General features: G+C 45.5%; 1 protein-coding gene across 1 annotated transcript; it reads right to left on the bottom strand.

Moving 5' to 3' along the window:
- Positions 1-53,246: 53,246 nt before the first annotated feature.
- ADSS2 (adenylosuccinate synthase 2) lies at positions 53,247-127,543 on the bottom strand. Its single transcript, XM_044289844.1, has 13 exons — positions 127,191-127,543; positions 116,980-117,082; positions 107,563-107,631; positions 106,286-106,336; positions 103,798-103,864; positions 95,135-95,242; positions 89,708-89,789; positions 81,880-82,006; positions 68,420-68,574; positions 68,163-68,287; positions 67,974-68,071; positions 66,093-66,242; positions 53,247-53,463 (listed from the first exon to the last, which is right to left on the bottom strand). The coding sequence occupies exons 1-13, from the start codon at positions 127,521-127,523 to the stop codon at positions 53,411-53,413; spliced, it is 1,521 nt and encodes a 506-aa protein (XP_044145779.1). The 5' UTR covers positions 127,524-127,543; the 3' UTR covers positions 53,247-53,410.
- Between the last annotated feature and the right edge of the window lie 16,636 nt (positions 127,544-144,179).

Here is a 144,179-nt window from a genome sequence, read left to right as displayed (position 1 = left end):
CTCACTCAGCATGGGTATATGTAAAAAGACACCCTAAAACACATTGCCCAACTTCTCCCGAGTACGGCGATACCACATGTGTGACACTTTTTTGCAGCCTAGGTGGGCAAAGGGGCACAAATTCAAAAGAGCACCTTTAGGATTTCACAGGACATTTTTTACACATTTGAATTTCAAACTACTTCTCACGCATTAGTGCCCCTAAAATGCCAAGGCAGTATAACTACCCCACAAGTGACCCCATTTTGGAAAGAAGACACCCCAAGGTATTTTGTGATGGGCATAGTGAGTTCATGGAAGTTTTCATTTTTTTGTCACAAGTTAGTGGAATATGAGACTTTGTAATAAAAAAATATAAATCATCATTTTCCACTAACTTGTGACAAAAAATAAAAAGTTCTATGAACTACCTATGCCCATCAGTGAATACCTTAGGGTGTCTACCTTCCAAAATGTGGTCACTTGTGGGGTAGTTATACTGCCTTGGCATTTAAGGGGCCCTAAGTCAGAGCTGCTTCAAAATGCGGAAATTCACATTTTTGTACCATAGTTTGTAAACGCTATAACCTTTTCCCAAACCATTTTTATTACCCAAAATTTTTTTTGTTATCAAAGACATGTAGAACAATAAATTTAGAGAAAAATGTATATAGAAATGTAGTTTCTTTAAAAAAAATCCAACTGCAAAAAAATCTGTAAATTTCGATTAATAACAAAAAAAGTCAAAATGTCAGCAGCAATGAAAAACCACCAAATGAAAGCTCTATTAGTAAGAAGAAAAGGAGGTAAAATTAATTTGGGTGGTAAGCTGCATGACCGAGCAATAAACAGTGAAAGTAGTGTAGTGCAGAATTGTAAAAAGTGGTCTGGTCATTAAGGGTGTTTAAGCTAGGGGGGCTGAGGTGGTTAAAAGATTTTTGTCACTATGGGATTGAATCAATTATTCAGAACAGAAACCTCTTTAATCAAATTTTAGTGCTGCCACCTACAGGTTACAACTGGAATAGAGTAACAAGCTGACCCAATGTTTGGCTTACTGAGCAACTGAAATGGTGCATGATCCCCACCTCATTGGGAAATCTGAGCCCTCAGAAAAAAATAAAAAAATGGCTGTCGATGAGTCTATGAGTTTTGAGGGTGTGTTTTTGCCACATGAAGTAAAGTGGGAGATTAAATATTTCTGCTGTGAGAGATAGTCACTGGACATGTGTCTATCCACAGCAAGTTTGAAAAGAACACAAATAAGCCAGCTTTGCGGAAAATTTTATTCTGACTATGATAAGGTTATATGTGTTCATTAATGGTTAAATGTGGAAAAAATAATAAGGTGTCTGAAAAAAAAAAATTGTATGTGATTTCATATCCTTAGAAATAAAGAGATAGCAGTGTCATTCTCTATTAAAATAGTTATATTGCAGTTCAGTACTGCCATCTGCTGCACTTAACTAGGATAGCAACTTAGACTTTTTTTTACCATTGCTCCATGCAGAAATTGCTATACCGCAGTTCATTGCTGCCACCTGCTACACTTAACTGGGATAGCAACATAGGTTATTGTTTACTATTATTCTATAAAGAATTTATTCTATGCACATCATTCTTCTTCTTTGTATTATTTTATGATATCAATATCATATATATTCTATTATTTATATATATATATATATATATATATATATATTGTTAAATTATATTTTTATATTAATATAATAATATACTATATTATTATTTTTATTATTCTACCATTATTCTATGCAGACTATATCTCATTGCTGCCACCTGCTGCAGTGAACTGAGATAGCAATTTTGATATTTTTTTACCATTAGTCTATGCAGACATTGCTATATCGCAGTTCATTGCTGCCACCTGCTGCACTTAACTAGGATAGCAACAAAGGTTAATTTTTATCATTATTCTTTAAAGAAATTATTCTATGCACATCATTCTTTTTCTTTGTATTATTTTTATTATATCAAATATCATAAATATATATATATATATATATATATAATATTATTAAATGATATTATTATAATACTATTAATATAATAGTATACTATTATTATTATTATTATTATTATTATTATTATTCTAACATTATTCTAAGCAGACTATATTTCAGCTAATTGCTGCAACCTGCTGCAGTGAGCTGGGATAGCAATTAGGATATTTTTTTACCATTTTTCTATACAGACATTGCTATATTGCAGTTCATTGCTGCCACCTGCTGCACTTAAATGGGATAGCAACAGAGGTTATTTTTTTACCATTATTCTATAAATAAATTATTCTATGCAGATCATTCTTATTCTTATTTTTATTATATCAATATCATAAATATTAATACATATAATATTATTAAATAATAATATTATAATATTATTAATATAATAGTATACTATTATATAATAATATTATATTAATATTAATATTTAGTAGAACCTCATTTGAAAATATGACCCCTCAGAAAAATAAAATGGCTGTCGATGATTCTATGGGTCAGAAGGGTGTGTTTTCACCGAAACAAGCAAAAAAAATGTAGTGCAACCTCCAGTTGTGTGAAAGAACTATATATATATATATATATATATATATATATATATATATATATATATATATATATATATATATATATATATATAGTGACAGAGCCTCTTTAAAATGTTTTTGTCAATATGGGATTGCTTCCATTATTCCTAACAGAAACCTCTTTAATCAAATTTCAATACTGACACCTACAGGATGCAACTGGAAAAGACTAACAAGTTGAAGCGAGCATTAGCTTATTGAGCAACTGAAATGGACAATTAATAGAAACTTTAGCGTAGGCTGGAAGGGTTACCATTGGCATCAAAAGACTAAATCAGGGCTGTAATCGATGGTTTCAGAGTGATGGAAAAAATTGCACGTGGCTGTCAGATTTGCAAAACCACATAATTTTTGTGCATTTTTGGCCCATTTTTGATGGCTTATTTACCATTAAACGTAAGTTGTATCCTTCGTAAAAAGTACCAATATTTGGTGCAGACTTTTACTTTTCGCCATCCAGTGTCAAAGAACTCGAAAAACCGTCCTTACAAGGAATCTACTCAGCGGTTTCGACTGCCAGTGGAAAGAGCCAATGATAGTAGTGTGGCGCGCAACAGAAATGCAAACTTTTGCGGTCCAGGTGATAGCCCCACTTCAAAAGAACGCTCCTAGTCAAAATCGAAAACGCCTTCGACTTTAGAAGACGGTCAATCTAGAGGCTGTTGAGCTTGAACCCCGATGTCCCGCATGAAATCACTGCTTTTGCCCAGACCGCCTGGGAATATAAATCAGCGGTCGAGGAATGGGTGAAGCTGGTAATTGACGATCCCCAGCCAGGAGACCCCAAGCTGCCTCGTAGAACCGGGACAGTGCTGTGGTTTTCAGTAGAATGAGGAGTCGGGTTCCTGCAGGATAAGTATTCAGGGACTGAAGTGTTTGTAGGCCGGCGCTCCGTCAAAAGGCACTATCTGCCCCAGGCCAGACACAATCTTTATGTGGGTGACCAGATCGAGTATACCCCCATGCGGTCCATGCAAGGACTCTTTGCCGCCGGAGTCACTTTACTGGATAAGCCACTCTCCCCTGCCGTCACCCCAGAGTCCTGGCAGGAGGACCCAGGCTCTGCGAGCCGTGTCAGGTGCCTTCAAGAAACCCCAGATGGGCGCATGCAGTTTAAAGAAAAGCCCCAACCTGAGCCTGCACCGCGCATCCCAGATCTGTCACCGCCGCCAACCCTGAGGGTAGCACAAATCAATAATTTCGGTCCTGACCTTTAACCCTAAGGTGCAACCCTACATCAGGCCACCATACCTTCTTCCCTGGAAGCAGCTGTTCCAGCTCTTCCTGAGACGCTGCAGCCAGAAGTTCTTCCACCTCCTGCACCGGCTGTGGATCCCGGGCTGCAGCGTGTCACTGCTGCTTTTTCAAGATTGTCCGCTCAACCAGTACCCAGAGCCACCAGTAGGGGCCAGTGGCGCACCACTACAAATGCTACCATGTGCTACCACCAGAGGCAGGAACATGCTGTGATGAGATTTAGCAGCTCCAGCAGTGACGAGGAGCTGGACACCTACTTGTAAAAGGTGTCCCCTTTAAAAGAAAAGTAACAATTAAACATCAGTGACATTTTGGGAGCCACTCCATGGACTGTTACCTGACGGGTGAGGAGTTGTTTGGCCTTTTGTGTGCAATTTTAACCGTTCTTGTTTCAGGTTGCCAGTGTTTGTCCTCATCCAGATGGACATGTCAGTTAGGACTCCCCCCAACAGCACTGTCCAAGTTAACTGTTTTATCCCCTTTCTCAGGTTACTTGATAGCCTGCTCTTATGACATTTTAACCCTTTGGATTATAATTAACTTTTTACCCTGTGGATTACAAATTGACTTTTATCAGTTTCCAGAGGATTCTACAACTTTAAGCACTTCCAGGAAACAGGACCTAGTTATTGTTGAGCCTCACCTGGCATTGACATTTGCACTATTTTATAACATGTTTTATTGCAACGTAAAAATTTGCACCCAAAGAAAGGACTCAAACGTGATACCTGAGCTCTTTGTGATTTTCATGCTTTTTAATAATTTTTGCACTATTGTACCAGTTTACAAGTTTGGTAACGTTCAAGATAACATGCCCATTGTGTGTATTCTCCTTCTAGGTGCCACAATGTGAATTTATGCACCGTTTGTCATGATTGCACTTAATCATTGCACTTAACAAAAATGTAGCAACTTACTTAAAGTGTGCCTTTTTTACAGCTCTTCTTTCCCCCTTATACAGACTGTCATCATAGGGATGTTGTATACTAATGGCCTACACCCGGGTAGGACCAAGTGGTAAGTCCATGCAGATCCAGTTACTTCACAGGTACCCTTGCTGCTTCGGGAATTGTTAGAAGCCCTAGGCTGCTCCTTCCCACTTGTTTTATGTTCAGGATTGTTCCCATCCTGAGGTGTCTCATTTCCAGGAGTAGACGGGCTTAAAGGCCCTCCTCCTGTGACATTGCCAGAAGACACAGAGACGATAAATACCTCCCCTTTTGAGCCTTTTGCCTAAGGTATGGTACCTCAAACCTTAGAGCCTTACTTTAGCTTCCTCTTAGTCATCATAGTGATCGTGCTACAAGCAAAATTATTTCAGGCTATGGTGCAGGGAAGGGAATACAGGATAAAGCCACCCTTCTATTTTCGGGCATTCCATTACATAATGGTGGGATTACGGAGTAAAGACTCGCTATGCAATATTTAATGAACGCTCACTCTGAAGCAATACCACCCAAACCAAAGATTATGAAAGACGTGCACAAAACACTTAATTTGGGTGTAAAATAGAGAGAATTTATTTAACATCAAATGACTTTTTATTCTCAGGCCAATCGGGGCACTGAACATGGAACAACCCCGACTCACGAAGAGTCACCACCCCCCCCCCCCCCCCCCCCCGCACTCAGGAGAGGAAAACCCCCTGTGTGGGAAACCTCGAGGGAACCATGGCTGGAGGGTTGCCCTTCCCTTGGGCTTAGAAGGTTAATGCCAAAATGGAACAAGATATTTTATCAGAAGGTGTACATTTTCAATGAGACATGATAGAAATTCATTAAAGATATGACAGAAAGGACACCAAATAGTCATACATGTTAAAGAGTTAAAGAAACAGATTAGTAAGCAGTTACACAATAGTAAACACTCTGTGCCAGCCTCTTACCGAGATAGCCAAATTCGACCACTCCTGGCCTTACACGTAAATTTTCAGCAGCTGGCGCTGGATGTGAGGGAGATCTGGCTGCAGCATCTGTCGACCCATTGATGGCTAGGGCTAATTTGCATGATCTGGCTGGCTAGGTGGATAGGGCTGATCTGACTGGCTAGCTAGGCGATAGGGCTGATCTGGCTGGCTAGGCGGGCGTCCCCTTCCTCCTTCTACAGATGGTGAAGCTCCAGGTCTCCAGACACATCAAGCATGGCTCTGCAAATGGCCGTTTGTCCTTCTGTTATGGAACCTTCATCTGTGGGCACTTTATGTCATAGACTTATGCATCTGTGACATCAGCAGCACAATTGCCATATTTACTACAGGGGCTTATTATTGATACCTACCTAAAGCACTTTAACTATGAAGTCAGCCACAGTGGTCCCAAGTATTAACCCTTTCTTGACTGACTGGAGACTCTACAATGTACTTGTCACTAGAAAGGCCCCTAATCACTATGGCATTTAAAAGCTGCTCTAACAATAGTAAGTTAGGGAGTGTAATGACAGATTTGAGGTGTAATATGCACATCCATGCCCTCAAGTCCATTTGCTACATCTGCATTTACAGTGGATTCCAGTGGACTTTTCTTTTGGTGCCAATAAGTAGCGATCTACCAAACTATCACATTATCAAGATTTTAGTATAACCAGTTTCTTATACATTGTCTTTGAAATGACCAATACCTCATCTAAAAAAAATCAGCATGGAAGCTTCCACAAAGAGTACACATTCAAAACTAATAGGAATCATGATTGGTACAGAGAATAATTTAGAGGGTCATTTATCAAACTGGTGTAAAGTAGAACTGGCTTAGTTGCCCATAGCCAGGGCCGGTGCAAGGATTTTTGCCAACACAAGCGAAGCAACATTTTGGCGCCCCCCCCCCCCCCCCCTTGCAGCTCACCTGGCCCTGGTCCCGTCTTCAGCAGCTGGCTTCTCCTCTGTGTGGTCCTGGTATCTTTTCTCTGCTTCAGACAATCGCTGGTTTGAGGACCGTATTTTTCACCCTCTGAGACACTTTCACCCTCTGAGATATTTTCCATTACACCTCAGGTCAGACCAGCAATCAGACCCCCAATGTTCATCAGATCTCAGCTCACAGCCACAATCAGACCCCCAATGTTAATCAGACCTCAGATCAGACCCCCATGTCAGACATCAGCCCCCCATGTCAGACATCATGCCGCCATTAGCCCCCCATGTCAGCCATCAGCCCCCATGTAAGCCATCATGCCCCCATGTCAGCCATTAGCCCCCATGTCAAATCACCCTCCTATGTCACATCAGCCCTCCATGTCACATTTTTCCGCCCTCCCCCAGTGTGCGCCCTAAGGCAGCCGCTTGGTCTGCCTTATGGTAGCACCGGCCCTGCCCATAGCAACCAACCAGATTCCTCATTTCATTTTCCAAAGGAGCTGTCCAAAATAAAAGATGGAATCTGATTGATTTAATTTATGCTACAGATTTCCACTGTATATTTCACCGTTTGCAATGCGTAGAGTTAGATCTTTGGTAAATCCGCACCGAAATCTACTGTGGAATTTCAGCAAAATCTGCAGTAAAATTTCCATGTTGGGCAATCTTCCCCATGTGGCCATGCCATAGCAGCCAGAACTGGTAGTGTACATGCATATGTCCTACCAGCCCTACAACATAATGAAGGTGACATTCCAGGATCTGCTTAGAGGGTGCTGTGTCCTCTGTTATTAAAGGGCTTGTTCTATCTGGAAATGTATGGCACATTCCCAGGTTACAGTGTCTAGGTTCCTACCTCTGACACCTGCTGCTGTCTCAAGAACGGGACCCTGTCACACACGGCCAGGAAAGGGGAAAGGGGCCAACGTTGTGCTGCTCTCTCCTTTCACTTTAGTGGGGCTTAAGAAAATAGCCAAGTAGGCGAGCTCCGCTCTTTTCGGATGTGACATTTTATATATGGATATAGCGTTAATGGGCAGATATTTTACCCCGCAGGGCAGGTTTTGTCTATCGATCTGAAACTGTTGGTTTCCAACCACATATTTACTATGCTTTTCTGTGCTTCTATAGGAACTCGACTTTATGGATTAAACACACAGCAGTCATAGCATCACCAAAATTTATGATGCAGCGACCAAGCAGGTTCAATCACCAACCACACGGAGATGGTTAGAACAGTCTTCCTATCTGTGTGGCATGCCGGTGGACCCCAGGCTGATAGTTAAGGCAAGAGGCTTTCAGGAAACAAGCCCCAGACCAGCGTCCCAGATGGAGAAACCAAGAGTCAACAGAGATCACAACAGTCTTCGTCTCCGTGTGCACATCCAACATGGAGGTCAGATGGGCACATTTCAATATATTTCCATCCTTCACAATAGATAAGTGAGATATACAGGTGAGTGGAGCCCAACCAGGTGGAATTATTAATGGATCTGATCCAGGGTCTTCCGACCGATGGCCTTTTCTCAGGGTCACAAATGATTTTTTTCCCTGTGACACAAACTGGGCAAATGTGTCTAGGTTTTTGTCTTCTTCTGGATCACAATTTATTTTTTTTTTTTACTTGTTTTATTAAAGGAAAACAGCACAAGTATGGTACATACAAAACATTGTGATTACGCACGCAGGGGTTAATGGTGACATGCAAGATTAGCATAGTTATATAAAAAACAAATGCATGCTGGAAATCTGGGATATAAGGTCACATAGTAATAGCTGGAGTTGCAGGTAGCCTGCAAGTATGTAAGGGACATAGTACATCGTGTCAGTCACAGCACTGTAAGCGAGGCGACCCCGCCGTTGGCAAGGTGGGAAATCAAGGAGGGTCGTCAGTTGCCGAGTACATATGTGTTGTGTGCAGAGTCAGCGGCGATGAGCACCAATCCCCCCAGACTTTATGGAACTTTTAAGAGAGAAAGTGGAATAGATGGCTCCACCGCTCAGGAAAATGATCAAGGTTCAGAACTGCTAAAGCTGACTCACCTAGTCAGGAGTGGATAATTTGAAAGAAAATAAGTAAGCAGGCACACTCTGATATATTAATTTATTTATATATATATATATATATATATATATAGTGAATGTAAGATGTATTAAAATAATGTTCAATAAAGTATCGTATTGGGGAATTGAGTTAGCTGTCCTTTTTAATGGACTGGAATAATGGATGTAGAGATGAGTGGGTTATCATTCAGTGGTCACCGGCTGATATTCAGAATGTTCTAAATATAAAATATATATGAATATATATATAAATATAAAATGTGCGCTAGAAAAATGATGCGCTAGAAAAACGAAGAGGGTAAAAAATGAAGAAAGCAAAAAAAAGGTAAAAAAATAAGTAAGGTAGTTGTCCTTATGAGTAGAATTGTATTTTCATGAAATAATCTCAGAATAATATGTTTTGCTCCTTATATAGGGTAGTCTTATTCTTTTATGATGATATTCTCTAGATAGGAGGCAAATAAATAAATGAATATTGCGCCTTGTGACTCCTTTTATTTGATCCGTGCTATTAAGTGGAGGGTACGTGATGCGCCTTAATGTAATATGTCAGTTAAATTTCATAGAGCCACAAGCATGTACATTAATATATTGTAGCAGTAAAATGATGTGATGCTTCTCATGCGGGTGCTGTGGGAGGAAGGGGTGCTCTGTGCCTGAGTGCGGCGTCCCGCACTCTCTCTGGCTACAGAGGTCACTTACCCTTCACCCGACGCTGCTGTCTTCGTTCCTCCGGCGGTGTTCTGTTCTCCCTGGGCAGCTGTCTTGGATCCAGGAGTCGGCGGTGTGACTCGTGTTGCTAGGGACGCCGGGAGGCGTGGTTCGCCCGTCTATAGGGTGAGGTAGGCTGTCACGTGATCGCGGTCTTTCCCGGCTTGTATTGAATGGTCCCGGCTTATTCTGGGTAATCCTCTAGCTCCGTTATGAATGATGGGTATTCCAACAATCCTCTGCAGATTCCAATAATCCTCTTTTTAGGATCCCCTGGGCCCCTCACATTCCATGACAATACTCTCATGGAGGCCATGGGTGCTCTAGCAGTACATCAGAGACATATACACTCTCCCAGGTTGCACTTTCTGAGCATCCAGGGACCTGATCTCCATACGACAATGCCTCCCTTGCAACTGTTGTGAAGTGGAGTAACCATACTTGAGGTGAGTATACTTGAGCAATTCCAAACATGTTACAAAACATTAACAGTAAAAACATGGAAATGTCAGAACCATAACAGACTAACATAATGGACAATAACTCGGGGACCTGCATAGCATAGGTAGATGTGATAACTACGCAGGTGTTGCTCCTCCCCTCTTCAGCAAAGGTGTGTTAAGCTGCCAACACTGATAAACAACAACATGTCACATAGGCAAAGCGTCCAGCATTGCAAGAGCAGATACCCCCACACACTTAATGGGCCTCTTTTGTGGGTCCAGCAAGGCTGATTGTCACTAAGTAAATGGGGCAATAGGTAAGCAGGTAGCATGTTGAGACTTGGAAAATCTGTAACGTATAAAAAAAGTCATCAGCCATGGCCCATTGAAAACAGGAAAGAGGAGAAAATAATACTTGCTGATTGTGTTCAATTGACGCGTCAGCGTGGACCAGGGCGTCCTGATTTCCTTGAGGCCCAGTCCTCAGCTTCTCTAGGATCACTGAAGAAGACAGTTTTGTCGCCATCCACCACCGTGAGCCGTGCCGGATACGCCATGGAATACTGGAGGTTTAAGTCGTGAAGGCGGCGTTTGGCCGCGACGAATGTGGCTCTTCTCTTCTGAAGGTCAGCGGAGAAATCTGGGAACAGGGAAACACGGGCGTTGTCATGTCTAATATCTTGCTTGTTCCTGGCCTGGCTGAAGATGAAATCCCTGTCTCTCCAATTTAGCAGTCGCGCCAGCAGGGGTCTAGGAGGAGCCCCAGGTGGAGGAAACCTGGCTGGGACGCGGTGTGCCCTCTCCACAGCATATGCAGGAGAAAAAGGCACTTCTGGAAACTGTTCCTTGAACCAGGATTCAAGGAAGGCGGCGGCGGGATCACAGCCCTCAGCTTTTTCTGGAAGCCCCAGGATCCTTACATTGTTGCGGCGGGACCTGTTTTCCAGGTCATCACATTTTTGCTGCCACTGACCCACAGAGCGCTCCAGCACTTTCCCCACCATAGGTCTGGTCAGATCTTCCAGAGCAGACACCCGGTCGGTCCTCTGTATGCTTGACCCAGGCTATCAGCTGCCGCACATCATGACGGAGCAGGCTCACATCCACTCTCACCTCCTCCAACTTCCCTGTGAGTGAGGACTGGCACGAGGAGATCGCTACCAGCAGCTGTTCGAATGCAGCCTTTAGGGTAAATTCAGGCTCAGCGCTGTCTCCTGCCTCAACCTGCTGAGCGGCTTGAACGCGGGTGAGAGCCGCGCGCGTTGGAGTGGCGGATGCGGCGCCATTTTGGGCCTCTGACCGGACTAATTCTTTAAGCCGTTTGGCAGCTGCTTGTGCCTTGTTGGGACCCATGGTCGGCGTGCGGGGTCTTCTCTTGCGCCTACACACCGTCCACTCTGTTCCAGGAGTCGGCAGCTTATCAGGATGGAGCAGGATCTGTGAGGGATAGCGGAGCTGTGCTCAAACGCGTGCTTACATGCCGGCTGCTGGCCACGCCCCCAAAGTAGAGTCTCTTAACACATGTAAACACAATCTCAGGTGCTCCATCCCTGCACATTCCACCTCTCTAAGTTTAACTTCTTCACGACAATCTTTTTGTTAAAGGGGTATTCCCATCACAATGATCACTGTTAATGATTTGACAGTGATCATTTTTCTTTATCCATTTACTTACCCAATTCCCACTCTTTTTGAGAAAATAAGTCCCCTCTTACCTGATCGTTGTCTTTCTCCAATGGTCACAATCACCTCTCCTGTCGAATCCCGCCGGGCCGCGCTAGCGCAGAAGACTGAAGATTTTCTCCTGGCCGGGCAGCACAATGTTCTGAACGCGCACACTGCCGCGCATGCGCCATGATGACTTCTTCCTGGCCAGTATAGCACAGAGCTGCGAACACGCACGCCGGCTCTGTACTATACAGGCCAGGAATAAGTCACAATGGCGCTGGCATGGCGGCGTGCGCATTAAAGACATTGCCCGGCCGGGAGAAAATCTTCAGTCTTCTGCGCAAGCGCAGCCCGGCAAAGACATCAATCAAGCCCAGCCGAATCCAGGAAGTGAACGTCGCGCTCAATGAAGGTAAGTATGAAAAGTGAAGATGGGAATACCCCTTTAAAGTATGTTTATATTGGTTTACCCATACTTTTATCCGAACCAAGCTAGCTTCACACTAGCCATAAGCACTTTTGGGCAACTTAAAAGGATCAATGTTGATGTATAATTAAGTAGTATGGAATAAATAGCCCACTCGAAGGTAGTGAAGCTGCAGTGGATATCTAGCACCTTTTATTTGCAATGTTATATGATATGCTTAGCTCATTTATGAGTTCTGTACTTTTCTCTACTTTGTAAAAGCAATAAAAAGATTTGACACAAACCGTTTCATTGCTGCTGATGTAACTGCCAATCTGGAATGCCTGCACTTCATCAAGAACAGATCCATTTTTTCCAGGAGTTCAAAAACTGCTTGATTACTTCCTTTGTAGACATATTTGCATATGTACTTGATTAATTTCACAAACCACGATCCCCTACTTTTGTTCTTCGGTACACTGGATATCCATCTTGTCCCGTTTGTGTTTCTTGGACCAGGTTTTCTGGGTAATTCTTTGAACACCTGCAATCAACCATGCAGGGAGAATTTTTGTTGAGGTTCCCACAGGGACCATAGATCAGGTTCTTGGTGATGGTGTCAAACAGCAATGGGTCATTCTGAGGGTCTAGCAATTCGACACTGATATTGTCAGTTTCGATGGGCTCTATATTTTCCTTTAGCCAGAACAAGATATGGGCATGTACATCCAGCACTGTGTCTCATCATAAATGTGTGTTTTTGTGATCAGATGAATATTTTTTGTGAGTTTCCTTTTGAAAACCCGAGCAACGATGTAATGACAATTCACTGTTTTCTGGCCTGTCAACAGGTGCCCTCCGATTTCCTCCCAAGCAGGATTGCAAGTGAAGGTAATAAAAAGATCTGGAAGGACATACTTTCTTACGCAAGTCATTGCATCCTGTGTGCATTCATCAATGTGTTGTGGGCTTCCAGTGACAGTTGATAGAAGAATGACCACTTTACCCAACTTGTTTGGATCAGCATCATTTGCCACAGCATCTATAAGGTGAATGTATTCCTCGGCTCTGAGCTTCTTTCGATTTAGTCGGATACACAGAAGACGCAAGTTAGTGACAATATCAAGGTTAGTGTTTGGAATTAAAGAGCACCTCTGCTGCGCCTCTGCATTTACCATGAAATTGAGGTTCTTCTCTTTGTAATGGCAGCAGTGAGCCGATTGAGTGGTAAATCTGTCCTTGAACTCTGGCATAAATCCTGTTGTAAAAATGTATCTTGTTTCTCCAAATGATGTGATTTGGAAACAGGAGTTGTACTTCCTGATGTTGCCCAGGAAATGCTTTGCTGTTGCAGTGATGCCTGTCATCAGAGACTTCAGGGGATCTGGTGGTAACATGAGAGGTGGGAGTTTTACCTTTTTGCACTTGCATTTGAACAGCATAAACCTGGCAGTTCATCTTTCCAGTTCAGGGCATTGCAGTACATGCAGACCATTGCAGGAGATATATTTTTCCTATGCCAACTATTGGATTATCCTGATAGTTGATGTCTGCGTGGTAGCAAAAGGCAATTCCTTTTCTTAATGGAGCATTATTCTCTTTAAGTGACAGTATATAAAACCCCACAGAATTAGTATACACTTAAGGTCATGTGAGTTACATCAGCCACTAGAACAACTTTGGCTAAGCGTCGCAATGGAAATCATATTAACTCACACAATGACCTTCGTTGCCTACAGCAAACAATCAGAGCTCATATTAAGGACCTGTACCAAAATAGAAGTTGAACTGTGTTTGGTTGCTATATTCAACCTGATTAATATCCAGGCTAACAACAGCCAACTGCAGCCAAAATGTAGTTTGGAGGTTATGTTACTAAGTGTATTTTTTGGCAAAGAATTGGAAAGCGAGGGGTGAAAATTTCTACTTAAAACATAGTCTATAACGTTCCCCGAGTCAAATTTTATGATTGTAAATGCGACGGTTCAGATTCCTTTAGCGGACATACATACATACATACACTTTGCTTAATATATTAGATAATTTATATATATATATATATATATATATATATATAATAAAGAAAAGAGAGAAGCAGCACACAAGAAGGTGCGGGTGCAAAAAAATCCTCCTGAGGGACCTGCGACCAAGGTCCCAAGCGTGAATAGTGAAGCAAAGAAGGCAGCACTCCAGATGATAGTGAAAAAGTGGATGGTATATTCACTCATCAGCAACGTTTCAGCTCTCTCTATGGAGCCTTTCTCCAGCTGGAAAAAGGCTCCATAGAGAGAGCTGAAATGTTTCTGATGAATGAATAAACCATCCACTTTTTCACTATCATCTGGAGTGCTGCCTTCTTTGCTTCACTCTATATATATATATATATATATATATATATACACACATATACATATATACACACACACACACACACACACACACACACTCACCTAAAGAATTATTAGGAACACCATACTAATACGGTGTTGAACCCCCTTTTGCCTTCAGAACTGCCTTAATTCTAAGTGGCTGTTGAGGAAGGGTTGAGACGTATGCATATATGCCCATGCATGCCTGCAAACACGTGCAGGCATGTATGGTATATATGCATACTTTTACCATCGCATCATGGGAAGATGTGCGCAGATGTGCCCAGCATCTGCTCACATCTGCCCATGGTGACCCCCAGGGGCTCATTGTGGCCCCTGGGGGAAATATGTGCCCCTTAGTATATTTATATGTATATATTTATATACATATATGGTCCCACGTCCATAATCCCCCTTAGAATAAATGATGTATGTCTCCCCCCCCTCTCCACACCTGAAACCAGGTGCATCGGTGTGAATGTGCCCCGAGCATTCACACAGATGCAATCTGGTTATTTACAGCAGAATAACCGAACTAAGGTCCGGTTATCCTGATGACTACAAAGGACTCAGTTTCAATAGAATCTGAGCCCTTTGTTGTAATTATCCCCAGCACTGCTGGAGATAATTACACATGATAGAAGAAGTGGAGAAGCCTCCCCTCCTTCTATTATGCGCATTCCGGCAGCGAAATTACCCTCTTGCTGGCCGGAATGCAGAGTGCCACAGGCGGGAGATCGAAGGCTTTTCCCGCCTGTTGGCGCGCGCTCGTTCTGGAGACGCTCGGGCCGGCGCAGTGACGTCATCTCACTGCGCCGGCCCTCGTGTCTCCAACGGTGGCGCGCGTGCGCGCCACCTTGTGGGCGGTGCGGCAGTGTGGGCCGCCGGACATAAATATCCGGCGGCCCCAGCACTAGGGAGTAGAGCCGTGCCGCCCCATCAAGAGAAGGAGCCGACCACCCCTAGACGAACGAGCATAACCCCTGGACGAACGAGCATAATACTAAGTATCACCCCCTTATTTCCCAACCGCTATCCCACCAACGTTGTACCTTTTGTATCCCCTTGTTAACCCTCCCAGTCCCTGCCTACCAATCCTGATACCCTTGATTATCCCAAATCCTACTACCCCTGCACCCTAGTCCCTGCCCTGATCCTACCACCCCTAATTACCCTTGATTCCCTGCCCTGATCCTACCACCCCTGATTCCCTGTTTAACCCCTTCCTTGCCAGTACTCCAGATCCCCTGCTGGTATAACCCCTCTCATACCCCTGAGTCCCTAGATATATCCCTTTGTGTTTGTGGTCTGATTACACCCCTGTTAGACCACCGTTAACCCTCGTCGTACCCCCTAGGGATAGTATATAGTCAGGTGAGGTGGGCTATTACTATACTTATGTGTGAACTGTATAGATAGTTTATGGGTGGAATTTGGGAACGTGTAGTGTAGTTTAGGATTGTATATTTATAGTGCTGTGTAATTACTGTATATCGTGTGCGTCAGGTGTTAATAAATACTGTTATATTTGTACCCTTTGTGTAGCGTGTACTTGTTAACAGTAGTGAGTTAGTTAGGCGCATGCAGCTAGTGTAGCGATCAGTGTAAAGCATAGCGAAGATATTGTGTTATTGTTATATAAAGGTAAAAATAGGCGGAGTCATCAATAGACGGCTCCTCCTATTTAGGAATATTAATTATCGATATTCGCATAATATTGGTGATTAATATTCCCCCTTTACATTGGCGAGCCAGGCCCACTGCTTAGATTTTGAGATCTGTGTTTGGTTTTGAGGCTAGAGGTCGGTTATCCTGTGGATTGTCAGGCAAGAGAGTTACCGGGTGCACCACCCTCAGGATACCCATGTGGTATTACCCTGGTTCTGACAACATTATCGGAACCGATGTAATGACACAAAATGGGTGGATCCTGGATCTGGCAAATTGCATTGTGTGGAAAGGTCCTAGGCGAGCTAAAGTGTTTGTCATTCGATGGCATTGTCTGGGACCACCTTTGCAGACAGTAGAAGAGTCTACTGACATGCTCAAACACAAATGGCCGGAGGTCTCACATAATATAGACCTGGAGCTTATTGTGTATGAGCATCCCGAACTGTGGGCCCAGGGCAAAAACAATTGTGGCAGACTGATTGGTGTTCAGGTGGACATTCAGGGTCCTGACCCTCCACCTCAACGCCAATACCGATTTCCACCAGAAGCCACCCATTCAATTATGGACACCGTCCAGGAATTGAAGACTAGGGGTGTAGTTATTGAGGGCAACTCAAAATGCAATAATGCCCTCTGGCCAGTCAAGAAAAAGGACACTAGTGCATGGAGGCTCACCATAGACCGCCGGATCCTCAATAAATACACCCCAGCGCCAGTGGTGGCCCAGACTCCCGACATCATGGCCAGAATAAGCGGCAAAAGCCGCGTATTCTCGACCTTGGATGTGGCCAACGGGTTCTTCTCCATCGAACTCACTGAGTCATGCCGGTACAAATTTGCCTTTACGGTGGGGGACAAACAGTACATGTTTGCTGTACTGCCCCAGGGGTTTCATAGCAGCCCCACGTATTTCCATCAAGCATTGGCGGCCGTACTGAGTGTGTTCTCACGGCCAGAATGCCTTCTACAATTCGTGGATGACCTGCTCTTGCATACAGAAACCATGGAGGAACATTTGGTTCTGTTGAGAGAGCTGCTGGGACTCCTGGCAAAGTCAGGACTCAAGCTGAGTCCACATAAGGCAAATTTGGCCCAAGCAGAGGTAACCTTCCTTGGAGTCCAAATTTCATTTGGAACCAAAGGTATCATGACAGCCCGCGTGGAAGCCATGGTGAAGTTACCCAGACCCGGCGCTCTTCAGGATTTGAGAAAATTCCTGGGAGTGGCCAACTTCATGAGGGAATTCATAGAGGACTTCGCTGCCAAAGCAAAACCTCTCTATGAACTCCTTCGAGGGGAGGAACCCTCGATCAAAGGTTGGTCTGATGCGCAGGAAGAAGCCTTTTTTAACTTTGAAAAGGGATCTCTCCTCGGCACCTGTGTTGGCCACCCCACATCCAGATGGGGAAATGGCCATACAGGCGCATGCAGGGATGGAGTCTATCGCAGCGGTCCTGCTTCAGAAAGTAGGGTATGAGACCAGACCGCTGGGATATTTCTCCAGGCTACTTTCACCCGTCGAACGAGGGTTCGATGAATGTGCCAAACAACTGGCAGCCATACACTATGCCGTCAAGACTACCGAGCATATTGTAGGCTTCCGACCCCTCACCTTGCAGACTCCACATTCTCCTTTAGCCCTCTTGCTCCGTGATACTCTCCCTGGAGTCTCCCAACAGAGATTCGGGAGATGGATCATGGATCTCAGTGGCCGGAATCTGCAGGTGGACCACAAGGCCAAGTATGTTCTGTCTCAGTTACTAAACCTAACTGGAACCGAACATGACTGTGGTCAACCAGAACAGGACAACTCTCCACAGATGTTCAGAACCGACAGACGTCCAGATGACAGAGTCATCTTTGTTGATGGCTCTCGATTCTATCTGGAGGGAGAATATGTCACGGGGTTTGCTGTGCTGGATGAGACCACTGGTACCCAGAGTCTTGTCAGGTTACCGGGTCACATGTCGGCACAGCGGGCAGAGCTAGAGGCGGTTAAAGAAGCTCTGCTTCTTCAGCCTCCAGGGAAACGAACTATATATAGCGACAGCTCGTATGTAGTTCGCTCCCTCACCCTGCATCTTGACATATGGAAGAGAAGAGGATTTGTGGACAGTCAAAACAAACCTCTGGCTCATGTGTCGGTCCTGAAGGAACTGTGGGAGTGGGGCATGGCACACATGGCGGAAGCAGCCATTATCAAAATCCCGGCGCATCAAAAAGGCGATAAACCTTTGATAATGGGCAACAATAAGGCAGACGAACTGGCTAAACTAGCGGCAGTGTCTGGTACCCTCCGAGATCCAGGCATGGGGCCACTACCAACTCACCGGATTGCAGCACGTATCCATCTGAGTGATGGCCCGGTGTCATTTGAAGAGGAACAAACCAAGGATCCTTTTCTAATGACACATATCAATGCACCACAACATCCATGGTCGGTACAACAAGGGATCTTGTGTTACGATACCGGTACTCAGCAACTCCCTCTTCCGGTGGTCCCGCAGCATCTGCAAGCAGAGCTGACGCGATTGAACCACCAACTATTTGGACACCTCGGCCGGAATAAACTCTTGCCTCTCCTGAGGGACAAATTGTACTGGCCAGGGATGTCCAATTCAGTAGAGGAGGTTACTCAACAGTGCCTGGTATGTGCTCAAATAAACCCAAGGGCTTCTGCCCTGAAACCGGTGTTACAGCGAGTTCCACCTGCTGATGGTCCATGGTCCGCAATACAAATTGATTTTATTGGACCATTACCGACCGGAAGTCGTAACTACCGTTATGCACTGGTAATAGTGGAAGTCTTCTCAAAATGGGTAGAAGCCATCCCCACGGTCAATGATACGGCTACCACCACCGCCCGTGTTCTCTGGGAACAAGTTCTGTCACGATGGGGCATTCCCAGAGTGATAGAATCAGACAGAGGGACCCATTTCACGGGTAAGGTAATTAAAGCACTTTGTGGTCTCTTAGACATAAAGCAAAGGTTTCATGTGCCTTACCACCCTCAGTCTGCGGGCTTCGTGGAGCAGATGAACCGGACCATCAAAACCCAGCTTTCCAAAGCGCTGCTGGAGAAGGGTTCCTCTTGGGTAACCTATCTTCCAGCCGTGCTCATGGGTATTCGAGCTACCGAAGCCTCCAGTACCGGTATCTCCCCGTACGAACTGATGACAGAACGCAAGATGCCCCTATGTCTACCCAACGAACCCCAAGTGTCGGAGCCCATGAAGGACGCCATCGCCAGAGACATGTTTCTTCAACAGGTTCAACAGAACCTGAAGGAGCTACTGCCTCACGCAGCAATACGGTTACACAAACCGTATCTACAGGGGGAAACACCAATGCCCGCTGTAGGAGGAATGGTGATGGTGAAAGTCTTCCATCGGGCTGGCCCATGGGACGCAAACTGGGAAGGACCATACAAGGTCCTTGAAGTAATGGGAGACACCATGCTGAGGGTACAAACGCCAATCACCAACAAAAAGAAATCCCGTAGACGGCAGGAATGCTTGTGGATTCACATCGACCAAGCCAAAGCTACCCGGGCTTCCCCAACTCAATAATGCCTGAGTTGGGTGAAAGGGGGGGGGGGTAATAGGGCTTGGTGAGTTGATGGCGAATCCACTCCACTTATCACACTCCATCTAATTACAGAACACAAGAGAGAGACACGCCATGGGACCACTTGGCCAGGGAAGAGCTAGGTGTCCTCTGAACGGGACACGTCTCCAGCTTGTGACACTGGTAGTAAGCATGTTGACGACAGGATCGGCCTCTTCAGGGGAGGGCCTGGGGACTAACATTGATATGGTTAACATATCACTCAATGGACCCGGCCTTTTAATGGTGGAATGTTCGGATGGCAAAATCCGGAAACCATACGAGAACTTTACCTTTACATCAGGTCAGTGGTATCTATACGGTTTCCAGAGAGAGGGTTTTGCCAACGGTGTAATTCAGCATTATACCCCGGTGGAGAATGTGTCTGCCATTCAACATGACTTACACGCCCTCTGTCTCAAGGAATTTGCACATTTTCGGGACTCGGACCCTACACCTATCAAATCCTTAAGATGGGTGTCTAGGGACCCACACTTGCACCCATATCAGCAAGTGGGAGCCAACACTACCACAGAGTTGTGCACCAAAGAGGTTATCCTGAGTCCTGAAGATGTCACTGGGGCAGAATACAGCGGTTGGCACATCCTGAAGGCTACCTTCTTGGGGAAGGATAGCCGGGACAGGTTAAGGGTTAGGACATATTTTGATAGACCCATTCCAGTGAAAGGCACTCTGAAGGCTTATTGCATGTTGAGGGATTCCCAGATGATTATCACCAGGGAATCCAGTTATGTCCAGGGACATGTGTCCACTGATCATTTACGAACCAGTATAATGATGTTAAAATTAAACTGCAGTGACTCTGGTCAGGCCATCTGGAATGACCAGAGTGGTCCGGTAAAACTGGAAGGTTTATATCGAGCCACAGTTTTAAAAGTACGGACTGATGCCAAGGACCCTAGGTATGTTCAGTTAAAGGGATCTCCATCCATACGGTCTTTCATGATTACTATCATGAGAGACAACTGTGTTCCTGAGGTGACAGGATACTATTTTGCCACCTATGCCCACTGGGAACAAGAAACCCAGATGGTGATGTTGGACACCAATCCCTGGAGATGGGACTTGGTGTGCAACGGGGTAGATACCCCCACGGTGGATGTATGGATGGATGGTACTCCTATGACTGAAGATTACCGAGGTAGGTATGTGTCTTCCGATTGGAAAGACCCCAGGGGCAGAGACATCAACTTTGACTTCAATATAGATGGTTCGTTCAAGTGGCCTTTTTGCGAGGCAGTAGACGAAGGATGCTGGACCTTTACTCAGTGGGCCTATCTGTCTCAAACCAAACCTGTAGGGAAGCTAGTGCTGCAGGCTGGAAAAAACGATCAGTGGTACCCGTTCAAAGGAAGGGGACAGATCTGTGCAACAATAGTGAGGGTCCCCTACGATACAGAAGGTCTCCAACCGGTAAAACCACATTCGAACTCTTGCACCGCCCCTATCCATCAATTGGCAGATCCTGTAGCTCCTCAACTGTCATCCCCTGGAAGATCATCACGGATGCCAAATTCATTCTGTTTACCTGGAGAATTTCCGTAGATGACTTTCGAGTGGACCATTGGGATCACAGGTGTGAGGAGTTTGTTAGGAACCAAATTGACATGGTAAGAGGTTGGGTAGAGGCGGGGCAAGAGGTAAGAAAAGAAGACTCCCGACGTAGGAAGAACAGGGGGAGGAGAGATCTGGTGGCTATGGGACTTGGCGGAGGTGCTTTGGGAGTAGGCGCACTGAACACTATGGATATGGAAGTCCTGAGGAGTAAGCTTGGAGAGGTTACTCCTCAGGACATGCCGGGGAAGGATTCAAGACCCAGCTGGATGTAAACCACGTCTTGGAGGGTTTACAGCATTCTCACATTGATGCCACTACCTCTCTATCTTCTGCTATACGTGAGAAGTTTAGGAGGTTAGTTGTGGGTCTCTTGGAGGAGCAGGATCGGGCTCAGCTTGCTCTGGCGTGTATGCAGGTCCAAAGCGAACTCTCGGACAACCTTAAACATATTGTCTCAGCGTTACACAACGGCCACTTCCCATTCAACCTCTGCCAGCGAATAAGTCCACTAATCTCTCCTTTTGCCATCAACCATACTAACTGGTGGGTGGTTCAATGGCATGGATGTCAAAATTTAACCTGTACTGCTTCGTCCTTGGCACCTGTGTCCAGTCACCTCAGACAGGGATACAGTGTCATCAATCTAGGTACAATGATGAACAACCGAACAATACTTCATCCCCAGCTCCCCTCGAGCGTTCTAACTTATGAAGAAGGCCATCCCTCTTTGTTTGACACAGAGGGATGTTGGCTGAGAGAGGATGCCATCCTATGTCAGGGTGATCGGGATCGGGTGCTTAGACACCAGTGTTGGAACACCGAGGGGACCTGCGAGATGAAGGTCAACTCCGTCCCCTTATCCTCTTTAAAATACTTGGGACAGGGATATTGGTGTTGGTACCAAGGGAGCAATGGGTCGTATACAATTTATGGATTTAATTGTACCGAACGAGGAATACTCCTCCCCGGAACGTACTGTACCCTTAGCCCCATTCTAGGTCTGGACATTGCAGAGCAGCAAGGAAGAACCCCAATTACCCCGGAGAGAAGACTCGACATTCACCCCGATGTTCCCGTGAGACTTCAGAAGATTCCCCTTGGCTTCGGCACAGAACTTAAACGGCTCCTTTTGGACTTTAGCCAAGAGGAAGAAATCTCACAACATCTTCGGGAGGCAGAGAAACAGGCCACCATCCAACTTACCCATGACCGGACGAAAATTATTGCGGTTGCCTCAGCATTAGACAAAGACTCAAAGATCTCGTGGTGGGAGAGTCTTTTTGGATACAGTCCTAAGGCGACCTCGTTCTTCAACTTACTGATACACCCGGTGATAGTGCTTCTGGTTCTGGTCGGACTCATGTACATAGGACTGTGGTGGATGTACCGGAGGGTCAAGAGACTAACGGACCAACTAAACCAGACAGCACTTCACGAACACAATCGCCGGAGGCTCAGGACTTAATTCACCAAGTCCTGAAGCCAAGAAGGGTCCTAGGAATAGGAGGACAATTTGTGTGGGGAGAGATTCAGGGTGGAAAATCTAAAAGTTATCCTGAGACCTCATAGTGTTTTATATAAATGTCTTTTGGGTTTAGGGGGGGGTGGGAGAGAAAGGGGAACTGTGTAAAGTGTTTTGTGTGAATGGGGATAAGATTAGGACACGATAGGGACAGACATCCGTTGTTTGACATTTGCCACCTTGAACCCTGGAACGGTGAAGTTCTTAAAGGGAAGGGCTGGATGTGTAATGTGGCGGAGGTGTTCTCCGCAGTTAGAATTTAGGTACTATGACATCACCGCTTAAAGGTCTGACCTGCCTTGTAAAGACCTACTAATCTGTCCCTGAGAGAACTGCACCCACCCATATGGAACTAAAGATATTGGACCAAAGTCGTACTTGAAAGTTGGCACAGTAAGAGACTAGGTTGGTGAAGATGAACCCGCTCCAGATTCCTTGGGGGCGGGCCAGACCTGAAGATCGGCAGCATGCCGAGAGAGTGTGTGTGTGGCTATCCCAACAGCAGGGGTGACTAACGCCGGAAGATGGTTTTCTGTAAGGAAACCAGTCAAAACACGCAAGTGTCTAGCCAATAAAGTCAAGAAAGACGTCAGTAGGAGAGACTGACACCGAAACAATCAAGGCAAAAGATGTCAAGAAAGTTCTAAAGAAGAAGATGGTGTGCCCGGTGGATGGAGGAGTAGGTTACGGTGAACGGCAGGTCGGAGGCTGGAGGGGTGATGTCTAGGTACCTAAGAATTCGGACACTACAGCCCTTCCTGAACTGTCACCAAGGATGGGGTTGAGGAGGGGCAAACGGGTCTCAACCCTTTTTCCCAAGTCATTGTCGTATTTCCGACAACAGGGGGATTGTTGAGGAAGGGTTGAGACGTATGCATATATGCCCATGCATACCTGCAAACACGTGCAGGCATGTATGGTATATATGCATACTTTTACCATTGCATCATGGGAAGATGTGCGCAGATGTGCCCAGCATCTGCTCACATCTGCCCATGGTGACCCCCAGGGGCTCATTGTGGCCCCTGGGGGAAATATGTGCCCCCTTAGTAGATTTATATGTATATATTTATATATTTGTATACATATATGGTCCCACGTCCATATAATCCCCCTTAGAATAAATGATGTGTGTCTCCCCCCCCCCCCCTCTCCACACCTGAAACCAGGTGCATCGGTGTGAATGTGCCCCGAGCATTCACACAGATGCAATCTGGTTATTTACAGCAGAATGACCAATAGAAATCATATTAACTCACACAATGACCTTCGTTGCCTACAGCAAACAATCAGAGCTCATATTAAGGACCTGTACCAAAATAGAAGTTGAACTGTGTTTGGTTGCTATATTCAACCTGATTAATATCCGGGCTAACTGCCACAACAGCCAACGGCTCCTGTAGTTTGGAGGTTATGTTACTAAGTGTATTTTTTGGCAAAGAATTGGAAAGCGAGGGGTGAAAATTTCCACTTAAAACATAGTCTATAACGTTCCCCGAGTCAAATTTTATGATTGTAAATGCGACGGTTCAGATTCCTTTAGCGGACATACATACATACACTTCGCTTAATATATTAGATATATATATATATATATATATATATATTAAAGAAAAGAGAGAAGCAGCACACAATAAGGTGCGGGTGCAAAAAAATCCTCCTGAGGGACCTGCGACCAAGGTCCCAAGCGTGAATAGTGAGGCAAAGAAGGCAGCACTCCAGATGATAGTGAAAAAGTGGATGGTTTATTCACTCATCAGCAACGTTTCAGCTCTCTCTATGGAGCCTTTTTCCAGCTGGAAAAAGGCTCCATGGAGAGAGCTGAAATGTTTCTGATGAATGAATAAACCATCCGCTTTTTCACTATCATCTGGAGTGCTGCCTTCTTTGCTTCACTCTATATATATATATATATATATATATATATATATATATATATATATATATATATATATATATATATATATATATATATATATATATACACATGCACACACACTCTCCTAAAGAATTATTAGGAACACTATAATAATACGGTGTTGAACCCCCTTTTGCCTTCAGAACTGCCTTAATTCTAAGTGGCTGTTGAGGAAGGGTTGAGACGTATGCATATATGCCCATGCATGCCTGCAAACACGTGCAGGCATGTATGGTATATATGCATACTTTTACCATCGCATCATGGGAAGATGTGCGCAGATGTGCCCAGCATCTGCTCACATCTGCCCATGGTGACCCCAAGGGGCTCATTGTGGCCCCTCGGGGGAAATATGTGCCCCTTAGTATATTTATATGTATATATTTATATACATATATGGTCCCACGTCCATAATCCCCCTTAGAATAAATGATGTGTGTGTCTCCCCCCCCCCCCCCCTCTCCACACCTGAAACCAGGTGCATCGGTGTGAATGTGCCCCGAGCAGTCACACAGATGCAATCTGGTTATTTACAGCAGAATGACCGAACTAAGGTCCGGTCATCCTGATGACTACAAAGGACCCAGGTTCAATAGAATCTGAGCCCTTTGTTGTAATTATCCCCAGCACTGCTGGAGATAATTACACATGATAGAAGAAGTGGAGAAGCCTCCCCTCCTTCTATTATGCGCATTCTGGCAGCGAAATTAACAGGCGGGAGATCAAAGGCTTCTCCCGCCTGTTGACGCGCGCGGCCCCGATGCGCTCGTTCTGGAGACGCTCGGGCCAGCGCAGTGACGTCATCTCACTGCGCTGGCCCTCGTGTCTCCAACTGTGGCGCGCGCGCCACCTTGTGGGCGGTGCGGCAGTGCGGACCGCCGGACATAAATATCCGGCGGCCCCAGCACTAGGGAGTAGAGCCGTGCCGCCCCATCAAGAGAAGGAGCCGACCACCCCTAGACGAACGAGCATAACCCCTGGACGAACGAGCATAATACTAAGTATCACCCCCTTATTTCCCAACCGCTATCCCACCAACGTTGTACCTTTTGTATCCCCTTGTTAACCCTCCCAGTCCCTGCCTACCAATCCTGATACCCTTGATTATCCCAAATCCTACTACCCCTGCACCCTAGTCCCTGCCCTGATCCTACCACCCCTAATTACCCTTGATTCCCTGCCCTGATCCTACCACCCCTGATTCCCTGTTTAACCCCTTCCTTGCCAGTACTCCAGATCCCCTGCTGGTATAACCCCTCTCATACCCCTGAGTCCCTAGATATATCCCTTTGTGTTTGTGGTTTGATTACACCCCTGTTAGACCACCGTTAACCCTCGTCGTACCCCCTAGTGATAGTATATAGTCAGGTGGGGTGGGCTGTTACTATACTTATGTGTGAACTGTATAGATAGTTTATGGGTGGAATTTGGGAACGTGTAGTGTAGTTTAGGATTGTATATTTATAGTGCTGTGTAATTACTGTATATCGTGTGCATCAGGTGTTAATAAATACTGTTATATTTGTACCCTTTGTGTAGCGTGTACTTGTTAACGGTAGTGAGTTAGTTAGGCGCATGCAGCTAGTGTAGCGATCAGTGTAAAGCATAGCAAAGATATTGTGTTATTGTTATATAAAGGTATAAATAGGCGGAGTCATCAATAGGCGGCTCCTCCTATTTAGGAATATTAATTATCGATATTCACATAATATTGGTGATTAATATACCCTTTACAGTGGCATTGATTCAACAAGGTCCTGATAGCATTATTTAGAAATGTTGGCCCATATTGATAGGATAGCATCTTGCAGTTGATGGAGATTTGAGGGATGCACATCCAAGGCACGAAGCTCCTGTTCCACCACATCCCAAAGATGCTCTATTGGGTTTAGATCTGGTGACTGTGGGGCCATTTTAGTACAGTGAACTCATTGTCATGTTCAAGAAACCAATTTGAAATGATTTGAGCTTTGTGACATGGTGCATTATCCTGCTGGAAGTAGCCATCAGAGGATGGGTACATGGTGGTCATGAAGGGATGGACATGGTCAGAAACAATGCTCAGGTAGCCCGTGGCATTTAAATGATGGCCAATTGGCACTAAGGGGCCTAAAGTGTGCCCAGAAAACATCCCCCACACCATTACACCACCACCACCAGCCTGCACAGTGGTAACAAGGCATGATGGATACATGTTCTCATTCTGTTTACGCCAAATTCAGACTCTACCATTTGAATGTCTCAACAGAAATCGAGACTCATCAGACCAGGCAACATTTTTCCAGTCTTCAACAGTCCAATTTTAGTGAGCTCGTGCAAATTGTAGCCTCTTTTTCCTATTTGTAGTGGAGATGAGTGGTACCCGGTGGGGTCTTCTGCTGTTGTAGCCCATCTGCCTCAAGGTTGTGCGTGTTGTGGCTTCACAAATGCTTTGCTGCATACCTTGGTTGTAACGAGTGGTTATTTCAGTCAACGTTGCTCTTCTATCAGCTTGAATCAGTCGGCCCATTCTCCTCTGACCTCTAGCATCAACAAGGCATTTTCGGCCACAGGACTGCCGCATACTGGATGTTTTTCCCTTTTCACACCATTCTTTGTAAACCCTAGAAATGGTTGTGCGTGAAAATCCCAGTAACTGAGCAGATTGTGAAATACTCAGAGCGGCCCGTCTGGCACCAACAACCATGCCACGCTCAAAATTGCTTAAATCACCTTTCTTTCCCATTCTGACATTCAGTTTGGAGTTCAGGAGATTGTCTTGACCAGGACCACAACCCTACATGCATTGAAGCAACTGCCATGTGATTGGTTGACTAGATAATCGCATTAATGAGAAATAGAACAGGTGTTCCTAATAATTCTTTAGGTGTGTGTGTGTGTGTGTGTGTGTATATATATATATATATATATATATATATATATATATATATACATACATACATACACACACACACACACACACACACACACACACACAGTACAGACTAAAAGTTTGGACACCTTCTCATTCAAAGAGTTTTCTTTATTTTCATGACTATGAAAATTGTAGATTCACACTGAAGGCATCAAAACTATGATTTAACACATGTGGAATTATATACATAACATAAAAGTGTGAAACAACTGAAAATATGTCATTCTAGGTTCTTCAAAGTAGCCACCTTTTGCTTTGATTACTGCTTTGCACACTCTTGGCATTCTCTTGATTAGCTTCAAGAGGTAGTCACCTGAAATGGTTTTCACTTCACAGGTGTGCCCTGCCAGGTTTAAGAAGTGGGATTTCTTGCCTTATAAATGGGTTTGGGACCATCAGTTGCCTTGTGGAGAAGTCAGGTGGATACACAGCTGATAGTCCTACTGAACAAACTGTTAGAATTTGTATTATGGCAAGAAAAAAACAGCTAAGTAAAGAAAAACGAGTGGCCATCATTACTTTAAGAAATGAAGGTCAGTCAGTCCGAAAAATTGGGAAAACTTTAAAAGTGTCCCCAAGTGCAGTCACAAAAACCATCAAGCGCTACAAAGAAACTGGCTCACATGCGGACCGCCCCAGGAAAGGAAGACCAAGAGTCACCTCTGCTGCGAAGGATAAGTTTATCCGAGTCTCCAGCCTCAGAAATCGCAGGATAACAGCAGCTCAGATTAGAGACCAGGTCAATGCCACACAGAGTTCAAGCAGCAGACACATCTCTAGAACAACTGTTAAGAGGAGACTGTGTGAATCAGGCCTTCATGGTAGAATATCTGCTAGAAAACCACTGCTAAGGACAGGCAACCAGCAGAAGAGACTTGTTTGGGCTAAAGAACACAAGGAATGGACATTAGACCAGTGGCAATCTGTGCTTTGGTCTGATGAGTCCAAATTTGAGATCTTTGGTTCCAACCACCGTGTCTTTGTGCGACGCAGAAAAGGTGAACGGACGGATGGACTCTACATGCCTGGTTACCACCATGAAGCATGGAGGAGGAGGTGTGGTGGTGCTTTGCTGGTGACACTGATGGGGATTTATTCAAAATTAAAGGCATACTGAACCAGCATGGCTACCACAGCATCTTGTAGCGGCATACTATTCCATCCGGTTTGCGTTTAGTTGGACCATCATTTATTTTTCAACTTGACAATGACCCCAAACACACTTCCAGGCTGTGTAAGGGCTATTTGACCATGAAGGAGAGTGATGGGGTGCTGCGCCAGATGACCTGGCCTCCACAGTCACCGGACCTGAACCCAATCGAGATGGTTTGGGGTGAGCTGGACCGCAAAGTGAAGGCAAAAGGGCCAACAAGTGCTAAGCATCTATGGGAACTCCTTCAAGACTGTTGGAAGACCATTTCAGGTGACTACCTCTTGAAGCTCATCAAGAGAATGCCAAGAGTGTGCAAAGCAGTATTCAAAGCAAAAGGTGGCTACTTTGAAGAACCTAGAATATGACATATTTTCAGTTGTTTCACACTTTTCTGTTATGTATATAATTCCACATGTGTTAATTCATAGTTTTGATGCATTCAGTGTGAATCTACAATTTTCATAGTTATGAAAATAAAGAAAACTCTTTGAATGAGAAGGTGTGTCCAAACTTGGTCTGTACTGTAATATATATATAGATATATACACACATACATACATACATACACACACCTCACAAAAAGTTTGGGATATTTGGCTTGTGGGTGAAATTTCAGGATGAACCTAAAATAAACTCTAACCTTTACAGGTGAACTTAATATGACCCCCTCTAAACTTTTTATTGCACGTATCCAAATGTTCAATGTTTCAGTACTTTTTTCACAACTTGTTTTCTAACCAGGAGCTTAATGGCAAAATTCACAACAGGTGTAAATGAATCATGAATCGCCCAATACTTTTCCTGGTTCAATTAGAAATGGTATTTGAACAGTCCTCCTCATCATGCTGTTCACATGTTGACATCATGAGACCAAGACAACATCTAACAATTGATCAACAGTATCTCGCCATTGCAAGGTTTCAAGCAGTATGTTCTCAGATGAAAGTGGCCACTGAACTTAGGAGTGTCACAGAGTGTCAGCAGGTTACAATAGAGATAGAGAAAAAGTTACAGAAAGGCATAGAAGTGTCCCACATTGATGTCTGCTTCATTGTGAACAATGCCCTGTGGAACCAGATGATGAATGCCAAACTCCAGGCACATTTAAGGGAGGCGAGAGGCACTCAAGTGTCATGTTGGACCATTAGAAACAGTTTATACTAGTGTGGTGTACTAGATAACCTGCAAGGGTAACTGACCAAACCACAAGGCACAGGCGTCATTGTCTTGCATAGGCCAGGGAGCATCTATGCCAGAAGAGGGATCAGGGTAGTGCCATAGTGCTGTTCACTAATGAAAGTCGATTCACGCTAAGCAGAAATGATGGCCACCAGCGATGTTGGAGACATCAAGAAGAGCGCTATGCATCAGTCACTGTTGTCACCAGACGAGCGTTTGGTGGTGGTGTTAGTGTGGATAGGCGAATCTAGTCAATACAGAACTGCCCTACACTTTGTGAATGGAACCGTGACAAGCCCATACTACTTCGACAACATAATTAATCCAGTCATTGTGCCACAGCATGAACAACACAGGCCTAATTTCATCTTCATGGACGACAATGCGCCAGCTCATTGAGGTCGCATTATTAGGTAACAGCTGCTGGAGACTGGGGTACCTCAAATAGAGTGGTCTGCATTTTCTCCATTTTTTATGGGGGTATACCCACCACTATTGTTGGCTTTTGTTTCAATAAATTGTTTGCGATGAGGAAATCACTATTGCATGATTCTACTTAAATGCCATACTTTCATTATATAATATCATTGTAGTGTGAAAATCCAAATATCCTTTTTTGTGAGTAGTGTATGTGTGTGTTAAGGTTATCAGTACTCAAAAGGATGGTCCGGTTTTCCATATTGATAACCTCTCTCAGGATAGGTCATCAATATCAGATTGGCGGTGGTCTGACTCCCGGCATCCCCACTAAATAGCTGCATTGGCCGTGCAGCTTAATTAGTTTCTCTGTCCCATTTCAATTAACTGGGAAGGAGCAGTTGTAATTACACAGCACGGCCTCTGCAATGTCGACAGTGGATATGTAAAACAGTGAAGAGAATGCAGTGCTCTTATAAAAGCTGCAGTCTCTTCAAACAGCTCAGTGGGGGTCCAACTCATGCACCTCAGGATATAGTTTAGGGTACATATGATTTTTGGTTGCTCTATATTACACTTTTTGTGCGGCAAGGTAACAAGAAATAGCTTTTTTGGCACTTTTTCTTGTTGTTATTTACAACATTCATCTGACAGGTTAGATCATGTGGCAATTTTATAGAGCAGGTTGTCATGGACGTGGTGATACCTAATATGTATACAATTTTTTTTATTTATGTAAGTTTTATACAATAACTTCATTTTTAAAACCAAAAAAATGTTTTAGTGTCTCCATAGTCTAAGAGCCATAGTTTTTTCAGTTTTTGGGCGATTATCTTAAGTAGGGTCTCATTTTTTGCAGGATGAGATGACGGTTCGATTGCCACTATTTTGGGGTGCATATGACTTTTTGATCGCTTGCTATTACACTTTTTGTGACCTAAGATGACAAAAAATAGCTTTTTTTTACACCGTTTTAATTTATATTTTTTTACGGTGGTCACCTGAGGAGTTAGGTCATGTGATATTTTAATAGAGCCGGTCGATACGGACACGGCGATACCTAATATGTATACTTTATTTATGTAAGTTTTACACAATGATTTCATTTTTGAAACAAAAAAAAAAATCATGTTTTAGTGTTTCCATAGTCTAAGAGCCATAGTTTTTTCAGTTTTTGGGCGATTATCTTGGGTAGGGTATGATTTTTGCGGGATGAGATGACGGTTTGATTGGTACTATTTTGACGTACATGCGACTTTTTTGATCACTTTTATTACCTTTTTTGAGAAGTAAGGTGGGCAAAATTTAAATTTTCTCATAGTTTTTATTTTGTTTTATTTTTATGGCGTTCACCGTGCAGGGTAAGTAACATGACCGTTTTATAGATCAGGTCGTTACGGACGCGGCGATAATTAATATGTGTAGTGTATTTTATTTTTTTTAATTTTTATTCAGTGATAAAAATAAAATTCTCTTAACTTTCTTCACTTCAGCACCATGGACAGCAGGATGCCTGAGAAGGCGCCCCGTTGCCATGGGAACCTTCGCCGTCTGCTCAGTTGTGGCCACAACTTCGCAGACGGGGAAGGGTAAGGAGGGGGGCTCCCTACCTCTGTCACCCTATCCTGTCTGGGCGCTGCAAAGGCACAGCAGCCCCCCGATGGGAGAAGGAGGTAGCTACCTGACCCTGACAGTTAACCTTTTCCATACAGCGGTCCGTACGGACCGCGGTATGGAAAGGGTTAATCGCCTGACATCTGCACAGATGTCAGCTGTTTATACCAGAGTGTCAGCAATGTGCTGACACTCTGGTATAACCACTGGCCACCAATTAATTTTGAAGAGGAGGCGGGCGGAGGATTGAGATCCCGCCTGCCGCACCGCCCGCCTGCCGCACCACCCCCACCGCTCATAGATTCACACTGAAGGCATCAAAACTATGAATTAACACATGTGGAATTATATATATATATATATATAAAACAAAAAAAGTGCGAAACAAAAAATGTCATTCTAGGTTCTTCAAAGTAGCCACCTTTAGCTTTGATTACTGATTTGCACACTCTTGGCATTCTCTTGATGAGCTTCAAGAGGTAGTCACCTGAAATGGTTTTCACTTCACAGGTGTGCCCTGTCAGGTTTAATAAGTGGGATTTCTTGCCTTATAAATGGGGATGGGACCATCAGTTGGGTTGTGGAGAAGCCAGGTGGATACACAGCTGATAGTCCTACTGAATAGACTGTTCGAATTTCTATTATGGCAAGAAAAAAGCAGCTAAGTAAAGAAAAATGAGTGGCCATCATTACTTTAAGAAATTAAGGTCAGTCAGTCCGAAAAATTGGGAAAACTTTGAATGTGTCCCCAAGTGCAGTCACAAAAACCATCAAGCGCTACAAAGAAACTGGCTCACACGCGGACCACCCCGGGAAAGGAAGACCAAGAGTCACCTCTGCTGTGGAGGATAAGTTCATCCGAGTCACCAGCCTCAGAAATCACAGGTTAACAGCAGCTCAGATTAGAGACCAGGTCAATGCCACACAGAGTTCAAGCAGCAGACACATCTCTAGAACAACTGTTAAGAGGAGACTGTGTGAATCAGGCCTTCATGGTAGAATATCTGCTAGGAAAGCACTGCTAAGGACAGGCAACAAGCAGAAGAGACTTGTTTGGGCTAAAGAACACAAGGAATGGACATTAGACCAGTGGAAATCTGTGCTTTGGTATGATGAGTCCAAATTTGAGATCTTTGGTTCCAACCACCGTGTCTTTGTGCGATGCAGAAAAGGTGAACGGATGGACTCTACATGCCTGGTTCCCACTGTGAAGCATGGAGGAGGAGGAGGTGTGATGGTGTGGGGGTGCTTTGCTGGTGACACTGTTGGGGATTTATTCAAAATTGAAGGCATACTGAACCAGCATGGCTACCACAGCATCTTGCAGCGGCATGCTATTCCATCTGGTTTGCATTTAGTTGGAACATCATTTATTTTTCAACAGGACAATGACCCCAAACACACTTCCAGGCTGTGTAAGGGCTATTTGACCATGAAGGAGAGTGATGGGGTGCTGCGCCAGATGACCTGGCCTCCACAGTCACCGGACCTGAACCCAATCGAGATGGTTTGGGGTGAGCTGGACCGCAGAGTGAAGGCAAAAGGGCCAACAAGTTCTAAGCATCTTTGGGAACTCCTTCAAGACAGTTGGAAGACCATTTCAGGTGACTACCTCTTGAAGCTAATCAAGAGAATGCCAAGAGTGTGCAAAGCAGTATTTAAAGCAAAAGGTGGCTACGTTGAAGAACCTAGAATATGACATTTTTTGTTTCGCACTTTTTTTGTTATATATATATAATTCCACATGTGTTAATTCATAGTTTTGATGCCTTCAGTGTGAATCTACAATTTTCATAGTCATGAAAATAAAGAAAACTCTTTGAATGAGAAGGTGTGTCCAAACTTTTGGTCTGTACTATATATATATATATATATACACACACATTATATATATATATATATATATATATATATATATATATATATATATATATATATATATATATATATATATATATATATATATACACACATACACACATACATACATACACACACTCCAAAGGATCTTCGGTGAAAAATAATTTATTCACCCACAGGTGGCACAAGCGACGTTTCAGCTTGTGCCACCTGTGGGTGAATAAATTATTTTTCACTGAAGATCCTTTGGAGTGCAGTCCGTTTTTTCTATTCCGTATCAGTGGGTAAGCACCAGTTACCATTGGCTTGGTGGTGCTGCTAGTTATTTATCAATGTGTGACGCCCCTCTCTGTGTGTCATACATTTTGAGTGTCTCCATTAGGGTTCTAGCGGATTTTGATATGATGTCCGCGACATACCCTGCTGCGGTCATCATTATATTATGTCCACTTGGGATGTGGGCGTGTATCCTTTGAGGTGCAGCCTCTCCCTTGTTCCCTATGGTCAGACACTGTAGAATACGGCATCTATTCCGTGTTGCACTGTTCTATCTTTTCATAGCCAGCGCACACACATTGTGGGTAGGCTTCACCCTAGGTATGATGGCTGATTGAATGATTTTATGGTTTTGCGCGTGTTCCCGTTAATATATGCGATGACTGCGCAGTGTTTCCAGTGGAAGGTTTTTTACCCTTTTTCAAGATGACCGATTGAGTGCTTGTACGCTTTTGCGCATGCTTGGGCGATCCTATGTAACGTATTCTTATGCGACGTACCTGGCGCCTGCGCAGTGCAGGCATCGGAACGCCGGACGCGGCAGTTGGCGACATGTGTGGCACGGGTAACAACATTGGGTATGTCATCGCTCTCCCCCCCTCCCTTCTGCAGTATCATTTCTTCTCCCTCCTTTTAGATTATGTGCACCTGTATTCATTTATTAATTATTGCATTTTTATGATTATCTTGTATTTCACTTGTGATACAATAGTATTGTGCTGCATCACTAATGAGTAATACACATTTGTATATGTATTTTGACTTTTTTATGCACTGTTTGCACTTTATTCTTACATTTTGCTGCTAATTGATTATATTATGATGTAATAGAGGTTGGACTATATATACCCCACTATGCACTGTGTTCATTGGTTGAAAAAGGCTCTTGTAGGAGCTGAAACGTTGCCATCCACATGGGTGAATAAACACCACTACTTTTACTTGGAGTGCTGTCCATTTTTCATCTGTATTATATGGGGTAAGCAGCTACATCCCTGGACATAGCACCCACATTGCTTTTTTATTCCCCAGTGGTAGGACTGCACTGCGGAATAATAGTGAAAATATAGCTTTTATTCACCCATAATATTAGCAAGTTTGCCATATTATGGGTGAATAAAAGCTTTATTTTCACTATTATTCCGGAGTGCAGTCCTACCTCTTCGTCTTTATAATATTGGGTATTGCCGCTAACCTTCGTTGGACCTTGCACCCGTACCCTGGATGGTGCTCCCGCTGGACTTTTTTTCTCTATATATCTTCCTATTCTGTCCACCTCCAGGGATAAAGTCCACCAGATTTCTCTCTCATATGACTAAAGTTCTGTCTGAACCTCCTTCCCCTGCTTTAACCCCCTTTATACCCCAGGCCAGTTTTCACCTTCCTGCCCAGGTCATTTTTTGCAAATCCGACATGTCTCATTTTTCCTTTATTTATAAAAAAAAATTCACAATTTCCAATTTTTTTTGAAAAAATTCACAATTTTCTAAATAGGAATTTCTCTACTTTTATAGTAATGCCTCATAAAATAGTAATCAGTCACCATTCCCCATATGTCGGCTTTATGTCAGCATCATTTTGTAAATGTCAATTTTTTTTTTTTAGCAAATGTGGCAGAAGGGGAAAGGTGCTCATAGGGTAGTACATAGGTATAATTAGGTTTAGGAATAAAACGTGTCAATCATTATGCTCACCTTTTGGTGTTGCGCATACACAGGCACAACACTCGTGAGGGCGAAGGGTCGGTGCTGCTGGTATCTCTCAGTCCTTGAGAGTTGAATTGCCAGTTTTCCAGAGGATTATATGGAGGGGGATGTGCACAAAAATGATATGGCACCATCTGCAGCAGCACAGATTCCACAGCCCTGTGAGAAGCCACGCTCTCTGCATCAGCACGGATCCCCAAAAAATTCCTAAACTATTTTTTTTAAGCACCAATTCAGTTATAAAGTGATTTTGAGGGGCTTACATAATGGAAACCACCCTTAAATAACCCTATTTTAGAAACTACACCCCTCAAATTATTCAAAACTGATGTTACAAACTTTAACCTTTTAGGTGTTGCACAGAATTAAAGAAAAAAACAGAAATTTCAAAATTAGATTTTATGCAGATTTTTCATGTTAATCAATTTTTTCTTTCAACACAGCAATGGTCAACAGCAAACTAAACCTCAATATGCATTACTCTGATTCTGCAGTTTAAAGAAATACCCCAAATATGTGGTGGTAAACTGCTCTATGGGCACGTGGCAGTGGTCAGAAGGAAAGGAGCGCCATATGGATTTTGGAGGCAGATTTTGCAAGAATGGTTTTTGGGTACCATTTTGTATTTGAAGAGACCCTGACATTCCCCTACAGTGGAAACCCTCAAAAAGTGACCCCATTTTGGAAACTACACCCTTCAAAGAAAATATTAAAAAGGGGGTACTGAGCACTTTCACCCCCCCAAGTGTTTTACAGAATTTGAAAACACTTCTTCCAATAAAATGTTGCTTTAGCCCCAGATTTTTCATTTTCACAAAGAGTAACAGGAGAAAAAGCACCCAAAATGTATCATCCATTTTCTCCTGAATATGGCAACACCCCATATGTGGTGCTAATCTGCAGCGCAGATTTTGATGGATTGGTTTATGGGCGCCATTGGTTTTTATTTCTTGAATGATTGTCGGGATGAGGTGACCTTTTTATTGGTACCATTTTAGGGTACAAGACTTTTTGATCGCTTGGTATTACACTTTTTGTGAAGCAAGGTGAAAAAAGACTGTTTTGGTGTAGCTTTTAAAAGCATATTATGTGATATTTGTATAGAACAGATTGTTACGGACGCGACAATACCAAATATGTATCATTTTTATTTTTGTTAAGTTTTACACAGTAAATGCATTTTCGAACAGAATAAAATCTTGTATTTGTGTTGCCATATTCTGACAGCCATATTTTTTTTCTTTTTCGGGCGATTGTCTTAGGTAGGGTCTTTTTTTTGCGGGATTAAATACCGGTTTGATTGGTACCATTTTGGGCTAAATACGCCTTTTTGATCGCTTGGTATCACACTTTTTGTGAGGGAAGGTGACCAAAAATGCCTGTTTTGGCACAGTTTTTTTTTTTAACTGCATTCACCTGACAGGATGGATCATGTGATATTTTTATAGAGCCGGTCGATACAGACACGGCAATACCGAATATTTAATAACTTTTTTTATAATAAATCTATTACATTTTTCACATAATTGTTCAATAATCATCTTATTCTTACATTATTTTATTATTACATTACATATAAATAATATTTCCCCATCCCCCTACCCCTGACATATCGGTTGATGAAAAAGAAAGAAAGAAAAAAAAAACCTGAATATTACTCCTCTCTCCCTCCCACATCGGCACTCAGTTTTTATTTAGCCATTTCTGCCATATTCTGGCAAATCTGTGTTTTTTCTTAATCCCAACCAAATGGAACTCCTCTCTGGCTAGTGCAGTTCTCCCATTCTTTGACTGTAGGAACTCCACTCCCCAATGTCAAACTATGCATTTCCTGGCTTGGAACAGTAGTTTAGTTGCTACCTCCCTATGTTGGGGGACCTCCACACCATCCATCACCCCTAAAATGCATTCCTCCAAGTGTCTAGGCACTATAAACTGATGGTATTCCTCTATTTTTTCAATTATCTTTACCCAATAATCTTGAATTTTTATACATGTCAATAATATATGTATATCGTCCACTCCTATCTCTCCACATTTTTGACAGGAAAAAACTTTAGTTCTGAACACTTCATTAACTTCTTAGGAGAGTAGTAAAGACGATACAATATATTACATTGGGTTATTCTATAAGATAAATTCCTTGAAACCCTGTTCTTTGCCTGTATAGCTGAATCCCAAAAGTCTTCCCGCAAGGGGTCCAGAACACCCTGCCATTTATGCATCAGATTGTCAACTGCTCTTCTGTTGTTCTTTTGGTACGACAACCATTGGTATATTCATGAAACAAATTTCTTGCCGGGTGTTAACTTAGTAATATTCTCCAAAGGCTTTGGTAAAGTAGTTATTTGTGTGCCTTTCCCTATCGTCTTATACAGTGCCTGTTTTAGTTGTAAGTAAAAAAACCTCAACCCTATGTTTTTCAGTTGGTATTTCCTTTTTAACTCTTCATAAGATATTATATCCCCCTCCTCCCATACCTGACCTAATTTGTATATACCGTATTTCCACCAGGTCTTCTGTTCAATTAACTTTAATTCTGTGAAGCTACTATGGTCCCATATTATGGTGTCTACATAGAGACCGGTTTGGAACCATAGTTCTTTTACCGTCTTCCAACTTTTAGCCATCAACAGAATTAAAGGTATATATTTACATCCCTGTTGGGCCAGAATCACTGTTTCCATAACTTGAAAGATATTACATTTTTCCAGTCTTTTATTTATCCCTGCTATTATATTCTTATAACTTTGCGTATTACTCCATGTTATCATATTTTTTATAATCCCTGCACTAAAATAAAGTTCCAAATCTGGTACGGATAGTCCACCCTGCTTCTCCTGGATACTCAGTATCTGTACCTTTATCCTCTTTTTTTTTTCCTCGCCATATTAAATCCGTTAGTGAACTGGCTATTTTAAAATATTTTTTTTGCGGTATTATCACTGGTGTATTCCACAGAATGTAATTCAGGGCAGATAATACACACATCTTCACCAATGAAATGCGTCCTGCCATCGACATATACAATCTTTTCCATACCTCTGTTTTCTTCTTAATTTCCTTCTAAAATTGTTCAGAGGGTCAATCGGGATACAAGCTGATTTAGACCAGTTTATACTAAGTCCTGCATATTTGCCATATTGCTCGAATACTTGAAATATCCTGGTAAGTGATCCATGTGAACCCACAAATAACAATGTCATCCGCATATAAGGCGATTTTTTTCCTCATGGGTACCATATCTAAACCCCACAACTCCCGCATCCTGTATAATCATATCCGCAAGTGGTTCAATAGCTATAGCAAATAGCAGGGGGGAGAGGGGACATCCCTGTCTAACCCCTCTGCCAATTGGTATGCTACCCGAATATTCTCCATTTACCATCACCCTTACGGAAATTTCAGTATACAATAGCTTTACCCATGTAACAAAGTGGTCACCAAATCCCATCTTCTTTATTGTGTTAATCAAAAAGGGCCATTCTATCGTGTCAAAAGCCTTTGAGGCGTCTATGGTTACATTCAACCGTTCTCCGCAATTTGTGGGTTCAAACTGGGTGTTCACAAAGTATCTCACGATATTCTCTGTAGTAGTTTTCCCTAACATGAATCCCGATTGGTCTTCGTGAACAAGCACCGAAATCATACTCCTAGGTCTATTTCCCAAAATCTTGGCTAATATTTTATCATCGGTGGTCCTTACCCAGCTTTAAAATAAGTGTAATCAAAGCTTTTCGCATGGAATCTGGCAATTTTCCCACCTGCTTCGCGGTCTCCCACATTCTAAGCAATTTAGGAATTAATAATATATTAATTATGGAAAAAGAATGCTTTTACTTGAATTTTTTTTTTTTTATTATGCAAAACTTTATTTAACCCCCCCCCCCCAACTTTTGGGAGTCTGATCCCCTGTACAATGCTTTACAATTCTTCTGTATTGTAATGCATCGGCTGTAAGTGTATTACACTTACAGCCTTCCTGCCTGTAAGATCCAGGGGGCTGGATCTCACAGGTTTACATGGAAGGCAGTCCCAATGCCTTCCCCGCGTTTGGGCCCCCATCATAGCAGCGCTGAGACCCGATGGGGAAGGGGAGGGAGCTCCCTCCACACACTTCGGTCAGAGTTAACCGCAGCATAGTGAGGGTTAATGGGCCGGCATCAGTGTTTTCACCGGTGCAGGCGCATACATCAGGGGTCCAGCTAACGGGAACAGCCAGTCCCCTGCACTGATCGGACGGGTTCAGCTCTTGTACCCAACTAATCAGCGCGCCATAGTACTGCGATGCTGGTCGGAAAGTCACTTCCCGCAGCACTGTACTATTACGGCGCTAGTCGGGAAAGGGTTAATTAACCTGAACAGTTTCCAAATATTAGTGTTTTGTTTTTCATAACAGCAGATGACTGCATCCAAACTTTTTGGAAGACTACCCAAGCGCTCTTCAGAACACAGACACTTACTGGCAGAAAGAGAAATGTGTTGGAATCCCCCCTTTTTTCTTTTTATTGTATAGGAAAGCAAAGCAGACATTGGAGTTGCATTTTGTGGAATGCTCAAGATGTATAGTATATCTGTAATAATCTGACAAGACCCAAATAGAACCTACTAATTACTAACAATAAGAGGGTCATTTACTAATCTGAAATATTCCTAAATTAGGGTGTCACAATCCCTTCTTAATAGGTCACGTCACTGGGGTGAATTATACTAGTGAGCTCATCAAGTTAACACATAAATTCCCACCCACCTATTCTAGATGACGGAATTATGCTAACTTACTCCCCTAGATTCTAACGCCCCAATATTTTCTATCACAATAGCTGCCACCACCTATACTATAAGGCAATAGGGGCCTATACTCGGATATTCTCTCAACCCAAATTTAACACAGTAACACAGGTTATCTATATAGGACCTAAAATCCTCTGAAACACTACTGGTAATGTTATTCCCTCCGAAAGAGCAAGTTCTATAAGACCACAAGGAAGGGACTTCTAAATGTTTAAATTTAATACAGAATAGTGCAGTGCAATACAAAAAGAAAGTGTCAGATAAAGATGAAAACAAAATATACATACAAATAACAATGCAGTAAAACATAAAATAAAAGAGGTAAAATACGGAATATTGGCTTACTGAGATGCAGCAGTTATATTCCGGTTGTGGGGACAGCTGAAGATATGGGCAGTCACTCCAAACGATGTGGATCCCCAAAATGGCTGACAATTACCTGTTCACAAACACCAATTTTTATCCCCCCTCAGCCGAGGGGTGGGCTGTTAGGGAACCTCCCTCCTTTTGGTCCGGCCTTCTGGGACGTCTGATATTATTCAGGTTTCTGCCCCACCTTCCCAGAAGACTGACTGAGGTGGCAATATGAATCACGGCGATTCCTCGCTGTAGACAGGGACTGCGGGTACAGGTATGATCCCGTAATCTGATTTGCTTTGTCCCGGTCATACAGACACCAAACATGATTGAGTTATGATTTCCAGAAGGCCAGATCCTGAATACCGAGAAATGCCTCCTGTCCAGTATGGCACGTATAGACTCTGCCCGAAGCCCATGTCAGGCTGAACACAATTATTAGGGTTCTGAGGCTGTGGGTGCCATGAGGTCGGAGTTATGGCTTCGGATATTATTTCATTCATCTAATGAATGGGTTAGACCACCCACTGGTCTAGCAGTCAACTTGTCTAGTGTGGCTGTGCATTTTAAGTATCCCCCTCCTAGGTCTTCATTAGGACGCCCAAATGGTTTTCAATTAGCAGGCCTGTGCTAAATGTGGGCTTCCTCTGATAATGTGGAGTGTCTCACTTGGTCTTCAGATGGGCTGGCACCAAGAGGCACCATGTGCATTTGCCTAATAGGTCAATTAGCCACTGCTATTTAATAAGCTATTGATAATGTAAGTCTAGGAGAATATGAGATCTATCTGGCTATACATCTGTATTTACCTCAGATTTTGTTACATAGGGCGTACGTCAGGTGCAGGAAGCTGTCTTACATTTAGAACTAGCACCGGCACCAGCTATGGGCCTTTATTAAGACAGGCGTCTAAAATGCAGGTCTTAATGTTCCCCTAAATGGTTACCTGTTAATGTTAAATAAAGAAAAATGATGATTACACTTACCGGTAATCGGATTTTCCTGACCCCACGACAGCACCTTAGAGAGATGGCTCCGCCCCAGGACAGGAAACCTGCAGCATAAAAAAGGTGGAGCCGCTCTCCCACCTCAGTGAGTTTCCAGAGCATGAGAGGGACTCCCCCTTACGTTAGTTTAATTTACATACTGTATATATATATATATATATATATATATATATATATATATATATATATATATATATTTTTTTTTTTTTGCAACACCCGTGAACACAGACTTACACCAATAGGGAGGGAATAAAGAGGTGCTGTCGTGGGGTCAGGAAAATCCGATTACCGGTAAGTGTAATCATCATTTTTCCCCTCCCCCACGACAGCACCTTAGAGAGAGATTTCAGAGATTATCCTCAGGGTGGGTGACAGAACTCAAAACCTTAGTGCCAAAAAGAAGGTCAGAGATAGAATCAAGCTGAAGCCTATAGTGCTTATAGAAGGTGGACGGAGAAGACCAGGTGGCTGCCCGACAGATCTGTTCAATAGATACGCTAGCCCTCTCTGCCCAAGACGTGGATACCGCCCTCGTGGAGTGAGCCCTCACAGAAATAGGGGGAGACACGCCGGTTACTGAATATGCCAAGGATATAGCTTCTCTAATCCACCGGGCAATAGAAGCCTTAGAGGCAGTATTACCTTTTCTTGCCCGACCGAACAGAACAAACAAGGCAGAGGACTTCCTCCAGTCTTTAGTCACCTCCAGGTACTGCAAAATGCACCTCCTGACATCCAGAGAATGTAACTCCTTCTCTCTATCATCCTTAGGCTCTGAAAAGAAAGCTGGGAGAACTACCTCCTGAGCCCTATTAACCCTGGAAGAAACCTTTGGCATAAACCCAGGATCTGGTCTAAGAACCACTCTGTCCTCCCTGATGGACATAAAAGGGGGGTTAATAGAGAGGGCCTGAATCTCCCCAACTCTTCTGGCTGAAGTTAAAGCTACCAGCAAAACTAGCTTAAGGGAAAGTATTTTAACCGAGCAAGATGCTAGAGGTTCAAAGGGATGTCTGGTAAGGGCATTAAGTACTAAGTTAAGGTCCCAGGGAGGAAACCTAGGGCCTGCTACTGGCGTAATCCTATCCACTGCCTTAAAAAACCTAACCACCCAAGGGTCCATGGCCAAACTTCTTCTCCCCAGAACTGATAAGGCTGACACCTGCACCTTTAGTGTACTTTTTGCTAACCCGAGGGACAATCCCCTCCGTAAAAATTCCAACACCTGAACTACGGAAAATTCTAACGGCCAGGAAAACACTTCTGTGCCTATAAAGTTTCTCCATACGCGAGCATAAATAACATTTGTTACCTCCTTCCTACTCTTCATCAAAGTGGAAATGACTTCCTCAGAGAATCCCTGACTGGCTAAAAATGACCTCTCAAATTCCATGCTGAAAGATGTAGGGACCCTACTTCTGGGTGGAACACAGGACCCTGAGATAATAGATCTGGAATTTCTGGGAGGATCCATGGATCCGAGACTGACATTGCTCTCAACAGGGAAAACCATGCCCTCTTTGGCCAGAAGGGGGCTATCATGATCACCCTGGCTCCTTCGTACCTGATCTTCCTTACTACCAGAGGAATCAGCTGAAGCGGAGGGAAGGCATAGCCTAGTGGAAAATCCCATTTCTGGAGAAAGGCGTCTACCCCAGATGGGCACTCCTCTGGACTGAGGGAGAAAAAATCCTGTACCTTTCTGTTCTCTCTTGTGGCGAACATATCTACCGAAGGTAACCCCCATAATCTTACTATCTGGGAAAAAATCTTGGGATTCAGAGACCACTCTCCCTGACGCAGTCTGTGGCGACTCAAAGTCTGCTCGAGAATTCTCGACCCCTCTGATATGAATGGCCGAGAGATGAAGCACTCTCCCCTCTATCTCCTCAAATATCCATCTCGACTCCCTCAGTAAAGAATCTGACCTGTCCCTCCCTGGCGATTGAGATATAAGACCACTGTCCGATTGTCGGACATCACTCTCACATGTCTTTTCAGGATCATCGGAAGAACCGCTCTCAAGGCCAGCAAAACTGCCCTCAGCTCCTTCCGATTCGATGAAAACCGTTTCTGACCCTGGGACCACTCTCCCTGAAAGATCTGATCCTCCACATGAGCCCCCCAACCCCAGGGGCTGGCATCTGTAGTAACCACCACCGGTTCCGGAAAGGCCCAGGGAAGTCCCCGATTCAGATTTTCTACCTCCTTCCACCATTCTAGGGAAGAAAGAGTCACCTCTGATAAGCTCATCACTGACTCCAGGGATACCCCCGCCCGTCTTGTAGCAGCCAAGATCTCTACCTGTAACTGGCGGGAATGTCTCTGAGCCCACTGGACCACTGGTATGCAGGAAGTTAGAACTCCTAACAGAGACAAAGCTTTTCTTATAGACAGGTTCTGTTCTAACTGAACCCTCTGAACTCTTCCCTGAACCCCAGCTACCTTCTCGTCTGTGAGAAAAGTTCTCTCCAGCCTGGAATTCAGAACCAGACCCAGAAAAACCTGGCTCGTTGACGGCTCCAACCTGGACTTTTGGATGTTTAACAGCCAACCCAGAGACCTTGCAACAACCGTGGCAGCTATACTAGGTCTAAAAAGCAGCCGCAGAAGACTCCCACGCATTCTTAAGGGCGGAGTCAATTCTTTTAGCTAAGGGGGTCTTTTAAGAACCCCATGTCCTCAAAGGGCAGTGAGGATTTTTTTAGAAATCTTGGAAATGGCTACATCCAGCTTAGGGGCCTTGTCCCAAGATGTAGACGCTTCCTCCTCGAATGGATACTTCCGTTTGAAGGTTTTAGAAATGAACGGCTTTTTATCAGTTTTTTTCCATTCCTTTTCTATCACTGCTGAGATAGACCTATGGACCGGGAAACATCTACGCTTCCTTTCCCTAAGGCCTTCAAACATAACATCCTCTACCGACCTATCCTCCCTGGTATCTTCTAACGCCAAGGTAGATCGGATAACTTAATAATTTGTCCGTATCTTCCGCTGGAAATAGGAACTTTCCTTCTTTTATATTATCCTCCGAAGAAAAGGAATCAGAGTCCTCGTTCCTGGAGAAAGAGTCGCTATCCTCCGATTCGACGTCGGACTCCTGCCTCACTGCTTTTCTCCTCTTCCTACTTCTCAGGGAATTTTTAACTTCAGACATGATTGACTTCAGGTCTTTCAGAAGACTTGGAGTCTCCTCAGCCACAGTCTTCTCAATGCACTGCTGACAGAGCTTTTTAGTGTAAGAAGACAATGGGCACTTGCAGAAAGGGCATTCTTTGTTCTTTTTCTTTGCCGCCACCTTCTTAGGCACCGTCTAAGAAAAACGGAACACACCCAACACTGAGGAACAGTCCAGATCTCTCTAACAACCGAGAATAGGACTCACAATACCGGTGGCAAGATCTCCACATCCGCACTTTCAGACCTCCTCTCTTCGTCCATAGTGGGGGCAACAACCTGCACTAATACAACAATGCCTTAATTACAAACTGCCACCAAGTGTTACTCTCACCTGAGAGATCACTGCTCCTGCAGACCCACCACGCCAAAATTGTCCTGGAACCCCTCTGGTCCACTTTCTGGCCTCTGGATATCCGTTTTTGGCGTCCAGAACCACCCAGTTATCATACCTGCCTGGAGCCGGGTTTAAAATTACCGGGATGCCGAACTTCCTGTCACCTGACCGGAAGCGCACTGCCGTGGAACGCATGGCGCTTCCGGTTCGCCGCTTCCACATCTGGCGGCGTCTGGCGAGTCTGCAAGTCAGTAAGGCCCTCTGGCCTTCTTCAACCACCGGCGCCGTCCTCCTCGCCTGAGGGACCAGCACCTTCCGCCCTGTGTCCAGTGGGACGCACAGCCGCCTCCGGAACTTCATCCCCGCGCCTGCGGGGAACAATCGGGCAGGTACCGACTGCCGCCCCAACCCTCCGGCTTCTACTGGGACTTCAAGGTCAGGACGACACTGCAGGCTCCCGTACCAGGACAGGAAACCTCACTGAGGTGGGAGAGCGGCTCCACCTTATTTATGCTGCAGGTTTCCTGTCCTGGGGCGGAGCCATCTCTCTAAGGTGCTGTCGTGGGGGAGGGGGAAAAATATTGTAATATTGTTCCAACTAAAATTACCTCAACTCATAAGCCGTCACAGGCATTATCAGGCAGTGTCTTGAAAAAGTATTCATACCCCTTGAACTTTTCCAACTTTTTTCATGTTACACTCACAAATGTATATGTATTTTATTGGGATTTAATGTGATAGAACAGGGGCACTCAACTGGCAGACCGCGGTCTGAATCTAGACCGGGGACGCCAGCTGTCCGGACCCACTGAGAAGAGAGAAGCAGAAGAGAAAGGACCTGCCGTATATCCAGTAAGGGGAAGAAGCAGGACAGGACCTGTGAAATGTTAAAGCCAATCGATGTGCTGCACACTGGTAGTTTGGGTAAAACAACCTATCACTGGTAGGGAGGGAGAAGTTGGCTCCACCGACATAATTTCTGAGTCGGTGATGGCGTTCTTCTTCAGCCCCTGCTCTGGAGAAGTGGCCTCCACATGTAAGGAGGATAGGTCAGTGTGTCCACCAGGTCAAGGCTGCAGTGAAGAGGACAGCTGTCCAGAACTGGGAAGGGGGCCTCCCCTCCTTTAATACATTTGGACATGTGCTGGCAGCAATCTTCTTAACAGTGTTATCTGTGGGCAGAGCAGAGGACTGTAGACGACTTCCCTGTGTGTATGACCTGTATCAGCTTGTCTTACCTGTGTCACGCACTTGCCCCTAACACACAAGCACTACCCCCCCCCCCCCATAAAATTAGAGTGCCCCCACAGTCGGAGTGGTCAGAGTCCCTCTGTTCTATGGCAGCATTGATAACAGAGTGCTCCCACAGTCAGTGAGGAGTCAGAATCTGAGCAATTACAATATTGATGAGGGAGCGCACCGGACTATAGCTCAGCCTGCTATACCACCTAGCTGTTGTATCGTAATGTTTAATAAATGGCCGGCTCTATATCAAAAGTAGATCTCCATTTATTTTTCTAATCCCTTTAAAAATACATATAATGTACATGAAATAATATACCATACATAAACCACAAAAATCCCTATCTACTTAATAAAAAACCTTAAGACAAAAAATAACCTTAGAATAATTTTAAAAAAATATTGTACATATAATCACCAACATAATATATAGTCACGGTCCCTCTGTTACTACTGTGGAGCTCACGCACTATTTTGAAATATTTGTGTTCCACAGCAATATTATGAGAGAGTCAGCAAGTTATCCTCTTGTTAACTTGCTGAAATGTAGCGTTAATTGTTTTAGCACAGTCTTGTTATAGCTGCTTTATATATCACGCAGTTGCATGTAATCTTGTGGTTGCTACTCTGTAGCTCAGTTCCACACAATGTAATTGTCATGCATTCAAATCGGCTGAGATACGATGTCTGCTTACCTGAGTTCCGATGTATTAGCTGATGTGTCTAATAGCAGTTAATACATGTGTTTTTTTCTCATATGTATCCATCTACTTCTCAGACCGCTTGTTCCCAAGCTGGTATACACTTGACCACTGAAGAAATCCTGTAGGTTTCGAAACGCAGCAGGGAGCAAGAACTGGTATTAAGAAGCAATTCATGCAGCTACGGAACACATTCATCGTCTCAAAGCCTCTAACCCACATGCGCTAGGAAATAGGTGCGGCACCAGCGCACGCGTACATGGTGGGAACATGTGCTCTGAGAAGTAGATGGATACATACGGTATGAGAAAAAAGACGTACACCGTATATATTAACCGCTATTAGACACATCAGCTAATACATCGGAACTCCGGTAAGCAGACATCGTATCCCACCCGATTTGAACGCATGACAATTACGTTATCTATGGAACTGAGCTACTAAGTAGCAACTATAAAAGTCTACATAATTACAACTGCATGTTATATATGGAACTAAGCTACTAAGTAGCAACCACAAGATTACATAATTACAACTGTATGATATATAAAGCAGCTATAACAAGACTAACGCTACATTTCAGCAAGTTAATAAGAGGATAACTTGCTGACTCATAATATTGCTGAGGAGCATAAATATTTCAAAATAGTGCTGGGCTGGCACTTGGTGAATACAAGAACAGGCAGGGAGGTAGGTGTGTCATGACACCCCCCCTCTCCCACCCGGTTGAATCCCCATCTATTTCAGTAGTGAGTGTTTGGCAAGGATGTCTTTCTTAAATTGAATATCACAGCGCTGCACTAAACACACATTTACCATTGTGCATTCTGACCCTTCAGAAGAACAAAAAAGTAAATGTAGTGCCCTGGAGCAGGGATACTGTGACGTGAAGACATTTGCCAGTTTTGACTTAGACTTTTTTTTTTTATGAATAATGCAAACGGATCAGTTATTAAGGGATACAAGCGTTTGCATTATTCATGCGGATCCGTCTGTGCAGATACAAAACGGATTCGCAAAAACACAAGTGTGAAAGTAGCCTAATATGTCTTTTCTTTCAATTTATGTTTTACACTGTATTACCTTACTAGAATACCTTTTTTTGCACAGATTTTATTTTTTTGATCGTGTTCATCTGAGGGGTTAGGTGATGGGGTATTTTTATAGAGCAGATTCTTACGGATGCGGCGATACCCAATATGTCTACTTTTTAAAATGTATTTATGTTTTACACAAGATTATCTTTTTATGTATTTATGTTTTACACAAGATTATCTTTTTATAAACAAAATTTTTTTTTTTTTGTATCTCCATAGTCTAAGTCATTTTAGAGTCATTTTTTTTTGTTTTTAGTCGATTATCTTAAGTAGGGACTCATATTTTGCGGGATGAGAGGACGGTTTTATTGGCACTATTTTGGGGGTGCATATGACTATCGCTTGCTATTACAATTTTTGTGATGCAAGGTGTTAAAAAAAAAGACCTTTTTGCACACCATTTTTTTTTTTTTAAGACAGTGTTCATCTGAGGGATTAGGTCAGAGTATTTTTATAGAGCAGATTCTTACGGACGTGGCGATACCTAATATGTAAACTTTTTTTATTTTAGTTTTCCAAAATAATTTTATTTTATTTTTTTTGTTTTAGTGTCTCAAGTCTGAGAACCATAGTTTTTTTTTATCCGATTGTCAGTGGCTAAATTGGGGAAGGGGAATATAAATTTAGTACTCCATGGAAGTGTGGAACTCCCTGAAGCAACCATCAATGCAGAGGCCTGGATGATCGGGGCATGTGTCACACAGTGGTGGTGTCCTTACGTAACCCCCTCCTGTGAGAGACACTGCACTGTCCGTCCCTTCTTTCCAGTATGGGGGACCACACCTGGAAAGTGTTGGCCAGGGACTATCAGGGCGTCTCCAGTTCCCGAGGTACTCCGGCGTGCTCTTTCCCAGTCAGAAAAGTTCAGGTCCTTGAGGACTGCCTCATAGAACTGAAGGAATTTCCCTGTGTTGCCAGCGCTCTGGGACAGCACAAAAGAGTTGTACAAGGCAACCTGTACCAAGTAGACCGCAACTTTTTTGTACCATGCCCAGGTTTTGCACATGGCATTATATGGCTTGAGGACTTGATCAGAAAGATCAACTCCTTCCATATACCAATTGTAGTCGACGTCACAATCGGGCTTGAGGACCGTTCGCGCGGTACCTCGCACAGGGACAGGGGTGATGCCGTTACTGTGAATTGTGGACAGTACAAGGACATCGTTCTTGTCCTTATATCTGACCAGCAACAGGTTTCCACTGGTAAGGACACAGGTCGCACCCCTGGGGATAGGTACCTGGATGGGGTGGGTAGGGAAGCAGTGTTTATTTTTCCGCACAGTCCCACAAGCGGACGTGGATCTGGCAGCGAGGGACTGGAACAAGGGGATACTAATATAAAAGTTAACCATGTACAGGTGGTAACCCTCATCTAGCAGTGGGTGCATAAGGTCCCACATAAGTTTCCCGCTAACACCCAGAGTGGGGGGACATTCTGGGGGAACTTGTAAGCTTCACGCCATATCTTGCCCGCTTAGAGGGAACATACTGGTGGAAAATGAGTCTCCCCTTGAAAGCAATAAGAGACTCATCAACCGCAACCTCCCTTCCAGGTACATAGCCCTCCACAAATTTGGCCCCAAAGTGATCGATGACCGGCCTGATTTTGTACAGATGGTCATAGGCAGGATCACTTTGGGGGAGACAACAGGCTGCATTTCCAGATGGCCTCAAACTGGGTACGTGTCATGGCCGTACTGTGAAGTTGGGTCTAGTAGAGGACGTTCCCACTCCAGTAATGCCCGACGCTAGGTTTTTTAACTAGGCCCATGTGCAGCACGAGGCCCCAAAATGTCCTCATCTCGGCTGCACTGACCAGAGTCCAGCCACTGGTCATAGCCAAAAAGGAGCCCGGGTGTTGAGCAATGAACTGTTGGGTGTTCAGGTTTGTTTTCCCCACCATCAAGTTCAAAGTGGTCACTGAAAAAATTACTAAAATAGTCATATTCAATGAAGCCCACTGTGCGAATCTGGATTCCTGGTTGGCCTACACTACAAAATCAGGAATCGCGGGCTCAAAGTGTTCTGGGGTACACCATGCAAGTTCACCGGTAGAGGGCTCAGGTGAACTTAACTGGTGGGCTGAAAACTAGTACGAGCCCCAGAGTTTCTTGTACTAGTGTGGGCCACAGGGTCCCTAGCATTACAGTCCCCTTGCTCTGTTTGGGCGTATGCCTCCTCGGCCGAGAACTTCTGGCAGGCCATAAGGGAGTGTGTGTGTGCACGCGTGTGTGCGTGCACGCGTGTGTGCGTGGGGGCATGGGTGTTCACAAATACGAAAGTATTTTTTTTATTTTTAAAAAGGGCAAAAAATTCGAATTTTTTTTTTTTTCAAAGTGGCTTATCAGCCGACCGAAGCTGATCAGTGGTGGGGTGTGTGATGCGCTAACAGTGGCCGGACGTTAAGAGTGCCAGCCACAGTCAGCGTACGCATAAAAAAAAAAAAAAAATGCTTGGGCAAGCTGCAGCACCCTTGGAGGTGGGGTCTAGGATTTGAGCAGGCACCCAGTTCCGATCACCACGTCCTTCAGTACTAGGACATCAGGGCGTATCTGTACGCCCTGTGTCCTTAAAAGGTTAAACAACTTCTGCGATTAAAGGGGTTGTCTCACTTAACTTAATCTACATAATAAATGCCATTTGCTTAATACAAGGCACTTCCTAATGTATTGCGATTGTCCATTTTGCCTTCTTTGCTGGCTTCATTAATTTTTCCATCACATTATACACTGCTCATTTCCAGGAGTTATGACCACCCTGCAATCCAGCAGCAGTGGTCGTGCTTGTACACTTCCTGGTCACCTTGTAGCTTCGCTGCAGCGGTGTTCGTAACCCCTGGAAACTAGCAATGTATAATGTGATGGAAAAACAAATCAAACCAGCAAAGGAGGCAATATGGACCATCACAGTACATTAGGAAGTGCCTTGTATTTACTTTGTCTACAAGAAACCCTTTAACCCCTTAGGGACCGGGCTCATTTTTACCTTAAGGACCAGGCCATTTTTTGCTAATCTGACCAGTGTCACTTTATGCGGTGATAAATTTAAAAACGCTTTGACTTATCAAGGCCATTCTGAGATAGTTTTTTTCGTCACATATTGTACTTCATGACACTATTCATTTCTATTTATAAAAATAAAAATACCAAATTTGCCAAAAATTAGGGAAAAATTTGCAAATTTCCAAATGTCAATTTCTCTACATCTATACTACATAGTAATACCTACAAAAATAGTTATTACTTTATTCCCCATATGTCTACGTCATGTTTGGATCATTTTGGGAATTACATTTTATTTTTTGGGGACGTTACAATGCTTAGAAGTTTAGAAGCAAATCTTGAAATTTTTTTAGAAATTTTCAAAAACCCAATTTTTAGGGACCAGTTCAGGTCTGAAGTCACTTTGTGAGGCTTACATAATAGAAACCACCCAAAAATGACCCCATTCTAGAAACTACACCCCTCAAGGTATTCAAAACTGATTTTTACAAATGTTGTTAACCCTTTAGGTGTTCCACAAGAGTTAATGGCAAATGGTGATAAAATTTCTGAATTTAGATTTTTGGGCAAATTTTCCATTTTAATGTATTTTTTCCAGTTACAAAGCAAGGGTTAACAGCCAAACAAAATGCTATATTTATTGCCCCGATTCTGTAGTTTGCAGAAACACCCTATATGTGGCCGTAAACTACAGTACGGGCACACTGTAGGGCATAGAGGGAAAGGTGCGCCGTGTGGTTTTTTGGAAGGCAGATTTTGCTGGACTGGTTTATTTACACCATGTCCCATTTGAAGCCCCCCTGATACACCCCTAGAGTAGAAACTCTATAAAAGTGACCCCACTTTGGAAACTACGGGATAAGGTGGCAGTTTTGTTGGGACTATTTGTAGGGTACATATGATTTTTGTTTTATCTATATTACATTTTGTGAGGCAAGGTTACCAAAAATATAAATTCTGAAATTTCCATTTGCCATAAACTGTTGAGGAACACTTTAAGGGTTAATAAAGTTTACAGAAAACGTGTCCCCCCCCCCCCCCCCCCCCCCATTAACTTTCCCTGCCTAACCTAACCTGTCCCTAACCTTTCAGGTGGGGCACAGATGGGGGTGCTGGCTGATGATCCCTGCAGCTCTGAAGGATTGACGTGCTCGGCTCCCGGACACAAAAGGAGGAGGAGAGGAGCGCTGCAGTAATTTGAACTGCTCGCCTGCCGCAGCCGACCAATGAGAGCATTGTCCCAGGGTGCCTGCTCTATGAGTGCCTGCTCAAGACGTACAGGTACGCCCTGTGTCCTTAAGGTATGCCCCATGTCCAAAACAGGTTAATATAGAAGTATCTGATGGAATTTCTTCAGCAGTTAGTGCCCTGCGATAATAAAGGCAACACTAGCCATTTAGGCTTGATGAACATCCCTTTACAGAAGAAAGTGGATGACACCCCTACATGGGAGGGTTTAAGAAAAATAATTAAACAAACATTCTGTATGTCACTTTTAGATGGCTACACAGCAAATTTAAGTGTGACCCATGTTGTTCTCCCAAGTATTACAGTGTGGCAGGGCATCCATAGGAATGAATAAGGCCACAGTGAATCACAAAACACTTTTTTGGATTACGAGTTGCGCTGCGACTCCATTCATCCCTATGGCTGTCCTGCTACACTAATACATGAAACATGTCATGCCCCTAATCATTACATAGCTGTACGCTAAATGATAAACTTCTACCTAATATAACAAACTGACACATACATCAAGATTGTTCTTAAGACAAGTACAATAATATTTAATATCCCAATCACACAGCTCCAGAAAAAGTAGTTGCTTTCTTTCCCCACCAATACCCATTCCCTTAGATCTCCATTGTTCAAGTCAAAATCTACGATTGTAAAATGAAGTTCAAGTAGGAGAATCGTGCATTTTTCAGAAACACTGAATCATTGATTCTCTAGATTTTCCAACTCCAATCCATTTAACTGAAAAAGACAAAAACATAAAATTAATTAACATTTCATTTTGCCTAAAAAATTTGTATTCCTGCTAAAAGGATTTATTATTGTGAAAAGTAGTAGGTGTGCCAACTAACTGATTTAACTTTGGGCTATCCCTAAGGGTGCAGTCCTGGTGATCCCCTGGTTTTCATGCTTTAACCCCTATAAAAAAAAAAAAAAAAGGGATCTGGCCTTCAATGTAGGGGACCCACCAAGCTGTTACCTCTTGAGATAATCCTGGTGTCGTTGGCAGTTCACCCACAGAGGTCAGAGACAACAGTGAAAAGAGATCAGGCAATACTCCTAGTCCAACAGACAAAAGTCAGGACAGAAAGGGTTCATGCATGTACGGCTGAGGATCAACACAGTCAACTGGCTTAAAGGGCTTCTGTCAGCCCACTAAACCCTTTTTTTTTTTTTTTCGTTAATATTAATTTGATTGACAGGGCCAGGGAACGGGTTCGTTCTCTGCTGGCCCTGTTCGAATTCAAAATATCGCGCCTGCGCCGTACCTTTCTTTAATCGGTGCAGGCGCACTGAGAGGCGGCCTCTCTCCCGGCAGCTCCATCCTCAATGCGCCTGCGCCGGGTGTGGATGTGACGTCATCGGCGCAGGCGCACTGAGAGGCGGCCTCTCTCCCGGCCGCTCCATCCTCAATGCGCCTGCGCCGATGACGTCACATCCACACCCGGCGCAGGCGCATTGAGGATGGAGCGGCCGGGAGAGAGGCCGCCTCTCAGTGCGCCTGCACCGATTAAAGAAAGGTACGGCGCAGGCGCGATATTTTGAATTCGAACAGGGCCAGCAGAGAACGAACCCGTTCCCTGGCCCTGTCAATCAAACGGCGGAGGGGGCGTCATGATGAGAGGAGGATGCGGCTGCTACCAGCAAGTAGCCGCCCTACTTGCTGGTAGCAAGGTCATTTACATATGATAAAACGAGATTTTTGTATAACTTACCAGTAAAATCTCTTTCTCGCTCTTTCCTTGGGGGACACAGAAGACCTTGGGTATAGCTCATCTCCCTAGGAGGCGTGACACTAAGAAAAAACTGTTAAGCCCCTCCTCCACAGCTATACCCTCAGCCTGGAGAGAAAGGCTGCCAGTTGCGTGTCCAAGTAGTGAGAAAAGGCAAAGCCCAAGAAGTGGAACCAACAAGCCAACTACCCAACGGGTAAAACAAACTCGGAAACTCGCGTAGATAAAAACAAAGAATGGGTGGGTGCTGTGTCCCCCAAGGAAAGAGCGAGAAAGAGATTTTACTGGTAAGTTATACAAAAATCTCGTTTTCTCGCCCAGTTTCCTTGGGGGACACAGAAGACCTTGGGACGTTCAATAGCAGTCCAAGAGGGGAGGGACTACAGCACCAAGGCGAAGCACCCGAAGGCATCAAGAAACCGCCGCCTGCAGACCAGGCAGCCCAAGACAGCATCCGCTGAAGCCCGAGTATGCACCCTGTAGAACTCGGTAAGGTGTGCAAGGAAGACCAGTGACCGCCTTGCACAAATGCATGGCCGAAGCCAAATGCCTCCGGCCCAGGGGACACCGACCGCTCTGGTGAAATGGACAGTGACACCAAAGGCAGAACCCTGCCCTTGGTGCGGTAACCACAACAATAGCCACTCGGAGAAAGCGGAGGAAGCCACCCTGGAGGCCGCAACCCTTGCACGGACCTCCTAGAAACACAAGAGGCCAAACGTCGACAAGAGCCGGAGATCTCCAAGCAAAAATGCAAGGCCCAAACAACGTCCAAACGGTGAAGTGTCCGTTCCCGGGGGCGGGAAGGGGAGGACGAATGCCTCGCGGAACTGAAAGACAAACACCACCTTCAGAAGGAAGGAAGAGACGGGATGGAGAACAGCCCTGTCCTATGGAAAGACAGAAGGCTCAGAACAAGAAGGACCGCCACTCAGGCACCCGTCAGAGACCAGACGGCTACGGAAACACAACCGCACAGGACAGAAGGAGTAGAGAGAACTACTGTAACGGCTCCAAAGGAAAGATAGGAGCGCCAAGAACCCAGTATGTAGATCCCAGGGCGGTACCGGAGGGCAGTACAAAGGGAACCCAAGAGCCGCTCCATGGAAGAAGGTCTTGACAGGCCCAGAGGGGCCGTGGAACGCTGAAAGAGGAGGGACAGCGCCGACACTTGAAGCAACAGGGTCCCAGTCCCAGGTCCAGGCCGGACTGGAGAAAGACAGAACCATGGAGAAAGAAAGGCAGAGAGGGGAAAACGCCCAGCTTCCCACAGAACCCCAGGTAAAAACCCTAAGTCCTACAACAGAACCTGGACGAAACACGGCCAGGAGCGAACACTAACGAGCCCGCTAGAGTCGCCTGGGCAAGCGGGTGAAAACCCAACGAGATCATGCGCAGACCAGTAACACGGCCAGAACGGAAGCCGTTCTACAGTCCCAGTGTGGGAGATCCAAGGGCAACCCTGACCGAATGGTAGTCCTCCCAAGTTACCGAGAAGGTAAGTCCATGGCAGAACCATTGCCGAGAATGAAAAAAAAAAAAAAAAAAAAAAAAAAAAAAAATCAATCTGCACCCAGCTGGAGGACAGAACGCGGCAGACCCGGTAAATAGGCACACAGCTAGTACAGCCAGTGTGAACAAGGGAAACAGTACGAGGCCAAAAGGAACACCAGAACCATCCACATGAACAACCATGCTCTCCCCAGAGGGGAGGGCAGCGAAGGAAAGCCTCTGAAGCACGGCCGGGACAGAAGCCACATCGGAGTGAACTGTACCGAGCGGGAGCCAAACAGAGTCGGCGAGAAAAGGCAGTCGAGACAGAGGCCGGCATAACACCCTCCAACCGAAAGGAGGGGTGGGCAACAGGGAAGCCATAGGACAGCTCAAGAGCAGAACCCCGCTACACCGAGACGCCCGGTTCACCGCCCGCAGAAGGCGAATACCCTGAAGAACCCAAGATGGAGGTCCTCCGGACCTGGGTACGCGAGCACCCAAGAGAAGTTGGGTGACCCTCCCGAGAAGAGTGGCCCGACCTGGTAACAGATCAGACTGAAGCGCAGAGGGCACCAACCGGAAGGACTCACACCACACCGCATCTGAAGAGGAGGAATGGTAGTAGGCGAGGGAACCGTAGTCCCGCCAGAGAAAACGCAGAATTCGAGGGACGCTGCAGACAGCACTCTCGACTATGTGACCACCAACGCAGGGAAACAATGCCGCGGGAGGACGAACGGGTACGCATCTAGGGACCACGAACACACCCCGGGCGGAAGGGACGAAAGGAATGAGTACCACCCAGCTCGGTGCAGTAGCGAACAAGTAGAGCTCGTCTACTTACACATAAGGTATATATATATATATATATACATACACACACACACCTTTGAACACATTGGGCATTCATTAGCTGTTTGTTGAACACCACCGTAGGCTCACACAGGTGGACAGAACGAGCTCTTTAGAGAGATAGCGCAAGGCTAGCTGCAAGCATCGTATCTCAAGAGAAAAAAAGGTATGTTGCAGGAGAAAGGGAGGCATACGTACGAGTAGCCCCGTAAGCAGTGAGAAGACCAACCCACCCATGGGAGGAGAAGGCATACCTGGCCCAAACAACGGACAGAGCGCACAAGAAAGTCCGCTCACTGCAAAAAAATAGTCACTCAGCGAAGGATCAGCCAGAGTCCAACCGTACCAACGGAAGTGCAAGTGCAACCTGAAAGGCAGTCATGCACAAGACCAGCACGGCATGCAATGGAACGCAAGCAGTCCGCCCAGAAAAGGGGGGAAATGTACCTGGCCAACACAGCAGTCGGCAAGAGTGCAGAAGCCCGCCCCAAAAGGGGGGAATACCAAGGCCAGTACCTACTTTGGAAAAGTAGGACATACCATATTCCGCCCAGAAGGGGGCCATGCCCATGGCCGCACATGTCCAGCAGAACGCAGGAAGGTACACTTAGGGAAAGGGGGCATGCACAGGGTTATTCTATCATTAAGTGATTGTGCAAAAATCCACCCAACACCGAATTTCGTGAGAGTGCACCACTCCGCCAATGAAGGGGGGCGTGTACCAGTTCAGCACCGCATAAACACGGACAGCCATGGATCGCGTGAGCGTGCAAAAATGCCGCCCATGGAATAAGGGGTGGCCATGCACAAGACCAGCACAGATTCCATGGGAGTGCAAGCATTCCACCCAAGTTAGAGGGCATGCTCATGCCCAGAAATGGGGGTCATGCACATGGCCAGCATCGCATCCAGTGAGAGTGCGAGCACCCCGCCATGGATGGGGCCATGCACATGGCCAGCAACGCACTGGCGAGAGAACAAACACAGTCAGTGAGAGTGTACGTATGTCGCCTGAGGAAAGGAGACATGTCCAAGGCCAGCAGCGAATCCAGTGAGAGTGCGGCACACCGCCCACGGAAGGGGGGGGGGTCATGCACATGGCCGGCAACGGATCCAGTGAGGGTCAGTGTTCCGCCTATGGAAGGGGAACGTGCACATGGCCGGCACCGTATCCGTGGAGAGTGCAGTGTACCTCTTATGGGAGGGGTACACGCACATGGCCGGCACCGTATCCGGTGAGAGTGCAGCATTCCGCCTATGGAAGGGTTCATGCACATGGCCGGCAACGAATCCAGTGAGAGTCCAGTGTTCCGCCTATTGGAAGGGGAACGTGCACATGGCCGGCACCGTATCCGGGGAGAGTGCAGTATACCTCCTATGGAAGGGGTTCATGCACATGGCCAGCACCGTAACCGGTGAGAGTGCAGTATTCCGCCTATGAAGGGGTTCATGCACATGGCCGGCAGCGAATCCAGTGAGTGCAACGTCCCGCCTGTGGAAGGGGGTCGTGCACATGGCCAGCACCGCATCCGGTGAGAGTGCAGCAGTCCGCCTAGAAAAAAGGGGGGTCATGCACAAGGCCAGGCCGCAGCCAAAGAGAGTGCAGTATTCCGCCTAGGAAGGAGGGCCATGCACCTGCAGCCACCAGAACTGGGTGACGCATACTGGCCAGAAAACTTTTATGCATGCACTTGGCCAGCGCCGTATCCCGGGAGAGGGCAAGAAAACGCCTGGGAGGGGGAACATGCCCTGGCCAGCGCCGCAGCCGGGGAGCGCGACATACCGCCTAAGAGAGGGGGGCATGCCTACAGACAGCATACCGAATGATGAGGCTGCCGCGTCCTGCGCAGCCCCACAAGACCAGTTATTTAAAACAAAATTATAAAAAAAAATTATTTTTATTTTTAGATTATTACATTATTATTATTATTTATTAATATTACAGCCTCCCTGAGGCAGAAAGGGGGGCAACCATACAGGGGCACAGGCCGTACGGGCCCATCAGGAGCCGGCCAGTACCCAAAGGGTTAACAGGCATCTGGCCTGTGTGGGGGGGGGGCGGCGCTGCGAACTCTTGGGGGCGGGGGAACCTCCAGGCGGGAAGAATTCGCGCTTGGAGAGTTCCCGCCCCCCCCCCCCCCCCAGAGGCCTGAATTTGCGGCCTAGCAGACCGTGAAGCCGGGGCCTAAATTTTACCGGAGACCGGGGCCACAAGCATTTAAAGTACCGGCCGGCCTAAGCCGGCCGCGGGTGCCCACATACCGGCCGCGGGAGCCCACCCCGAGTGCCGGAATTGCGGTCGGCAGGCCGCGAAGCCTGACAAACTATGCAGCGCCCGGTCGGCCGGAATGCACAGACGGCCGGCCGGGGCCTGTTGGAGCACAGCTCTAGCCAACGCCGGCCGCGGGAGCCCACCCCGCGTCGGAAGAATCAGGGACCCGAGAGGAGCGTGAGGTGCGGCCCAGCAGGCCGCGACGCCTGGGCCAAAATTTGCGGCGTCCGGCCGACCGGACCGAAGGTCGGCCGGGCCTAGTTGGAGCATAGCTCGCACATGTAACGCCAGCCGCGGGAGCCACCCCGCGGCCAGGAAGAGTCAGGGGCCCGGGAAGGAGCACCGGATGGTGCGGCCCAGCGGGCCGCGAAAAGGCCAGGCCGCAGCCCGTGGACTAAAGTTTTGCGGCTGCCCTGAGCACGCACCGGCAAGCGCCCCCTCTTTGCGCGGACCTCCATCCTGTAGTGAGGCTGCCGCGTCCCTTATGATCTATGGAGGGGAGAAAGGGAATGGGTGAGTGCTGTCCGCCTTGCGACACCCCAGGGACCAGCCTAGGTCCAGCCACCCAATAGCCACTCTGCTTGGATAGGCTAAAGTATGGGGGTCAGTCACGCAGGAGACCGGGGTGGGGGGAGGGGGTCGTAGGGCTGGAGAAGCCAATCTCTCACCATAGTCGTCTTCACCCTCGGTCCGTTCCAGCAGGGTCGCCCCTTCAGCTACTGGCACCGTAGTGGCAGGACGCTGGAAGAGGGGCTTGGCGTGCGGGCGACCCTTGCGCTGGCGGGATGCAGGGGAGCTGGGCTGCCCTGGTCCACCTTGCCTTCTGTGGGGGAGGCAGCAGTGCGGATGACCGGCACTGGCGCAGCTCGACCCCAGGGGAAACAGAGAGGTCTAGTGCGACTCTGTTGTCCCTGATTGTCTGGAACAAAAGAAAAGAAAAAAAGTAAAAATCAAAATTTAAACAAGGAGAAAACAGCCCTGCAGTAGCAGGGAGTGTCTTGCCTCCTTGGACACTAAGCTAAAACTGGCAGCCTTTCTCTCCAGGCTGAGGGTATAGCTGTGGAGGAGGGGCTTAACAGTTTTTTCTTAGTGTCACGCCTCCTAGGGAGATGAGCTATACCCAAGGTCTTCTGTGTCCCCCAAGGAAACTGGGCGAGAAAACTTGATTTTTAACAATATCTACTGAACGAAAATTAATATTTAGCATATGTACAGGGAGCTTGCAGTGTAGGGATTAATATTAACGAAAAAAAAAAAAAAAAAAAAAAAAAAAAGGGTTTAGTGGGCTGACAGAAGCCCTTTAAGTCAGGACAGTATCAGGAACAGTAAAATAGGCAGAGGTTTGTTACATGGGTAGACAGACTAAATAGTGCACCATTACTGGGTAAACTAGCAAGCTAGGGACTTAAAGCTCAAGTACCCTTTTTCACTAGGGAAGGCGAGTTCTACATCTAGAGACAGTCAGCCACAGGCTGGTAAATTATTTTGATATGATTGCTGGCCCTACTTTCACACTTGCAGCAGGACGGATCTGACAGGCTGTTCACCCCGTCGGATCCGTCCTTCCGCTGTTTCGCCGCTCCGTCCCCATTGACTATAATGGGGCCGTGTCAGTGCTCCGGCGCAGTGCAGCAGTTCGCGGTCAGAGGCCACCGGACTAAAAAGTCGGACATGCAGGACCGTGTAAGGCATTTCACCGTGTACTGCCGTACTGCACCGGAGTGCGTACGTGTGAAAGTACCCTAAAGCATACAGTGAGGTGAGAGTGCTTGCAGCCTATGGGACAGACTTAAAATGAGAGAGTTCAGATTTTGGCCTGCACCAGAGATGTGGGACAACAGCAGGCACATGGAAATTCGGCGAGTACAGAGTGTAGGTCCGTACCACCGGTTAAGCAGTGTAAGGCAAGGGACGCAGCAACTTTGCTTCCTCAGGTGAGCGGGGCAGTGGCGGGCAAGAGCTGAAGTAGTAATTATCTATCCACCAAGCTGGATCGGTGGGAGGTCCAACCACACTGACCCCCATTAATCACTATAACTGTGGACCCTTGTCTCCTCCAGCTGCGCTTAGCAGATTTAATTGAACTACAGTTAACATGCGCCCTGTAGCTCCATTCAAAAGCTATCACATTGATATACCTTTAACCCCTTTAGGACACAGCCTTATTTCACCTTAAGGACCAGGCCATTCTGAGAGTGTTTTTTCGTCACATATTGTACTTTGTGACATTGGCAAAATAAAGTCCCAAAAAGTTTTTTTTTTTTTTTTTTTTAATATATATTTTTAGGGACCAGTTCAGGTCTGAAGTCACTTTGCGAGGCTTACATAATAGAAACCACCCCAAAATGACCCTATTCAGAAACTACACCCCTCAAGGTATTCAAAACTGATTTTACAAACGTAGTTAACCCTTTAGGTGTTCCACAAGAATTAATGGAAAATGGAGATATCATTTCAAAATTTCACTTTTTTGGCAAATTTTCCATTTTAATCCATTTTCCCAGTAACAAAGCAAGGGTTAACAGCCAAACAAAACTCAATATTTATTGCCCAGATTCTGTAGTTTACAGAAACACCTCATATGTGGTCGTAAACTGCTGTACGGGCACACGGTAGGGCACAGAAGGAAAGAAATGACATACGGTTTTTGGAAGGCAGATTTTGCTGGACTTTTTTTTTTTACACCATGTCCCATTTTAAGCCCCCCTGATGCACCCCTAGAGTAGAAACTCCCCAAAAGTTACCCCATTTTAGAAACTACGGGATAGGGTGGAAGTTTTGTTGGTACTAGGTTAGGGTACATATGATTTTTGGTTGCTCTATATTACACTTTGTGAGGCAAGGTAACAAGAAATAGCAAAAAATAAAAACAGTGCCAAGGAAGCTATTTACAACATTCATCTAACAGGTTAGATCATGTGGTATTTTTCTAGACCAGTTTGTCACGGACGTGGCGATATCTAATATGTATACTAATTTTTTTTTATTTATGTAAGTCTTACACAATTATTTCTTTTTTGAAACAAACATGTTTTAGTGTTTCCATAGTCTGAGAGCAATAATAATTTTCAGTTTTTGGGCAATTACCTTGGGTAGGGTATGATTTTTGCAGGATGAGATGACTTTTATTGGCACTATTTTGGGGTGCGTGACTTTATTTTTTTCATGTGTCCTGAGGAGGTTAAAAGGTTGTGCAGTACTAGAATACTGATCTATACTCAGGTAAGGTCCACAATATGAGATTGGCAGGGGTTCGACTCCCGCAATTACTGCTTCAAACTGTGCCAAAGCGATATTAATCACCTATCCTGCCAAACTAATTGACTGATCTGCACCATTTGGCACATACTGTAGGTACACCAGGTTTCCAGGAAGGTTTTTATGCCTGTTAAAATGTATTCATGCATTTTTATAAAAAAACAAAAAACAAAAAAAAACCTATATAAAAGTAAATGACATGCAACACTAATAATATCATTCATGCTTGGAAAATAAGGACAACACTAAGACATTGATTAATTGGGGCCCAGGTCCCTAGTCACACATCACAGGACCCTTGTTATGGAATGGTGTGTTAATATTGCAGTTTAAAAAAGGTGGAAATGGCAAAATAAAACGGAGCAGTGACTTGTTTGATATAGCAGTTAACTGTCTTAAAACCTTCTGTCACCACACACTTCTAATGGTCTCCAATACTTATTGACAGAAAAATAACGTGCCAAGAAGGAGTTGTTGGAATCAAATAAAACTTTACGTGCGAATATAATGACAAAATCCGTAAGTGATTACAATATTAGAGTGAAAGGATACGTTTATTGGGGGAAAACTGTATAATTAATAGGAGGCTGTAAGTACCCTGCTGGGCTGCTAATAGCCTGGATACCATATGCTACACACTCTTAGGCCCCTTTCACACGAGCAAGTTTTCCGCGCGGGTGCAATGCGTGACGTGAACGCATAGCACCCGCACTGAATCCTGACCTATTCATTTCAATAGGGCTGTGTACATGAGCGTTGTTTTTCACGCATCAGTTCTGCGTTGCGTGAAAATCACAGCATGTTCTATATTCTGTGTTTTTCACGCAGTGAAGTGAATGGGGAAAAATACATTGCATCCGCAACCAAGTGTGGGTGCTATGTGTTTTTCACTGATGGTTGCTAAGAGATGTTCTTGGTAAACCTTCCGTTTTTTATCACGCGCGTGAAAAATGCATCAAAACGCACTGTTCCACGCGGAAAAAAAAACCGGAACTGCATGCAATCGCAGACAAAGCTGACTGAACTTGCTTTCAAAACAGTGCAAGTTTCACTGAACGCACCCTGAACGCATTCGGACCTAATCCATCACGCTCGTGTGAAAGAGGCCTTAGGTTGCTGAAGCTGGCACCCCAGCTGGTCCCATAAATGCTCGATTGGTGATGAATCCAGCAACCAAGCAAGCCAAAGAATTCTGCAAACTCTTGCTGTGTGTGGGCATGCATTAGACTGCTGAATAAGGTCAAATGGAAGCCTTGCCATAACACTGAAATTTGGTTGGAGACCATTATAATTGTATGGTGGTTGTGGAGCTAAGCTAATTAACTGCTATAGTATAATAAGTGCACAATTGGCAATTTTTTATGTTAAAGAGGACCTTTCACCACTCCTGACATGAATGTTTAATAGCTACATGTATTCACCATGTAACAATAATTCTGGAGCATCTATTATGACTCCATGTTGTGCCATTCCTTTATAATTTCTGCTAGAAGTAATGAATGAATTGCTATTAGCCTTCAGTAAGGGTACAGAGGGGTGGTAACAAGTTGGGGGCTTGTGCCTGCACAAACTCACACTATCCAATCAGTGCTGTCATTTTCAGACTGTGCAGTTAACACCCCCAACTTGTTACCACCCCTCTGTACCCCTACTGAAGGCTAATAGCAATTCATTCTTAATTTTTTTAGTAGAAATAAAGGAATGGCATAACATAGAGCCATAAGAATAGATGTTCCAGAATTGTTATTACATGGGGAATTCATGGAGCTATTAAAACAGGCATGTCAGGAGAGGTGAAAGGTCCTCTTTAACCTTTTGAACTACAATATTAACCCCTTAGTGACCACCCATATGTGTTTTTACAGCGGTCACTAAGTGGCCTTAGGCTGGGCCGCGGCGTTTTTACAGCGGCCCAGTCTAAGCGCTGCACGGCTCCCCCGTGCAGCGGGGAGCGCGGGCCCTGCTCTAACAGCTCGGACCAGCAGAAGTGCCGATCCGGGCTGTTTAACTCTTTACATGCCGGGCGCAATGGCGCCCACTGCATGTAAAGAGGTGACAGAGGGAGCGGACTCCCTCTGTCTCCCATCAGCACCCCTAAAATGCGATCGTGGGGTGCTGACGTGTTGGGAAGCTTACCTCGCCTCCGATCAGGGCCCCGAGCCTGTCTGCAGTTCTATCCAGCAGGCTGTGCCTCTCTGGTGCAGCCTGCTGGTCAATCTTTGAATAGCATTGTTATTGAAATGTAATGCATTATAGAGATAATGCATTACATTTTAAAAGCAATCAAAATACTGTTTATTATAGTCCCCTTGTGGGGCTTTTAAGTAATAAAAAAAGAATAGAAAAAAAAATACACTTTTATTAAATAAAAAAAACTTCCATAAAATAAAAAAAATCTGCTTTTTCCCCCCATTGAAAATACGCTCCCCCCATATGTTTGGTATTGCCGCATCCGTAACAACCCGGACTACATAAATAAAACAAATTATCCCCTATGGTGAACGCCGTAAAAAAAAAAAAAAATAAAGAAAAAAGACTGAATTTCTAATTTATTCTTAGTTTCCACCGGAAAAAAAAAACTTATTAACAAGCGATGATCAAAAAGCGCCATTTACTCCAAAAATGATACCAATGAAAAATACAAGTTGTCCCTCAAAAATCAAGCCCTTACACAACCCTTACAAAAAAAAAAAAAAGTTATGGGTCTTCTGAAGTGGCAATGCAAAATAATTTTTTGGGTTGATAAAAGGGGTTTTATTGGGAAAAAAAAAGTAGTAAAACTTAAAAAAATTCTAAGTATTTAGTATCACTGTAATCGTACTGACCCAGAGAATAAAGATATTATGTTATTTGTACCGAAAAATTAATGCCGTAAAATTTATAATGTAAAAACTCTGGCAGTATTGCTATTTTTCCCCATCTCCCTCCCAGAAAGAGTTAATAAAAGTTAATTAGAAAGTTATGCGTACCCCAAAACGGTGCCATTAAAAATTACAACTTGTCCCGTAAAAAACAAGCCCTCATAAAGCTATATAGACGAAAAAATAAAAAAAAGTTATAGCTCTTGGAACGAGACCATGAAAAAAGGAAGAAAAACGCTTGGTCATGAAGGTCCAAACAGGCTTGGTCACTAAGGAGTTAAGACACCAGTGCATAACACAAGGGCCATGCACAGCTCTGTGTATATAGCCACCGGACACAAAGGGGGGAGATTTAAACATTTATCAATCTCTTAGTGTTTTATCCTTATTTTAGAAGCATGAGCTATAGTATTTAATATTGCTGCTCATCATTTATTTTATATACATCTCTTATTAACAAATATGCATGAATGATGAACTCCTTTTAATCAGCATTAGGCTACATTTACACGACCGTAGTGTTTTGCAGTCCTTATCTTTTGCGGCCACATTGAAATTAATGGGTCCGAACACGTTTGCGTAACGGATGTGGACTCATTCATACAGTCGTGTGAATGAGCCCTTAGTCTGCTTGTGTGACAATTTTTGTAAAGCTTTAATAAATATGTTATTTGAGAGAAGTTTGACATGAGTAAAGCACAAAATTATCATTTAGCAATCTATGCATGATACTGTTCTAGGGGTATAGGACATTATGGCCCATTTTTGGGGCACTCAACCTCATAACCCTTGTCTGCATATGTGGGTGAGCCTGACCAATAGCTTCTTATTACAACTCATGATGACCCAAATAAGAAACTAAAGTTAAGTCACTTTAGTAGAGAAAAACAGTTAACTTACTTGGAATGCCAAGTGATTCTTCTATGAAATTAACATATTTCTTTGCATTCTCAGGCAGGTCTTCAAATGTTCTGGCATTAGAAGTGTCACTTTTCCATCCAGGGAGTGTTTCATATTCAACCTCAACTCTATTTAAAACTTCTTGATTTGCTGTAAAGGGTTGCACAGAAGGAGATGTTAAGCAGGAATATACTAATGTGGTGCGTGAAACAAACAGGGCAATTGCTGAGGGGTCCCTTTCCGAAAGGGGCCCCCTGCTGTTTGAACGTTAAATGGGCTATTGCGACAGTAGATGTGACATCAAAGTAGATTGTTGGCCACAACTGCAATAAAGAGCATAGGTGGCGTGCAAAAACTCCCATAAAAACTGTCAGGGCCAGATCTGCTTCTATTGTGGTCAGCTCAGGAACTGGTGATGCTGCTGGTACAGGTACAAAAGGTGCAAAAATTTCCCATCTGACAGCTTTTCTCTACAATCCCATCAAAGAAAAGCATTGCCATGTACAGGATCTGCTGGATGAAAAATAGCTGTGGGCGTTCAAACAGAAACGTAGGCACCATGGCTCTATTGCAGCACAAGTTGGCATCACCAGATCCTGTGGGAAAAAAGAACTGACCAGCCACTAGGGGAAGGGTGTAGGGCATGGATGTCAAACTCATGGCCCTCCAGATGTTGCAAAACTACAACTCCCATCATTCCCTGATAGCTGTAGTATGCCCAGGCATGATGGGAGTTGTAGTTTTGCAACAGCTGGAGGGCCACGAGTTTGACATCCCTGGTGTAGGGTGACAGAAAAGGGGGCAAGCCAAACTCCCACTTGGCTAAGTAGCTAGTGATGCAGTCACTGCCATACCACTTAGCCGATTTTGCTGCCTTTAGAGATCTGTTGGAGTATGCTTAGATTTGCTGGAAGATACCTAGCTTTCATTAATTCTCAAAAAGTCATGCCTGCCTTGCACTCAAGTGGTGTAGAACATGCCACTATGGGCACCTGGAGTAGATGTTATGGCTACACAGCACCATAGCAACAATGTCAGGTCCAGATGACCCATCTAAGGTTGTGTCAGTCCGGTTCTCACCCCATACGCCTCCCTCTACGTCTTCCTCAACCAACATTCTCCAGTTACTAACAAACACAGAAGAGCATTGCTTCCACTCCCCCTTCCTCCTATAATATATGTAAAGTGAAGCAATGCCATGTTAGCATTAAACAGCCTGGGCGAGAGCACCCTCACAGCCGATCAGTTGCTAAAGTGCATCAATAAGCAAACGTGTTGCTTGCTGTCTCTCCACCAACTCCAAATGGGCAAAAAGGTCAATAACAATGGCAGCAAAATATGGAGCAAACCCCCACATGATTCCTGCAAGGTGCATATGATGAAGAAAAAAAAAAAAAAAGTCCATGAGAGACTGTCCTCCCATTTCAGCCATTCTTATATGGCAAGAAATTCTCTTGTGGACTTGCAGCAACAGAACAGTCTGCCACTGCACTACTTGATCCACAATGTTCAAACTTTGCAAGCTGGAGATTCTGTACAAGCAGCAGGCTCACCTATAGTGCAGTGCGGATGCACGCTTCTTCTACGAGCACGTACTTCTCACCAGTAGCACCAGTTTAAGAAAGGCCAAAAAAAGGTCTAAAAAGTAACTAAACAGCCGCATATCTAATAATCTCCTATTCCACAAGACAAAAATCAATATTTTTCAGGTGACCCGGTGTCACTGTGGAGCTCTAGTCTTAATAGGAGAAACATCCAGTGGACTTTATAAAGATAAACGAGGTTACTAGTTTTGATCTATTTTACACATGAGAGCTTAAGATCCACAAATATATTATTTCTTCCACATCAACCCATAATCATTTCATTTGCAAAACTTACCTGGAAAGTGAGGTATCGTTACACCTTCTAATTTGTAGGAAACACCTACTTTAATTTCTGAAAAGACATCCAAAATATCAAGTTTTGTAAGTGCCAACCTATAAAGAACAAAAGGTTATTATTTCAACAATCAAACCACTTTTTCAAACAATATACAAGTACTGAAAGTATATTGCCCAACAAACTTACGCTGTAAATCCATTGATCATATGGGCAAATCTGAGCAAAACCAGATCCAACCATCCACATCTTCTCTTCCTTCCAGTAGTAACTCCAAACTCATGTCCTCGAGTTTGTAGAATATCTCCAATATCCTAATCAGAAACATCAAATATGTGTATATAAAACTTGAATTACAAATTTCAACTCACTGTCAAATGTAAGCAATCTGACAAGTTTAAATTGTAAATGGTTTATGCAAATATAGTGAACAATTGACAACTTACATTATTTTGCTCAGTTGGAAAGGCACCAATACCAACTCGAGTAGTGTATGCTTTGACCACTCCATAAACATCCCCAATGCTTTGAGGTGGAATGCCAAGGCCTGTACAAACTCCTCCAACTGTGCAATTTGAAGAGGTCACAAACGGATAGGTGCCTGTAAAACAAAAGTGTAAAAAAACATTAAAAAAAAAAAAAACATACTAAAACTGAACATCATGTGGTGGAAACCCCTTCTATTAATGTATTTCCTTTCTCACAGTGTCCCAAGATTAAATATATGTTAGGTTATGCAGAATATAAACATTTCTCAAAGGCTATGTACACCTTTGAGGTCGTTTTTAATGATTGTATTTTACTCTTATTGGCAATTTCTCAAATGGTCAGCCGTTTGAGATACAGGATTTAAAAAATCCTGACGCCTTCTCTCGTTTTGTGTGGTCAAAAAAAAGGGCAAGAGTGGCCTTAAAAACATTATTCTCGCCTGTAGATAAAGGTGGAGTGAGTTTTCCAGATATACGTAGATATAACTTAGCAAGTCTATTTAGACATTGCAGGGATTGGTTGGCACAGACCTCCCATTACTCTAACACTAAACTCGAAGGGGAATTAGTCCAGGGTTGGGATTTAGGGGCACTCTTGCACACTAAATTGGCTTCCCTACCAGTAAGCATTAAATCGGCAGTGACAGTGAGGGACACAATAATTACTTGGAAGGAGGTGAGGAAGTTGCATAACCTGTCCTTTCTAGCGTCTAAGTTTATGCCACTCTGGAATCATCCTGATTTCGTAACGGGTAGCCAAAATAAATTATTTAATATCTGGAAAGATAAGGGTGTGAGGATGTTTAGACATACTCTTCACGACAAGGAGGCAAGGTATCTGACTTTTCAGGAATTTCAGGAGAAATTTGGGATTCCAAAGGGTCATGAACTTCAGTATTATCAGCTCATTCGCTTTAGCAAAAGCAGATTGAGAGACGTTAGCCGTGAATATACCGCAAATAGATTTGATATCCTGCTTGGACAGTCTGGAAGTAGGTGACTCTGTCAGAAATATATAAGTATTTGAGAGATCGAGAGAACGATAAAACGTTTGGTCAATTATGTAGGGGTTGGAAGGCGTTATTAGGTTAAGAGGAAGACCGAAATGAAAATTATGAATGGACTGAAACGAATTAGGAAGGCGGTTGCGTGTGAGGGATGGAGGGAGACGCAGTTAAAATTAATCCACAGAGCTATATACGCCTTTAACATCCCGGGCTCAAGTGATAAGACAGACTGACCGCATGTCCTAAATGTGACGCTCCAAAGGCTATCCTTGATCATAGTATTTGGCTATGTCCAAAGGTCCAATTATTCTGGAAATGGGTCTTGTCGTGGGTTAAAGACACTTGGAAGTTGGTTCTGCCCTGTGATCCGGGAGTACTTCTATTCCATGTTTTCCCAGAAAATCTTAAGATCCCTGGGCTAGTGGATGGAGCGTTGCTAGTGGCTCTAAGGTGCTTGTTGCGCAACTGGTTGTCTCCCCAAATACCGTCCGAAGCAGAATTTCAAAATCAAATGAGACACTTTCTTTTGATGGATCAACTTGAGGCAGAAGGGCATAAAAACCATAAATCCTCATCTTTTTTTTTTTTTTAGAAAAGTGGAATATTTATATTTCCAAGTATCTGTCGGCAGAGGAAGTTCACATGCTTATGAATAATTTCAAATTTACAGAATGGTACTTGATTAGGGACTTAAAAGGAACACTAGGGAATTTAAAGGTTGAATAGGGATCTGAAGTGTTGAAAAGAGGTCATTAAATAAACCAGAATATGGAGGGCTAGCTGTAACCAGATTGAACAAGGGGTTTAAGGGTGGGGGGGTCGAGGGATTTAACGCAACTTGAATATGCTAAATGGATATCTTGTGCATTTTTTTATTCTTGTGGATATCTTGTGTATTTTTGTATTCATGACAACTGTACTTGTCAAAATTATCCATATGCTTCTTGATGTGTTATTCTGGAAACTGAATAAAAATTGTTTGGAAAAAAATAATAAAAAATCCTGACATCTTCTGTTCTTTGAATCTAGTCAGAAGACAGATTCATCTGTACCTATAGTCTCAGACCTCATCAGAGGCAGACTGGAAACAAAGTGGGCAAGGGAGGAAAGAAAAGAGAGAAGGAAAAAAAAAAAAAAAAAAAAAAAAGGTCCCAATGTTGTAGGCGGGTCCAAATATACAGAAGATGGGGCAACAGAAGTAGGTAGGAACAACAGAAGTTGGCTGAGCCTGCAATACCATAGTGCATCACAAAATACCGCCCCAGCAGAACCAAATATCACAGTACATCACAAAATACTGCCACACTCACGACTCACCGCAGTATGCAACTGTAAGGACAGTGATAAAACTGCGTATAGGAGGACACTTGTGGCCAATGGCCAGCTGAAATAGTACCTGATGCACCTAGCATTAATGATGAGAGCATCAGACCGTTATGTACCCCGCTGACGACCATGATGAGTACTGTGTCGAGATATTCCTGTTACCAACAACAGAAATCTCTTATCCGTTCCTCATTAAGTTTGTTTGACCTTTGTCTGAAGTTGTTTCTTTGCAACAGGTTTGCACCTGAATCTGGTTCTGTTGTCAACTTGCTTAGTCTGGCACTTGCCAGCAGGTGCGATTTGATAGCCATGTTATTTATTTATCTCTTTCAGATTTTTATTAGGTTTTTCTAGTACAAATACTCATAGGAATAAACCCTTATGATGTCATTAATACAAAAGCATAGATACAAGTGTCAGACATCTCAAACATTTGTACCTTTTTTCCATATGTAATAAACAATAGTAATTAACAGAAAATAGAAACACAGAAACAGTGATCCGTACATGAAAGCCAAAATTAACTATATGCCCTATAGTATAAAAAAAATAAAAGATTAAATCAATAGTCATGTGTTGACAAAACCACTCACCAAAGTCTCCTCTATTTATGTGTAAGAGAAAAGCCAGTCATTATTACAGTGCCAGCGGCGGTATATATTGGATGCGAAAGGTGACACACTCCATAATTCCCATCTCTTCAAAACGTGCGCTCCTGATGTAAACCAGCGTATATACTTTCATGTTGCATATATCTGTTGACTAGGGCTATTAGTTTCGAGATATTTGATATGGTGAAAGGTAGTTTCCATGAAGTAGTAATAGGCTGTTGTGCCGCCATTAATATTCCTGCCACTACCCAGAGATGATTATTCAGGAGGTCTATTCCGATGGAAAGCATAGCCAGTGATTGAGAAGAGGAGAGAGGAAACCCAACGATTCTCTATAGAAGTCTGAAAACTTCTTTCCAAAAAGGAGATATAATGGGGAAATGCCACCACATATGCCCCTCTCTCCACATGTCCGCCAGCAACCAGGGTTATAAGTGGCATCAATATGAGCTATATGCGCTGGCGTAAGGTACCATCCAAGTTGGATTTTCCGATTTTGTTTGCAGTGATTAATACAATTAGAGTCGGACACCACCCAATGAAAGGCACCTCTCCATTCTTCAATCGACTAATGATAGCCCAATTCCTCCTCCCATTTGACCATAAAACCAGATTCAGTTTCTAGGGCAGGACCTAAGACTTTATATGCAGTAGAGGTTTTTTTCCGGGTCCCCTTTGACTACTAAGGGATCTACTTATAAGGGTGTGCCTGGGAGATTGAACCAGAGGTATTTGAAGATTTCTTAGCATATGTCTAATTTGTAGGTACTGGTAAAAGCAGGAGTTTGGTATTTGACGAGAGTGATGTAGTGCTTCAAAGTTTTGATATCGAGTTCTCAAATAGCTGATCTAGGCGTAATAGACCTGCGCGTTTCCATGCTTCAATTGAGATTCGGAATAATGTAGGTAAGCGCAACTAGGAGGGGAAGAGAGATTTGCGTAATATATAATGCTGCCAAGTCCACATCGCCTCTCGCGTGGTCGAGAGAGGCCCCTCCCCCATCCCCTCATGGTTAGGGAATGGGCAGCCATGAGTCCTCTAAAAGAGCTTTTGGTTGCATAAGCAGATTCCACCTCAAGAGGTGGAATACACCTACCGTATTTTTCGCCGTATAAGACGCACTTTTTCCCCCCCAAAAGTGGGGGGGAAATAGCAGTGCGTCTTATACGGCGAATGTAGCCGATTTTGCTTAGTTTTCAATGATACACCCGCCGCGATGCCGTGCGGCGGGTATATCAGCTGTGAGGGAGGAGGGGCTGGGGGCGGCATCTGCATTTATAATGACAGCGGGGCCCGTGCAGTGACTGTATTCTACTACACGGGCCCCGCTTACTGTACAATCATATCCCTAATACCGTAGTTAATTGTTGTGTGCACTGCATGTAAAAGCATAATGAGCGATGATGAGCGCTATTACTTACAATTAGAAGCGCTTGCCGTTCGGAGCAGGGAGGAGGGAGGAGGCAGGAGGCAGGCCGGGAGGACGGGCGCTGGCAGTGTGAGTCATACGTCACGCGCCTGCGCCGCCTGCTTCATGAATGAAGCAGGCGGCGTGGGCGCATGACGGATGACTCACACTGCCAGCGCCCGTCCTCCCGGCCTGCCTCCTGCCTCCTCCCTCCTCCCTGCTCCGAACGGCAAGCGCTTCTAATTGTAAGTAATAGCGCTCATCATCGCTCATTATGCTTTTACATGCAGTGCACACAACAATTAACTACGGTATTAGGGATATGATTGTACAGTAAGCGGGGCCCGTGTAGTAGAATACAGTCACTGCACGGGCCCCGCTGTCATTATAAATGCAGATGCGACCCCCACCCCCATTATAAAAGCAAATGCGACCCCCACACTTATGGAGGGGATCTGTGGATGACACATAGCATAAGATGCTATATATGTGTCATCCACAGATCCCCCCCATAACTGTCATACACAGATCCTCATAACAGCGCCATCCAGAGAGGATCCCCTATAAGTGTCATCCACAGATCCCCCATAACAGTGCGTCATCCACAGATCCCCATAACCGTGCATCACCCACAGACCACAATTAGTTCAAAATATTTTTTTTCTTATTTTCCTCCCCAAAAACCTAGGTGCGTCTTATACGCCGGTGCGTCTTATACGGCGAAAAATACGGTAAGTTTATTAAAGAGGACCTGTCACCAGAAAAAAGTATCTAAACTGACTATACAGACGTGTAGAGCGGCGCCCAGGGATCCCCCTGCACTTACTGTTATCCCCGGGCGCCACTCCGTTCTCCGGTTATAGCCTCCGGTATGTTCCTAGTTAGGCTCCACCCAGGGGAACCTGCCGGCGTCTTTCTCCTATGCTGTAGCGCTGGCCCAAAAAAAATATTACACTAATAAAATATGAAGAAAAAAATAAATCTACAAAGCGTTGAACGCTGTAACAGAAAAAAAGAAAAAAAAAACCTCGCCATTTTTCAATTAACCGGCGCATGCGCATAAAGCAGACGCGCGATGCGATCCCGGCCAGTGAGGGTGCCGGGCGCATGCGCTGAAGATGGCCGGGGACACTAGTACAGCGCTTCAGAGTAGCCGCCCAGCTCAGTGAATATTGATGAGCTGGGCGGCGCTTCAAACGGCAGTTGTGGCGAGGCTGGCTGGGCGCAAATTGATATGAAGCACCGCCCCTTGGGCAGATTGAATGCCAGGGAAGCAGGTTATAAAACTTCTTTTTACTGTATTTACGAGGCGGACAGGGGGGATACTTAGATGATTCTAATACCCTTTATAAGACCTATACTGTCATATATACCCCTAAATATGCTTTTTGGGCCTATCAGTATCCCTTTAAAGTTACTTTTATTCAAACAGCAAGTAATTTTTTTGACGGGAAATGACATAGGTGTCTCCCAAAAGATAAGACCATGTACAAGAGGCATTATTGTAGGAAAAAAACATTTCTCAGCTTTTATTTACATTTGAGCAAAAAGTACAAGATGTTCCGCACTGTGGAAAATCTGGGCTCTGCTGGTGGCAATGTATCAAGGCAGACAATCCAACGGACACTGCACAATGCAGACCAAGGAGGACGCCACTTCTCCAGATAAGGCACACAAAAGCTTGCTTGGCCTTTGCAAAAGCTCATCTGGACAAAAAAGACTTTGGTATTCTGTGCGTTATGGTCAGATAAAACATTGAAAATTTGAATTGTTTGGTCACAACGAGGTTTCCTTCATTTGGCATAAAAAAGAAGCCTTCAACCCAAAAAACACCATCCCCACTGTCAAACATGGTGGTGGGAACCTAATGCTTTGGGGGTGTTTTTCAGCCAATGGACCAGGGAGCCTAATCACAGTAAACGGCACCATGAAAAGAGCAATACATGAGGATTCTCAACAACATCAGGCAGTCTGCAGAGAAACTTGGCCTTGGGCACCAGTGGACATTTCAGCATGACAATGTCCCTAAACACACAGCAAAAGTGGTGAAGAAATAGTTAGCAGACAACAACATTAATGTTTTGGAGTGGCCCAGCCAGAGTCCAGACTTTAATCCAATTGAGAATCTGTGGAGGGAGCTAAAGATCAGGGTGATAGCAAGAAGACCCTTCAACCTGAAAGATTTGGAGCTCATTGCGAAAGATGAATGGCCAAAAAAAAATACCTGTCGAGACATGCAAAAAGCTGGTCTGCAATTATAGGAAGCGTTTGATTGCTGTAATAGCCAATAAAGGCTTTTCTATTGATTATTGAGCAATCATTGGGAGAAATAAAATAGCTGCCATCCTATTAGCAAATACAAAAGCTGTCCTAATCACACAGCAGGACAAGTTACTTCACAACAGTGAGCTAAACAGCTGTCTTCTCTCCTACTTAAAGGGGTTCTGCAGTTTGTTTAAACCGATGATACTTCCTCTGGATAGATCATCAGCATCTGATCGGCGGGGGTCAGACACCCGGGACCCGCGCCGATCAGCTGTTTAGAGAAGGCAGCGGCGCTGGCAGTAGTGCCGTGGTCTTCTCACTGTTTACCACAGGCCCAATGATGTCACGACTAGTATCAACAGGTCTGGGCGCGGCTAAACTCTGTTCACTTTGAGCGCCGCTGCATTCTCAAGATGCTGATCTGTGGGGGTCCTGGGTGTCAGACCCCCGCCAATCATAAGTTTAAACAAACTTTCTCTTACCCCAAAAAAAAGTAATAACATTTCATCAAAAAAAGTCACACATACTCTAAAATGGTATCAATAAAAACTACAGTGTCCCGCAAAAAAATGTGCCCCCACAGAGCTCAGTAGATCACTATAAAAGGGAGATTTTTGTGAAACTCACCTGTAAAATCTTTTTCTTGTCTTTTCCATTGGGGGACACAGACCATGGGTATAGCTTAGAGGTATTACTAGGAGGGACACTATGCAAAAACGAAGCTCCTCCTCCTCGGGCTATACCCCCAGACACCTCCAGGAGGACTTCAGTCGTTGCAAAAGCAGTAGGAGAAGGAGAACTGAAAAAACCACAATGGAAACCAACACACCAACTAAACAAAAAAAAGAGGGCGGGAGCTGGGTCCCCCAATGGAAAAGACGAGAAAAAGATTTTACAGGTGAGTTTCACAAAAATCTCCCTTTCTCGTACATTCCATTGGGGGACACAGACCATGGGACGTCCAAAAGCAGTCCATGGGGTGGGAAAAACCAACACCGCCAGGAGAAAAAACGTCCAACCGTTAAACGGGCACCACGGCCTGCAATACCCTGCGCCTGAGGACAGCATCAGCCGAAGCCAGCGAGTGCAACTGATAAAACTTTGTGAACGTATGCAAGGACGACCAAGTGGCAGCCTTACACAACTGGGAGGCGGAGGCGCGATTGCGTCTGGCCCAGGAAGCTCCCACAGCCCTTGTGGAGTGAGCGGTAATCCGCGACGGGGGAACCTGACCACGAGCGCGATAGGCCGCAGCAATAGCGGAACGGATCCACCGCACCACAGTAACCTTGGAAGCCGCCAGACCCTTACGAGACCCCTCGGGAACCACAAAGAGGGAGTCCGAACGACGAAAGGAGGCGGTGGCCCCCAGATACATTTTCAGGGCCCTGACGACGTCCAGGGAGTGGAGAGCACGTTCCTTGGGGTTCGCCGGAGAAGGACAAAAAGAGGGCAGGACAAGATCCTCGTTAAGGTGGAACGGGGAAACCACCTTGGGCAAAAAAGAAGGAACCGGCCGTAGCACCACCTTATCCTGGTGGAAGACCAGAAAAGGCTCCCGACAGGAAAGCGCGGCCAGCTCCGAAACCCTCCTGATGGAGGTAATGGCCACCAGAAAAACCACCTTCCAGGTGAGGAAGACTAGGGAGACCTCCCTCAGAGGCTCAAAAGGCGCATCCTGAAGGGCGCGCAGGACCAGGTTAAGATCCCAGGGGGGTAAGGGAGGAACCGAATGCGCCACCCCCTGCAGGAAGGTTCTCACCGGCCCCAAAAAGGCAATAGACCGTTGAAAAAAGACCGCCAAGGCCGAAACCTGACCCTTCAAAGAACTGAGCGACAGCCCCACCTCAACGCCGGACTGTAGAAAGGCCAGCACCACCGGAACAGAGAAACGAAGCGGCGGAAAACCCGACTTCTCACAAAAGGTTAGATAGGCCCTCCAGGTGCGATAATAGATCCGCAAAGAAGCCGGCTTTCGAGCTCTGATCATGGTTCTCACCACTGCATCAGAGAAGCCTCTCTTCCTCAGGATGTAGGTCTCAATAGCCACGCCGTTAAACGCAACTGACGTGAATTGTGGTGGAAGAGCGGTCCCTGAGATAGAAGATCCTCTCTGTCGGGAAGAGGCCACGGAACGTCCGCTAACATTCGGACGACGTTGGAGAACCAGGTGCGGCGAGGCCAATCCGGAGCGATAAGAATGGTTAGTATCCCCTCCGCCTCGATCTTGCGCAGCACCTTCGGCAACAGAGGAAGTGGAGGGAAGACATAGAGGAGGTCGAATTGCTGCCAAGGAGACACCAGCGCATCCACTCCGCACACCCTTGGGTCCCGAGCGCGGGCCAGGAACACCGGCACCTTGTTGTTTAGCCGGGACGCCATTAAATCCACGTCCGGACGGCCCCATCGGCGGCAGATGTCCTCGAACACCTCCGGATGTAGGGACCACTCTCCCGGATCCACCTTGGTGCGGCTCAGAAAATCTGCCGTCCAGTTGTCGACGCCCGGAATGTACACCGCCGACAACACTGGAACATGAGACTCCACCCATAGGAGGATCCTCGCCACCTCCTGCATCACTGCCCGACTGCGCGTTCCGCCCTGATGATTGACGTAGGCCACAGCCGTGGCATTGTCTGACTGAACACGCACCGGCCGAGCCGCAAGGAGGGAAGTCCAGTGGGAGAGGGAGTTGAAGATCGCCCTTAGTTCCAAAACGTTTATCGGAAGACGGGATTCCTCCGTCGACCAGACCCCCTGAACTGTGAGGTTCCGGAGAACGCCTCCCCAACCGATGAGGCTGGCATCGGTGGTGACTATCGTCCAGGAGAACGGAAGGAAGGACCTCCCTGATGAGAGATTCGGGGAGGCCTGCCACCAGGGGAGAGACAACCGATCGTGCCGGGACAGGCGGACGGGAGCGTCCAGACCACGAGAGGTCTTGTCCCATAGGGCAAGAATCCACTGTTGTAACGGTCGAGTGTGGAACTGGGCATACGGAATCGCCTCGAAGGAGGCGACCATAAGGCCCAGAACCCGCATGCACTCCCGAATGGTGGGACGAGGAGCTTGTAGAAGGAGCGACACCGCCCTCCGAATCTGAGAGGACTTGGAATCCGGAAGAAACACCCGAGAACTCGAGGTGTCCAAAATCATCCCCAGGAAGGAGAGTCTCTGGGAAGGGTGCAGAGAGGATTTTGGTAGATTGATCAGCCACCCGAACCGTTCTAGAGATTGAACGGTAATTCGGACGCTGTCCTCGGCCTGTGGAAGAGACGGGGCTTTTATCAAGATGTCGTCCAGGTAGGGCAACAACGAGATGCCCCTGGTGCGAAGAAGCGCCATGAGAGGCGCCAAAACCTTGGTGAAAACGCTAGGGGCGGTCGCCAACCCAAAAGGCAGGGCGACAAACTGGTAATGACGACCCCAGATGGCAAAACGCAGAAAGCGATGGTGAGACTTCGCAATCGGGACGTGTAAGTAGGCGTCTTGAATGTCCACAGACGCGAGAAATTCCCCCGGAAGCAGAGAAGCAATAACGGAGCGAAGGGACTCCATGCGAAACTTCCGCACCCTTAGAAACTTGTTCAGAAGCTTCAGATCCAGTATCGGGCGCACCGACCCCTCCTTCTTCGGAACGACGAACAGGTTTGAGTAAAAACCTGTTCCCTGTTCCTCCGGGGGAACGGGAAAAATGACACCCCGGTCCAGAAGAGAGGAGACCGCCAAAAGGAGGTCCGAGGCCCTGGCTGGATCCCCCGGAACGCGAGACGGGAAAAAGCGTTCCGGCGGGCTGGACGCGAACTCCAATTTGTAACCGGACGTCACAATCTCCAGAGCCCAGTCGTCCTGAACGCGAGCCCTCCAGACCTGCTGAAAGGAGAGCAAACGGCCCCCCACCACGAGGGGTGGGGGCACCCCTTCATGCGGAGGGCTGCTTGGGAGCAGGGGGACGGGTTGACTGTGCCCGTGGTCGCCAAGAGGGCTGGGGTTTGAAGAAAGGCTTCTTGCGGGATTCCTGGGATCCCCCAGCCGACGAGGACGAAGACGTCCTGGCTGTGGAGAAGCGACGAAAGGACTGACCCCGGAACCCTGAAGCCCGAGATCGAAAGGGCCGTTTGGATCTGGGTTGAGGCAGATGAGTACTCTTGCCCCCCGTTGCAGCAGAAATGAATTCGTCCAACTGGGCTCCAAAGAGTCTAGATCCTTCAAAGGGAAGGTTAGCGAGGGAACGCTTGGAAGAAGCATCAGCATCCCACACCTTCAACCAAACCTCTCTACGCTGAATGACCGAGAGGGCCGAAATACGGGCAAATAGGGAACCGATATCCATTGAAGCCTCACAGAGATATTTAGAAGCCTGAGACATTTGGAGAATAAATTCCAAAGTGTCTGCAGGGGCGCCCTGTTCCGTCAGATCCTGGTGGTGGCGCCGCAACCACGCCGTAAGGGCTCTGGCAACCCAAGCCGACGCAAAAGCCGGTCGCAGGGAAGTGCCCGCCAGAGAGAAGATGGACTTGGAAAGTGAATCCAGGCGTCTGTCCACCGCATCCTGCAGGGAGGAACCGTCTAGGACAGGAAGGGCCGTGTTCTTGGCCAACCTGGCCACCGGAGGATCTACCTTAGGGGAAGAAGTCCACTTTTCCACCGAGTCAGAGGGGAAAGGGGAAAGCGTATCCATGCGCTTGGTGACCGAAAATTTCTAATTGGGTCGGTCCCAAGCCTTTGATATGACCGCTGTGAATTCCTCATGAACGGGGAACACCGCAGATTCGGGCCTTTTGGGCGGAAAGAGGGAGAACTCCCGACTAGTGGAGGGAGTGGAATCTCCGTGGATATTAAAAGTGTCACGGACAGCCTCCACCAATTCGGATACCATGGTGGAAAGCTTAGGCAGGGGTTCCGGCTCCGTGGCCTCGTCCGATCCGGACAATTCCCCTTCGGATTTGCGCTCCCCACGAGAGGGAGAGTCAACCGGGCATGCCTCAAGGCGTGGGGGAGAAGCGGAGTCATCCGATGAGGAATGCTGCCGCTCACGCTGCCTCTTAGACGTCAGACGCCCCCTGTGAGAATCACTGAGAGGAGATGGACGCCACTGGAGTAGTAGCTGCCATACACTCCATGAAGGACATGGCTGCCTTGGCAACTAGAGCCAGATCCGCTGCCGCACTAGACATGGCGGAAGCCCAGGCGGGTACCGCCGGTTCCGCAGGGGCAGAGGGAGGACTGGGCTGAGCAAGAGAAGGAGGCTGATCCTGTCCAGGAGCAGGGCACGAGCCACAGGTGCCAGAGGCAGAAAAAGGCAGAAGGCACACCTTGCATGACCCCAAAAGAGCCTGAGAGGAGGCCTTGGCAGATTTAAGTGCCCCAGGCTTTGGCATGATGGAACCCCACAGTAAAAGATCTCCTACCAGTTGCTGCAAAGATCAGGAGCAGAGCAAGCTGTTCTCCTACCACCCAGGCAACGCTAGCAGAAGTCTCCGGTGTAGAGAGATGAGGAGCTGCACGGCCGTGAGCAAACAGAGTCTCCGGTGTAAGGAGAGTCAGAGCGGCATGCCGAGGCTCCGCCCCCCCCCCCCCCCCCCCGAACGCATCACTATGGCGCGAAAAAAGCGCACGCGAAAATATGCGCGAAAATAATCGCGCGCACAAAAATATGCGCGAAAATAAGCGCGCAAAAATATGCGCGCGCGCGATTTAAACAAGCACGTGGTGCAGCAGGGGTTAACGAGGCCATGGAGGAGCGGCCTGCCGGCGGGCGCTGAGAGAGCGCAGCAGCCAAGGCCCGACGAGAGAAGCGCTGAAGCCCACAGTTTAAGGGGGAAGAGATGCCAGTACTCCAGTTCAGGATCCTTCTTCAAGCTCACCCAGGTAGCCACAGACAAACAGACACAGAGGGAGGGGGAGGGACTGGGCAATACTTATCTGCTCAGCATGCTCCCTCGATGTCCAGACCAGCAGGGATGCGCCTCTTCAGACTTCTGACTCCAATCCAGGAGAACAGTGCTCTGGAGGAGGGTAGGCAGCAGGCGTCCCAGCAGCTGGTGGGATGCCAGAGCTGACATGTTGAGCCTGGATCCACTTTTCTTCTGTGGGGGGATGGGAGGTAGCCAGGACACGTCGAAAGACGGTGGCAGACACTCCACGGGGGCCAGGAAAGCGCAATGCTGACCTGCGTCCCCATCTGAAAACAGAAAAAAATAATAACAAACAGGAGAAGAGTAAGCGTCACCTCCTTGGACAGACACTAAGCAAAGACTGAAGTCCTCCTGGAGGTGTCTGGGGGTATAGCCCGAGGAGGAGGAGCTTCGTTTTTGCATAGTGTCCCTCCTAGTAATACCTCTAAGCTATACCCATGGTCTGTGTCCCCCAATGGATTGTACGAGAATTTTTTTTTTTTTAAATTAAAGTTACTGGGGTCAGAATATGGTGATTATTTTTTTCCAAAGATCACATTTATTTTTACACTATTTTGACAAAAACAATACATGTGGGGTATTGCTGTAATCGTACTGACCCAGGCAATGAAGGGCATCGGTCAGTTTTGCCACAAATGGGATGCCGTGGGAACAAAACGGTGAAGGAAATGCACTCGCACTTGAATGGAAAAAAATTAAAAATAAGACGACTAAGGGTTAATGATGCTGCTAAACTGAAAACTGCATCCTGAACGCATGTCAGAGCTGCACTGTGTGCCTGCACCCATAGGCTCTGCTTGCATCACTGCACAGTACCAACTAGCATCCTGAGCATCACCAAGGTGGGAAGACTGGAGAAGCCTAGATAACTACACTACTTACCAAAGTCAATATCCAGGAGAGCTGCATTTGCACCTTCCACCAAAATTTTCTTTGGAGTGCCATGAAGAGCTTCATGTATAAAGTAAATACCATCCTTCACCATTGGTCTTACTTTCTGAGCATAGTCCTTAAACAAATAAGAAAGTGTTCTTTAGCATATTTATAGCCATTTTTGATTAAAAAAATAAAAATAAATCAATGATAAAAAAAAAAGAAAAAAAAATCTGATTTTTGGGATTTAAATCGGATTTTTTTTAATATAAAATGCTTTTTGAGGAAAATATATTACCATCCAAAGGTTATTTCATTATGAAATAAAGATTACTTTTTTAAATTATGTAGAATAAGGCTGTACATGTTTAATTTTTTGTTAAATTCCATTAATCACAATGTCATGCTCTTCCAGATTACTGGGTAGTTTCTCTGCCTACAAGATATTATCACAGATGCTTTGCTTAATTTTGGAGTTCTCAAAACTGAATTTATAACAACATGAAGAGTTGAGAAAACGAGATTTTTGTATAACTTACCAGTAAAATCTCTTTCTCGCTCTTTCCTTGGGGGACACAGAAGACCTTGGGTATAGCTCATCTCCATAGGAGGCGTGACACTAAGTGAAAACTGTTAAGCCCCTCCTCCACAGCTATACCCTCAGCCTGGAGAGAGAGACTGCCAGTTGCGTGTCCAAGCAGTGAGAAAAGGCAAAGTCCAACAAGGAACCAACAAGCCAACTACCCAACGGGTAACAAAAACTTGGAAACAGTACAGAGAAAAACAATGAATGGGTGGGTGCTGTGTCCCCCAAGGAAAGAGCGAGAAAGAGATTTTACTGGTAAGTTATACAAAAATCTCGTTTTCTCGCCCAGTTTCCTTGGGGGACACAGAAGACCTTGGGACGTTCAAAAGCAGTCCAAAAGGGGGAGGGACCACAGCACCAAGGTGAAGCACCCGAAAGGCATCAATGAACCGCCGCCCGCAAACCCAGGCGGGGCAGGCAGCATCTGCCAAAGTCAGAGTATGCACCCTGTAGAACTTGTCAAGGCGTGCAAGGTAGACCTGTGGCCGCCTTGCCCAAATGCATGGCCGAAGCCCAATGCCTCCGGCCCAGGAGGCACCGACCGCTCTGGTGAAATGAACGGTGACACCAAGACAGAACCCTGCCCTAGGTGCGGGAACCTCAGCAATAGCCAATCTGAGCAAGCGGAGGACAACCACCCTGGAGTCCGTCAACCCTATGCACAGACCTCCTGGAAACCCAAGAGGCCGAACATCTACAAGAGTCGGAGATCTCCAAGGAAAAAAACGGCAAGGCCCAAACAACGTCCAAATAGGTGAGGTGTTGAAGCGAAAGGCAAACACCACCTTCAGAAGGAAGGAAGGAAGGAAGGAACGAACGAAGAAAAACGGGATGTAGAACAGCCCTGTCCTGGAAAAGACAGAAGGCTCGTAACAAAAGAAGGGCCATTCCGGCACCCGTCAGAGAAACGACTGATACAGAACACAACCGTACCGGACAGAGGGGTTAGAGAGAACCTCTGTAACGGCCCCAAGGACAAGATTGGAGCGCCGAGAGCTCAGTATATAGTCCCAGGGCGGTACCGAAGGACAGTACAGAGGAACCAAAGAGCCACTCCGAGGAAGGAGGTCTTGGCAGGCCCAGAGGGCCGGGAACGCTGGAAGAGGAAGAACAGCGCCGACACTAGACACCCCAAGTAAACGACAGAACCATGGGGAGAGAAATTCAGAGTGGGGAATGCACAGCTCCCCACAGAACCCCATACAAAAAAACCCCAAGCCTTACGACAGATCCTGGACGAAACACAGCCAGGAGTGGACAGTAGCGAACCCGCTGGAGTCGCCTGGCAAGCGGGCGAAAACCCAATGTCATCAGGCGCAGACCAGTAACACGGGCAGAAGGGTCGACAAAACTAGCCCCGTCGGCCCTCGAACAACGTTGTCCCGTATCCACCCGAGTGGGGGAGCAGAGGACAGATGGAAAAAACCCAAAGGATCCGCCAGATACCAGGAGAAGACAGGCAAAAGTCCATGCTGATGTAACCACGTTGTACAGCCCCGGTGTGGGAGATCAAAGGACAATCCGGATCGAAAAAGGTAGTCCCCCCAAGTTATCAAGAAGGCAAGTCTACAGCAGGACCATGCAATCTGCACTCAGCGGGAGGACAGCACGCGGTAGACTCAGTAAATAGGCACACAGCTAATACAGCCAGTGTGAACCAGGGAGACAGCACGAGGCCAAAAGGAACACCGGAACCATCCACATGAACAACCATGCTCTCCCCAGAGGGGAGGACAGTGAAAGAACAGCCTCTGAAGTCCGGCGGGAAGCCACATCGGAGTGATCCGTACCGAGCGGGAGCCAAACAAAGCCGGCGAGATAAGGCAGCGGAGACAGAGGCCGGCATAACACCCTCCAACTGAAAGGAGGAGGGGAGGGCAACAGGGAAGCCATAGGCCAGCTGAAAAGCAGAACCCGCTACACTGAGAGACGCCCGGTCCACCGCCTCGCAGAAGGCGAATACCTTGGCGAACCCAAGGCGGAGGTCCTCCGGACCTGGGTAATCGAGCACCCAAGAGAAGTTGGGTGACCTTCCAGAGAATAGCAGCCCGAACCTGGCAGCAGATCAGACAGAAGCGCAGAGGCGCCAAGACGAAGGACTCATACCACACTGCATCCGAAGAGGAGGAAATTGCAGCAGGCAAGGGAATCGCAGTCCTGTACGAGCCAACGAAGCATTCGAGAGGCGCTGCAGACAACAGCACTCTCGAGCATGTGACCACTAGCGCAGGGGAACAATGCCGCGGGAGAACGAATGGGTACGCATCTAGGGACCACGAACACACCCCGGGCGGAAGGGCCACGAAAGGAATGAGTACCACCCAGCCAGGTGCAGTAGCGAACAAGTAGAGCCCGTCTACTGATAAAAAAGGTAGGTACCTTGAATACATTGGGCATTCATCTGCTGTTTGTTGGACACCACCTCAGGCCCACACAGTTGGACCGAATGAGCTCCTTAGAGAATAGTGCAAGGCTTGCTGGAAGCACCATATCCCAAGAGAAAAAAGTACATCTCAGGATAAAGGGGGGCATACGGACGAGCAGCCCCGTAAGCAGTGAGAAGGCCAACCCACCAATGGGAGGAGAAGGCATACACGGCCCAAACAACGGATAGAGCGCACAAGAAAGTCCGCCCACTGCAAAAATAGTCACTCAGCGAAGAATCAGCCAGAGTCCAACCGTAGCAATGGAAGTGCAAAGTGCAACCCGAAAGGTAGTCATGCACAAGACTAGCACGGCATGCGATGGAACGCAAACAGTCCGCCCAGAAAAGGGGGAAAATGTACCTGGCAACCACTGCAGAGGCCTGCCCAAAAAAAGGGGGGGATGCCAAGGCCAGAACCTACTCCGGAAAGGTAGGACATACCATACTCCGCCCAGAAGGGGGCCATACCCATGGCCGCACATATCCAGCAGAACGCAGGAAGGTCCACTTTAGTGAAAGGGGGCATGCACAGGTTATTCTATCATTAAGTGATTGTGCAAAAAAATCCACCCAACACCGAATGTCGTGAGAGTGCACCACTCCTCCAATGACGGGGGACGTGTACCAGTCCAGCACAGCATAAACAAGGACAGCCGTGGATCGTGTGAGCGTGCAAAATGCCGCCCATGGAATAATGGGGGGTTAAGCACAAGACCAGCACCGTATCCAATGGAAGTGCCAGCATTCCACCCAAGTTAGAGGGCAGGCTCCTGACCGGCAACGCATCCAGTGAGTGCAGTATTCCGCCCAGAAAAGGGGGTCATGCACATGGCCAGCCACGCATCCAGTGAGAGCGCCGCCATGGATGAGAGTGCACGTATGTCGCCTGAGGAAAGGAGACATGTCCATGGCCGGCAGCGAATCCAGTGAGAGTGCGGCACACCACCTACGGAAGGGGGGGTGGTCATGCAGATGGCCTGCAACGGATCCAGTGAGAGTGCAGTGTACCTATGAAAGGGGTTCACGCACACGGCCGGCACCGTATCCGGTGAAAGTGCAGTATTCCGCCTATGGAAGGTTTCATGCACATGGCCGGCAGCGAATCCAGTGTTCCGCCCATGGAAGGGGAACGTGCACAAGGCCGGCACCGTAACCGGGGAAAGTGCAGTACACCTCCTTATCCGGGGAGAGTGCAGTAGACCTCTCATGGAAGGGGTTCATGCACATGGCCAGCACCGTATCCGGTAAGAGTGCAATATTCCACTTATGGAAGGGTTCATGCACAAAGCCGGCAGCGAATCCAGTGAGTGCAGCGTCCCGCCTGTGGAAGGGGGTCGTGCATATGGCCAACACAGCATCCGGCGAGAGTGCAGCAGTCCGCCTAGAAAAAGGGGGATCATGCATGAGGCCAGGCCGCAGCCAGGGAGAGTGCAGTATTCCGCCTAGGAAGGAGGGTCATGCACCTGCAGCCACCAGAACTGGAGTGGGTGACGAAGTCTGGTCAGAAAAAAATCTGCATGCACTTGGCCAGCGCCGAATCCCGGGCGAGGGCAAGAAAAAACCGCCTGGGAGGCGCCGCGGCCGGGGAACACGACACACCGCCTAAGAGAGGGGGGCATGCATACAGACAGCAGTACTGAATGATGAGGCTCCCGCATCCTGCGCAGCCCACAAGTCCAGTTATTTAAAACAAAATAATAGTATTTTTTTTTTTTTTTTTTTTTTTATTATTATTATTATTTCTATTATCATTATTATTTATTTATTAATATTACAGCCTCCCTGAGGCAGAAAGGGGGCCACCATACAGGGGCACAGGTCGTACAGGCCCTCAGGAGCCGGCCAGTACCCCAAGGGTTAACCGGCATCTGGCCTGGGGGCGGCGCAGCGAACCCCTGGGGGTGGGGGAACCTCCAGGCGGGAAGGATCCGCGCCTGGAGAGTTCCCGCCCCCCCCCCCCCCCCCCCCCCAGAGGCCAGAATGTTGCGGCCTAGCAGGCCGTGAAGCCGGGGCCTAAATTTTTGCGTCGCCCGGCTGACCGGGGCCGCAAGTATTTAAAGTATCGGCCGGGCCTAAGCCGGCCGCGGGAGCACCCGTACCGGTCGCGGGTGCCCAACCCGAGCGCCGGAAGTGCGCAGCAGGCCGCTAAACAAACTATGCAGCGCCCCGGCCGGCCGCCCCGCCATGGATGAGAGAATGCACCGACGGCCGGCCGGGACCCGTTGGAACACAGCGCTATCCAATGCCGGCTGCGGGAGCCCACCCGGCAGCCGGGAGAATCAGGGACCCGAGAGGAGCGTGAGGTGCGGCCCAGTAGGCCGCGATGTCTGGGCCCAAAGTTGCGGCGTCCGGCCAACCGGACGGATGGTCGGCCGGCCCAGTTATAGCATAGTGCGCACATGCAATGCAGACCGCGGGTGCTCACCCCGCGGCCCGGAAAAGTCAGGGGCCCGAGGAAAGAGCACCGGATGGTGCGGGCCAGCAGGCCGCGAAGCCTGGACTAAATTGTGGCTGCGCCCAGGATTACCCATGCCGTCAGGAGCGGCAGCAGGTCCTGAGCAGCGCACCGGTAAGCGCCCCCTCTTCGGTATGATCTATGGCGGGAGAGAGAGGGAGCAGATTGCCGCCTTGCGGCACCCCAGGGACCACCCTAGGTCCAGCAGGGCCACCCTATAGCCACTCTGCTATAAGAGACAAACATATTAAAACTGTCTTAGGTAAAGCAATGGGTAATGCCTAAACCTTGCACCTCTCCGCTCTCGGATAGGCTACCAGTATGGGGGGTCAGTCACGCAGGAGACCGGGGAGGGAGGGGACGTAGGGCTGGAGAAGCCACTCTCTCACCACAGATGTCTTCGCCCTCGGTCCGTTCCAGCAGGGTCGCCCCTTCAGCTACTGGCACCGTAGTGGCAGGACGCTGGAAGAGGGGCTTGGCGTGCGGGCGACCCTTGCGCTGGCGGGATGCAGGGGAGCTGGGCTGCCCTGGTCCACCTTGCCTTCTGTGGGGGAGGCAGCAGTGCGGATGACCGGCACTGGCGCAGCTCAACCCCGGGAGAAACAGAGAGGTCTAGTGCGTCTCTGTTGTCCCGTATTCTGGAACAAAAAGAAAAGAAAAAGTAAAAATCAAAAATTTTAAAAACAACAAAGGAGAAAAGAGCCCTGCAGAGCAGGGAGTGTCTTGCCTCCTTGGACACTAAGCAAAAAACTGGCAGTCTCTCTCTCCAGGCTGAGGGTATAGCTGTGGAGGAGGGGCTTAACAGTTTTCACTTAGTGTCACGCCTCCTATGGAGATGAGCTATACCCAAGGTCTTCTGTGTCCCCCAAGGAAACTGGGCGAGAAAAAGATCTTAATCCTAACTTCTACAAACCTACAAATACAGAATTAACCCCTTCAGTGCTAAGTTTAAAGTTCAGTGAATAGAATATAAACAATATTTTTCTGATTGTTTGGAGTGGAATAGATCTGCACAAGAAGAAAGTGAAACTAAGTGTAAGGAGGAAAAGGCAAGCAGACAAGGAGTACTACAAAATTAAAGTGAAACTTTCTGAGCACAGTACTGCACAGCCACAGACAGACAAGTCTTTGGATCTTTTTGTGTGTACGACCTGAGGTTTATCACATTCTTTCATTGGAGGAAAAAAACTATAATGGCAGCAAGCCGTAAAAGAGACCCAGTTTGGCAATATTTTAATGAAGTTCCTCTACCTATCGGTAAGGCAGGCATGCGTGCAAAATGCAAACACTGCAATAAACATGGATGTTTAAGCAAATAACATGCTGTAATGTTATTGTTTGTTTCAGTTGAATAAATCCTATTTAAATTGTTATTAAGGTAATGATTATTTTTCTCCTTCCCAAGTACAACAGAAAAATTGTCTAAATAGGAATTTTTATGTAAAAAACTGATTTAAATCAAATCCACCCTGATTTGGGATATTTTTTTTTTTTAATAAATAAAAGGAAAACCATATGTCAACATTACCACTAACATGACCCGTACGGGAAACTCCCTCAGTCTCGGCCACCAGAGAGGCTGGCATTTTTTCTTATAGCATGCAAGCACGAGCACCACTGATGGATTACAGGGTGGTCGTAACCATGGAAACGAGCAGTGTATAATGTGATGGAAAAAATGAACCAAGCCAGCAAAGGAAGCAATATGGATAACAATACATTAGTGGTTTGTATTAACTTTCTCTACATGATAAATGAAGTGGGGCAGCCCTTTAAGACCACCCCCGGTCAACTATTAGTGACAGAGCTATGTACATATGTATACACACTTAGGCCTCACGCACACGAACAGATTTTCAGTTAGCATTTTTTATGGATCAAATGCAGAACCATTAATTTCTATGGGGCCGCAAAAAAATATAGAAAGCACACAAATGTTATGTTATCTGTGTGTGCTGTCCGCATACATTTATCATGTAGAGAAAGCCAATACAAGGCAGTTACTAATGTACTGTGATTATCCATATTGCTTCCTATGCTGTCTTGGTTAATTTTTCAACTACATTATACACTGCTCGTTTCCATGGTTACAATCCCCCTGTGGTGGTCGCGTTTTCACACTACAAGATAAAATGCCAGCATGGGAGCTCACGTAAGATGGTACTTTTTTTTTTTTTTTCCTAATAGTGTACAAGCACGGCCATGCTGCAGGACTGCAAGGTGGTTGTAACCATGGAAACGTTCTCTGCATAATAAATGCCATTTGTTGAAGTGGCAAAACCCCTTAAAGGTGAAAAATGGCTGGGTGCTGAAGAGGTTAAACTGTTCTGATCAAAATGTGTAAATATTTTGATACATATATAACTAATACCTTAAGCTTGTTAAGTTCTCCTTCAATGTTGACGTCAAGTGAAGGGTACATCGATTTATACTGCTTAGCCAGAACTTCAAATCTAGGAGAGAAAAAAGAAAACCTTCACAACAGTTTGCACACAACTTGCGATGGGTCAAAACCAAGGGGGGGGGGGGAATAATGGAATGGATGTTTTTTGCGGGAATTGTTGTACTTTCTTATGGCACAATTTCATTTTGCATACATAGTAGTGGTCTGCTCTGAACCATGATACACACTCTCCCTCTTATTTTTTTCTCCTTTCTCATCTCATGCTATGTCTTAAGTTCATGCTCTGCGATTTAAGCAGTTGTATATCAGACAGATACTGTTCTTTTGTTTGTGGCTGCTTACAAACAATAACATTCCATTAACGCATTTGCTCTCTATGCTCAACTGCTATCATCTTTTGCTGTAATGTGATTATTAGATTTGAGCGAACTTCGCAGAATTTTCAAAAGTTTGCTTCATTTCGAATTAAATTCATCACAAAGTGCTTTAACTCAGCTATATCCAGCCTGCAGGGAGAGTGTTTTCCGATGCATCACCGTGCATTGGAAGCAAACACGCATAGCTAGTCCTTTCTGGTAGTGAAACACTTACCGTGTGTCAGTATGACAGGTCTCATACAGTATATGGATGTGCAAATTGGCATGCACTATTAGGCTCAGTTCACACTTCACTTATTTAGTCAGTTATGGGTCTAAAACACAGAACTGGGGTGCATGGTTTTGGCCGCTATCCAATATGGCCGCATGAAATTATTGCTCCGCCTCACTACAGCTCTAAACAGCGATTTAATACCTACCCGCAACTCCTAATCATCCCTCAGGACCAGCATCCATGCTACCAATGGGCAGGAGATCGGGGAGGTTCTCCATCCCTACATCTTCAAGATATTAACAGATAACGGAGAAGAAGCAGCTGTTGAAGGACAGCATTCACTCCTCACCGGGATTAGGATCAAAGTCAGTGGACACCCAATTGTCATCACCACAGTTGAGTAAATCCACAAAAGACTCCCATCCCTGTCCCAGATCATTTTCCCAGAGAAATACAACTCATTTGGAGTATATACAAGAAATCACAGCCATTTTTGCCAAATTTCCAAGTAGGAAAAAGATATGTCCGTGAACACATTAATAGAAATGTTGTAAATCCTTAGAAGCTCATTCTTAATTCCTGGAGAACCCCTTTAAACATGGTCTACTATGGAAGGAAATGTTTGCATTCAAAGCCGATGTCGCCTGCATTCAGGAAACACACATTAGCACAAAGCACCAACCAAATATTACACACAGCAAATACCCCACTATTCCCTATCCAATGTACTCCAAGAAGTAAACGGGTGTCTTAGTCGCCTTTAAGCCCACCATATCCCTTACCACTGTCCTGCAGTTAATTGATCCGGAAAGTAGATATATATCTAATAATTGTCTGCACAATAAACAATCTTAGTAAATACATACTGCCCAAATTCTAGGCACATTAGCTTTAGGAAAAAATCAAGTGGGGACCATCTTTATCTTATGCTGTGATTTCAATGCCATTTTAGACCCCCAAATGGAATCCTCCGTTTAGTCTAGAACTAGGGAATGCTCAGTTAGCAGAAAGTACAAATTATTGGACATATGGAGAATGCATCCCCAGCGTGACTACACATACTACTCAACCTATCATCAAACATACTCTAGACTGGACTACTTTCTGGACAGAACATACTCTAGACGACTACTTTCTGGACAGAACCCTTCTTGACAACGTCATTTTATCCACCATCGGCAATATCACTTAGTCGGATCATGTCCAATCACCATCTCCATAGCTGACAGTCTTGATTATGTATGGAGGGCAAACTCCTACCTTATCAATCATATCTCCTACTTGCCGAAAATGAAAGAGGATCTTAGCCAATACTTCACACATAATGACTTGGGGGTCTGCCTTGAACGCAAAAATGACACTCCCTGGAGGCTGGTGGAGGGGAGTTCCTCCTGAACTTGGAAGGTGTCACGGATAGCCCAAATCTGACTATCCACCATAGACTCAATCTGAGAAGACTGCTCCAGGTCCATCTCCATATCCGAAAACTCACCTCTGATAGTGCGTCACCTAAGAGGGAGGAAGTCTGAGATCGGGAACCATGATGGGGAGCGGATGCAGAGGCGTCAAGAGGAATGACGACTAGATCTAGGACGCTTGCTAGGAAGCCTGCTCCTGGTTTGTGCACCTTGCGACGGTGTAGACTGCGCCGGTGGCGATTTCTCCACCAAAGGACCCAGCAAAGAAAGGCGGAAATGGGAGACTTTAGAGAGGTCTTCCACTGCACGGGACAGGGACCTTGCCCAGTCAGGTTCTCCACAGCCAGAAGGGTCCTGCACGCCTGTGGGCTGCAATAATATGGAGGGATGGCTCTGTGGAGGCGCATGACATGCAGAGCATAGTGAAAGTGACTGGCCACGAGGGAACTTTAGGTCCCAGGTCCTGTGTCTCCTTGTAGCCGGCAGGAAGAAGAATGGCAGTGCCGCGGCGGGAAAATATGCTCCGCCTCACAGATAGGGCAGCAAAGCCGGACGGGAAAAAGCCACGCCCCCCTGCTCTGGCGCTTGCATGCAAGGAGCAGCCATGAGCCAGGAAGTTATCAATGATGTGTCCACAATGCCGGCCATGGTGTGAAGTGGCCGGCTGAAATAAACACTTGCGGACATGAAGCGCATCGCTAGGAGAGGGAGAGGAAGGGGGCGGTTCGCTGCAGCCGCGATGCTGCTGGAATTAATCCCCACTGTGTCTTGCCGCCGCTGCTGAGGTAACCGCTGCTGTGCAAGGTCAATACCAGAGGCCCGATGCATAACAGGAGGGAGGATGGATCGCTACCCCTGAAAGCAGGGACGGGAGGCAGGGGGAGTTAATACTCACCTGTCTTCATCTGTAATCTTCACCATTTAGTGTTGTCCCAGCAGGGCCACCCAACGGCCGCTGGCAGAAAGCGACAGGGGTCTGGGTAGAGAAGGGCTGGCGAGTAGGTGGTCCTATTGCTAGTGGGAAGAAGCAGGGGAGCAAGGCTGCCCTGGTCCACTTTTCTTCAGGGGGGGCAAGGCGGTGGGACAACTGACATCGGCTAGCCTCCCAGGGAGAAAGACACCACGCAAATCTGTGCCCCATTGAAACCTAAAGGAAAAAAATAAAAAGAGCCACCAGGGAGGTCTGCCTCCTACAACACTGAGCTAAAAACTGATATGCTCTCTCCAGGCTGGAGGAGGAGGAGGAGCTAACAGTTTTCAGCCTAGTGTCGCCTCCTAGTGGCAGCAGCAAGCTATAACCAAAGTCCTGTGGACCCCAAGGATATGAGCGAGAAAAGGACCACAATGCCATTAGGTTATATTTTACCTCAGTACACCAAGATGGTGAGAAAAAGGCAAACTACTCTCAGACCCCAAGACCACTCTTGCTTCTCCAGCCTCCATGCCAGTGTCTACTCCCCTCCATTTCAACCCCACCAAGAGGACGCTGACATCAACTGACACCACATGTGCTTTTTATTAACTGTCAATGCCTCGGTCTGCCACGCGTCTCCCACAGAAGCTCCTCCACATACCGGAAGTGACATGACCAGTCCAGGAATCTCCCTGCTGTGTGTATAACGGAACTGACATCAGGCCAGTTGTGACGAATGACGCCATAATACCGTCGTGCTCGGCTCTATGCCGGAAGAATCCTGATCAGATTTATCCTAATGCATTCTGAATGGAGTGAAATCCGTTCAGGATGTCTTCAGTTCCGGAACGGAACGTTTTTTGGCCGGAGAAAATACCGCAGCATGCTGCGCTTTTTGCTCCGGCCAAAAATCCTGAAGACTTGCCGCAAGGCCGGATCCGCAATTAATGCCCATTGAAAGGCATTGATCCGGATCCGGCCTTAAGCTATACGTCGTTTCGGCGCATTGCCGGATGCGACGTTTAGCTTTTTCTCAATAGTTACCAAGGCTGCCGGGACGCTAAAGTCCTGGCAGCCATGGTAAAGTGTAGCGGGGGAGCAGCATACTTACCATCCGTGCGGCTCTCGGGGCGCTCCAGAGTGACGTCAGGGCGCCCCAAGAGCATGGATCGCGTGATCGCATGGCACGTCATCCATGCGCATGGGGCGCTCTGACGTCACTCTGGAGCGCCCCGGGAGCCGCGCGGACTGTAAGTATACCGCTCCCCCGCTCCTACTATGGCAACCAGGACTTTAATAGCGTCCTGGGTGCCATAGTAACACGGAAAGCATTTTGAAGACGGATCCGTCTTCAAATGCTTTTAGTACACTTGCGTTTTTCCGGATCCGGCGTGTAATTCCAGCAAGTAGAGTACACGCCGGATCCGGACAACGCAAGTGTGAAAGAGGCCTTAGGGTTTAAAAATTGTGTCCCCCGAGTTCTGCACCAACAATATTTACTTCAGACATATATTAAAAATCTACAGTCAAAAAGTGGCATTTTCGGGAGGGTTTTTCCAATTGTATTGACTGTAAGGAGATTAACAGTGCAGAGAATCACTACAGACTGCAGTAGTAAACTATTGCATTCTATGGTGTTCGTGATTGAATGATCATATTTAAAAAAATAAAATAAAAAATTGAAACGTTATAGCAATTGAAAGGCATGAATTAAAAACTAAAGTGCAAGTTGATCTAGTCTTGGAGGTTAACCCTTTCATGACCGGGCCAAAAAAAAGGCCTGAATGCCCAGACAACTTTTTGTGATTTTGTGCATGTGTTGGTTTAGTGACCCTAGCTTCTTTATTTGTTTGACTACCAAAATAATTTCTGCAATTATTATTTCTTACTGGACACTTAGGACTTAATAGAATGTTTTTTTAGGTTTAATTTGAAAGAACGCTAATTATTAAAAAGTAATTTTTTTTAATTATAGCTTTTTATTTCTTAAATATTAAAACTGACAAATTAATTATTGCAATGGGTTCCCTATTTTGTGACAACTGTTTTCAAATGTAACATGTATAGGTTTGAGCATGTATGGTGACCGTTTGATAGCGACTGCATAATTTTTAATTTATTTTTTAACATTTTTTTTTCTTTCGTATATTTTAATTCATGTTTGGCACATAATATGTCTCCCAGGAGGTCATTAAAAGAGGACACTGACTTTCTCGCTCTCCATACCTGCGCTCCTGCAGCGCTGTCCTTCAGGCAAAGAAGGAGGCAGAAGCTGTAGTAAACCGATCCTGTCTTCTCCTCAGGGTCCCCGCTGTCTCTCACAGCCAGGACCCGACCTGCTCTTGCTAGATTGCAGGAGCTTTAATCCCAGCGCTGCATGAATGCTTATATATGTGCTATCTGTACAGGGCTATAGGATATTTATACCCAGTAGGCAGTTGGGAAGGGGTTAAACATTAAAGCTGCACAAACCTCTTGGAAAATTCACTAAAATCTGAAACAAGATCACACATTCTAAGGCCACTTCTTGCAGCTTTTGAAGAATACACTGGTCCAATCCCCTTCTTTGTGGTGCCCAAGCTGCAAAAAATAAATAAATCACACATGAAATGCTATTGCTCATAAAAAGGCAATGTGGGACATAGTTAACAGTTTATAAGTAATATGGCAACAATGTTATTTACTAATCATGTTGAGCCAGAATTATGGTGTAAAATGCGTTTCGATTTACTCCAAATGAGTTAATAAATGAGGTGAAAAATCACCACTTCTTGTGATGTGAGGGTTCTTATTGAAAAATGTCCCCCATTACGTTTCAAGATACAGAAATTATGGGAACACTCCAATTAAGAGCCACACAACCATTATACACTGCTCGTTCCCAGGGGTTACAGCCACCGATTGAGCGTAGATATGAAGTGGCTGGGATGGGAGCTTCGGTGCATATGTCCCTATGCTTGCTTCTATGGTCCAGCGCTTTTTTCCTATAGTGTGCAAGCACAGCAACCACTGCAGGATTGCAGGGTGGTCATAACTCCAGAAAACGAGCAGGGTATAATGTGATGGAAAAATGAATCAAATAAGCAAAAAAATTAAAATAAAATAAAAAGTCAATATGGACTAGGGTTGTTGCAGATCTCGAAATATCGATAACGAATCAATACTTTTGTCCCAATATCAGTTCGGTACCAGGATTTGCCTTTTATCGATACTGGACTGAGCTACTGCACAGCCCAGTATCTGAGAATATGGAGAGCGCAGCTATCAGCGTGTGCCTTGTTCCCTCAGCAGCACAGGGGAGGAGGAGTTACTCTTTCCCTGCCCCTGTGCCGCCACTGCTAATGAGGAGAGAGGGGCGGGCGCTCTGCACCACCAATGTTTTTAATACTGGGGAGGAGAGGGAGGGCGCACTGCGCCACCAATGAAAATTAATGTCCAATATAAATACACAAAGGAGGGTTCGGCGGCAAAAATCACATAGCCTGCACCTGACCTCTGTGACAGGGAGCTGGGTGCTGCACCTGAGTGGTTAACTGCTGCGGATCACAGAGCCCTGTCAGAGGTCGGGTGCTGGCTATGTCCACTCCCCTTCTTCATTGGTGGTGCAGTGGCAGTTGTGATCAGGCTCTGATCGGTTACCATGGCAGCCAGGACGCTACTGAAGCCCATGGTAAGCTCCCTGCTGCTGTGTGCACTATGCACAGGGCAGCAGGGAGAGTGTGAAGTCCTATTCACCGTAATAGAGGTCTATTAGGGTGAATAGGACAAGGGATTAAAAGATCCCAGGTTCTAGCACCTAAGGGGGGAAATAGTTATTAAATAAAAAGTACAAAAAAAACAAAAACACCAAAATATTAAGTATAAATCACCCCCTTTTTTCTAATTTTACATATAAAATATATAAACAATAAATAAACATATATTGCCACATCTGAAAAGTCCAAACTACTAAAATATTTTTATAAATCTATGCGGTGAACGCCGTAACAAAAATAAATAATACTGCGCGATTTCACTTTTTTTTTTTTTTTTTGTCCCAGTGTCCCCCCCACCAAAATATGGGGATTGTTCGAATGGGCCAGATGTTCCATAAAAATGTAGAATGCATTGGCATTTTATTTTTTTCGCGTGGTATCGCTATACTTTTTTATGGTATCGAAACCAAATAAAAAATTTGGTATCTCAACAACCCTAATATGGACGATCACAATACCTTCAACCACCTAACTGCCTTACCTAAAGTGTCGCCCCCAATACAGTCATAAAAGAATGAGGTCTTATGGGACAGTCTGACATGTTGTTCTAGTCAGACATCTTATATCTTTACATGAAAGAGCTTAACAAGAAATACCATATTTTTCGCCCCATAAGACGCAAAGTAGGGGAAAAATGTTCCCATTATGGAAGTGCTCATTAGTACCGGAGGACTGGGAAGCGGTAAAGGCTTTACTCACCGCTTCCTGGTCCTCGGCTGTGCACAGCGAGAGGGCGCTCTGTGACCGCACACAGTGCGCAACGGTTCACATAGCACAGCCGACAGCAGGATGCAGAGGATTGCGATGGTGTCCAGGAGCAGTGGTTTTATTTTTTTTATTTGCGCTGATGGCTGACATGAGGGCTGAAGGTTGATCTAAGGCATTGGGGTCTGATCTAGGGTCTGATTGGGGCTGTAAGCTGAGGTCTGATCAACATTGGGGGTTTGATTGCTGGTCTGAGGTGTAATGAAAAAATAATAAAATCTTATTGTCCTCTTCTAAAACATAGATGCGTCTTATGGTGCGAAAAATATGGTAATATCTGCAGAAGCATATAAATTCTAATCTGTTGAGTTCTTGGCAGAGAATACAATGTTTTAGTAATCAATTATAGGAAATGCCTCATAATAAAAGTATCCAAGTTTTAAAGGGTTTCACTAGAATTAACCCTATTAAACTAGCTGACAAAAGCAATGAAACATTGGTGGCACAGTGCTGCGATTTTCGTGATGCGTGAAAATCACCGCTCATCTGCACAGTCCCATAGAAGTGAATGGGTCCGGATTTAGTGCGGGTGCATTCCGGTATTTTGAATGCCGGATCTGGCACTAATACATTCCTATGGGGGAAAATGCTGGATCCGGCATTCAGGCAAATCTTCAGTTTTTTTTTCACCGGAGATAAAACTGTAGCATGCTGCAGTTTTATCTTTTGCCTGATCAGTCAAAATGACTGAACTGAAGACATCCTGAACGGATAAGGGCTCTTTCACACCTGCGTTCTTTTCTTCCGGCATAGAGTTCCGTCGTCGGGGCTCTATGCCGGAAGAATACTGATCAGGATTATCCTAATGCATTCTGAATGGACAGTCCGTCCTTCAGGATGCATCAGGATGTCTTCCGTTCCGGAACGTTTTTTGGCCGCAGCAAATAGCGCAGCATGCTGCGCTTTTTGCTCCGGCCAAAAATCCGGAACACTTGCCCCAAGGCCGGATCCGGAATGAATGCCCATTGAAAGGCATTGATCCGGATCCGGCCTTAAGCTAAACGTCGTTTCGGCGCATTGCCGGATGCGACGTTTAGCTTTTTCTCAATGGTTACCATGGCTGCCGGGACGCTAAAGTCCTGGCAGCCATGGTAAAGTGTAGCGGGGAGCGGGGAGCAGCATACTTACCATCCGTGCGAGCGTCAGGGCGCCCCAAGCGCATGGATGACGTGATCGCATGGATCACATGATCCATGCGCATGGGGCGCTCTGACGTCACTCTGGAGCGCCCCGGGAGCCGCACGGACTGTAAGTATACTGCTCCCCCGCTCCTACTATGGCAACCAGGACTTTAATAGCGTCCTGGGTGCCATAGTAACACTGAAAGCATTTTGAAGACAGATCCGTCTTCAAATGCTTTCAGTACACTTGCGTTTTTCCGGATCCGGCGTGTAATTCCGGCAAGTGGAGTACACGCCGGATCCGGACAACGCAAGTGTGAAAGAGGCCTTACTCTTCATTCAGAATGCATGGGGATATGCCTGATCAGTTCTTTTCTGATATAGAGCCCCTAGGACGGAACTCTATACCATAAAAGAAAAATGCTAGTGTGAAAGTACCCTAAAATATTAAGTTTAAATCCCCCTTTCCCAATTTTACATATAAAATATATAAACAATAAATAAACATATTACATAGCGCTGTCCAAACTATTAAATTATTAAAAAATATCTCCTATGTGGTGAGCATTTGCCATTTTTTTGTCACCTTGTGACCCCAAAAATAGGATAGGACTGTTCTATTATGGTCCGAACGTTTCATAAAATGCGAAATGCACGCTTTTTTTGCGCGGTATTGAGTATCGCAATCCTTTTTATGGTGACGAAAGCAAATCAAAATTTTGTTATCAAAACAATCCTACGCCAATCTGATCAGCGTATCGTTGTCACGATACCAAAATTTTGATTCGGTTTCGATTTGGCGACTAAAAATTTAATTTGGCTCCTAAATTTTTCAGTTCAGGAGCCAATGGCTACTAGGTATTTTTTTTTTGTCTGGAGCACTGAAATGGCTGTTTTGGCAGAGTTTATTTTTATTTTTTTCCAATAGAATTCCTCTGAGCGGGTGGATCATATGATAGTTGCATGGTTGTAACAGACACAGTGATACCTAATATGTATACTTTTTTGTTGTTAAGTTTTACAAAGTAAAATCATTTTTAAAAGAAAAGTAATGTTTTTGTGTTGCCATTTTCTAAAAGCCATTTATTTTTTTATTTTTTCAGCTAGTCTTGAGTAGGGGCTAATTTTTTTCAGGATGATGTGACGGACCAGTACAATATGACTTTGGTTGCTTGGCATTACACTTTTTGTGAGGCAAGGTGACAAAAACTGTTAAAAAAAAAAAAAAAAAATGTATTTGCTATTTTAACGGAATTCACCTGAGGGGGTAGATAATGTGATATTTTCATAGAGCAGGTCATTACGGATGCAGTAGTACCTAATGTGTATACTTTTTCTTTGTCAAATCTGTGTTAAGTGAAAACATTGTTTAAAAGAAAAGCTCATGTTTTTGTGTTGACATTTTCTGAGAGCCATATTTTTATTTATTTTTAATTTCTGCTGATCGTCTAGGGCCTTTTTTTGCGGGATGATGCGACTGTTTAATTGGTATCATTTTGGGGTACAGATGACTTTTTGAGCGCTTGGTATTACACTTTTAGTTAGGGAAGGTGAAAGAAAAAAAATAGACTTTTGCACTCACCGTAAAATCCTTCTCTCGTAGGATGCATTAGGGGACACAGCACCATGGTTATATGCCTAGCTGCCACCAATGCTTTTAATACTGGGCAGCACCTGAGGGGTTAATTGTGCAAATCACAGCCCCCTGTAAGAGATGGGGTGGTGCCGGGCAGCAGGGGGCAGTTATGTACATGGGGACGCTTCAAGTAAAAAAAAATATACCATCGGATTGGAGAAAACTCTGATCCGATGGTATATTAATAGGGACTCCTGACTTTACATTGAAAGTCAATGGGGGACAGATCCGTTTGCAATTGCACCATATTGTGTCAACGTCAAATGGATCCGCACGGCCAGCAGCGTTTGGGCGTCAGTCTCCTGAGCGGAATGGAGGTGGAACAGAGCCAAACTGATGCATTCTGAATGGATCTGCATCCATTCAGAATGCATTGGGGATGTACGGATCCGTTCAGGGGGGCTTGTGAGAGCCTTCAAACAGATCTCACAAGTGGAACCCCAAACGCAAATGTGAAAGTAGCCTTAGAAGGCTTTGGTCTAGCATACCAGGAAGGCTTGGCCTTGAAGGAGGGACTAGGAGACTTTGTCTGAGCGGGTGGAGGAGCCCCGAAAGGAACGAAAATGCTGTGATCGCGAAGCCGGTGGTGGTGAGGTCGATTTTGGGGAAGAAGAAAACTTTTACCCTCCCCCTCCCCCGTGGCCTCAGAAATAAGTTTCTCCAAGCGCTTCCCAAAAAGTCTACCATCTAGAAAAGCGAGAGAAATGAGAGCCTCCTTGGAAGCCGCATCTGCCGCCCAATTACGGAGCCAGACCGTGCGGCGGATGGCCACGGAGTTAACAGCCGCTCTACTAGAGCGGCATGCCGATTGCATGGAAGCATCGCAGAGGTTGCGGGATGCTTGGAGAATTTGAGAGGCGAGGGCAGGAAATCCTGGGGCAAGGACCGGATGAGTTGTTTGGTCCAGACCATGCAGGTCTTAGCCACCCAAGACGCAGCAAATGCTGGCCGGACAGCGGACCCTGCTGCAGTCAGAAGGATCCGACAAGAAAGCAGCATCTGTCAAAGGAAGAGTGGTCGCCTTGGCCAGGCACGCCACCTGGGTATCAACCTGAGCAGGTTCAGACCATAGGTTGACTGACTCCTCTGCAAAAGGAAAAAAGGCATCAGACGCCTTGGAGATTTGAAGTCGTTTATCCCGGTGACACCACTCCTTAGCCAGAAGTGCGTCGATGTCAGCATGGTTAGGAGGTCCGGCGAAATGACACGGATTCCTGGGCCGCAGAAGAGGGACCCTCCTGCACTCGGAGCGTGTCCCTGACTGCCTTTATGAGATCCTGCATGGCCGCAGACATAGATGCGCTCTGCTCAGATCTGGAATCTGAGCCAGAGGTATCCCCAGGAGTGGCAGAAGATGAAACTTCGCCGGACTCGGACTTATCCAGTAAGTGAACCGAGGAAACTGAGGATGAGCGGAACCCAGCTGAGAGCACACAAGGTCACTGTGGACCTGGTGTCAGAGCGAGAGCGAGACCCCGACTGTGGGAGTTTCCCTACTGGGTGCTGAGGCGGCCGCGATTTGGGCCTGCAAGCGATTCAGTGACTGCACCATAGACTGGGAGAGACTGGCAAGGTTACATATGGCTTGAGACAGGGACATGGCCCAATCAGGTGGGACAGACACAGCAGTGGCGGCCGGGGCAGCTTGGGAGGGCCTGGGAGCAAGTCACTGTGCGCAGGTGGGACCAGATTGACCGCACGGCATCTTTTGATTGCAGCCAGTGCAAGCAAAATAAGTGACAATCCCAGGAGGGGGGTTGGGCACTGGGTCCTGTCTGGCAGAGGACATGAGGGCGAGGATGGAGCCTGTAAGAAAGAACAAACAGCCAGCCGAAGCTAACCTACCGGACACCAGGTGCTGTGTCCCAAAGAAAGCAGCAGCTGCAGAAGACTGTGCGCCAGACTCAGGTGGAACCTCGTGCAGCAAGATGGAGGAGACTGCTCTGTCCTCGAAGCTCCAGCAGAAAATGCCCGCCCCTCAGGCAGAAAGCCCGCGCCAGGATGGGATTGGAGGATGGGGAGAAGGCTCCTCCTACAGTCCTCCCCAGACAGGCATGACCATAGAAACAGGCAGGGGGCGGTACCATCACGGCCGAGTAGGCCGGAAAAAAGCTGGGGCTTCGATTAGCGAGCGCGCCCAGGAATCACACCGGAAGCCGCTGCCCGCCGGAAACTTGAGGAAGGTGGGAGAGGGGGAGCGGGAGGGTAAGTGACTGCCGAGGGTGAAGGAAGGGGAGGCCAGAAGTAGGTGTAAGCAAAGCGGCAGGCAAGGAAGCACTGCGGCCTAGGCAAAAGCCGGGACCTAGATTTAGAGAGCAAGGGGGGCGGAGGTCCGGGAGGACAGGCAGGCGGGCAGAGGTGCGGGAGGACAGACAGAAGATGCAGTGACCAAGAGTGTGACCTCCATGAGCCACTGAGGACCTGTCAGCCCCAAAAAAGAATGACAGAAGGGCAGGGGGACAAGGGCACCCTGACTATGGATAAGGACCCCCCTCTCCCTAGTTCCACGGGAAGATTCGGGATGAAGGGATCTATCCTTACTTACTCTCAGACATCTTCAGGCGCAGCTGGGTCGTCCCATCGGCAGACTCAACAGGCAAACCTCGGAATAGCGGCATCCATTGTGGATTCAGTTGTGGGGACTGGGCGACCGGCTAAGTACAATGTACGTGCCCGCAGGGGATGCAACTATGGTGGAAGTCCACGATGGAGCCCCAGCCTGCTGGACCTGTGAAAGAGAAACCAAAAAAAAAAAAAAAAAAAAAAAAAAAAAAAAAACACAGCAGGACCTGCAAAGAAACTAAGCAGGTTATGTCTGCCTCCTACTGACACTAGGAAAAAAATAATAATAATAATAGTTAGCTCCAGCATATGTATTGGGTATAGCCCAGATGGGTGGAGCCAACACTTTTCTTTCTAGTGTCAGCTGGGCATATACCCATGGTGCTGTGTCCCCCAATGCCATTCACGAGAAACTTTGTTTTTGCTGTGTTGTACTACATTGAGCCATCAGTGTAATACACTGATAGCTGCCTAGACCTGGGGGCTGGGTCTCCTAGGCTTCCATAGAAGGCAAGCCCTGATGCCTCTGCAAGGCATCGGGTTGCCTTCTCAGCCATCGGATCCAGTCACTACAGCACAGGGACCTGATGGAGGCCCGTGCCACTGATCGGTTTGGACAGGGACAGTGCAAAATGAAAACTTAATTGATGTTTGTGGTGTGTTGGTTCCAAATTATTTGCCATCAGGATCTAGAGGCTGGTAGTAAATGTCTATAGTGTGACATCAAAAGGCCTAATTAGGTACAGGAGTGATTAGATGGGTAACAACTCTACTCCCCCCCATATACACAGAAGACCATGTAACCAGCCCTCAGGCTATTTAACAGCTAGAGATGTGGATCCAAGCTTTGAAACGAGACTGGGAGCTAGCTGACTTTTCCTACATGGTGTTGCAATTTTTACACTGAGGAGTGTATAAATGTAAGGAACAGAATGTTGTTTCCAACTGCTAAAATAAATCATATAAGCATACAATAGTCTGTATAGTCGGTTTGATTGGGTAGTTGGTTGAACAAGTGAAAGCTAAAGTATTTTAATTTTACAAAAATTGATTACCGTATTTTTTGCCCTATAAGATGCACCTAGGTTTTAGAGGAGGACAATAAAAATATTTTTCATCAGACCTCAGACCCCCAATGTTAATAAGGCCCCTATTCAGACCATTACTAAGTGTGTCTTATAGGGCAAAAATAAGGTAAATCCATTTTTGCTAAATAATGCAGCCTACACTAACAAAGAATTCTACTCAACAAAATATAATCTTGTATAATGACAAACTATTGTGTAGTATTCATACTTCTTTCCAGCTTGTTTTTGCCTCTGCTCTTCTTGGATTCCATCGGCAGCTTGGTGAAAGTCAAAAACTTTAATAAAAAAATAAATAAAGTTAAATTACTTAGAGAATGCAGAAGGAATATATAATAATTCATAGTCAAATGGCCCATTGAAATCATACTATTGTTAAGCCGTAGGCTTTTGCAAATAAGGTTTAAAATCTATCTGAAAATTTAGCTAAGGCTACGTTCACACTTGCGGCAGAGTGATCCGGCAAGCAGTTCCATCGCCGTAACTGCCTACCAGCCCCGGCAATCTGTATGCAAACGGACAGCATTTGTAGACTGATCTGGATGCGGATCAGTCTCACAAATGCATTGCAAGATCGGATCCGTCTGTCCGTTTGTCATACGGACAAACTGATCCGTTTCTATTTTTTCCCCCCCACAATTTTAAAGGACTGGAAGGACGGATCCAGCATTGCGGCATTTTTAATGCCGGATCCGGCACTAAAACATTTCAATGTAAATTAATGCCAGATCCGGCAGGTGTTCTGGAATTTTGGACGGAGATAAAACCGCCCTGAAAAGTAAAAAAAAAAAAAAAAAAAAAAAAAAAAAAAGACTAAACTAAAGACATCCTGAACAGATTTGTCTCCATTCAGAATGCATGGTGATAAACCTGAAGAAAAACACTAGTGTGAAAGTACCCTTAGAACGCTTATTGTAAAATGAAAAGTTACACAATATTACAATATACTCCCTGTATAAATTCTTCAGTTTGCAAGGTCATTAGGAACCTATATGCAGCAGTTGCTCTGGTCATTTGATGGACAACACAAGCTGCACACCTGTGTACCCATCACATGACAAGGACATATTTATAGCAACTATAATAACCAATGAGGTTTAGGCTCCATTCACAAGACCGTATGGCCCCCGTGCTCATGTTGCAGACCGCAAACAGCAGGTCCCGAAAACATAGGCAACTGCGGTATGAACTCCATATCAATGGGTCTGCACCATGATGTGAACGGGTCTGTGATCGACAATATGATAGGACATTTTGTACCTTTTACTGTGCGTAGGCAAGGGCGCCCATAGATCAGCTTCCATGCGTTTTCGTGCCTCCTCTCTGCAAAGGACATGTCCTATCTTTTGACATATTCACGGATCACTGACCCATTCAAGTCAATGGGTCCACATCCATCATTCACATAACTGGTACCCATGTTTTGTGGACCTGCCATTTGCGGTCCGCAACACGGACATGGCAACCATACAATCATGTGAATGGGGCCTTGCTCAAACTACACGTTTCTCTCATAGCCTTTTGTATTACACTGGGGCTACAAGGCAATTTCAGCATCACAATGCTACTGTACTGCAGGGGTGTGAAGTCGGTAAGCCAAAGTTCTGACTCCAACACCTCCATTTTGTAACACCCCCAACTCCAGCAAAGGCTTCTTCATGAACAGCCAATAACTTAGTAATAACAATTACTGTATTAAACTGGAAACAGACTTTTTTTTTTACCATCATCTATGTAATCAGGTTACCTAGAAATAAATTAATCCCTTTCAGTAATTTTTCACCTTCCTGACACAGCCTGTTTTTTGCAATTCTGATGTGCCACTTTATGTTATAATAACTGTGTAATATTAGACAATCAAAAAGTCAGGGGCGTGGAAATCGTGTCGCCCGACGCCCAGGACATGCAGTTCCGGGTGGCGGGCAGGTAGTTTGTTCAGTAGCTTAGCCCTGCTGCGGTCAAGTAGCAGGGCTGATATGGCTTTGTTTACCGGAACAGTGGATCGGCGACCAGCTGGGCGTGGAGAGGCATTCCCATCGGATTGGAGAACACTCAGATCCGATGGTATATTCTAAACCCGAGGTGTTCCCATGGTGATGGGGGACTCACCTCTGACAGGGCGCTGCCATCCACGGCACCTGAGGGGTTAATTAAGTGGACAGTGGCTCCCCATCAGAGGTCGGGATTGTTTCTACAATGTTTGCATTGGTGGGCAGTGCAAACACCCCACCCGATCCTAAAGATCGCATCCTCCGATCCTAAAGACGCCCCCTCCACATGTTGATTGACAGGGCCAATGAACGGGATCGTCCTCTGCTGCCTGCGCGGTAACGGTATTCAATCGGCGCAGGCGCGAGATTTTGAATGCAAACAGGGCCAGCAGAGAACGATCCTGTTCACTGGCCCTCTCAATCAACATGAGGAGGGGGCGTCTTAAGGATCGGAGGATGCGGCTGCTACCAGCAAGTAGCCGTCCTACTTGCTGGTAGCAAGGTAATTTGCATATTTTAAAAGCACGTTTTTAACACAATCTACTGAACCAAAATGATTAATTAGATTATGTAGGCATAAATCGCAGTATAGGGATTATAAGTAAACAAAACAAAAAAAAAAAAAAAACACAACAGTTTAGTGGGGTGACAGAAGCCCTTTAAAACACAAAAAATTTGCAAATCTTTACAAAAACAAGTAAATCTTACCAATGTGCGCTCGGTCAGAGATAGTAAGTCTGTTCTCCCAGCCAGCCAAGCCTGAAGCAAAGTATGAATATTAATAAAATAGTGATTGGTACACATCTATTACTTCATTTTTTTTTTTATTACATTATAGCATTTGGAGCCTTCGACATAGAGGTCAACATAGTCTATCAGTAGATCAGAAACTCGTACCTATAGCAATGCCAATGAAAATAGCAATGCATTCAGCTGAGTACTATACAAGTAAAATACAGGGAACACTGTTCTCTGGCTGGGATAACTATCCCTAACAAGTGTGTATCTATTAGAATATAAAAATAAATGAAAGTACAGTGGTCCCTCAAGTTACAATATTAATTGGTTGCAGGATGACCATTGTATGTTGAAACTATTGTAAGGGTACTTTCACACCAGCGTTCTTCCTTTCCAGAATTGAGTTCCATCCTAGGGGCTCAATATCGGAAAAGAACTGATCAGTTTTATCCTAATGCATTCTGAATGGAGAGCATTCCTTTTAGGATGCATCAGAATGTCTTTAGTTCAGTCGTTTTGCCTTTTCAGGGCTGAGAATACCGCAGCATGCTACGGTTTTAGCTCATCATTTTTTACTATTAAAATGCATTAATGCCGGATCCAGTCCCGAGTCTTCCGGCAAAAAGATTTGAAAAAAAATAAATGCCAGGATCCTGATCAGTCTGACAAATGCCATCAGTTTGCATACGTTTTGACGGATCCGGCAGGCAATCCTCTGCCGCAAGTGTAAAAGTACCCCAACTTGAGTAATTGGTTCCAAAGCCCCAAAAGGCCTTCAAGGATAAGAGAAGATTAAGATTTAAGAAAAATATAGCAGATAACTAAAGCAGACCCTAACATATACCCGCAACTAATACAACTATTTTACCTAGACTTTATGAATGAATTGCTATTAGCCTTCAGTAGGGGTACAGAGGGGTGGTAACAAGTTGGGGGTGTTACCTGCACAGTCTGAAAATGACAGCACTGATTGGATAGAGTGAGTTTGTGCAGGCACACGCCCCCAACTGGTTACCACCCCTCTGTACCCTTACTGAAGGCTAATAGCAATTCATTCATTACTTCTAGCAGAAATAATAAAGGAATGGCACAACATGGAGTCATAATAATAGATGCTCCAGAATGGTTTTTACATGGAGAATGCATGTAGCTATTAAACATGCATGTCAGGTAAAAGGCAATAAGAATATAATTAGCATATGTTATTTAAAACTCTCCACTATTAAGAAATTAAAAGTATTTCTTACCTTGCCCTTTTTTCAGATTTTTCTCAGCTTCTTCAAACAAACCAGGTAGATGAATTACAACCCCATTCCCTAAAAATACAGGCAAATATTGGAACCATTACATTGCATCACTAAATACTTGTAGCCACAAAGGTAAAGCATTCGCTAGCTGTTTAAAGGTTTTCACTTCACTACTACATAAACCATCAATATGTAATTGATCTGTGGGGATCAAGTGAAGGAGGCCATGCTGCAGTACTATAAAACAACTGTGGCCATGAGCACAGCTGTGCAGGAACAAAATAAAAAAATTTAGGCAACACCACCTTAACCCCTTAAGGACCGGGCTCATTTTTTGCAAATCTGACCAGTGTCACTTTAAGTGCTCATAACTTTCAAACGCTTTGACTTACCCAGGCCGTTCTGAGATTGTTTTTTCGTCACATATTGTACTTCATGACACTGCTAAAATTGGGTCAAAAAAGTTATTTTTTTTTGCATTAAAAAAATACATTTTTTACCAAAAATTTTGAAAAATTAGCAAATTTCAAAGTTTCAGTTTCTCTACTTCTGTAATACCCCCAAAAATTGTGATGACTTTACATTCCCCATATGTCTACTTCATGTTTGTAGCATTTTGGGAATGATATTTTATTTTTTGGGGATGTTACAAGGCTTAGAAGTTTAGAAGCAAATTTTGAAATTTTTGAGAAATCTTCAAAATCCCACTTTTTATGGACCAGTTCAGGTTTGAAGTCATATTGTGAGGCTTAGATAATAGAAACCTCCCAAAAATGACCCCATTCTAGAAACTACACCCCTCAAGGTATTCAAAACTGTTTTTTCAAACTTTATTAACCCTTTAGGTGTTCCACAAGAGTTAATGGCAGATGGAGAAACAATTTTGAAATTTCTATTTTTTGGAAAATTTTCCAATATAATAAATTTTTTCCAGGAGTAAAATAAGGGTTAACTGCCAAACAACACTCAAAATGGGTTGCCCTGATTCTGTAGTTTGCAAAAACACCCCATATGTGGTCGTAAACTACTGTTTGGCCGAACGGTAGCACATAGAAGGAGGGGAACACCATATGGGTTTTGGAAGGCAGATTTTGCAGGACTGGTTTTGTTTATACCATGTCCCATTTGAAGCCCCCTGTTGCACCCCTAGAATAGAAATTTCAAAAAAGTGACTCCATCTAAGAAAGTACACCCCTCAAGGTATTCAAAACTGGGTTTACAAACTTTGTTAACCCTTTAGGTGTTCCACAAGAGTTAATGGCAGATGGAGAAACAATTATGAAATTTCAATTTTTTGGAAAATTTTCCAATATAATCAATTTTTTCTAGGAGTAAAACAAGGGTTAACTGCCAAACAACACTCAAAATGGGTTGCCCTGATTCTGTAGTTTGCAAAAACACCCCATATGTGGTCGTAAACTACTGTTTGGCCGAACGGTAGCACATAGAAGGAGGGGAACACCATATGGGTTTTGGAAGGCAGATTTTGCAGGACTGGTTTTGTTTATACCATGTCCCATTTGAAGCCCCCTGTTGCACCCCTAGAATAGAAATTTCAAAAAAGTGACTCCATCTAAGAAAGTACACCCCTCAAGGTATTCAAAACTGGGTTTACAAACTTTGTTAACCCTTTAGGTGTTCCACAAGAGTTAATGGCAGATGGAGAAACAATTATGAAATTTCAATTTTTTGGAAAATTTTCCAATATAATCAATTTTTTCTAGGAGTAAAACAAGGGTTAACTGCCAAACAACACTCAAAATGGGTTGCCCTGATTCTGTAGTTTGCAGAAACACCCCATATGTGGTGGTAAACTACTATTTGGCTAAACGGCAGGACATAGAAGAAGGGGAACGCCATATGGTTTTTGGAAGGCAGATTTTGCTGGACTGGTTTATTTACACCATGTACCCTTTCAAGCCCCCTGATGCACCCCTAGAGTAGAAACTCCATAAAAGTGACCCCATCTAGGAAACTACGGGATAAGGTGGTTGTTGTTTTGGGACTATTTTTGGGGTAAATTTGATATTTGGTTGCTCTATATTACTCTTTTTTGAGGCAATGTAACAAAAAAATTAAAATCTAAAATAGTTTCTACATTCGCTATTTAGTTTTGTGGAACACCTAAAGGGTTAACATAGTTTGTAAAGTAACTTTTGAATACCTTGAGGGGTGTAGTTTCTTAGATGGGGTCACTTTTTTGGAGTTTCTAGTCTGGGCTACATCAGGGGGGGCTTCTAATGGGACATGGTGTCAAAAAAAAAACTGTCCATCAAAATCTGCCTTCCAGAAACCGTATGGCGTTCCCTTCGTTCTATGCCCTGCCGTGCGGCTATATAGCCATTTACAACCACATATGGGGTGTTTCTGCAAACGACAGAATCGGGGCAATAAATATTTAGTTTTGTTTGGCTGTTAACCCTTGCTTTATTACCAGCAAAATGGATTTAAATTGAAATTTTGCCCAAAAATAGGTGTTTTGGCACCGTTTTTATTTTATATTTTTAACACCGTTCATCCGAGGCGTTTGGTCAAAAGTTATTTTTATAGCGACGACTTTTACGCACGCGACGATGCCCAATATGTATGGCTCTCAGACTTTGGAGACACTAAGCAGGCATCCTAAAACTGCGGCCCTCCAGATGTTGTAAAACTACAATTCCCACCATGCCCTGCTGATGGCTGTAGGTTGTCTGGGCATGCTGGGAGTTATAGTTTTACAACATCTGGAGGGCCGCAGTTTGAGGATGCCTGCACTAAAACTAATATTTTTGGGGGAAAGAAAAATAGTTTTCGTGTCTCCAAAGTCTGAGAGCCATAGTGTTTTATGTTCTCTAGTGAACCGTTGGGGATTATAAAAATTTAGTACTCCATGGAAGTGTGATACTCCCTGAAGCAATCGATAACGCAGAGGCCCGGATGATCGGGGCACGTGTCGCACTGAGTGGTGGTGTCCTTCCGTATCCCCCTCCTGCGACACACTCTGCACTTTTTTTGGGTTCGTCCCTTCTTTCCAGTATGGGGGACCACACCTGGAAAGTGTTGGCCAGGGACGATCCGGGCGCCTCCAGTTCCCGAGGTACTCCGGCCTGCTCTTTCCCGGTCCGAAAAGATCAGGTCCTTGAGGACTGCCTCATAGAATTGGAGGAATGTCCCTGTGCTGCCAGCGCTTCGGGATAGTACAAAAGAGTTGTACATGGCAACCTGCACCAAGTAGACCGCAACTTTTTTGTACCATGCCCGGGTTTTGCGCATGGCGTTATATGGCGTGAGGACTTGATCCGAGAGATCAACTCCTCCCATATACCGATTGTAGTCGACGATACAATCGGGCTTGAGGACCGTTGCCGCGGTACCTCGCACAGGGACTGGGGTGGTGCCGTTACCGTGGATTGTGGACAGCATAAGGACATCCCTCTTGTCCTTATACCTGACCAGCAACAGGTTTCCACTGGTAAGTGCACGGGTCTCACCCCTGGGGATAGGTACCTGGAGGGGGTAGGCAGGGAGGCCGCGCTGATTTTTCCGCACGGTCCCACAAGCGAACGTAGATCTGGCGGCAAGGGACCTGAACAAGGGAATGCTGGTATAAAAGTTATCCACGTACAAGTGGTAACCATTATCCAGCAGTGGGTACATAAGGTCCCACACGAGTTTCCCGCTAACACCCAGAGTGGGGGGACATTCTGGGGGTTGAATACGGGAATCTCGCCCCTCGTACACACGAAATTTGTAAGTGTACCCTGAGGTACTCTCACAAATTTTGTATAGCTTCACGCCATACCTCGCTCGCTTTGTGGGAATATATTGGCGGAAACTGAGTCTCCCCTTGAACGCAATGAGCGACTCATCAACCGCGACCTCCCTTCCAGGTACGTAGGCCTGCTGAAATGTGGCCCCAAAGTGATCGATGACAGGCCGTATCTTATACAGCCGGTCATAGGCAGGATCACCTCGGGGTGGACATGCTGCATTATCGGAATAATGCAGACATTTCCGGATGGCCTCAAACCGGGAGCGTGTCATGACCATACTGTACAGTGGGGTCTGGTACAGGACGTCCCCACTCCAGTATTGCCTGACACTGGGTTTTTGGACTAGACCCATATGCAGCACGAGGCCCCAAAATGTCCTCATTTCGGCTGCACTGACCGGCGTCCAGCCACCGGGTCTAGCCAAAACTGAGCCTGGGTTTTGAGCGACGAACTGTTGGGCGTACAGATTCATCTGCTCCACCATCAAATTCACCAGTGGGTTACTGAAAAAAAAAACTAAAATAGTCAATTTCAGTAAACCCCACTGTGGGAATCTGGATTCCAGGATTGCCAGCGAAATCCGGAATCTCAGGCTCAAAGTCCACTGGGGGACACCAGCTAAGTTCATCGGCAGGGGTCTCCGGTGAACTTATTTGGTGGGCCGGGAAACCAGTACGAACCCCAGGGCGGCTCGTACTAGGGTGGGCCACAGGATCCCTAGCATGTGCGGCCCCTGGCTCCGCCTGGCGGCGTCTCCGCCGCCTTGGTGGCTCATCGTCATCCGATGATGATGAGGAGGATGCTGATGATAAGAGGAATGTGGGGTCATCCTCATCCTCACTGGGGCTCTCGGAGTCGGAGGCAATCTGGGCATATGCCTCCTCGGCCGAGAACACCCGGCGGGCCATGGGTGTGTGTGCGTGTAGGTGTGCGTGTGTGTAAAACTTTATTATATGTGCGTGTGTGTGGGGGCAACGGGTGTTCGCGTACTAAAAAAAGGAAAAAAGGGCAAGTGTTAGGAAAAAAAAAAAGTTGCTGATTAGCGGTACAACGCTGATCAGCGGTGGGGCAGGCGATGCGCTAACAGTGGACGGACGCTAAAAAGTGCCGACCAGTCAGCGAACGCAGAAAAAAAAGTGGTGGTGAGGGGGCTAGTGGTGGTGGGGGGGGGGGGGGGGGTTGGGGGGAGTGGTGGGGGGATGGGTGGAGGGGCTGGTGGTGGTGGGGGGCTGGTAGGGGGGGCAAGTGGCAGGGGGGGGTCTGGGGTCTGATAGATGGATCAAAAAAAGTTTTGTGTAAAAGTTAAAAGTTTTTTTTTTTTTTTTTTTTTTCCTAACTAACTTTTCCCTTCTTTCCCTGCCTAACGATGCCTCTCCCTCACTGACCCTAACCTACCTGGGTGGCGATGGGTGCAGGAGGGTGATGGATGGCGATTAGGGGGACACAGGAGCTGGTGCTGGACGATGCTGCCGGGTGCTCGTGCAGAACAGGAAGAGGAGGGGAGAGAGGAGCGCAGGAAGTTTGAATCTCGCGCCTCTCTCCCCTGCACCAATCAGCACCCTGGACAGCAGTGTTCAGCACCAGGGCCAGCACCGCCTCCTCAAATCCTCGGACTGCGATTGGTGGTGTATAATTACGCCACCGATCGCAGTCTTTTTCCGGTTCATCGGGTCACCGGACACCCGAATGGACCGGAAACGCAGAAAACCGCAGGTCTGAATTGACCTGCGGTTTTCTGCGATCGCCGATACGGGGGGGTCAAATGACCCCCCCTGCGTTGTTACGGGATGCCGGCTGAATGATTTCAGCCGAAATCCCGTTCCGATTAACCCCCGCGGCGCCGGAATGCCGATTTTAAGTCAGGACGTACCGGTACGCCCTTGGTCCTTAAGGACTCGGGAAATAGGGCGTACCGGTACGCCCTGTGTCCTTAAGGGGTTAAGCAACCACATATCTGGGACCAGCCAGAGCTCCACCAATAAGAAAGTGTTGGCACCACTTATCGAAAAAAGTCCTTTATATACAAACATTTACCACTTTACTATTATAATGACCATATTCAATAGGGATTACTAGCAATAATAAATATATTGCAAAAAAAAAAAATATATATAAAAAAATAATCTATAAAACATTCATATCTTCAATAAAAATTATTTAACATCAAGAATAATGAGTCTACGCAAAGTTGTTTGCAGTCTGCAGGAACAGACTCCAAGGTATCAGGCCTCTACTTTTCAGCATCTTAAAGATTGTCCAAATAAAAAATTTTTTTTTTTTTAAACCAGCACCTGGATCCAAATACTTTTCCAATTTAATGTAATAAATAAAAAAATTTGCATAGCCACTGAGCTAGAACAATAAAATGCATCTGTATAGGACCAGCTGCTGTTTGTTTTTCTCCTTATTTCTCTGTCCACCTCAGTAACATAGCTGAGGTGGACGCACATACACAGTTCCATCCTTCAACTGCCACCAGAAGGACCCTCTTTAAGAAGCTTTCACATGTATAGGAAGACAGCAGCAGTAGCAGAAAGAACACGTCTCCTTGAGCCGTCAGCCTAAAAGAAAATCTAGTTCAGCAATTGGAGCAATGAATAGGCCGAGTTCTGGATCCATGTGAGGTACAGGGCTGGTTCTAGATTTGCTAGCATGAGAATGTCATGTATTATATGATGTCTGATTTTCATTTTTTACATTAATCATGGGATACAGTTTAGCAAGAAGCAGGGAACAAATGTAAGGGATTACCACAAGGATAAGGATTTTATACAAGATTTGTCTAACTAGAGATGATCAAGTCAAAGTTAATGAAGCGGAAATCGATCCGAACTTCAGGAAAAATTTGTTTCGCACTAAATTCAAATTTCCTCATCGCATTTTTCCTAAAAAGGCCGCAGCACGTGTTAGGACATGGAGCAAAGAACTCTGGGAACGAGGAATCACCCACAATGCCATGCATGCAGCCATTAGCAGCGACTTACAGTACAGACCAAAAGTTTGGACACACCTTATTTAGGCTACTTTCACACTAGCGTTCGATCGGATCCGTTCTGAACGGATCCGATCATAATAATGCAGACGGAGGCTCCGTTCAGAACGGATCCGTCTGCATTATTTTTAGCATATAACAGCTAAGTGTGAAAATAGCCTCGTACGGATCCGTCCAGACTTTCAATGTAAAGTCAATGGGGGACGGATCCGCCTGAAGATTGAGCCATATTGTGGCATCTTCAAACGGATCCGTCCCCATTGACTTACATTGTAAGTCTGGACGGATCCGCACGCCTCCGCACGGCCAGGCGGACACCCGAACGCTGCAAGCAGCGTTCAGCTGTCCGCCTGTCCGTGCGGAGGCGAGCGGAGCGGAGGCTGAACGCCGCCAGACTGATGCAGTCTGAGCGGATCCGCTCCATTCAGACTGCATCAGGGCTGGACGGCTGCGTTCGGGTCCGCTCGTGAGCTCCTTCAAACGGAGCTCACGAGCGGACCGACGAACGCTAGTGTGAAAGTAGCCTTAAAGAGTTTTCTTTATTTTCATGACTATTAAAATTGTAGATTCACACTGAAGGCATCAAAACTATTATTTTAACACATGTGGAATTATATACATAACAAAAAATTGTGAAACAACTGAAAATATGTCATATTCTAGGTTCTTCAAAGTAGCCACCTTTTGCTTTGATTACTGCTTTGCACACTCTTGGCATTCTCAAGCTTCAAGAGGTAGTCACCTGAAATGGTTTTCACTTCACAGGTGTGCCCTGTCAGGTTTAATAAGTGGGTATACTGCATATATTAAGGGTGAGAAGCAAATTCCCTTGGAATTTGCACCTGAGCCAGTAATATTTCCATTATAATATAAAATATAAAAATTAAAAAAACACGAGATAGGGTTTAAAAAAAAAAAAAAATACAAATAAACGGCCAGTCCTACTTTTAACCCTTAGGATAGGATACCGGAGTTGTTTTTTTGTTTGTTTTTCATTTTTCTTTCCCATTTTCTGTGAGTCATAACTTTTTTATATTTCCAGTCACATAGCTGTAGGAGGGCTTATTTTTTCTGGACAAGTCTTACTCTCTCTGCTTTTATCCTCAGGATAGGTCATCAATATCAGATCGGCGGGGCTCCGACACCCGGGCCCCTTGCCGATCAGCTGCTTGAAGAGGAAGCCGCGCTCCGTTCATGGTTTACCTGCTCACAGTCAACAATGCAGCGGTGATCAGGTGTAACCACAAGCAGTTACATTTCTTATACACAAACAGGAAGGAGCCGTCCCATAGATGTGAATGGGATGGCTTGTAGTTACACCTGCTTGCTGCTGAGATGCCAATGGCAAGCAGGTAAACAATGAAGAGAGAGTTGCGCTCACACAGAGCGTGGCCTTCTCTTCAACCAGCTGATCAGCAGGGGTCCTGGGTGTTGGAGCCCTGCAGATCTTATATTGATGACCTATCCCAGTGATGGCTAACCTTGGCACTCCAGCTGTGGTGAAACTATGACTCCCAGCATGCTCTATTTATTTCTATAGAGTTCTGAGAGCAGCCAAGCAAGCGGGGCATCTTGGGAGTTGTAGTTTTACCACAGCTGGAGTGCCAAGGTTAGCCATCACTGACCTATCCTGAGGATAAAAGCAAGAACAAAAAAAAAAAAAAGACTGCAATAGCACTCAGCAAAAACAAATAATCAAGTAAATACAATAGTGCCATACTCGCCTATAGAAAATATGCTAGTGCTAATGCTATGTTATAAATGTGAGATTCTTGGCAAATACATTGTACAAAATTATTTGCCAATCCGCCAATGACAAGGTGATCTCTTTAGGACAGAAACCTGCACTAAATACACCTCCATTAAATTAAGTGAATGCAGGCTCCAAATGTGCTTTCAGCCATGTCAACATTCACCTGCGCATTGAGATGTGCTGAATAACCCCTATATTTTTTTCTTTGGCATCCCAGTGATGGGTCATCAATATTAAAATCCTGGAAAACCCCTTTAAAGGGATTATCCTGGAAATAATATGGATCACCTCAGAATAGGTCATCAATATCAGATCAGCAGGGGTCGGACACCAGAGATGCACCCCCCCTCCTCGCCAATCACCTGTTAGGAGAGCCCGAGCACTGAGAACAGCTTGGCAGCCTCTTCCTAGCCCATGTGACGTCACTGTACATCAGGCACATTGCCTATTTGCAGCTCGGCCACATTGAAGCAAATGGGGCAGAGTTGTAATACCAAGCACAGTCGCTATACTATGTACGAGAGCTCCAGTGAGAGCGGCGGCTCCCTGGAACAGCCGATTGGCTGGGGTGCCTGCACCAGGAGGTTGGGGAAAGCAGGGTAATCATGAACAGCCATGACTCTTCCAACACTTGCTGCAATGATTATATAACAAGTTCCCTGCAACCACATCAAATTAGCTCACGATTGAGAAAACCACTGAAGTCAGCGTCTCTGTAGCTACTTTATGCTGCCTTCATTGAGGACAGCATAAAGCTGATGACAGCTTCCTTTTTAAGGAAGGTATAGGAGTACTACACAGCACTGAAATATATATTTAACAGAAATTGCAAGTGACCAGATTACATGTTTAAAGGCCATAAAAAATAATAATAATAAAACTGCCAGACTACTGCGAGTCCAGTAACTCCTACTCACCTATGAAGGCAGTAACTTTTGGGTTTATGATTCCACTTGGCAAAAGATGAAAATCATACTCAACAGAATCCACCACAACAGTGTGGCCTGCATTGTTTCCTCCCTATATAGAAAAGGAATACAGGTTTAGGAAATGTTTTTATTTAGGAATTTTATTTTAAGAAATGTTTTGCGCCAGATGTAGATCAACAGTGACTAATTTGTAATCTACATAATTATTTTCCATAGGTAATACGTGCACAGAACTAAATACTTTTGAACCCTTTCCTGACATGCACTATACATACATGGAGCAGTCATATATGGAATGAGCCTGCACAATAACAGCAGGTGTTAGCTGTAGCACCCATCTTGCATTCTGATTTCATAGCCCATATCAGCGATGCACTTTAATCCCTTAGTTGCCATGAGCAATAGCACCCACGCCATGTAGGAAGGGGGGCATCCCGTCACCTTATTGCCAGATCCCTTTATCCACAACACGATCGTGCAGTGCTCCAGACAAAAATTATTAACTCAAAAACTGAACATATTAGCAGCCAAATACATTTTTTTAGTAGACAAAAAGGTTAAGATGATTAAATGGAGTTTTTATGTGAAACATGGTTTTAAAGAATTTTGGTGATGTCTTTTTTTTTTTTTCTTCAATGTCACTATATAAAAAATAAAAAGATTCTGCTGATTTTTCGGACACGAAACCTAATAAAAGGCTATTCTTCCTGTACTGTACAGATCACTCTTTAACAGTCATCTAATTACCATCCCAAGGAGGATTACAATGATGGATATCACCTATTTACTGTATATAGAGAACACATGATCCATCACAGAGCATGTCTACATGTCCCATAGAAGTCAATAAGTCCCTTCAAGTTTATTGTAACTATGGGCCATGGTGGCTGCTGTTAAGCACATCTGTAAATGTTGTCACTGTTCTATTGAACTAGCTTAGGCTACTTTCACACTGGCGTTTTGGCTTTCATTTGTGAGATCCGTCATAGGTTCTCACAAGCGGTCCGAAATGGATCAGTTTTGCCCTAATGCATTCAGAATGGCTCCGCTCAGAATGCATCAGTTTGCCTACGATGAGTCTCCATTCCGCTCTGGAGGCGGACACCAAAACACTGCCTGCAGCGTTTTGTTGTCTGCTTGACAAAACTGAGCCAAACGGATCCGCCCTGGCACACAATGTAAGTCAATGTGGACGGATCCATTTTCTCTGACACAATCTGGCACAATAGAAAACAGATCTGTCTCCCATTGACTTTCAATGGAGTTCATGATGAATCCATCTTGGCTATGTTATAGATAATACAAATTGATTTGTTCATGACAAATGCATGCGGTTGTATTATAGTAACGGATCCGTTTTTTGCAGATCCATGACGGACCCACCCAAAACGCGAGTGTGAAAGTAGCCCAAGTTAAACTGCATGTTCTAGCCTCCCTGGGGAAAAAGGAGGGTGATATAGATATATATCCCCCTTTCCCCAAAGTTAGAATAAACAAAAAACATGGGCATCGCCACATCCCAAGATTCCCGAACTATTAAAATTTTAAGGGTACTTTCACACTTGCGTTAAACTTTTCCGGTATTGAGTTCCGTCCTTGCGCTCAATACCGGGGGAAAAAAATGATCAGTTTTATCCTAATGCATTCTGAATGGAGAGCAATCTGTTCAGTATGCATCAGGATGTCTTCAGTTCAGTCAGTCACTGTACAGTTTTTGGACGGAGAAAACACCAGCTCCGAAAAACTTATCCATTGAAATGCATTAATGCCCTAAGTGTTCCGGAAAAACAGATCCGGTTTTGCGGTCTGCGGCTATGTGAAAAAGATAAATACTGGATCAGTTTTTCCAGATGACAACCAGAGAGACGGATCCAATATTGCAATGCATTTGTGAGGACGCATCCGGATGTCTTAAAAGCAGGTAATTTCATATTTCAAAATACCAAATTTTGCCAAATTTGTAATATGTTCGGTCCACATCTTTTGCGGACTATCACCCGTTTAAGTGCAGATCAGATGTGGAAAAATATACATTGATGTGGATGACGCCGAGCTCTGCGACTCAGATTTAGGGCTCATGTCCACGACCGTACTTGCTCAGTGCCCGCATTGCGGACCGGAAATGGCCAGTCCGCAATATATAGGCACTCGCTGTGTGTACTCCGTATCACAGATGCGGACCCATTGACTTGAATTGGGTCCGCGTGCTGCAACATACAGCGAAATATAGAACATTTTCTATCCTTCTACGGAGGTATGGATCAAAAGCACTACGAAGCGTTTCCTTTAAAAGCTATGTACACCTTTAGCGGCAGTTTTTTATTACATTGTACAATTATTTTTTTTGGTCTTTACTAAAAATATGGAGCCATTTTTAAATAACCGTTTATGACCTCTTAGTGATTTACAGATGAGGGTTAAGTAAAGTGGAAGTAGGATGCACACAGCTAGAAAAACAGCTAACCCTTTGTGACAGAATGGCTCAATATTTTTCAATAAAGACCAGATGATTTTTAGCCCAAAATGAGTAAAATGCAAAAAAAATGCCCCCAAAGGTGTACATCGCCTTTAACCCTTAGAGGACCCTGAGATTTTCCATTTTTGCATTTTTGTTTTTCAGTCCGAACCTTCCCATAGCCTTAAACTTTTTGATTTTTATGTTCACATAGCCTTATGAGGGCTTATTTTTAGTAGGACAAGTTGTACTTTCTAATGGCGCCATTTACGGTTGCATACCATGTAGTGGGAAGCGGACAAAAAAATTTTTTGAATGGGGTAAAATTGTGAAAAAACACAATTCTGACAACGGTGTAAAAAAATAAAAACCTTACATTATGCAGTAAAATTGACTTGTTATCGCCATTCTCTAGGTCAGTACAGTTTGTAAAAACTTTTTTAATTTTTTTTAAAGTCACCCTGGGAGACTATACCTGGCAATCATTAGATTGCCCATTGTGTTCATTGATGGCTATAGCATATAATACAGTGCTGCCACCTAGTGCCCTGTAGTGACATATGCCATATTCCTCTAATACACTGAAGCCTGCTTCCGGACTGCTCTGATGCCATGGTCTCATTTGACTACGGCATCTAAAAAAGAAAATGTATGCGATCAGTTAAGTCTTATGGCACAGCCTGCTGGTCAATGTCAGTAAAGCACTGACATTAAAATCAATGCACTACAAGGATAATGCATTGCATTTTAAAAGCAAATCAAAAGATTGTGGGTTATCATCCCCTTGTGGAACTATTAAAGGTAAAAAAACATTATTAAGTTAAAAAATTGTCTATAAAATACGCTTTTAACCATTGAAAATACGCTTTCCAATTAAAAAATTGCAAAAATAAAATGTCTACCACGTTTGGTATTGCCGTGTCCATAACGGCCCGCAGTACACAAATATCATGTAAATTACCCCCTACGGTGAACTGTCAAATTTTAAAAAAATGGCAGAATTGTTAATTTATTTTTAGTCATTCAAAAAGCGCAATTTACCCCAAAATGATACCAAGGAAAACTACAAGTCGTCCCATAGAAAGAAAAATAAGAAAGTTATGGGTCTTCAAAAGCAGCGATGCAGAAAGATTTTCTTCCATTTAGGCCTCATGCACACGGCCGTTCCGTACATTGGAGACTGCAATTTGCTAACTTGCCCTTAGTTGACAACCCTACAACTGAAAGAGATGGGGCTATAAGTCACTGCCTGCCAAATACGGAGCACCGGCTCAGATAGGGGCGACCCAGTCAGAAACCTGCCCCTAGAGCAGTCCCTCACTACTGTCCCAACATGACATGTTTTGTCTCATTTAAAGACTCCTCAGGGGATTTAAGAGTGAATAATAAAACTTATGGTGTAATAAGGACAAAAATAATGAAAATGATCAAATAAAACCTGAGTAAGGTCTATACAGCCCCCTGTTTTTTTGTCGCAATGGGGGTCTGGAATTTGACCACTCAAAAATATGGCGAGCCTATGTCAGCTCATATTAAGCCCAGAGCAGGGTTAGGATACATGCACATGAAAAAAGGATATGTGACGTAGATTATTATTTTTTTTAACGGCCATCAGACGTTTGTTTTAAGACCAATGGTAGTCTATGGGGTTATTCACACTGCAATTTTTTTGACTGTCAGTGAAAAATGGACTTAAAAAAGTAGAACATGTTCTATCTTGTCCGTTTTTCATTGACAGACTGCCCCCATACAATTGAATGGGTCCACTTTTAACATCCGTTTCTCAGAAAGGCATTAGTGGAATAAACATCAGTTAAAAATGTCAGTTTTTAACAGAAGTTTTTTTTTCCACTGTCGTGTGTATGTAGCCTTACTGGTTCCGATAAACCCCAGTCTCATTTTTCAATAAAGAGGCACTCAAGGGACAATGGTCTGTCTTATGGTCTCTGGGGAAGTGTCCCCAATCTCACCCTTGTTTAAGGAGGTGGAGGGGTACTCTGCGCCAGACCTCTCTCTTAAATGCTCACCTTACTACTTCCCACCTCCCGGTTCCATGCCAGTGGAATGCACGCCGCACGTGCGCCTCCTGGATCACGTGGAATGAAGGGGGGGGGGGGGGGGGGGGGGGGGGGGGGGGGGGGGGAGTTACATGATGGCTAAGGTGGCCAGGCAGGTTGTAAGGCGACACCTCTTCAAAGCCTGGACTGCAATGATTATGATGCTGGTTCTCAGCAACTACTTACTTATAGCTCATTAGTGACACCGATGAAATCAGCATTTCTGTCACTATTTTATGCTGCCCTCAGTGAGGTCAGCATAACGTTGATCACAGGTTCCCTTTAACTAGCTCAATGCCCATGAAATTGAAGTAAACTCTTCCTTCATGGAAATTACTAACATGGCGGGCAATGGGACATTTTTTGAGTGATAAAATTCTAGACCCCCATTGCGGGAAAAAAAAAAAAAAAAAAACAGGGGGCTGTTTACACCAGTTTTTATTTGATCATTTTCATTATTTCGTCCTTATTACGTCATAAGTTTTGTTATTCACTCTTAAATCCCCTCAGGAGTCTTTAAATGAGACGAAACATGTCGTCATGTTGGGACGGTAGTGAGGGACAGCTCCAGGGATATGGCCCGTCTAGGGACAGGTTCTTGTCAGGGTCGCCCCTATCGGGGCGGGTGCTCCGTATTTGGCAGGCAGTGACTTATAGCCCCATACCTTTCAATTGTAGGGTTGTCAACTAAGGGCAAGTTAGTCCATGTCCCGCTATTTCTTATAGAACAAAGGAGACTCCTGCTCCGCTTCCTTGATGACACAACCTGAAAAAGGACGTAAAATACAATTGAGTTGAAACATATCTTTTTTTTGCAATTAGGCGTTTGTAATCATCTCTGTGATAGTGAAATTACTAATATTTATTGTTTAATTTTTTCACTTTTTCATAGTTTTTTTTCTCACCAATCACTATTATTATACCTCTATTTTAAGCAATAAGCAGTAAAAGTTATGCTTTAATATAACCAAGTCCTTATTTGGCATTTGTTTTTTTGCAGACCATACACGCAACCATTCACGTCAAAAGGGTCGCAAAAATGGAAATGACTCCGTGTGCGACAAAATAATAGAACATGTCCTATTATTGTCCGCATTACAGACATGAATAGGGCTGTTCTATTAGGGGCCCACAGTTCTGTAAAATGCACAATTTGCAAACCGCAAAACATCCAATAGTCATAAGCATGAGCCCTAAGGCTATTTTCACACTAGCGGCACAGACCTCCAGCAGGCTGTTCTGTCGGGTGAACAGCCTGTCGGATTCGCCCTGCAGCTAGCGAACGTGTGCCTCCGGACTGCCGCTTTGTCCCCATTAACTTTAATGGGGGCGGGCGGAGTTCCGGCGGAGGCACGGCAGCGCACTGCGAGAGGACATGTCGTAGTTTTATTCCGGCAGCCATTCGCCGTGCCTACACCAGAACTCCACCCCCATTATAGTCAATGGGGACGGAGCGGCAGTCCGGGGGCGGAAGTTCACTAGCGGCAGGACAAATCCGACAGGCTGTTCGCCCTACGGAACAGCCTGCCAGAGGCCCGTGCCACTAGTGTGAAAGTAGCCTTAGACTGTCAGCTTTCAAACAAGACCACAACAAAACAAACATCATTTGTACACAGTAGGATATGTTAAAGCACTCATTAGTACACAGTACGACTGGTTAATGGCTTTACTCGCTGCTCCCTGGTCCCCTGCCTGCGGCACATTATGTCCTGACTGCACACAGTGCCAGGACACGTCGTTGAGTCACAGTGCAGCGCAGCAGGAAGAGCGCACTGAATCTCTAGAGTGGCGGCACTGTCAGAAGCAGGAGAGGCAAGTTATTTTATAACTTGAGAAAATAAGAAGATGAATCCAACATTGAAGTTAACAATGTTGCGAGTTCCTTTATTCAAAATTGCACAGATCCATACAGTGACAGCATCGCCTCAGTGTTCCCATAAAGTCGTCTACGCGTTTCAAACAGACATGTTCTTAATCATGACAGTCATTCATGATTAAGAACATGTCTGTCCGAAGCGTGTAGATGACTTTATTGGAACACTGAGGCGATGCTGTCACTGTATGGATCTGTGCAATTTTGAATAAAGGAACTCGCAACGTTGTTAGCTTCAATGTTGGATTCATCTTCTTATGTTCTTAAGTTACAAGGTCTTACCAAAGTTTCCGCGCATCAAGGATAGAGGCAGCAGGTGAGCTGGATACCATCCACATTGCTAGTAAGTTGTTTTATGTCTGATCTGAGGTCTGATCAGTAATATTCTTTATTTCCTCCTCTAGAACCTAGGTGTCTCTTTTGGTATAGAAAAATACGGTAGTCATCTCATCCACTTGCACACACAAGGACAGTCGCCCATGATGCTCCCACCCCTTCCAGACACTGGCGGTGGAGGGATCAGGAGGAACAGGGATCCAGGTAAGTATATTCAATGTGATGGGCCCGGGCATATGGGGGCAGTTTATAGCCTTGGATAACCCCTTTAAAGCTCTGTGTGATAAAGTCACCATGGACTTCCAACGATCATGCTGGGAGTGCAGGTCCTTCTGCATCAAGTAAGGAGTGACTGTCCCTGCCCATACAAATTAATGTGGATGAGGTCATTTCCCTCCCCCCCCCCCCCATTTTAACTGCCTTTTTCCACTAGTATACCCGTTTTTAACTACTTTTAGGCCCCTTTCACACGAGCAAGTTTTTCGCCCGGGTGCAATGTGTGACGTGAACGTATAGCACCCGCACTGAATCCTGAATTCCTGATTAATTTATTTCAATGGGTCTGTGTACATAGGGATTTTCTTTTTCACACATAAGTTCTGCGTTGCGTGAAAAACGCAGCATGTTCTATATTCTGCGGGGGGGGGGGGTTTACGCAATCCTGGCCCCACAGAAGTGAATGGGGCTTCAGTGAAAAACGCATTGCATCCGGAAGCAAGTGCGGATGCAATGCAATGCATTTTTCACTTATGGTTGCTAAGAGATGTTGTTTGTAAACCTTCAGTTTTTTATCACACGCGCAAAAAACACATCAAAACGCATTGCACCCGCGCGGAAAAAACTGAACGCAATAGCAGACAAAACTTGCTTGCAAAATGCTGCGAGTTTCACTGAACGCACCCGGAGTCAATCCGTCACGCTCGTGTGAAAGACCTTAGACTGGTGCACTCCTGTCTAAATATTATTAAAAATGGCCCCACTGACTTCAACGTGGTCCATACGAAAACTGACAAATATAGAAAGTATAGGACGGAGAAGGCACATAACTGAGCCAAACCGAGCCCTTAGGACCCCATAGACTATAAGGGGGAAGATTATTTTGAAGTAGAGACAAAAGTCCTGCATCCACAACTTTTGACTCCGCTTCAAAATCATCTTCTGAGTGGAAATATAACGGACCCCATTATAGTCTATGGCAGTGTTGGCGAACCTATGGCACGGGTGCCACATGTGGGCACCCGCACCTTTGAAAAAGTCTTTGGTGTACTAATATGCCTTAGATTTTTCCTGTCCTTCATCAGCGCAGTGCGTACTATGAGAGGCACAGGCAGTGCATTGAATGTAGGCAGGCTGTTATAACTAAATGATACATGGAAGATATACTATATTGCTAGTCAGGTTAAATTGCTGGCTTGGCACTTGGCGATATAAATAAGTGGGCTTTGGGTTTCAGTTTGGGCACTCGGTCTCTAAAAGGTTCACCATCACTGGTCTATGGGGTGCTTAGGCTCTGTTTTGGCTCAGTTATGTGCCGAGTCCGTCCTTTCCATTCTCCTGCTCCTAAACGGAGCAGGAGAACGGAAAGGCTGAACGGTGATGTGAACGAAGCCTTAAACAGCTGCTATTCACTAGAGGTTAAAAACTAAAAATGACCATGTGTACAGCCCCAATTACTTAGATTGAGCTAAAACCTTTTGGCCATATTTCACTGCTGTGTAAATGTGGGCTTAAGGGGTTAATAATACGCTCTCCTTTTATAATCCACTCCCGATTTTGGTTTCAAAAACTGCATAAAAAAAATAACTGTATGGCAGCCCCCTTAGGCCCCACCTGCTCACGTTGTGGAATACATGAGGTTTTTCCACATGGTATTACAGTACCATGGAGCACCGACCTGTTCTAACAGCTGATAGGGAGGGGTCCAGGATGACAGACCACCACCAATCTAATATATTGATGACCTATCCAGATGGGTCATCAATATAAGTTCCAGGATTATTCTTGTCCACAATATGGACCAGAACAGGCCACGTTAAACAGCCACATGGATGCGAAAGAAAAACATTAGGAATGAGTAAACTTGTGTTTTCAGGTTCGGCGCATCTAACTTGGTTATTGCAGGCCTTTCTGTCCAACTGCAAAGGCTAAGGCTGGGTTCACACCTGAGCGTATTCGATAAGCGCTTTTTACAGGCGTTTTAATTGGGCATTTGAGGCGTTTTTGTATTTTGGAAACGCGCGTTTGTGTGATTAACCACAGAGGCATCCAATGAAAAACTGCCACAATACACACACAACAATACGCCCAAAAGAAGCTCCTGTACGTCTTGATAGGGGCTTAGCCTGAATGGGCTCTGCACCTCATGGTGCCATTGAGACATAGGTTGCTAGGGGCTTGGGTTTTCTGCCCTTTCCCCTGTTCTGTTTCCCTGTGTTTTTATCTTCCCCAGGTGATGTGAGCCAGCTGGATACCGGGCAGCTTCAGGATTGGTCAGTGGGGCTGAGGGGCCAGTGATTGTTATTGGTTAAGTCGGTTGCTGTCTGGTTGCTGGGCCCTGTTCTAATTTTATCTAGGTCCTGGATTGGTTGGTGGAGCGGTTCGGCGGGAAGTCTTCCTATTTAAGAAGGTATCGTACCTGAGGAGTTCAGTCGTCGTGTCAAGATCAGAGAAGAGGCTTGTCCCGCCCACCCTCCCTGAACGTTTTGTCGCGGTCTTTGTTTCTTTGAGGGGGGGTTAGTCGCTCAGAATTCTGGGTGGATTTAAATTAATTCAGTAAATGGACTTGAATATTATTAATTTGGTTTTATATTGGTTTTAATGGTTGAGTTATGTAACCCCTAATAATTTAATAAAGACCGCGGCCTTTTCATCCATTTGGTGTGTTTGTGTATTATTAAATTTGTTTTAAGGTTATTGTTTAATATGGCACCGTAGGGCGTTTTACAGCGCGTTCGTACGCGCTGTAAAACGCTCAGGTGTGAACCTAGCCTAAAGCTCATTTTTGGGACACCAGTTTGGATTTTACAGGTCATTAACATGAAGGCCCAGGGAAAAGGCCAGATGCCCTTGACTGCCATGCACCCGGTAGTTGCAACATACAGTACAGTAAGGTGGAAGAGGAAGTCATGGCCTTCCAGCAGCATTCATGCACTGACTGGTCAGAACGCCATTAGGAGTTACAAGCAAACCAGACGTGGAACACACCTATCCTGTGACAGGGATGGAGGAGCACACGGACGGTATACCATTTGGCGCGTAGTTAATGGCGCCCACGTGTCACCGCAGGGCGACATTCCATCCCCGTACAGCGCTGGATCAGGAGTTACTAATGATCTCAATCGTATTTCCGTGCCATGTTCAAGCAATGACTGCTGCAGGCCAGCGCTGCTACACGCCGTGCAATGACTGCTGCAGGCCAGCGCTGCTACACGCCGTGCAATGACTGCTGCAGCCCGCCCTTCCCAGGCCCTCAGCTCACCTGACAGCGGCATACGATGTCTGCGTCCTGTGCCAACAGATCCACCACTTTGCCCTTCCCTTCATCGCCCCACTGAGCGCCCAACACCACAGTCACTTTGTTCGGCTCTGCCACAAGATTTCCGGGGACAGGCGTGCTCTCTCCGTTAGACATGATGGCTGTCTGCGTCAGTCTGCTGCCCAGAGACATAATACCTTGGGAGCATATAACAAGGAGGAAATGTCTAAAACACGGCAGAGTTATACTGAAATCTCGTCCGGCTTTTCGTAACTTATCCACCAGATAGGAAGGAAGGGAAAAATACGGTAACCCTTTGAGTACCTCCTTCCGCATGTAAGTTGCAGATGGCGGGATTTGGCTTTATTTAGCGCCATCTGCTGTTACTCAGAGTAAACTGCTCAAAGAGAAAGGAAGGCAGACCAGGGTGCTGCAAACATGTGAATCATCCGTGCCAGGGTCGCAACAGACGCATGTAAAAATGTGCACTAGCGAAAACATATTTTTAGATAAATACGTTTTATTTTCGTAAAAAAATAATAATAATAATAATAATTAAACTTGCATAGTTCCCACATATAATGCTGCTAACACATAAGCAAGGGCCAGAGCAAGGATTTTTGGCACCCCTCATGTCACTCACTGACTGACAGACCCACACGCACTGAATGACGTACACACACTCACTGACAGAGACAACACGCACTGAATGACGTACACACACACTCACTGACAGACACACATACACTCACTTACAGACACTCACTGACAGACATACACCTACTCACTGGCAGACAAACACATACTCACTGACAGACACACAGACACTTACTGACCAACAGACATCCACACTCACTGACAAACATACACACAGACACTGACCGACAGACATCCACACTCACTGACATACACTCACTCACTGACATACACACACAGACACTCAATGACAGACTCACATACATTTACTGACAGAAAGACAGACATACATACACTCACTGACATAAATACACAGGCAGACACTCAGTCTAAGGCCGAATGCACACGGCCGTGAGCGGTCCATGGTAACATGGGCTGGATTCCTGCTGAGAGCAGGAGCGCACGGGTGCCCATGTTACCACGGACCGCTCATGGCCGTGTGCATTCGGCCAAACACTGAAACACTCACCTCCCTGGGGTCCAGTGTGGTGCAGCTCCTCAGGCCTCCAGTGCACCGTTTAGTATGCCGGGGCCGGAATGACGTCATATTCCGGCATCACAGAGGGCGCGCGAGGGAGGAGTGGGGAGCTGCTAGAACAGCCTCCCTTGCCCCCGCCTCCTCTCCTCCGGTAATTTACTGGCAGAGCAGGCACTTGCCATCAGGGTATGCAGATGCCTGCTCTGCCATATTTAACCACTTCAACCCCCCTAGCTGAAACCCCCTTCATGACCAGGCCACTTTTTACACTTCGGCACTACACTACTTTCACCGTTTATCGCTCGGTCATGCAACTTACCACCCAAATGAATTTTACCTCCTTTTCTTCTCACTAATGGAGCTTTCATTTGGTGGTATTTTATTGCTGCTGACATTTTTACTTTTTTTGTTATAAATCAAAATTTAACGATTTTTTTGCAAAAAAATTACATTTTTCACTTTCAGCTGTAAAATTTTGCAAAAAAAACGACATCCATATATAAATCTTTCGCCAAATTTATTGTTCTACATGTCTTTCATAAAAAAAAAATGTTTGGGCAAAAAAAAAAAAATGGTTTGGGTAAAAGTTATAGCGTTTACACACTATGGTACAAAAATGTGAATTTCCGCTTTTTGAAACAGCTCTGACTTTCTGAGCACCTGTCATGATTCCTGAGGTTCTACAATGCCCAAACAGTAGAAAAACCCCACAAATGACCCCATTTCGGAAAGTAGACACCCTAAGGTATTCGCTGATGGGCATAGTGAGTTCATAGAACTTTTTATTTTTTGTCACAAGTTAGCGGAAAATGATGATTATTATTATTATTTTTTCCTTACAAAGTCTCATATTCCACTAACTTGCGACAAAAAATAAAAAATTCTAGGAACTCGCCATGCCCCTCACGGAATACCTTGGGGTGTCTTCTTTCCAAAATGGGGTCACTTGTGGCGTAGTTATACTGCCCTGGCAATTTAGGGGCCCTAATGTGTGAGAAGTACTTTGCAATCAAAATGTGTAAAAAATGGCCTGCGAAATCCGAAAGGTGCACTTTGGAATATGTGCCCCTTTGCCCACCTAGGCAGCAAAAAAGTGTCACACATCTGGTATCGCCGTACTCAGGAGAAGTTGGGGGATGTGTTTTGGGGTGTCATTTTACATATACCCATGCTGGGTGAGATAAATATCTTGGTCAAATGCCAACTTTGTATAAAAAAATTGGAAAAGTTGTCTTTTGCCAGGATATTTCTCTCACCCAGCATGGGTATATGTAAAATGACACCCCAAAACACATTCCCCAACTTCTCCTGAGTACGGCGATACCAGATGTGTGACACTTTTTTGCAGCCTAGATGAGCAAAGGTGCCCAAATTCCTTTTAGGAGGGCATTTTTAGACATTTGGATCCCAGACTTCTTCTCACGCTTTAGGGCCCCTAAAAAGCCAGGGTAGTATAAATACCCCACATGTGACCCAACTTTGGAAAGAAGACACCCCAAGGTATCCAATGAGGAGAATGGCAAGTTCATAGAATTTTTTTTTTTCGCATAAGTTAGCGGAAATTGATTTTTTTTTTTTTGTTTTTTCTCACAAAGTCTCACTTTCCGCTAACTTAGGACAAAAATTTAAATCTTTCATGGACTCAATATGCCCCTCAGCGAATACCTTGGGGTGTCTTCTTTCCAAAATGGGGTCAGTTGTGGGGTGTTTGTACTGCCCTGGCATTTGAGGGTCTCCGCAATCATTACATGTATGGCCAGCATTAGGAGTTTCTGCTATTCTCCTTATATTGAGCATACAGGTAATGAGATTTTTTTTTCCGTTCAGCCTCTGGGCTGAAAGAAAAAAATGAACGGCACAGATTTCTTCATTCGCATCGATCAATGTGGATGAAAAAATCTCTGCCAAAAAAAAAAAGGAGGGGAAAGGCGTCTGCCAGGACATAGGAGCTCCGCCCAACATCCATACCCACTTAGCTCGTATGCCCTGGCAAACCAGATTTCTCCATTCACATCAATCGATGTGGATGAATAAATCATTGCCGGGATTTTTATTTTTTATTTTTATATACAAAGTGTTTGCCAAAGCAAAGGAACGCCGCCTCCTCCTCAGCTCGTATGCCTTGGCAAACGTATCTGTTACTGCAGAGGAGAAATCCCGTCTTGCAGCGCCTCATACACCGACTTGCGTGTAATCTGACAGCAGCGCAATGCTTCTGTCAGAATGCACATCAGTGCTGCAGCTAGTCGATCGGTTGGTCCACCTGGAAGGTAAAAAAAAAAAAAAACAGGCCGCAACGCAATAATTTTATTAACTTTGGAACAGAATATATAAACTTTAACTTTTTTAACTGAACATTAACCTTTTTGCTTACTGGTGTTGTTTTTTTTTTTTTACCTTTATAGAACAAACCTCTCCTTCCCCATGGGTCAATGTGCAAAGCGCAAATCGCCCAAAGATGTGGCGAAGTGCGTTATGCACTTTGTCCCAGGTGAAAGGAGACGTTTGCAGCAGCTGTGTGAGTGAATGGGCCCTAATAGCCCTGTGTGCCTGTCCTGGTGAGATGATCCCTATGCTAATAGTGTACCTGTGAGTGGTACTTCCAGAAACACTCTCCAAAGCATAGGGCAGGGTGGTCAGGACAGTCAGGACAGAAATAGCGGGTGTCACGCCTCATTCCACTCCTGCTACAGACACGACATCTTTTTCGGGGTGACGGTTGGGTTGAGGTACCAGGAACGACATTGGGGAAATGTCGCTTGTGTAGACGGCTAACTACACTGGTGGATGGGGCCACGGAACCTCCTGGGTACAGGAGGTTCTCGATGATCTCTTCCTGAAATTTGAGGAAGGATCCAGTTCTTCCAGCCTTACTGTAGAGAACAAAACTATTATACAGAGCCAATTGAATTAAATATACAGACACCTTCTTATACCAGCGTCTGGTTCTGCGGGAAACTAAATACGGAGACAACATCTGGTCATTGAAGTCCACCCCTCCCATGTGAAGGTTATAGTCGTGGACTGAGAGGGGCTTTTCAATGACACGGGTTGCTCGCTCAATTTGTATTGTTGTGTCTGCGTGAATGGAGGAGAGCATGTAAACGTCACGCTTGTCTCTCCATTTCACCGCGAGCAGTTCTTCGTTACACAGTGCGGCCCTCTGCCCCCTTGCAAGATGGGTGGTAACGAGCCGTTGGGGGAAGCCCGCGCGACTAGTTCGCGCGGTACCACAGGCGCCAATCCGTTCTAGAAACAAATGCCTAAAGAGGGCCACACTTGTGTAAAAATTGTCCACATAAAGATGGTACCCCTTGCCGAATAAGGGTGACACCAAGTCCCAAACTGTCTTCCCACTGCTCCCCAGGTAGTCAGGGCAACCGACCGGCTCCAGGGTCTGATCTTTTCCCTCATAGATCCGAAATTTGTGGGTATAGCCTGTGGCCCTTTCACAGAGCTTATACAATGTGACCCCATACCGGGCGCGCTTGCTTGGGATGTATTGTTTGAAGCCAAGGCGCCTGGTAAAATGTATCAGGGACTCGTCTACGCAGATGTTTTGCTCTGGGGTATACAAATCTGCAAATTTCAGGTTGAAATGGTCTATGAGGGCCGGAATTTTGTGGAGCCGGTCAAAAGCAGGGTGGCCTCTGGGACGGGAGGCGGTGTTGTCGCTAAAGTGCAGGAAACGCAGGATGGCCTCAAAACGTGCCCTGGACATAGCAGCAGAGAACATGGGCATGTGATGAATTGGGTTCGTGGACCAATATGACCGCAATTCATGCTTTTTAGTTAGACCCATGTTGAGGAGGAGGCCCAGAAAAGTTTTAATTTCGGAAACTTGGACTGGTTTCCACCAGAAAGGCTGGGCATAAAAGCTTCCCGGGTTAGCGGTTATAAATTGTGTGGCATACCTGTTTGTTTCGGCCACAACTATGTCTAAGAGCTCCGCAGTCAAGAACAGCTCAAAAAATCCCAGGGCCGAACCGATCTGAGCTGTCTCAACCCGAACTCCAGACTGGGCAGTGAAAGGGAAAACTACAGGTGCGGCTGAAGTTGGGGACTGCCAATCAGGGTTTGCCAGCACCTCTGGGATTCTAGGGGCTCTACGGGCACGTCTTTGCGGTGGCTGCGACGGGGTCACTACTGCTCGTGCCACCGTACCAGCTTCAACTGCCCTTCTGGTGCTCGCTACTTCACCATGTTCTAGAGCAGTGCTGGTACTAGGTCCAGGGAGGGCTGGGCTGCTGGTGTATGCCTCACCACGTAATCCGACAGCACCAGCCCCACTCTGCTGCTCTTGAAGCGGATCCTGCGCAACCTGTGGTCTAGCGACACGGGGCCGGGTACGCCTGGTGCTATCAGGGACCTCAGCTTCCTCGTCCGAACTTTGGGTCAGAGAGCCACTGCTTTCTACAGGTTCGTATTCTGACCCGCTGGATTCATCAGATGAGGGTTCCCATTCCTCATCCGACTGGGTCAGAAGCCTGTAGGCCTCTTCAGAAGAATACCCCCTGTTTGACATTTTGGGCAACTAAATTTAGGGGTATTCCCTGAGACTACCCAAGAAAAAAAAGCAAGCCTGTCTTACAAAGGGGAGGCTAGCGAAGTACCGGAGGCCGCTGCGGTTGATAAAAAATATCAAAACTGATTTTTTTTATCGCCGCAGCGCATGTATAGTGATTGTGCAGTGATAAAAAAAAAAAAAAATGTCACTGCGGTGGGGCGGGCGTGGGTGAACGCACGTGTGGGCGACCGATCAGGCCTGATCGGGCAAACACTGCGTTTTGGGTGGAGGGCGAACCTAAAGTGACACTAATACAATTATAGATCTGACCGTGATCAGTTTTGATCACTTCCAGATACTATAAAAGTACAAATGCTGATTAGCGATACGCTAATCAGCGAATCAGTGACTGCGGTGCGGTGGGCTGGGCGCTAACCGATCCCTAAACTACCTAACCAAGGGGCCTAAACTATACCTAAAACCTAACGGTCAATACCAGTGAAAAAAAAAAGTGACAGTTTACACTGATCACTTTTTTCCTTTCACTAGTGATTGACAAAGGGGTGATCAAAGGGTTAATTGGGGTTCAGGGGGGTGATCTGGGGCTAGTATGAGGTGTTTGGTGTACTCACTGTGTAGCCTGCTCCTCTGCTGGATCCAACCGACGAAAAGAACCAGCAGAGGAGCAGGCAGCCATATAACAGATCATATTTACACATTTTTTAAAAATCATCAGCTTGCCAGCCGCGATCATTGGCTGGCAAGCTGATGACGATTTACTCCTTGACGAAATGCCGGCCCGAACTGCGCATGCGCGGGCCGGCATAGCGCGTCATCTCGCGTCTCGCGAGATGACGCGTATATGCGTGACTGTGCGCAGCGCTGCCGCCTCCGGACCGCACATCTGCGTTAGGCGGTCCGGAGGCGGTTAAGAAGGACCTCCCTCCTGTAACGGCGCTGGGGGCGGCTCAAGAGCCGCTCGCCCAGGGCTGCAGCCCCAGTTAGTGGGAGCCCACCAGGGCGCCCCCAGCAGGCCGGCGCCCTAGGCGAACGCCTAGTTCACCTAATGGTTGCACCGGCCCTGACATAAGCTCATATGCAGCTGTGCTGGGTGTTTGGTAGAGGGTTGAGTAAATCCTAGTGGACCAAAGGTCCTGGTCCCTCTGCCCTCTAGGATTTAGGGCTCATTCACACAAACAGGGGCGGATTGGCCATAGACCCTACAGGGAAATTTCCTGGTGTGCCGATGCCCCAAGGGGCCACCCAAGTCCTCTCTGCCACTGACTGGGTACATAATGGGCTCTCAACAGAGAATCGGGTACTCATGTACCCTGCCAGTGACCACACATGGTCTCCTGAATTCAACAGCTGTGGCCCGCACCTCACCTCCTAAGCCCTGCTCCTTAACTGAAGGAGGAGGACAGAAGATGGTAGCTATTTATGGCCACCACAGATGGCCAGCTTTTGGGTCAGTATATTGTGCTGCACTGTGTTATTTGCTGGAATGGTATTGTTGATCCCGCCTTCTTGTGTTGCCCCGCCTTTTGTTGTTGGACCTGCCTACAAAATGGGGCCACTTTTAGTTTTTTTTTCCAGGGCCACTTTAAGTTCCCAGTCTGTCCATGCACACAAATGTGTTTTCTTTCCGTCCATTCCGTTTTTTTCTGCCGCCCGTATGAGGAACCATTCATTTCAGGGGGTCCGCAAAAAAAAAAAAAAAAAGAAGTTATTCTGTGTGCATTCCATTTCCGTATGTCCGTTCTGCAAAAAAATAGAACATGTCCTATCATTGTCCGTATTACGGACAAGGATAGGACTGTTCTATTAGGGGCCAGCTGTTCCATTCCGCAAAATATGGAATGCACACGGACGCCATCCATATTTTTTGCCGTCCGCAAAATACATACGGTCGTGTGCATAAACCCTTAGCTTGTTTTATATAAGGATGCTGAGTTCTAGTGGGCTAAAAGACCTGTATTTTATATACCTGTAGAAGTCTAGTGGTGATTTAACTTTTTTTTTTAATGAAGAATTTTTCCAAAAAATTGAAAAACTAAAATAACAAGGGTACTAAATGCAGTTAGAAAACTAAAACAAACTTTTTTCGTTCCTGCCATGCCACTCCAGCACTGTCGCTGTGAAGTCTGAGACCAGTGATTGGCTGCAGTGAGATGTAAGCGGTCAATGTGAGCTCATTCTTATTGATCTAAGAGACTGGACAAAAACCATTTTTCCCTTTGTTTCAGAAAAACAGAAGGTGCCATTTGTCTGTTTAACAAAAAAAATTTTTAAAAATGACAACAGACATTCACTGGTAGTGCACGTATAGCTTAAAACAAGCAGCCTGACTAGAATACCCCATTTTTTGAATGAAAGGACCAGGTCCCTTTGCCCACTAGGATTTTGCCCACTCTGTATGAGGATGTTAAATCCTAGTGGGCTGAAAGATCTGGTCCCTCTGACCACTAAAATACAGCCTGTTTTGGCCAAAGGAACCAGGTTCCTCTACCCACTAGCGTTTCTATTTTCTGGTATTGAGATCTGTCATAGGGTTTCAATACTGTAGAAAAACATTTCCGTTTTATCCCCATTCATTGTCAATGGGGACAAAACGTAACTGAACAGAACGGAATGCTTTAAAAAGCATTCCGTTCCGTTTGGTTGCCTTCCCATACCGGACAGCAAACCGCAGCAAGCTGCAGTTTTCTTTCCGTCATGGGATGCTGAGCAAGACAGGTCCGTCATGACCCACAATGCAAGTCAATGGGGACGGATCCGTTTAACTGTGACACAATAGAAAACTGATGTTTCAATGGAGGTTATGACGGATCCGTCTTGGGTATGTTAAAGATAATACAAGCGGATCCATTCATAACGGATGCAGATGGTTGTATTATCAGTAACGGAAGCGCTTTTGCTGAGCCCTGCTGGATTCAGCAAATACGCTAGTGTGAAAGTAGTTTGAGCCTGCTCTATAAAAGGATGCTAAATCCTGGTAGGCTGAAGAACCAGTCCCTCTGCCCACTAGAATACAGCCCGTTTTGACAGAAAGGACCCCTGCCTCCTGGGATTTAGTCCACTATAAATAAGAATACTAAATCCTAGTGGGCTGAACAGGGCCGTCTTTAACGCGGGGCAAAAGGGCCAGCTGCCTCTTGAGCCCTGCCGGTCACGCAGGGAGGGCCCGCAGCCCCGCAAGTGCTTTTTTTAAGTGCGGCAGCTGGCCCTCCCTATATGTTAAGTGCGGCTGCGCTGCGCTTAATGTCAGCAAACCTACTTAACTACCTCTAACTACTTATTCCGCTCCGTACTTGCGGGCTGCCCAGGCGTGAGTTTGTTGCGCAATCCTGCGAGACCTGCGCGCGCTGAGGGGATTGCGCAACGAACTTACGCCTGGGCAGCCCGCAAGTACGGAGCAGAAGAAGTAGTTAGAGGTAGTTAAGTAGTTTTTTTTTTTTTTTTTTGTCAATGTATGCTCACACCGGCTTCACTTCTAGGGGAGGGCAATGATTGGGGGATGTGTGGTGCGGCTGGCAGTAACTCTGAATTTAGAAATAAAGAATGGATAATGCATACACTGGCTATATATCTTGGGGGGGTTGGGGGGTGACGGATGATCTGTGGTGCGGCTGGCACTAATGTCTGAATTCAGAAAGTCTAATTTTTTAAAGAGCACAACGAGGTGGCACTGCCCAAAACTTTCTCCCAAGACATAAAAAACCTCCAATGCCGGGTTTTCCTCACTACAGATGGTGCTCTGCCTCCAAATCACAACAACTTGTCACAGAGGAGAAAACAAATGTTGGTGGCACTCGCCAAAAAAGTAGCTTCTTTATTCAGACATCATTATTGCAGACATCAGACATTATTGTTGCAGACATGGGGCGGACTTGGCATAGCGCAGGCAACAAGGATCGCGGCGACGGCCGTTTCGCGCCTCAGTGCATTGCATGGTAGGGTGTGGGAAGATGGGATCCAGGGGGCCCAAGTAAATTATTGCCTAGGGTCCTATCAATATTAAAGACGGCCCTGGGGCTGAAGGACCAGGTCCCTCTGCCCCACTAGAATACAGGCTGTTTTGCGCAAAAGGACCAGGTCCCTCTGCCCACTAGGATTTAGCCCACTCTATATAAGGCCTCTTGCACACGACCGTATGGCTTTTTTAGTATTTTGCTGTCCGCAAAAAAACAGATCCGCCAAAAATACGGATGACGTCCATGTGCATTCCGTTTTTTGCGGAATGGAACAGCTGGCCCCTGATAGAACAGTACTATCCTTGTCCGTTATGCAGATAATAAGAGGACATGTTCTATCTTTGAACAGAACGGAAATGGAAGGCATACGGAGTACCCTCCATTTTTTTTTTTACAGATCCATGGAAATGAATGGTTCCATGTACAGAACACAAAAAATGGAACGTAAACTGAAGAAAAAAAAACATTTGTGTGCAAGAGGCCTAAGGATGCTAAATCCTAGTGGACTGAAGGTCCTTCTAACCACTAGAATACAGCCTATTTTGACCTAAAGGACCAGGTACTCCTGCCCACTGGGATTTAGCCAACTCTAAATAAGGATGCTAAATCATTGTGGGCTGAAGGACCTGGTCCCTCTTACCAGCAGAATACAGCCTATTTTGACCAAAAGGACCAGGTCCCTCTGCCCACTAGGATTTAGCCTGCTCTATATAAGGATGCCAAATCCTACTGGGCTGAAGGACCACGTCCCTCTGCCCACTATAATACAGCTTGTTTGACCAAAAGGACCAAGTCCCTCTGCCCACTAGAATACAGTTTGTTTTGACCGAAAGTACCAGGTCCCTCTGCCCACTAGGATTTAGCCCACTCTATATAAGGATGCTACATCCTAGTGGGCTAAAGGACCAGGTTGATCTTCCCACTAGAATACAGCCTGTTTTGACCAAAATGACCAGGTCCCTATGCCCACTAGGATTTAACCCTCACTATGGTATATAAGGATTCTAAATTCTAGTGGTCTAAAGGACCATGTCCCTCTGCCCACTAGGATTTCGCCCACTCTGTATAAGGGTGCTAATTCTAGTGGGTTAAAGGACCAGGTCCCACTGCCCACTAGAATACAGCCTATTTTGAGCAAAAAGACCAAGTCCCTCTGCCACTAGGATTTAAACCACTCTATATGAGAATGCTAAAGGACAAGGTCGATCTGCCTACTAGAATGAAGCGTGTTTTGAGCAAAAGGACCAGGTCCTTCTGCCCACTAGGATTTAGCGTACTCTATATAAGGATGCTTAATACTAGTGAGCTAAAGGACCAGGTTGATCTGCCCATTAGAATACAGTCTGTTTTAACCAAAAGGACCAGGTCCCTCTGCCCACTGGGATTTAGCCTGCTTTATATGATAAATCCTAGTGGGCTAAGGGACCAGGTCGATCTGCCCATTAGAATACAGCCCGTTTTTTTACCAAAAGGACCAGGTCCCTCTGCCCACTGGGATTTAGCTCACTCTATATAAGGATGCTAAATCCTAATGGGCTGAAGGACCTTGTCCATCTGACCACTAGAATACAGCATATTTTGACCAAAAGGACCAGGATTTAGCCCTCACTATATAAGAATGCTAAAATCTACTACTGAACGAGATAGACGAGGCTGCAAATCATAATGAGATCATTATTATAGGTGACTTCAACTACCCAGATATAGACTGGGAAACTGAAACCTGTAGATCTAATAAAGAAAACAGGTTCTTGGCAATAACCAAAGACAATTACCATACTGGACTTAGTACTAACCAATATACCTGACAGAACAAAAGATGTGCAGGTTGTGTTCATACCAAACTTCAAAAAAGCTAAATTTAGCCAACTAAGAGAGGCAATTGGCCTAACTAACTGGGACAAAGTCCTCAAAAATAAAAATGCATCTAGAAAATGGGATAATTTTAAAAGCATTATAAACTCTAATTGTGAGAGGTACATACCTTATGGGAATAAAAGGGCAAGTAACAAGAAAAAAACTATGTGGATAAATAGAACTGTAAAGAAAGCAATAAATGACAAAAAGAAAGCATTTAAATCACTAAAACTGGAGGGGGGCGAGGAAGCATTGGAAAACTATTGGAAAACACAAATAAAAGCAATATACTGACAAAAAGAGGGGGATGTTAAAAAGGACCAAAACAAAAATCTTTATTTAGTCACAAGGTTGTGGGGGTAAATAAATAAATAAAACTACACTTTGTTACTACCCTACAACACCGTTGTTCACGCAGGCTGGGCAGGTATTATCGTCCTAGCCACAGGGTAAGAGTCACCATAAACCTTGGGACAACCTATACCCCAACCAATCCACATCACCAGTGGTGCAAGGTCTATCTTATTAACAGCTGGTCTGTAGGTGATACATAGAATATGCCCCGCTGCTGTATCTAAGCAGCAGGGGCAGGGAGCAGACCGTCACACACGCTGCTGTTAAAGCAGCTGACAGTCTCCAAAAATGCTCAGACCTTATGAGATAGTAATGCAAAGGCCCTATCTGATCTAGGGCTACATATCTAAGTACAGGGTCAAGCTCTACTAGGTACGGCTCTACGCGTTTCAACATCTGAGACCATGTCACATCAGGAGCCCGTACTGTAACTAAGATTGCCTCTGTGTTTAAATGTACATATGCATAATAGGTGCCTATGGAATCACGCCCCGGCGCTATGGTGGCCGTGAAACGGCCACTCATGCGCTGGCTATTTAACAAAGGTAGCTCCACCTACCCCCGCAGGTGAACTAAAAGCGGTCCGCCCCCACAGCGAGTCTGAGCCATGTCACATGGGTCGACAAAACGTCACGTGACCCGCATGGATCGACGCGCTGTCAAAGATGGGGGAGGAGCTGCTTAGAGACAGTGCTCTATAGGTAAGGCAGAGACAAAAGGCAGAAAATAAACAAAAGGCTAAGGGGAGGGGGCTTGGACTCACAAGGGACAGTTGGACAATAAGACACATGGGCAATACTTGAAGTACCGTATATACTCGAGTATATGCCGACCCGAGTATAAGCCAAGGCCCCTAATTTTACCCCCAAAAAATGGGAAAAATTAGTGACTCGAGTATAAGACTAGGGTGGGAAATGCAGCTATAATGCAGAGTGTATGTGTATATAATGCACACACTCTACATTATATACACACATCTGCAAGAGGGTGACTCAGATTGATGGGAGTCTCACTCTGACTGCCTGTATTTAATGCAGAGTGTGTGCATTATATACACACACACTCTGCATTAAATACAGGGAGCCATCCACAGATCTCCCCCCTAAACAGTGCCATCCACAGATCCCCCCTAAAGAGTGCCATCCACAGATCCCCCCTAAACAGTGCCATCCACAGATCCCCCCTCCCCTAAACAGTGCCATGATGGCACTGTTTAGGGGAGGGGGGATCTGTGGATGGCACTGTAGGGGGATCTGCCATCCACAGATCCCCCTCCCCGACGCTCACAACAGTATATTTATAAAGTAGTATTTATCAGTAACCTTTAACTTTGGATATCTTACTTTGTCTTTGCTCCTGTAATAGCAGGCAGTGCGGGGAGCGGTGCTCACTCACTGGCCGACGTCACGCGCCTGCTCCCACTAGGCGGCGCAGGCGCGTGACGTCAGTGAGTGAGCGCCGCCCCCCGCACTGCCTGCTATTACCGGAGCAAAGACAAAGTAAGATAGTAGACTCGAGTATAAGACGAGGGGGCTTTTTGAGCACAAAAATATGTGCCAAAAAACTCGTCTTATACTCGAGTATATACAGTATGTAAATAATGACACAGAACATACTGTAAATATGAATTTGTATATGTATAAACTCGGGTATAGAAGAAAGAAACAGATATAAATCCAGAGGTTAACCCTTGAAATGGTATAACATGTACATCCTATCATAACCCCAGAGGGGACATGAGACATATCTCATTTGGAAGCAATAATTATGACCCAGGGTAAAAGGAATGGCACTGAGTGCCAACCAGAAAGATGGCTACATCTCAAGCCTATCCATGATGGTAGGATGCCTTAAGGAGACAAAAAGTACAATGATCAAACTACAGGAAGCACAAATATGATATATGGTCATTGAGACCATTGGGTCGGACAGTATTCAGCCGAAAAGTCTATTGTGCCTCCTTCTGTAGTATACGTTTGTCAAGATCCCCCCCTCCCGGGGAGGGTAGGATAATTTCAATGCCCTGGAAGCAAATAGCTTTTATATTACTGGCGTGGCACTCCACCACATGCCTTGCCAACGGGGTATCGGCCTCCTTTCTGATATCGTTGTGATGTTCCCCAATACGGCGCCGGAACTCCCTCCGCCTTTTGCCTACATACTGAGCTCCACATTCACATGACATCAAATACACTAGGCCCATTGAGCAACAATTAATGAAAGACCTAATATTGTATGTACGACCAGTCATGGTGCTCGTAAAGGGTTTACCTCTTTTAATTGAATCACACGCAATGCAGCCAGAGCACTTGAAAGTACCCACTAGCTGATCCCTAAAGGGGTTATTGGATTTAGCCATTGATGTATATAGACCGTGCTCTAGTCTGTCACTGATATTACGCCCTCTCCTAAACGTAATTGAGGGATTGTCACCCACTAGGTGTCCCACATCCGGGTCTGCTTTCAAAATGCCCCAGAATTGTGACAGAATTTGTCTGATGGGTTCATGGGCCTCATCAAAGTCTGCTATAATGCAAATGTGGTGAGAAGTATCCGGCCGTAACCGGGGATTGAGTAGGGTTTCCCTGTTACTGCTCAAAGCATGATGGTATGCCTGTCTTAGAGTGTTCTCAGGGTACCCCCAGTTTTTGAATCTTGATCTGTGGTCACCCGCAGCCACCTGGAAATCCCGAATAGTAGAATAATTACGATGAATGCGTAAATATTGTCCTTTCGGGATCCCCTGTTTCAGGGCCCTTGGGTGGCCACGCCAGTCCAACAAATTGTTAGTGGCCGTCTTTTTCCGGAAAAGGCGTGTGCCTATGTCACCATTTTGATCTTTGAAAATGTTGAGATCCAAAAACGTGATGGCAGTAGGATGTATCTCAGATGTAAAGTAAAGCCCCCATGTTGTGTTCAAGAATAAAACGTAACAATTTGAAGAAAGAGGTACTTATTTGGGGCTCCATAATGATTTTGTCCTCAAATTGTTACGTTTTATTCTTGAACACAACTCCTTCCAGTTAAACGGTAAAAGGTGTTGCAATTGGGAGCCTTTACGCCCCGACAATCACAAATCTATACCTGGGTGGTTGGGAACGTGAAGTTGTGTTTGGAGAGGACATGGGAGATTTTGTGTCATCGATTCTCCTGTGGGTGAGGTATATCGATGATATACAGATTTTTTGGAAAGGCAATGAAGATACCTTTGCCCAGTTTGTCTAATGTCTCAACATCAATGATTGGGGGCTTTACTTTACATCTGAGATGCATCCTACCTCCATCACGTTTTTGGATCTCAGCATTTTCAAAGATCAAAATGGTGACATAGGCACACGCCTTTTCCGGAAAAAGACGGCCACCAACAATTTGTTGGACTGGCGTAGTTGTCACCCAAGGGCCCTGAAACATGGGATCCCAAAAGGACAATATTTACACATTCATCGTAATTGTTCTACTATTCAGGATTTCAGGTGGCTGCGGGTGACCTCAGATCAAGATTTAAAATCTGGGGGTACCCAGAGAACACTCTGAGACAGGCATACCATAATAATTTGAGCAGTAACAGGGAAACCCTACTCAATCCCCGGTTGCGGCCGGATACTTCTCACCACATTCGCATTATAGCAGACTTTGATGAGGCCCATGAACCCATCAGACAAATTCTGTCACAATTTTGGGGCATTTTGAAAGCAGACCCGGATGTGGGACACCTAGTGGGTGACAATCCTTCAATTACGTTTAGGATAGGGCGTAATATCAGTGACAGACTAGTGCACAGTCTATATACACCAATGGCTAAATCCACTAACCCCTTTAGGGATCAGCTAGTGGGTACTTTCAAGTGCTCTGGCTGCATTGCGTGTGGTTCAATTAATAGAGGTAAAACCTTTACGAGCACACGACTGGCCGTACATACGATATTAGGTCTTTCATTAATTGTGTCTCAATGGGCCTAGTGTATTTGATGTCATATGAATGTGGAGCTCAGTATGCAGGCAAAATGCAGAGGGAGTATTGGGGAACATCTCAACGATATCAGAAAGGAGGCTGATACCCCGTTGGCAAGGCATGTGGTGGAGTACCACGGCAGTAATATTAAAGCTATTTGCTTCCAGGGTATTGAAATTATTAGAACCTCCCCGAGAGGGGGGTATCTTGACAAACGTATACTACAGAAGGATGCACAATAGACTTTTCGGCTGAATACTGTCCGACCCAATGGTCTCAATGATCATATATCATATTTGTGCTTCCTGTAGTTTGATCATTGTACTTTTTGACTCCTTAAGGCATCCTACCATCATGGATAGGCTTCAGATGTAGCCATCTTTCTGGTTGGCACTCAGTGCCATTCCTTTTACCCTGGGTCATAATAATTGCTTCCAAATGAGATATGTCGCATGTCCCCTCTGGGGTTATGATAATGATAGGATGTATATGTGCAATAGAGCAGGATAGGGGTATACGCTGACGCCAAATTATACAATGACTGGGCCAGGTGTAGATGATAGTCTATAGTTTGTTTGTGACGCCAATTGCAGCATGCGCAGTGTACTATCACAGGGCCCTCCCAAGGTGTTATAACGCACGCCCCAGGTTAGGAATGCCAGAGTGGTGAAATGGCCTATAATGTCTCTACAGGTGGTGATAATTGTGTCAATGGTGTCTCCTACCTGGGTACGGCTGGACATCTGGCTCCTGGCTCACTTGCAATAAATTGAGTGTAGTGATAGTAGGAGTAATAGAGGAATTTTGCAGCAGAAATTGATGTCCAGACCTTTAGATGAAGTTCAAACTTTTCTTTACTGAGGATAACTTGTATCCAAACAGAATACAGCTTTGGTCTTGGGCCCCAGCAGGTTTTGGCAATAGTTGGCAGGAATAAATCTTCTGCACTATAAATCTGGATCTTGCAGGATAAGACGTCTGTTAGTAGCTCTGAAACTGTGGCAGGAATTTATCTTCTGTGCTTCTCTATATGTTCTTCTTGGTGGGCAAAGTACATATATATGGGTCTGCGCTAGGCTTCCACAGGCTGGTGTTTCACGCACAGGAAGATTCAAATAGAGATTCCACAATGTCACCAGTGCATCTCCAGTTGTAATCGTGTTACCGACCAGCAA

Source organism: Bufo gargarizans, chromosome 4 (genome assembly GCF_014858855.1).
Source record: "Bufo gargarizans isolate SCDJY-AF-19 chromosome 4, ASM1485885v1, whole genome shotgun sequence".
NCBI classification, from domain to species: Eukaryota; Metazoa; Chordata; class Amphibia; order Anura; family Bufonidae; genus Bufo; species Bufo gargarizans.
The sequence above is the reverse complement of the archived record's forward strand: the minus strand, read 5'-3'. Positions and strand labels throughout refer to the sequence as shown.

Coding starts and splice junctions, on each gene's coding strand:
- ADSS2 (XM_044289844.1), bottom strand. CDS start 127,523: ATGCGGAAGGAGGTACTCAAAGGGTTACCGTATTTTTCCCTTCCTTCC. Junction 103,865..106,285: donor CTCTGACCGAGCGCACATTG/GTAAGATTTACT, acceptor TTTTTATTAAAG/TTTTTGACTTTCACCAAGCT. Junction 68,575..81,879: donor TCTCCTGGATATTGACTTTG/GTAAGTAGTGTA, acceptor TTTGTTTTACAG/GCACCTATCCGTTTGTGACC.